The sequence below is a fragment of the Halichoerus grypus genome, chromosome 7 (genome assembly GCF_964656455.1).
Source record: "Halichoerus grypus chromosome 7, mHalGry1.hap1.1, whole genome shotgun sequence".
Classification (NCBI taxonomy): Eukaryota; Metazoa; Chordata; class Mammalia; order Carnivora; family Phocidae; genus Halichoerus; species Halichoerus grypus.
The window spans coordinates 97,421,700-97,565,552 of NC_135718.1; the positions used below are offsets into that span (position 1 = coordinate 97,421,700).

Below are 143,853 nucleotides of genomic sequence, written 5' to 3' on the forward strand. Positions count from 1 at the left end.
TATTCCTGGGTTGCAAGGGTGATTCGATATTCACAAATCAATCAACATGATACAACATATCAGTAAGAGAAAGGATAAGAACCATATGATCATTTCAATAGACACAGAAAAAGCATTTGACGAAGTACAACATCCATTCATGATGAAAACCCTCAACAACCATACATAAAAATAAATTCAAAATGGATTAAAGACCTAAATGTCAGACCTGAAACCATAAAAATCCTAGAAAAGAACACAGACAGTAACCTCTTTGACATCAGCCTTAGCAACTTTTTTCTAGATAGGTCTCCTGAGGCAAGGGAAACAAAGGCAAAAATAAACTATTGGGACTTTATCAAAATAAAAAGCTTCTGCACAGCAAAGGAAACAACCAACAAAACTACAAGGCAACCTACTGAATGGGAGAAGATATTTGCAAATGACATATCCAATAAAGGGTTAGTATCTAAAATATATAAAGAACTGTTACAACTCAACACCCCCCAAAACAAATAATCTGATTAACATGGTCAGAAGACATGAACAGACATTTCTCCAGAGAAGACATACAGATGGCCAATAGACACATGAAAAGATGCTCAACATCATTCATCATTAGGGAAATGCAAATCAAAATCACAATGAGATATCACCTCACACCTATCAGAACGGCTAAAATCAACAAACAAGAAACAACAGATGTTGGCGAGGATGTGGAGAAAAAGGAACACTCATGCACTGTTGGTGGGAATGCAAGCTGGTGCAGCCACTGTGGTAGACAGTATGGAGGTTCCTCAAGTTAAAAATAGAACTACCCTATGATCCAGGAGTTGCACTACTGGTATTGGATATTTACCCAAAGAATACAAAAACACTAATTCAAAGGGATACGTGCCCCCTGGTGTCTATTGCAGCATTATTTACAATAGCCAAGATATGGAAGCAGCCAAGTGTCCATCAATAGATGAATGGATAGAGAAGTGGTGTATATATATATAAATGGAACATTATTCAGCTGTGAAAAAGAATGAAATCTTGCCATTTGCAATGACATGAGTGTAGCTAGGGAGTATAATGCTAAGCAAAATAAGTTAGCCAGAGAAAGACAATACTACATGATTTCACTCATATGTGAAATTTAAGAAACAAAACAAATGAGCAAAGGAAAAAAAGAGAGACAAATCAAGAAGCAGACTCTTAATTACAGAGAACAAATTGATGGTTACCAGAGGAGAGGTGGGTAGGGGGATGGGTTAAATAGGTGAAGGGGTTTAAGGAGGGCACTTGTCATGAGCACCAGGTGATGTATGGAATTGTTGAATCACTATATTGTACACCTGAAACTAATTTTAACACTGTACTTAACTGGAATTAAAATAACTTAAAAACAAGAAAAAATGTCATCTTCGTGGGAACAACTTCTTCAAAATAACTGTTCCCCCACATTCTGTAGCTCCCTAGCCTGATTTACAGTCCACCATTGCAGTTAGAAGCATCTGGCATACTTTGTTTCACTCACTCATTTTATTTACGATGGCCTTTTCCCATCATTAGAATGTAAACTCCATGGAGACTGGGAATTTTTCCTTCTCTTCTGTTCACTGCTGTTTTTATGTTGTCTGGCAAGAGTTGATGATCAATAATTTGTTGAATGAATGAATGAATGAATGAATGAGGTTGCCTATTATTCCTTTTTTCAGTCAAAATAATGGGGCCATCTTGTTATTTGACACAGAGCTTTTGTTTTTTATTATAGAAATGTTCAAACATGTAAAAGTAGAATATATAATGTACCTCTCACCCCAATTGAACAATTATCAATACAAGTTTGACCAATTTTGTTTCATCTATATTCCCACCCATTCCCTGTACCTCCCAGCAGATTAGTTTGAAGCAAATCCCAAACATCATATCATTTTAATTTGTAAAGATTCCATTGGGTATCTCTGAAAGATAAGGAGTCCTTTAAAAAGAACACTAAAAATCAATTTCTTAATATCATCATATAATCAGTGTTCACATTTTCCCAATTGTGTTATGTTTTTGTTTTGTTTTTCACTTTTGTAGCTTGAATTAGGCTACAAATAAGGATATTCTAATTTGTTAGATATCTATTAGGATATTCTGATTTGTTGATATGCCTCTTTTATTCTATAGGTTCTTCCTTTATATTCTGCAAATTTTTGGTTGAAAAAGCCAACTCCATATTATTAGTTTCTCATAATAGTACTGCATTTTCCCATAGTCTGGATTTTGCTGACTGCATGGCTGCATTCCTGAGTGTCCTTTAACGTGTTCCTTTGTCTCCTGTGTCACCTATGAACTGGTAGATGCTTGGTCACATTTTGGTTCTTCTGTTTTTCTCAAACCTGCTTTACTGGCAGTATTTGTACTTCTAATAGAAGGAACAGTCTCTAGTTTTCTCTCTCTCCCTTTTTTTTTTTTTAGGGGTGATGATCATTGCCCAAATCCCGTAGTTTAGTAGTGTTTGAAAAATAGTGACATTCCTCCCCCCTCTTTTTAGTTGAAATACTTCCACAAAGAGAAGCCCTTCCATATTCACCCCATATCAACTATCTGGTTTCTCTGATCATTTAGAAAAGTGAGAGAAAATGTTTCTTTTACCTACTTTCAAATTAACGATTTGTGTAGCTCCTAGCATCTTCCGGAGGTGACCAATGAGTTGTGGTTATTTTAATACCATTATGAATAATCAATACACGTATTTTTATGTGTTTTAATCTACTGTAGTAATTATCTTTATTGTTGCTCAAGTCATCCTCTTTGGCCAATGAAAGGTGACTTCTGAATCCTACTGACACAATTCCAATGGTCTTTGATAACTTCCTTACTCTCTGGTATGACAATATGTTCTAGGCTTGCCTTGTACATTATTTCCTGCCCTAGACCCGATTTAAGCAATTTATCCAAGGAGCCCTGTTTTCTTTTGTGAGAAGTAGTATTTAAAAACCACACTCTGAGTATTAGTGGTTCCTCACTGGTACTGGGTCAGTGTGCAATAGAGAATTAACTCAGCAGCCCTGGGTTATCTAAACCCTGCACATTTCAAAGAAAGGTTTGGCCCGTGACCAACTCCTGGGAGATAACCTCTAAGCCCTTGAAATATCCCACCTGATAAGAGTGTTTATCTAGGACCTTGGGCCACACCAGGTAGTCTATGCTAACAATGTGATTTATGGGGGCGGGGGGAGAGGGGGTGGGAGGGGGTTCTTGGGCCACACAGTATCAGCTGACCTCAGGAGGGTCGTTCCTACACGACTGAAGCCCTAATAGAAATCCTAACAAGACCTGAATAAGATTCTGTGGTTGGCAATATTTTGTGCATGTTGCTATACATCATTGCAGGGAAAATTAAGTGCTGTCTATATGATTTCACTGCAAGGGAAGGGACAACTGCAAGCTTATTTCTGGTCTCTCCTGGTCTCTGCCCTATGTGCCTTTTTCCATTGCTGATTTCACTCTGTAATCTTCCGTGGAATAAACTGTAACTGTGAGTGTAACAGTTTTGCTGAGTTCTGTAAATTTTTTTAGAGAATCAGTGAACCTGAGGTTGGTCTTGGGGACCCCTGAATACAGTCAGAAACTGTGTTTGAGCCTTTTCAGTAGATACAACTAGGGAATATGTATTTTTAAGATCAAATAAATCATGATTTCATACTATATTACAAACAAAGTGCAGGTCCCCAGGCTTAACTTTACTTAACTCACTAATCCTATATCTGTATCTCCTTTCAACCACACCAGAAATAGTTGGTTCTTAATGATAACAAATATTCACTTTACTCTTTCAATACAACAAACTCAAAATAGCAGCACTAAATCTACCAGCAACTCTATAATTATTGAGAACAGTTTAAGGTTTTGTTTTTGTTTTTGCTGTTATTTTTGTCCTTAGGGTTGATCCCAGTGGGAATTTATGGTCAAATTACTATTTTAAAGTCACTCAAAATAGTTCATCTCCGTGCAATTATGCTATTAACTGGATATGCAGATATTATCACTTGTATTTTATTTTTGCTGTATAGGGGTTTTTATTTAATTTTGTTTTATAATTTTGTGAAATGTTTGTTTCTAAAGACAAATCTTCATAATATTTAGAGAAGTTCCTCCCTCTACCCCTCTATATAACCATTTTTAAATTTAGTACTATTCTTTTAGTGATTTTTATCACATGAGCAAATACATACATGTGTATATGTATGTCTGTATCTATATCAACATACAGATATATGCAAATCTTCCCTTTCTAAAATAAATGGTAGCACACTATACATGTTCTTCTTCACTATGCCTTTTCTACTTAACAATATACCCTAGAGATCGCTGCATTGTGGAATGTAGAGATACGCCTCATTCCTGTTTACACTGTATTATATTTCATCGTGCAGCTGAAGCGCTTTTTGTTTAACTGTTTTCCTATTGATTCAGATTATTGCTAGTCTTATTTTTTTTTTTAAGATTTTATTTATTTGACAGAGAGAGACACAGTGAGAGAGAGAACACAAGCAGGGGGAGTGGGAGAGGGAGAACAGGCTTCCCGCAGAGCAGGGAGCCCGATGCGGGGCTTGATCCCAGGACCCTGGGATCACGACCTGAGCCGAAGGCAGACACTTAACGCCTGAGCCACCCAGGCGCCCTACTGCTAGTCGTCTTATTACAGATAGTGCACTAATAGTACCTTGGACATACATCTTGTCATATTTTTGTTAGTGTGTTTTCAGTATAGTGTCTTGAATCTAGATTCCTAAAATACCAATTTTCAGTGTAATTATTGGACCACATGGTACATATATGTATAATGTTGCTAAATATTGCCAGTTTCTCCTCCGTCAGGACTATTGGGCCATTTTGCTTGCCTACCAGCAATGCATACAGGTGCTTGTTTCTCCACAGACCCACCAGCAGAGCGTATGGTCCAAATTTTGGGTTCTTGCAGATCTTACAGGTTGGAAATATTTCTCAGTGTAGTTTTAATTTACGTTTATCTTTTTTTTTTTTTTAAAGATTTTATTTATTTATTTGACAGAGAGAGAGTTAGCGAGAGCAGGAACAGAAGCAGGGGGAGTGGGAGAGGGAGAAGCAGGCTTCCCGCTGAGCAGGGAGCCCGATGCGGGGCTCGATCCCAGGACCCTGGGATCATGACCTGAGCCGAAGGCAGACGCTTAACGGCTGAGCCACCCAGGCGCCCCTTAATTTATGTTCATCTTATAGTGAGTGATGTTGAACATATTTTTGCATGGTTAAGGGTAATTTTCACTCTCTTTCTCTGCACTGTTCATATCTCTGATAGTGGATTCTTCAGGCTTTTCCTTATGTTTCAAATTATTATCTTTCTGCTAACACAGCCTCAAATTTTAGTAAGAATAGGATACCCTAAAGAAAGCTTAGGTCCTGGTAAAACTGCAATTGAAGGATGATATGTACAGATATTTTAAAATATTGATTAGGGTTCTGAATTGTGAGATTAAAAATCTTGGATTTCTTGGGTATTTACATTAATTTCATTTACTCATTAATTTAACTGATATTTCTTGAGCACATGCTATATCCAAACACTGTTCTAGGCACTGGAAATCCAACAATGAGCTTATTCTCCTACCTAAGGGAGCTAATGAAGAAGGAAATGACATTATTCTGATTCAGGCTGAAAGATTGTCCCTAAAAGAATATACTCTTGGTTCATATGATTTTCTCCATGTTTCCATCTGTGATATCCAGAAATTTGGGGTCATCCCTACTAGAGAGTCAAAAACAGTGGTAAAGTTTTTGCCATAGAGATGACTGTTAGTCACCTCATTTTGTCTCACTGGCTTCTTTTATCAATGAAGGAAAAACCCTGCAGATCTTATTACTGCTAAGTCACACAGCCAAAGCCCCTGGTTTTCAGGTCTTCCTGGGTTATTTCCACAGCATCAACATTGTAGAGAAGTTAAAGGAGCAAAAATAATGCAAGTGCAACCCCATCTGTTTGTCCCCATCTGATCTAGAGAATAACTCCAATTAATGCGGTCTTGCGCACTTTTTGGTGGTGATATTGTTTCTGCCTGACTCTTCCCTGTCTCCACCCTACATGTGAAGCCACAGAGCTCTCCTGAGTCATGGAATGGGTTCAAAGGGACTGCAAGATGTTTTTAATTTCATAAGAGAGATAATAAAACCCAGTTAGAGAAAAGTGGGAACAGGAAGATAAAAACAACATGCTGGGAGAGGAGGAAGGCTACTCTGAGCTAATAAACCATATAGATTGTTCCTGAAGGAAAGGACTAAGGCTCATGGCATGTAGAATGGTACTTAAGCAACTAAATATTGTTCAAGGGTTCTGGATCTCTCTCTGAGAAAAAAAGTTCTATAATAAAGCTCAGGACTTAATAGTTAGACCTCTGTTTGGGCCCCAGCTCTGTCACCAACCAGCTGCCTGAATCCTTGACAAGTCACTTTAATTCTGAGCCTCAGTTTCTTCTGAGATGGTGTGGCTATCTGGCTGACTGACAGTGTGACTGTGAGGATCAAAATGGGTCATGTCTTTGAATATGCTTTTTAAAGTTCAATACTTTCTTTAAAAAAAGATTTATTTATTTATTTGAGAGAGAGAGAGAGCAGGGGGGAGGGGAGGGGCAGAGGGAGAGGGAGAAAGAAACCCAAGCAGACTCCCTGCCAAGTGCGGAGCCTCATGCGGGGCTGGATCCTACAACCCCGAGATCATGACCCCAGCCAAAACCAAGAGTTGGGCACTCAACCAACTGTGCCACCCAGGCGCCCCCATTCATGAACTTCTGCTACATAGTTCCCACCCCAACAACCTCAAGCATGTGTATATATACCACAAAATATTTAGATAGGAAGACTGACTAGTTGCAAGTCACTGAGGCTGATCTTTCTAGGAAGTTGCTCAATTAATGTTTCAGCAGGTTCTTGGAAGTCTCTTCCTGGGTGCTGGGTGAGATGAGACCCTTTGAATCCACCTCTGAACGCTCCTACTGCAAGGCAACTGCAGTCTGTACTGTTTAGAGCGGTATGAAGTAATTACCCATTGGCACAGCGAGCCCATCTTTTCTCCTGGCAGCACACGAGAAAGCTCAAAAACATCTCCGGTTTTGATTGCCAAGTGGGGTAGGAAATGACCACAGCTTAAATTGTGAGTCCAGGGGTCTCTGCAGAAAACCACTTCCGCCTCTCTGTGAGGCTGATGTCACTTTCTACCACAACTGCTTCCTGAGCCCTGCTCTTCTGCTCCCTGGGAGATCCACCTGTAGTCTGGGCACGCTCTCAGCCTGGACGTATTGGAAGGCTTCTTAACCTGGCAGTCGACCCAGCTGATAGGCGTCTGTCAAGTCCACTGGGAACATGGGGAGTGAACTCAAGGTGGAAATAAAAAGGTTTGTCTCTCCATAGGTAGCCCTATTTCAATTAAGAAAAAAAATCATAGAAGGGACACCTGGGTGGCTCAGTCTGTTAAGCATCCGACTCTTAGTTTTGGCTCAGGTCATGATCTCAGGGTCATGAGATCGAGCCCGCCTTAGGCTCTGCATTCAGCGGGATTCTGCTTGAGATTCTCCCTCTCCCTTTTCCTCTGCCCCTCTCCTCGGTTAAGTGCACATGGGCGCGCTCTCGCTCTCCCTCTCTAATAAATAAATAAATTAAATATTTCTTAAAAAGGAAAGAAAAAAATCATAGAAGATTGTCATGCTGGGCAAGTTCTGCTCAATTAATACCTTCAACATGCCGGGGTGGCTCAGCCTGCTAAGCATCTGCCTTAAGCTCGGGTCATGGTCTCAGGGTCCGGGATCGAGCCCCGCATCGGGCTCCTTGCTCAGCAGGGAGTCTGCTTCTCCCTCTGCCTCTGCCCTTCCCCCTGCTCATGGTCTCTCTCTCTCTCCCTCTCTCTCTTTCTCAAATAAATAAAAATATTTTAAAAAAGTGAAATACTTCGTGTTAATTTTATGAGAAAAAGGTGAAATAGAAATATGATTGGTTTATTTAAGATATTTTACAAGAGAAGAGCCTATGTTCTCTGCTGTGTGGGCTATCCTCTCTTGGGCTTTCCCCCAGCCTTGCTGCAGCCTTCACTTGCATCTCCTTTGCTGAGTTTTCTTCCTCCATGTGTCGTTAGAGATGTCCTCAGGACTCCTCCTTGGCTTCTTTCTCACCACTCAGCCTCATGCCGGGCATCTCCTCCATGTCCATGACTCTACCCCCTCCTGGATGCCAGTGATCCTTGAAATGCTGAACCATCCAAAACTCTCTTTAGATCTCCAGGCACTTAGACCTCAAACCCCATAGCTGTTTTTTTTTATTCTTATTGCTAATCAAACCCATCTTATTTTCAAAATAACTTACTTAAGGTGGATTCCAAAAATACATAAAAGATGAAAATAAATAAAAGCAAAAGCATTGTGAAGACAAAAAAAAAAGGTAAGGTAATGGAAAAAGTTAGTTCACAAATCTATTTAGAAAAGTTCTATAGAATTGCTTGACCTGCATCATAAGTTTGACTTTGAGCCTCCTATTAACCATTGCAAAGAGGGAAACACAAGTTCACAATTCATATAAAGTTAAAACAATATGTCTATAGCAAATTTGTTGTAGTAGCAAAAACCTTTCGAGTAAGCAGAACCAAGAGAAAATTCTCTAGTGAGATACCATTCAATCAATAAGAAGTTTGCAATGTAATGATCAGTGTCCTCAACAGCATCCTAAGGGCAAATACAAAAATGAGAGACCTAATGTTGTTTCTAATAATCTTCTACAATAGTGTCCAGTGGAATAACATAGCTATGTAAAAGAATATGTATAATGCAGTTAATGTAAAAGAATTCCAGAAGAAATTAAGATGATGCAAACCAACTATGCAGATCTGATGGTTTGGCTTGAGTCAAGGGTAAAGACTATTATATACTCTAAAATATTCTGTACGTTTTATTTTTTTTAGTAAAGATTTTTATTTTATTTTTTTAAGATTTTATTTATTTATTTGACAGAGAGAAAGAGCACAAGCAGAGGGAAAAGCAGGCTCCCCGCGGAGCATGGAGCCCAATGCGGAACTCGATCCCAGGACCCTGGGATCATGACCTGAGCTGAAGGCAAACAGTTAACTGACTGAGCCACCCAGGTGCCCCTCAGTAAAGATTTTTAAATTTATTGACTGGTAGTGAGTCCTAAGTTATAGTTGCTTGATGTTTCTGGTGTACAGATAGTCTTTCTTAGCAGTTAATAACCCAGCTGGTCATCCCTTCTGTGGGAAAATTCTGAGGCATGTTCCATACAGTTTCTCAGAGGGTCTCCAGTGTGATTGAGCCCCAGTTGCCCACAGCAGGAGCCAGCTCAATAACACAGATTTTACTGACCTTTTCCCTATCCCATCCTACTTGCTGCATCACTTCAGCTTCCTGATATCAGCTCATAAGACAAAGCACCTTGATCTCAGGCTCTGCTTTTGGGGAAGCTATAGGAAGCCAGCCCAATCCCAAAATTAGAGCTAGAAGATTGGATTAAAGAACATTCCCAGAAGGTATCAGGGAAAAATGAATGATGGAAAATCTAAAAAGTGTTAGGTGATCTGGGTGCTAGAAGTGGATGTGTTGTTATTCAAATAACAGAAGTTCCAGGGGGAGACAAGCAGGTTATTACAGTAGTTCAATTTAGTTGGTCTCTGTGTGACTTTATTGAGTAGGTATCTATCACCTTCTCACAACTCTTTATCTTTAATTTCACCTCACAACCCTTTACCTTCAATTTCTCTGACTTCCAACAAAGGAAGTAGAGAGGAAATAAGCTCAGTGGGTCAGGCATTTTGCCCTTGGGTCATTTCCCTTAGCATTGGGTAATCAAAGCCACTCAGACCTCAGTAACGGTTGGTCACCTCTCTATTCTATAGCTAAGACATGATTGCTGCTGGCTTTCAGTTACCTCAACGCATCAGCCTCTTTGCCAAGACATTTGTGTAATACCTGTTCTTGTACCTCACTCTATAGCAGCTTCTGGTCATAATGGGGAATGCCTTTTGGAGAGAATAAGGCTAACAATCTGGATGGGTACTAACTTCATGAAGGAAAGAGGAACCGACGTGGGGCTGTTTTCCCTGCTGCAAATTCCCTAGCAAGCTCAGAGAGGACAGTTTTTCTGTCTAGGATTAGGAGCTTCAGGCCATGCCATACTGCTCAGAGTCAGAATCACCAAAAGATGTCTAGAAATTAAGCATTCATTTTGTTGGCTCCGTAGACTAGCCCAATATCAACATCACTTTCGTCCCCTCCCTTTTTCTTCTCACTGATCTTGTTGTTCCTCTGAAGCTCTGGGTGAAGTCTTCATACCATAAAAATGGCAAGCGACTTCGGGACTACTGCTGAAAGCCAAGTGGAGTGTTTTCTCACAATTTTTTTCATTCCTTTTTTTTTTTTTGAGGAGGGAGGTTTGCTGATAGAGGAGATCAGGGACAAATTTACTGTGGGAAATTGTCTCCAAACTTCTCGCATATCTGAAAGGAGAAAGATTCCTGCCCCATGGGTTCCCACTGTTGGAGGAGGAAGCTACAAATATGGAAGGGGAGAAAACTCGAACCCTGTGGCCTGTTGGATTGGAATAGAAGACGTTGGTGTGAACTAATGATCTTCAATATATAGAGATTATTAATATAGAAGTAAATATAGAGGGAAAGTAAAGATAATGTTTATGTAGAAAAATTATTTAACAATTATATATATTATTTAAAGTTATATATTATTAAAATTATATGATTATATATTACATACAACTTTTTATATATGATATATACATAATTCATTCACTAAATCTTTACACTGCTGAGAGGGCCTCGCAAACAATAACAATGAACACACCTAATTCTCAGATTTTCATTTCTGAACACCATTTTTCACTAAAACAGACAAGTGCTCCTTGGGGAAACAACTGATTTCAGGGCTGAGAAAGAGAAAGTACAAAAGGAACCTGCAAAACCTTATGTCAGAAAGTGATGAAGTGTAAAAAGAATGATAAGATTGTCAAAGGTCAAAGAAGTCAGCTAGAAAGGAGCTCCCAAGGCCAAAATCTGGGACTATTTGAGCATCAAAATCAGTAATGACAGCAAAGGATTACAACCCAGGAGATAAAATAGAAACACAAAAGCCCATAGAGATTTAATCAATTGATAAGTAAGTTAAAACTCTGATGAGAAATGGTATGTTTACATAGTCTCTAAGAACCTCTCAAAAAAAGAAGTTACTTATTGCAACGGGAAAACAGTAACTTTAGAGTGGAGAAAACTTTCAGACACCACTTAAATCCAATGATCAAAGTTAACATTATCAGTAAGAGGAAAATTAAAATCCTGTGCCATCCCATAGGATGCAATGAGAAGAACACAGTTTCATTTCTATGATGCTCTTCTCAAAAACACATGAGGTTAATCATGAAGAAATATCAGACAAACCCAAATTGGGAGACTTTCTACAAAATACAGACAGAGATATTATATCTAACTAGATGCAATGAGTAATTCTGAACTAGATTCTCTTGCTCTAATGGATATTACTGGGAAAATTGGGAAAACTTAATGGGGTCTGAGGGTATTGATGCTGATTTCCTGATATCGATGGTTGTATTGCAGCTACATAGGAAAATATCCTTATAGGGAGGAAATGCACATTAAATATGATACATATATAATAACATATTTAGGGTGATAGGGCATTGTGTTGGCATTCTCAAATGGTTCAGGAAAAGCCTTTTGTGTTGTGCTTAAACATTTTTTGTAGGTTTGAGATTATTTCAAGAAAAATAGTGGAAGGAGAAAAAACTCCAGTGGAGGGATACCATAGAATCACACCACCTTCCTGTGTATGTTTGGCATCTCCATATGCACCCCTCCCGCAGCCTCTCCCAGTCAACTGTGATGCTGCCACAGGACCAGCCATCTGAAGAATCAGTCCCCCATTTTCTGGAATTGGAAAGACATTGAAAGGCCCTTGTTCTTTCAGCCCTCAAAATAGGCTATGAGTGTTTCTAAAATTCCTTATTTGGAACTTAGACTGGGTTATCTCGGAATGAGCTTTAACTCTTTTAGAAGTAGAATGAATCTCTCTTCACCCCTTAAGAAGGTGCAGGGGGTGCAGAGGAGTGGGGATGAAGAGATTTAGTACTTGGTAGAAGCAGAATACTCATAATTGGTTATAGGTGAAGGCAGATGTGTTGGTTATTCTCCATTTGCACTCCCCACCCCCCTCCTCTTTCCCTTTCTTCCTTGATTTTTACTCCAAGAGGCTGATCCCCACAGAAGGCATGACGTGATGTCTTGCCATCTGGCTTCCTTGGGTTCTGCCAGTGGGAGGCGGGTGGGGTGGGAGAGTGGTGTTTCCTCCTCTGCCCACTCCTTCCATTGGTGCAGCTATTTGGCATTGGAATCTCTCCATGACTCCACCTCCTACTGGAAACCCCTTCTCCATGTCGCTAGCTCTCACTGGGTTCTGGAAGGGTTCGCCTTCTTCCCTCCCCTCGTCCTTTTGGGCGTTGGGAAGGTGATGGCTTTCCCAGACATGAGGAGCAAGCTTTCCCACAATGAAAGACAAACCCTGAGCAATACATGAAGGCCTTAATAAAAAAGCTAAAGATACTGCACAAGTGCCTTCCTTTCATTCAAGAAGTGGCTTCAAGTTAAGTGATTTCAAGAATCGATCCACTTTGTTTTATGGGGATGCTATGAGTATAGAGGAGGAGACAGCGAAGGTTTGATGATTCAATATATTCACTGTTTCTCCCTGAGAAGGACAGTGGGCCCATGTCCCAATGACATGTGACTTGCTCTGTGCCACAAAATAGGAGCAGAAGGGGTGGCAGCCCTTGCCAAGCAGAAGCTTTATGAGTCTCCTCAAAGTCTTTCATTTTTTCTTTTCCCTCTGCTGTGAGATGCACTGTCCCAAGAGCTGGGTTAATCTTCAGCCTGCATCCCAGAATGAGGAAGATGTGCAGCAGGGCTGAGCTAACCTGAGATAGCAGGTAATACGAGCAAGAAATAACCCTTTGTTGTTGTAAGCCACTGAAACTTTACATTGTTACCAGGACATAACTTGGCTTAAGTTGACTAATACTAAAAGACACCTTGCATTAAAAAAAAAAAAAAAAAAAAAAAGGAAGGGGGTGCCTGGGTGGCTCAGTCTGTTGAGCATCCAGCTCTTGATTTTGGCTCAGGTCATGATCTCAGGGTCCCGATCCAGCTCCGTGTCCAGCTCCACGCTCGGCGGGAGGTCTGCTTGAAGATTGTCTCCCTCTCCCTCCAGCCCCGCCCCCTGCACTCTCTCTCTCAAATAAATAAATAAATCTTAAAAAAAAAGAAGGAAAGATTGTTTTTTAAAAAACACGAGCTAATGGTAAACCCACCTTGCAGCATATCCTGGCCCTCTCCCACAACTGGCAAAGGCAGGATATATCCACACACTAACAAGAGAATTCAAGTACAAAGATAAGCACATAGCTAAAAATCAATACACTTGATAAAAGCCAAAAGTTTTAAAGGGAGACCCCCCCAACTCTATAGCCAGATGAATTTCTTGGATCATTTTTTAATTTTGGTAAGTCAGTCGCTATAGAAAGGAAAGCCAAAAGGTCTGGAGGGTCAAAGGTTGATGACTATGATATTTGCTGTTAATGGCATAGATTTAATACCACTGTATTTTTACCAGGATTGTTGTTTTAAAAGGATCCAGTTACAAAGTTCCACTGGTTTTCTGTGGTCTGCCTCTTATCCTAGTTTTCTTGTAAGTCCTCTTATTTTTAGCATGTGATTTTGCAGAATGCAGCAGTTTTTGGAAATGCACATCTAGTGTTATATCTGAAATGCCTGTATTTTAATAGGTAACAATTCCCATATACCAATTTAAAACAAATAAAAACCCTGTAACTCTTTCTCCATCCCTGTCTTTTCCCCGTTCAGTCATCTTGTACATATGCATGGGGTCAGGAGGACATGTGCTCAAGTGGAAAGAGCGTGGCCTTCAGAATCAGACAGAACTGAGTCTGATCCTTATTCTGATACCTACCAGGTATGTTAACTCTAATGATGCTATCTCCCTGAGCCTCAGCTTCCTCGTCTGTAACGGAGAGGGTAGAAAGACCTCTCTGGAAATCAGCCAGAAGATAGCCAATCTCCGTGAGCAAACTCAAGAGCCAATAGCAAGTGTCCCTGAGGAGGTCCTTCCCACAGGACAGCACTTTCCAGTAGGGACTGGGCCTCGCCCCTGCAGATGCTCAGGGCCCTGAACCAGAACCTGCAGGGATGGGGCAAGGCTGGTGAATGCTTCACAGTCCCCCCGAGATGACACAATGCCTGGTGATACACAGTGCTGTAGAGAAGCTGTTCCCTTGTCCTGACTCCATGTTCAGTAAGCAACTGAGGGCACGGAGCTCACGGGGTGAGAATGCCTCAGGTAGGTAGACAGTCTGGTCTGCTTAATAGCTGCAAATCACAAAGTGACATTCTGTGCTTATTCAGCCTGCTCAAACTCACTGTGCCTCAGCTTCCTCCACTGTAAAATGGGAATAATAATAGCACCTAACTCGCAGCATTGCTGTGAGGATTATGAGAGCTATATGGAAAGTGTTTGGAACAGTGGCTGGTCCAGAAGAAGTGCTATCTGAGTGTTCACTGTTAGTATTGTACATCAGGCTCTGTGAGGTTGGTTAATGTCACTCTGCCTTCGGAAGCCAGTGCTGTGGGGGCACGCACAAAAGCAACTTAAGACCACGCCCCTGAAGAGTGGCTGATTTACCAAGTTCATACAACTTTGAAGGGACCTCTCTGGGCAGCCAGAGTCCTTCCTTTGGTGATAACATGCACGCCTCGTCTTGCCATGTGCCCTAATATTTGAAAATGTCAGTAAGGATTGTATGAAAAACTGTTTCAGAAGCCTAACAAGTGTCCAGCACACTGTCTGTCCTCAAACAATGGTGCCTTTGTCTCTCTTCTCAAGCACCATTAGGTCTCTGACCTGTCAGCTGCAAACCATGCATTGGGAAGGGAATGCCTGGCAGCCTACGGACACTGGGATCGCTAACTTTGACTCTAGGAGAACCTGCAACCGTCTCATTCCCACCGTTTCTGGACTGAAATAAATTCAGCAGGAGACTGTAGCCTCAGCAGCTGATAACGTGATTTGAGACTCACGTAAGAGAACGCCAGTTAGACGTCAGCTCCTCCTGAGTAACGGTGTCTTGGTGACCGTTATATACCCTGCAGCCAGCACAGAGTAGGTGCTCACAAACGATTTGTCATTTTAAATTGAGGCAGTAGGCCCTGATTTAAGGTTATTGAATGAACGCAATGGGTCCTGATTTCCCTCATTTTCTTACACGAGCCTGGAGCTAAGGCATGTGAGCCTTAGAGCCTTTCCGGGACAGCGAGCCAAGCCAGCCCCAAGCGGGGGAGGGGGCCGCCCCCCTGCCACAGCTCTGTCAAGAACACGCTTCTAGAGCCTTGCCCGCGAGGCCGGGAAGGCACCTCAAGGTGCAGAGGCCCAGGAGATGCCCTTGGGCAAGAAATGTTGGCACCAAACATTATTTATTGAGCACACATGTCTCCAGTGCCAACATGGGCCAGGCCGTGAATGAGATTCAGCTCCTGCCCTCACAAATCTTGGAGGCCGAGGCAGAAACAGCCCGTGGGGGGGACAGTACCACGTGATGGGTGCTGGGACAGGAGGGGGCACAAGGTGCCATGGGAAGGGACATGGCGAGAGGACTTTGAACGGGTGGCAGGAGTGACAGCGTCGCAGGTTTGGGGAGCGAGAGCCGCCTGTTCTGTCCGACAGCTGGAACAGGAGGATTGCCTCCTCGTCTCTCAGGAGGGCCCCATCCTGGGTATAACCGGTACGAGCATCGCCACCCCCTTCCCGGAAGCCCGCTGGCCGACGGCCAGGCCCACCATGGTCTGTCCGGCACTTCGCCTGGAACATTCCTCTGCTACCAGGGCGGGTTCTGTCCTGGCCACAGCACCCACTAGAGACCCTGCCTGACCCTACTGCGGCCACAGGCACTGCGACCCACAGATCCCACCTTCTGCTCCCCCGGCACCCTGCCTCGCCCCTCCTAGGACGCAGAGAGGCGTGCGGTAAGTAGACACAAACCCACAGGACGCGAGCTTTCCCTCGGTGTGAACAAACCCACGTTAAAAAAGAAATAAGAATTTCCGCTAACAAATTTATCATTACTGATCGCATTTTGAATGAAGTGAAGAATGTAACAAAATATATACATATATGTGTATGTGTGTGTATATATATATATATATTTTTTTTTTTTTTTTTTAATCACAAATGGATGATAGATTTCGAGAACTGGTTTGCTGGCCATCCAGAAAAGACAATGATGTAACTGCACTTGGGTGAGACTAGCCACCAGGCCACGAGCCCGAAGCTGGGACAGTGCTTGTGATCTGACAGTGGGCGACACGCCAGGCCGGTGGGGGAGCAGGGCCAGGGTTAGGGGTCAGGAAGCAGGGGAGGTCATGCCAGGTATTCTCGAGAAGAGTCATCATGAAGTGAGCATGTGGGACCAGCCGAAACAATCCCCTGCTTGTGCACACGTGTGTGTTCACTTACATCAGCACACACTCCCTTCACTAAACTAGCCAAGGGGTTTGGGGGGGGAGGAGTCATGAATCTACAAACATCTCAGAGAGACCAGGGAGGGGGAGATGCAACCTATCAAGATAGGCACCCAGATTCAGCTGGAGTGAGCACCTGCTGGGAGGGCTCCTGGGATGTGGCGGGGGGAGTGAAGGCTGGGCTCTGGCCCAAGGAGCTCAGACATTAGCCTAGGGATAGGCTAATGCTCAGAAAACTGCCGTGTGGCCCATGACGAGTGTGAGACAAGGTGACAAGATTGTTCCCATGTGTCGGGGAGATCAGGGTCCAGTTATAGGAATCACTGGGATTTTGAGGCGGGCCTGTTGGGACAGGTGGCGATGGAAACAGCATCCCAGCCAGGGAGAGAAAGTGAGGGGCCCCTGAGGATGTGTGCAGGGGAGCGGAAGGTGGCCCTTGCGGAGAGTTTCTGGACTGTACAGGGAAGTGGCGGGAGATGAGCTGGAAAGGGAGCTTGAGGCCAAAGTGGGTCCTGAAGCAGGAGTTTTCATTTAGGTTGGATAAATAATAGGGAGTCCTTCCAAGACTCATTTATTCAAGAAGTATGTACTGACTTCAACCCCTCCCCCAGGGGCTCCCCCAGGTGCTGTGCGCGTCGGGAGCACACATTTCGGAGGGCTCCCAACCAGGGGCACCCAGGCTCCGCCCTGGGCCTCAGGGAGCCCCCCGCCAGCTACACAGGAAGGTGAGGCTGCGGCCGGCTCCAGGCTGGGGGCCAGGCTGTGAGCTAGGCATGGCAGTGGGAGGGGGCCGCTTTGTGGGTGAGGGCCCTTGGCAGGGTCAGTCACCAGTAAGGTCCCCTTAGCCAAGTCCTCCAGCAGATGACATAGGGAAGAAGCATCCCATCAGTGACGGGAATGGAGGGCCAGAAAAATGGGGCAAGGAGAGGGGAGTCAGGCGGCAGAGGAATGAGTACCCATCTTCCCCCCACCTCAGCCTGCGTGTGGCATGCTCCGGTCACCGGTCAGCGTGGCGGGGGGACTCCCGCCCAGCGCTCTTCTGGTCTTCTTGCCCATAGTCATCCTCCTCGTCCTGCTCTGTCTGAAGCTCTTTCACCTGCTTTGGAGCCTTCTGGTAGGCCGCCCGATTCCTAAGAGCAGTGAGGACAGAGGGGAAGGATTTGCCCTCACTCAGGCTGGAGGAGCTGGGCCCAGTGCTCCTTATGGGAAGATCAGCCATCGCACCTGCCGCCCCTCCCCGCCCAGATGCGAAGGGACCCTGGGCTGGGGGGCTGGCTCCGAGTGGACAGGCGGGTGGCACAGACTTGCTCTGCTCATGAGCTCAGAGTGTTATAGGAACGGGCCGGCTCCGCCAGACCAGGAGGGACCAGCCCCTGGAGGGGCCCCCACCCGCGCTTGCCCCAGACAGGCCACAAGAAGCCTAGGGAACTACGGGCCTTGCAGTCAAGCACCAGGATGGCAAGGCCACTTGGGGGCCACTGTCCCCGGGGGTGGTGTGAGTGGCAAAGGCCATGAGGTGCTGTGACACGTCCTCGCCCTCTGCTCAGGACCCCGCCAACAGGTGCCCGCAAACACTCACGGCGCCATGTCCTCAGCCTCATCCTCCTGCTGGCGGCAGCAGCAACAGTAGATGACAATGCCAAGGATGATGATGGCCGCAATCAGGCCGCCCGCAATGCCCGCATACAAGGCCACGTTCATGGAGGCTGCAAGAGACAGAGCAGGGCAGCGGCACCTCCCGAGTCCTGACCTGAGCCCAGGCATCTGGGGCTGGTGAGCCAGGGTGAGGGAAGCCTCTGGGCAGGCCCAGCCTCCCTCCCAGCCCAGGGAGTACTGTCAGCTTCTAGTAACACGCCATGAAGGGCATGGCCTTGCAGAAAGGTGACCAGGTAGGTCTAGAGACTGCGCTTCAGGATGGAGGCGGACGCAAAGATGCACAGGCCAGTAGATCTGCATCTCAACACTCCCTGGGCGACCCAGGCTCCAGCCAAGTCCTCAGCTGTCAGCCATGCCAACTCGTAATCTAGCTTGTCCTTGAGCTGCTGGAGGTGACCCACCCCAAAAATAAGGTCCAGGCTCCGTGGCAGCTGACTCTGGACACTTCCCTCAGGCCCACTGAGTGGCCCTAAAGGCAGGCAGGGCTGAGCAGGTCTCCAGAAGTCAGTCTGAGGCTCTACTTGCAAAGAACCAAGGGAACTGGACTGACCTCTAGGCCGGGAGTGTCTGGCTGAGGTCACCCCAGCTACCCTGCCGAAGAGGCTCCCCAATTCACCTCCACAGCGTCTCTCTCAGCTGCCTCTTTGGACCCCAAGCCAGTGATCTTTCAGCCTTGGTCCACTCCCCTCCCCCCCTCGCCCCCCAGCCCGCTCTTACGAGGTCTGACAGCCACAGTGATGTTACAGGACGCGGTCCCCACCTCATTGCTGGAGGTGCAGATGTAATAACCCGACATATCTGTGGAGATGTTCTTCAGAGACAAGGTCTGGCCTGTGACTGGGAAGGAAGAACAGTGAGGGTGAGGAGCCCAGGCACCACAGGTCAGTGGAAACACCTAGGAATCTGGAGACCTGAATGCCTAGGCAGACACGAGCACTGCGGCTGAACTGGTCCGAGCCTCCTCTGAAACATGGAGAGAGACAGAGTATCCACCTCTAGGCCTCCCAGGACAGCTGCAGGCAGGATGCCCAATTCTGAAGTGCTCAGAATTCAGTCAGGCCCCCTGGTTCTGCCCCTGATTAATTCTGTGACCTTGGCCCAGGAACTTAGCTTCACTGAACCTTAGCTTCTCTATTTATAAATAACAAGAGTCCGTGTGAGGCACGCTAATAGCATAAAATGAGGTACTGATCAATGCAAGCCCACATCGGAACACCTGATGTGTAGTAAGTGCTCGGGAAACATAAAATACATATGTATTACATGAAAATGCTTTCTAATTAGAAGATATGGTTATAACCACTTTTATGGTCTTCCGAAACTGAGTCCTTGAGCTTGGACTCGTGGAAGAAGTCTTTGAGAAATCAAGAATGGTCCAATAGTCCTCATGAGAAACCTTCCTGCTAAATCTGTGATCCTATGGATCTCTTCACCTTGAAAGGGAGAGCTTTATGCTTAGACCTCTTTATATGCCCTGTCCTCAAAGATGCTTTGTCATAACTGCTATCTTGAGTGGAGAGTTAGAAACCATTTCCTCTAATCTGCGGCAGAGTTAGCCTCATAAGATTTTTTTTTTTTTTAAAGATTTTATTTATTTATTTGACAGAGAGATAGAGGGAGAACACAAGTAGGCAAAGGGAGAGGGAGAAGCAGGCTCCCCGCAGAGCAGGGAGCCCGATGCGGGACTCGATCCCAGGACCCTGGGATCATGACCTGAGCCGAAGGCAGCCGCTTAACCGACTGAGCCACCCAGGCACCCCAAGCCTCATAAGATCTTCTGCCACCAGGTGGTTGCATTTCATCCAGAGGAGATGTTTGACCTGGCAAGTGGGACCCAGTCACTGTACGGCTCAGACATTCCAGAGGTGGCTCCTAATCTTCAACAACAAGTCCAGGCTTTCTCTGACTCACTTATTTCGCTTAGTATTATACCCTCCAGTTCCATATTGTTGCAAATGGCAAGATTTCCTTCTTTTTTTATGGCTGAATATTACATTGCATACACATAACACTTCTTCTTTATCCATTCATCAGTGAATAGACACTTGGGCAGCTTCCATAACTTGACTATTGTAAATAATGCTGCTACAAACATAGGGGTGCATGTATCCCTTTGAATTTGTGTTTTTGTATTCTTTGAGTAAATACCCAGTAGTAGGATTACTGGATCATAGTGTAGTTCTATTTTTCACTTTTTGAGGAACCTCCATACTGTTGTCCATATATGTGGAATTTAAGAAACAAAACAACTGAGCAAAGGGAAAAAAAGAGAGACAAATCAAGAAAAAGATGCTTAACTCTAGAGAACAAACTGATGGTTACCGTGGGGGAAGGTTAAACAGGTGATGGGGATTAAGGAGCACACTTGTGATGAGCACCAGGTGATGTGTGAAAGTGTTGAATCCCTATATTGTACACCTGAAATTAATATTACACTGTGTGTTAACTGCAATTAAAATAAAAACGTAAAAAAAAAAAAACAAGTCCAAGCTTCTTAATGCCATCACAGGGTTACAGATCTGGTCCTGCAATCACCTCAGCTTTATCTCTGGCCAGTCCCCCTGCTGTGCGGCCCCCCCTTGCCCCACCTCCAATCTCTTGCCAGATTGTATCTGGTGCAGATTTCCCTTGTCTGGATGTGCTACTCTGTATACTTCCTCAAATGTGATGTCTTATGATTTTGTCAGCAATCTTGTACGGGAAGTGGGACAAATATTCAATCTCCAATGTCACCGATGTAACTGGAGGCTTCGAGAAGTTAAGGTACTTGCCACATGTCACAAAATTAAGAAATGATAAAGCGTAACAAAAATCCTGTTTTAGGTCTAGAACTCTCTGGAGCAGTTGACAATTTTCTTTAAAAAAATAGGTATTACACAACTAATGTAGGTTCATTATAAGAATTTGTACATGATATGAAGCTATTATTTAAATCAATCCAGTCCAGAAAACCTTTAGAAGCTTGATTGCCATAGCCCTAAAGATGAAGACAGTCTCTGTCCTGGCCTGAGGGCTGACAGACAAGAAACCAGGGTGATCACAGGGCGATTAGAGTTAGAAATGGAAATGCTATTTGAGTTTATAGCAAGGGAGTTTAATCTCATCTGAAGGGTCAGGGAAAGCTGGTATAAAGAACAGAGAATAAAATAAAATCATCCATAATTTCACCAGCTAGAAATAACAGCTGATGATTTGGGTTATTTTCTTCCAATCTTTTCCTATGTACTTTCTTCAGATTCTTCCCTTGAAACCCCCAGCTGTATCTTCTGGATGCTCATTCTCTATATGTTTCTACCCTAGAATTTCATGCCTCCAAATGTTTTCTGGAATATTGCTTACACATGACATTAACATACGGTACTAAAAAAGCAGTCCATGACCAAAGCAAATTTCAAAATCATTGAGAGAGGGTTAAATACATTTTTTAACAACAGAACTCTTAGAGCTTCTAATTTGCTAATGAGCACTGGGTGTCCCTAAGTGGAGGTTATAGTAATAATGGTCTTCTTTTCTTTTAAAATTTTTAAAAATTAAAGTTAGTTAACATACAGTGTATTATTAGTCTCAGGGGGAGAATTTAGTGATTCATCAGTTGCATATAACACCCAGTGCTCATTACCTCCTGTGCCCTCCCAGTGCCCATCACCCAGTTACCCCATCCCCCCACCCACCTCTCCTCGGTTTGTTTCCTAGAGTTCAGCATCTCTTATGATTTGCCTTCCTCTCTGTTTTTCTCTTATTTTCCCTTCCCTTTGCCTATGTTCATCTGTTTTGTTTCTTAAATTCCACATATGAGTGAAATCATATGATAATTGTCTCTCTCTTGACTTATTTTGCTTAACATAATACCCTCCAGTTCCATCCACATCATTGCAAATGGCAAGATTTCATTTTTTTTTTTTTTTGATGGCTAATATTCCCTCCTCTGACATCTTAACTCCTCCTCCCTAATGGTCTTATTTTCTAAACTAGTTGGATTTTTTTTTATTTTTAAGAGGCATCTTGGGGCACCTGGGTGACTCAGTCGGTTGAGCGTCCAACTCTTGATTTCGACTCAGGTCATGATCTCAAGGTTGTGAGATTGAGCCGAGTATCAGGCTCCACACTCAGCAGGGAGTCTGCTTGGGGTTCTCTCTCTCCCTCTCCCTCTGACCCTCTCCTGCTCTCTCTCTCTCTCAAATAAATAAATAAAATCTTTAAAAAAAAAAAAATAGAGATTCAGTCTATGTGTAAGGTGTACACAGCACATTGCCGACCGATCAGGACAGAAGACTTCAGACTGCCTCCAGGACCTTTCCGGTTATCAGAGCCCAGCTTTGGACTCCGGGCCTTGTTCCGCAAAGGAAACGGTGGACATTAGAAGCTGGTCTGGAATTAACCAGTGCATATCCAGTGCCACAAGATCTGCTCTGACTCTGAGCTTGGGCTCCCAAGCCCCTTTTCCTCTTGGAAACGACCTAATACAGTTTCTGAAAGCCGGCTAAAGCTGATGTTTTCGCTGCAGTGGCGACACCTTGTGGTCAAGAAGAGAAACGCACAGGACCGTCAGCCTCCCACTTCCCCCGGGCTCCAGCTGGGGAGATTTCCGCAGAGAGAAACCCCGTCTCCCAGAGGCACTGATGTCAAATTGGCAAGGTTTAACTTTCCTGTCCCTGGCCGCTCTCCACCCCCACAACCCTGACCCTATGGCTGCCACCTTTCACTCAGGATGCTCAAGATCCTCCCTGGCTGCAGGGCGCATACCCACCCTTTGATCCTTCAAGAACATCCTCCTCTAAAGTGCTCTAGCCCCCAGAATTACCCCTCCCTCCTTCCTTGATAGCCAAATTCCTACTCCTTCAGTGCATGAAGTTCAGCTGCCTTACAAAGGATATTCAGAACTATCACACATGGGATCTCCTCTTTCCTCTTCCCAGCCTTCTGGGTTTTCATCCCAGGGTTTTCAGATGAGGATACTAAGGGTCAGAGAGGCTGTGAGTGACTTCAGTCAGGACTGAAATTCTTATTTACTGATTCCAGAGTCCCTGTTCTTTTCGCTGCTGGCTTGTTTCCATTGATTACTAAGTGAAAGGAAGCAATCTCTTCTGTCTTCAGATAGAGAAGGGTGGAGGAACCCTTCTCTCAAATTGTCCACTGTGGACTGAAATGTTTTAAAAATCAGAACTGGGTTTGGTCTGACTCTGGTGCTCCGTGAGGCAAGTGGAGTCCGAAGGCTCTGAGAACGAACCCCACCCCGTTCCATCCAACACCAGATGCAAGCTTGCCTAGCTTTTACCATTAACCACACTCTTGGCTGGCACTCCCAGATCTGGACTCTGACTCTGAGCAAACCTTAACTTGAAGCAGGATGAAGCTTTTCCAAAGTAAGTATGTGAGTCTCCCTTTGACCCTCTTTCATGTCCTCAGGTTTCTCCCCTTTTGAATCACTGAAAGACGAAGGTTGGAAGTCTTTCCTGATGGAGGCCGGAGAGCATGAGCAGGGCAGTCATCTGTGATGCCCCTCAGAAGGTGCCTGGGGCTGCAGGGCAAAGGCCGGCCTCTCTGGCGCCATGCACAGGTTCTTCATGATCCCCCATCGCTGCTTTTCTTAAAGTGGTACCCCCTCCTCCCTGCAACGCATGCTCCCTACCCTTGGCTGCACAGAATTCTCGCGATTCCCGGGATATTTGCCATGCCTACCCTACTCATCCTTAAGGATCTAGCTCACGTACCACATAGTTAATAACACCTAGCATTAAGGAGTTCCATCTACCTACCAGGCATGGTCTCCATGCTTTACATGTACTTTTATTTAATCTTCACAGGAACTCTGTGAAGTAAGTACTAGTGTTATGCCCATTTTACAGATGTAGAAACTAAGGCACAGAGAGGCTATTGCCATGGTCACGTAGCTAACAAGTGGCAAGGCCAGGATTCAAGCCCACACCATGCTCTTAGCCACCATGCTACACTGCTGCCTCAGGGGCCCCCTCCTTGGAGAAGCCTTTTATGCCCTTATGCCTCCCCTGGTTTACAACAGCCCTGGCTATAAAACTAGCACGGTGCTCACCATGTAATCTTCGCCAGCCTTGGGTCTCCCTACACACACTTAGCTGGAAGGAAGGGCCGACCAGCCATTGTCCGTGGCACACCGTGGTGACCATTGCTGGAATCACCGGGTCGTGCACAGGCCAGAGAGGCAGGACCGTTGAACCCAGACGAGAGCTGCCAGGTGGTTTCCAGAAATTCCAGACACACTCGATAGTAATTTGCCAGCCAGAAATTTGTCAACAAAACTGGAAACTTGTTGAAATCCACAATATCCTTTCTAATTTACATTGGAGTGAGTGGGTTTTATTTATTTATTTATGTATTTATTACTTCTAAGAAGTTCTCGTTTGGCCCCCAGGTGAGTGAAGGACAGACTGACAAAGACCGTCCTTGTTTGACCAAAGCCCAGCCTGTCCATTCAGCCGGAGCGTCTCCACCCTCTGCTCCCCTCTCACTGCCCACTTCCTCCTCACCCACACCGAGCAGAGAGACCGCCCAGAAGTTAGGCCAGCCGGCAGCTTTCAGACCTTGTCTGTTTTGATCTCCAGGAATGCTGGCTGTGCCAGGGGCTACTGGGGCCCAAAGATACCACCGAGGAATCCCCCCCACCAGTGGGCACCAAGGTAATGACAGTAAGATATTTATATAGGGTTGTTTTGTTTTGTTTTTCAGTTTGTTTCCTGACCAAAGGTCAAAGAGCAAGCTGCCCAGTACAAAGCAGGTCTCCAGGCCACCACCACTGAACCTAAAGTCTCCTTCCCTGAGACTGAGGGACCCTTACAGCTGCCTGGTCGTGCAGGGGGCTGTGGCCACAAACGGAGGGCAGGTTTGGGAAGGAGGGCTTCCGTGGAGCCTGAGCCGGACCAGCCTGGATGGGGCATGCCGATGGGAATTCCCGCCCTTGAGTGGAGCCCCAGAGCTAGGCTTGAGGCTTCGAATGTATACTTTAGGACATGATCACAGTCAAAATGAAAACCCCACCTGGTGCTTTTGCACGGAGTGGCTATCCAGACGTGCTTATTCAAGGAACTGAATTGTGCAGAACAAAGATAACAGATGAAGATTTATTATGCGCTTCCACAGAGTGCTTTATGTGACTCACCTTTATTTTCCACAACAACCTGTGAGATGGGGATTATCATGAGAAGACTCAGAGATGCTGCAGGGGGGAGGAGGGGGCGAGGAAACGGGCAGCCCTTCAGGGAGACCTGACTGGTCAGGCCAGGATCTCCCCTGGCGGCCCTAGCATTTGCGGGTGGGGGCCTGTCCTCCCCACTGCCCCCGTTACCTGCTGGGGTTGGCCGCTCCTGGTTCAGGACGTCGTAGGCCTTCCATGTGTACTGAGGGGCCGGAGAGCCCTCCTTCGATTGGCAGGTCAGCTGGATGTCGTTCCCGATCACGGCCTCTCCCTTGATGCCGCATTCTGGCTTGGAGGGTGGCACTGCACAGGGGAAGGATCAGAGGGAAGGCACGAATCAGGTGGGGCGCGGTGACAGCCCCCTCCCGCCTCGGACACACACTCATACCGCTGTTTGTTCTCAGGCAGAGAAATTCATAGCCTACTGGTGAGAAATAGTGCTGTAAGGTCGATCCACCGCAAAAGATCTTGGTGGCCCTGTCACCATCACAGAGATGCAGCGCACACCTACATCAGGAAGCATCCTGAGTACAAGATTAGAGTCACCACCATTATAAATGGTGGGGACACTGAGGCCCAGAGAGGAGACTGGGTGGGACTGGAACCCAGGTCTCCTGACTCCACGTCCAGGGATCTCTCCACCAGCCCAGGAGAGCTCCTTCTGCTGTTGGCTCGTCTGTGCCATTTTAGGGAAACCTTGCAGTCCCCCAGTGTTCCCATCTGTAAGATGAGGGGACAACAGAATTTCTGTAAAGGGTCAAAGGTAATATTTTAGACGTTGTGGGCCACGTTATGGTGTCTGTCACTGTTTCCATGTTTTCAATAACCCTTTATAAATGTAAAAACCATTCTTGGCTTGCAGGCCATGTACGAAGAGGCGCAGGCTGGATTTGGCCATGTTTGCCTGCCCCTGGGTTAGGGAAAGGCCCCTCTCTCTGAAGCCCTTCAACTCAGACTTCTTAGGAAGGTTCCCTTTGTGTTAAGCACTGCCCTCGTCCTGGGTTTTGCTGAGAAAATGCAACTGCTCGGAGTAGCTGGGTGATTGGAGAGACCCCAGGTGGCAGCAGAGTTGCATGCTGGGTGACAACGAGGACCGAAGGGGTGGGGGTGGGGGCAGAAAGGAAGAGACAAGGAAAGGGAAGCCTACAGAAAGGAGGTTACAGAAACCAACAGGCCCCTCTACTCACAATCCTGACGTGATCTCCCACAATTCCCGAGGATCTTAAGCTGGTGCCATTCACTTGGCATTGCTGCAGGATGGCTCATCCTACACCACTGGGTAGGATGGCTCATTCTCCAAACCTTGTGGGGCACTTCCTGTACGTCTGATACCGCTAGGCACTGGGATGACATAGTGAGTGAGTCCCTGTGTTCGAGGAGTCCAGTGGGGGCAAAAGACAAGTAACTGGACCATGACCGGGCAGGAGGCAAGGCTGTGGGGGCGGGGAAGGTACAAGCAAGGGACACTGACCCCCACAGCCTGGGCTGTGACCTGGAGGAAGAGTGAAAGTAAGCAAGGCCAACAGTGGAGGTGGTGGTGGTCAGAGAGAGGTGAGGGCCCTCCACACAGAGGGAACAGCATGTGCAAAGGCCCTGAGGCAGGAAGAAGCATCAGGTATGCTTGAGACTTCAGGTAGCGTCCTTGGGGCTGGGGACGGGAAGAACAGGCAGTGCAGAGGGCTATTACTGAATCCCCCGTGGCAGGCCTGTCCCCTCCACCTCTTTCTTCAGACCCCTGGATGGTCTGCTTGCCCCGGTCAGTAGCACCACCCACTGCACCATCCAGACTGCACGGATGCACGGTCACTGAGCACGCAGAACGGCGCAGCCCCCTGTCTCCCCCCCCCCCCCCGGAGTGGCTGGGGGAAGCTACCTGGGATGCACCCGGCCGCCACTTCTGGTTTTTCTCTGAGACAGGCAAGGGGTTCTTGGGTGTGTGTGCCCCACAGCTCCTTCTTCTCTCCTGAGGGCCACCAGGTGTGGGACAAGCGTGGAGAAAATGACAGGCCCTCCCCCACACCAGCCCCAGCTGCACAGTCCCTAAACCTAAGAGGCCCAAGCTTGGTTCACGAGCCACCTTTTTATATCCTGGTCCAGGCCCCAGGGACTGAAGCAGCCTGGGCAGGAAGAGACTGCTGCCTTCGGACCACTCTGACAAGCAGCCGTCCGCCCCGCGGGCCCTGCAAACGGGTACAAGGAAGGTGAACACTGCTTCCCCAGAGACTGGCTCTAGGTCAGTGTTGATGAGCCAAGTGCCTCCTGAACTCTCCAGAGGTACAGGAACAGCCCTCTCCACGCATGAAAAGCACTCAGCCTGCTTCCCAGGGATGCCTTGACCAGGGGGCTACAACTTTCCCAGTTAGAGAGCCCGCCTGAACTATGACACCCCCGAAGAAGTGTCACATGGAGCCAGCCTCATACTTGGTGTGCATGACCATTGTCAAGCCTTTCCGTGACCAGCCTTCTCTGGGATCCGAGACAAAAAGGAGAGAGAACAGACCAAGGCAAAGGAGCATCTAGCACCTACAGAAACATAAAAAAGCAAGCTGGACATATCCGGAGGCTAGCTTTGCCAGGAGAAATTATTAAGGCAAAGCCTTCATTCACTCTGGAGGCAGCAGTAGAGGTAACAAGAGACCAGCCTTATGAAGGAGTGTGTCAGGTTTTTGTCCGTACCCCCCACACACACACACACCTGGGGCCCTTACCCCTCAGCCCCCAGGCTGTCCTCCCACCCCAGCTCACCCTAGGCACAACCCCCCCAACTCTGTCCTGATCCTTCTCTAAGGATTCCTTCCCCAGCCCCCCACCATCACAACCAGCTAGGACCTCGAATCAGCTCTAGTTTAAACAGCCCTTCCTGCGGGGCTGTGAGGCCTGCGGGGCTCCCGGAGATCTAGGGTTCTGGGTGGGCTCTTCCTACCTCCCAGACCGAAGGCGGCTGTACCTGGAGCTTTCGGGACGGGGCACCGCGCCGCTCCAAAGCCTGCGCCTCCCGCTGCAGACGCCAGGGGGCGCCAGAGGCCGGGGAGCTGCTCGGTTCCCACCCCCACCCCACCCCCACCCCTCCGGAGCGCCGCGTGCCGGGCCCCAGGGCCAGGTGGCTTCCCCCGGTGACCCGCTCTGCGTGCTCCGCCCCTGTCCGGAAGCTCTCCGCTCCCTCAGTTTACTGTGAGGTCGCCCAGCCCCGTGTGGGCGGCCCCGTATAATTAAAGCCCTTCTACCTAAAAAAAGCCCAGTAGCAAAAGCCATTTGGAAACAAAACTTTCTTTTAAAGATTTTTACTGGATTTCTGAACAGAGAGTACAAAATGATTTCTCTCTTTCCTTTCCTCTCTCTCTTTCTCTCTCTCTCGTTGTAAAGCAAAACACTGAGTTCCATAATCTCTGATTTAACTTGTATCTTTGCCCTTCTAGTTAGCTAGTTCCTGTCTTAAAATGAAGCTGGCCCTGGGAGGGAAGGAGGAATCGGACATTCACACGTAAGTGGGGTCTTGCTACCTTTCCCCCAACCAGCTTGTTGCCAGAGGAAAGTGGGAGCTACTTAAGGGAAGCCAGAAAGAGACGGAATCAGCCAGAAAAGGACCAGATCCGGAGAAGTGAGGGATTCAGGGCCATGGGTTTGGAGGAAGACCTACAGAATAGAAACTAGATAAAAATGTGCATTTTCTTAGCTTATAATATCTCTCCAAGGAGCTAACGCAAATAAAAATTAAGAGCTATGTACACAAAACAATTTGTTACAACATTATTCATAATGGCTTTGATTGGAACAGGCTGAATGTTCAGCCAGGGACAGGGGACTCTACCCACTCACCCAAGTAGCAGGGAGCTTAAGGGACTGTAGGTGCTAAGACAGCGGAAAGGGCTACCTGGTGAGGAATGAAAAGAGCAAAGAACCAACCCATTCGGCTACAAACTCAGTTATGACATGAACAAGCATGTGCACAGGAGCTGGAAGTCAACGTGGACAAGTACAAGACCTAGTGATACGAGTGAATGTTTTTCTTTTTTAGTTTCTCTCTCTTTTTTTCTAATTAGTATTTTTAACAGGCAAGGCAAACACAGTTATTTGTTTGGGTTTGGACTAAGGTTGCTATAGCAGCAGGAGGGAAGAGCAGAGCTCCATTTCAACAACTCACAGCCTTCTGTGCGCTACAGATCTCGAGCTGAGGGGCCCTCCAGAGAGCAGGCCCCTTGCTCTAAGGGTCCCGGGTAGACAAACACATCAGGCACCCCAGGTAGATTGGGAGCAACTAAAACACGGCTGTAAAAACGCTAGAAGGTGATAATGTGTGATGGCGACAGCCTCGTCCGTGAGCTGAGAGGGGCTGTGAATGTTCCTAAAGGTCTAAGACCATCAAGAGCCCCCGCCGTGAAAACCCAGAGACAATGAGGCACGCACTCATGGGCCAGTGGGGCTTCCATCTCCTGGACCCTAAGCAAAGACCTCCCACGTGGAAGAGCAGGTACAGAACCTCAGTTATCAATGAGTGATGTGTCCAAGATGCAGCTCTGTGGACAAATGAGGGCAAATGGCGTATCCAGGGCTCTCTCGGCTCTGCCCCGCCAACCTTCTGTTGGCATGGATCCAGGAAGCGCAGAGCTCAAGTTACTGCCGGGGCCAGCTAAAACATCACTGGCAAGCTTATGTCTGCTTTCAACTGACAGAGAGGGTACTTTGAAAAGGTAAGTAAACCTAGAAGAATTTGGGAATCCTCCTGACCTGGATCAATTACTGGCCGGGGGTGGCAGGCTTACGTGGTGGAGCCGCGCAGGGCTTTGCATTTGGGCCATGCTGTTTTGACGGAAGCTTGCACACTTTCTACAGGTGTCTCGAGCCTCAGCGTTCTGTTGAACGTGTTAGTACCCACTTCCACAGATGGATTGCAGAGATTAAAAGAGACAATAAATGTAAAGCTCTTAGATGCCTGGCACGTACCTGGTCCTCAGTAAATGGGAACTATTATGACCATGAATTTGTGGCAACTTTCCCACAGACCAAGGTCATTGCAAGTTGATGGTAGTTTTCTCTCTATTTAAGATAAAAACCCTTCTGTTTTAGGACACGGAGAAACGGGAAATTTGGCTACATGGATGGGTGCAGGGTTGGGAAAGAGGTCCTGTGCCTTCCTTCTACAAACCAAAAAAAAGGGCTCTGCTTCTGTCCACGGGAGGCCTGGAATTCTATTAGAGATCCCTTGTTATTGAAGGTCATTAAATCTGAAATACTTCTTCCTGGATGAGAGGACTTAATCTTTTTAATATGTCATTCCTTTGCAAATTAATTTGTAAGTTGACCATAATTCCCATCAACTTCTATTTTTAGCTAAGCAAAGTGATTTAAAAAATTAACATGGAAGAATAAATGTGTAAAAATTGACAGAATTTTTTTGGAATAGTTTAGTAAGAGAAGATATTACACAGTACCAGGTATTAAAAGCCAACTATTCAAACACTGATAGCTCTAACTAAAAAAAAAAACCAAAAAACAAAAAACAGAAAAACAAAAAATTAGATAAATAGATAAATATGCCTATATATATATCAACACTGAGTATAAACATGCTGTAATCAAAACCATGTAATATCAGCATAGGAATAATCAAAAGAAAAATGAACAAAAAAAGGAGTAAGAAAGCAGCCATTCTGTGTAAGAACTTCCTATGTGACAAAGCTAGCATCCCAGTGGGATGATCAGTGTTTCTGTGGTACAGTCTATTGACTATCCATGTGGACGAAAACAAAGTTAGACTCCTAGCATCCTATTTACAAAAATAAATTCCAGGTAAAATAAAAGTCTAAGTGTAAAAAATAAGGCTTAAAGACATAAGAAAAGAACATTAAGTTCATTTTTATACTCCCAGAGGTGGTGGTACACGACAAGGGACCTCAAATGCGTGATAGAAAACATCAGCATGGTACAGATCGGGACTTCTCCTGTGCCTCAGAACTTCCACTACAACCCCCAGGGGAGTAAGTGTCCTCAATATTAAGGAGAAGCATGAGAAACATCCCAGCAGCCTTTCTAAGAGCGAATCCTTAGGTTATCAGTGACCCTCCTCCCACCCAAGCAAGAGAAGCCTGGAGGTTCAGCAGGGAGGAGATGTCTTTGAAGAGGATGCTTAGGAATAAGGACCCATGAGCATTTCCTCTCCTTCTCTTGGGGGAAGGGAAGGAGGCATTTCCCCCATCTCGGGTCAAGCCAGGGAGGCACCAAAAGAATCCAACATGGAGATTGGGGTTCCCTGCTGTTGGGAGCTGACATCTCTCATTCCCTGGCTGAGGCTCGCCGAGTGACAGAAACCTGTAAGTTCTTGAAGTGCTGATCCTGCAGTGTGAGGATGGAAGGGCTCTGTAGATGCCTCTGGGTCCCTGGGGATCCCCCTGAGGACTGTGGTGCCTGCCTGTTGCCGACAGAAGCGAGAGAAGCCGGCTGGAGCAGGCTGCAATGGCAGGGTGGGGGTGGGGGCTGATTCATGTCACGAAGGGGGTTGGGCCCAAATGGGGGGTAGTGAAGCTTATTAGTGGCTAGATTAACATTTTGATTTAGACTGCACTGAATTTTTTCTCACCTAACAAATTAACAAAATTTACAAAAATTAAAAAGATTGATAACATTCAGTACTGGTAAAGATATGGGAAAACAGGCATGCTCATAAAATGCCATAGCAATGTAAGTTGCTTCGAGGAAAGTAGTTTGCCGGTATGGATTAATATTTAATGAAGGCATCGTCTTTGACCCAGAAATCCTACTTTTAAGAATCTATCCCCTAGAAATAAAAACAACAGAGTGGAAGAATATCTATATATATCAGTATTGTTCACACACAAAACTGGAAACAGCCTAAGGATATCCATCAGGATGGAACACTTGAATAAATCATAGTACATCCACCTGATGGAATGTATGCTGCTAACAGGTAGATCTATAGGTACTGATCTGGAGAAATATGCATGAAACATTACCCAAAAAAACATTGCCGAGTGATCTTTATAATATGATCTCTCTTTTTTTTTTTCCAAAGGAAAGGAAAGAAAGAAAAAGTGTGTGTGTGCATGCACACTTGCATAGTTGAAAAGGACGTGGAGAAAAGTATGGAGGAATATTACCCTTGGCTACCAGGCTGGTGGTAAGATGGAAGGAGACGGTTAATTTCTCTCTTCGGGGCTACATTGTTTGATTGACACAATGTTTCAAAAAGCCAGGCAGCCACTTCCCGCAATTTAAAAAATCCCACTAAGGAGTATAAATGGAAAAAATAAAGGAAAAGTGATCCATCATTTTGGTTTAAAGCATTGCTACCTTCCAGGGTGGAGGCCACTCCTTATATTGGACCTAGAGGAGCCATTCCTTAAAATGCATCCAGTAACTGACTCAGTCAGGTGCCTACTTTCTCTGGGCCTCATCTACAAAATGAAGATACTAAAGTAGATGATTGTTCAGATTCTTCCAAAACTATAAGCTCCAATAATAAGTTATCTGTATGAAAAGAATGTCGTCTTGGGACATATTTCAAAGGTGGTAGAGCCTGATCAGCGGTGTGTGGTTGGGGCCCGGGGTGGGGAGATGCTGGTGTGAAGGGTTTCTACTGATTAGCTGAACTTATGACGGGGAAGTTCACAATCTGGCTCTCAGCACCAAAGGAAGGCCCGGTGAGAGTCCTTATTTAGGATCTAGAACTTCCCTTTTTCTTCTCCCTAATAAGTTGGCCATGAAAAGGAAGGGAGCTGGGTTATGGGGAAGAGCACTGGACAGAGCACGGGCAGAATTTCCCAGGCTGACCCCGGGGCCACTCCAAACCAGCCTTCCCCACTGCCCTGGAACTGTGTACCATTGGTGGGCCGCTCAGAATAGTCTTCAGTTAAAAAGGGAAGAGCCGCCCCCTGCCCAGGCAGATGGGATGAGGGGAGGAGTCTGAGCTCCTGGTCAGGTCTGGCTGCCTCTGACTTTACCTTCCCACGAGGGCACTTCTTCTCTGAGCATGCCTCCCTACCCCACCTCCCTGCCACCCCAGGAAGGAGACGGAGATGCTCACCGAGGACCAAGAGCCGGACGCGTGACTTAGAGGTTCCCGCCAGGTCTGACATCAGGGAGACTGAGCACTCGTACGTGCCGTTGTCATCCATGGTCAGCTGGTCAACAGTGATGGAGGCATCTGATTGCTCAGCATTGCTCGATATGTTGACGCGGTTCTTGTAAAGGTCACCATAGATGTAGCTTTTCAACGAAAATTGCCAGGTGAGCACCCTTTCCTGGGAGGAAGAAGAAACACCACTCAGTCTTAGCCCAAGTCTCGGCATGGTGCTTGCAGCCTGTGCTGAGTAGCGTCATCCACCATTTCCCAGGCCCAAAGGGTGGACTCACCAACCCCTAAGAACAAACAGCTCTAATATGTAGTGCCCATTTGTGGGTTCCTCTTCTAATGTATGTGTCCTTTTAATGCAAATACTGAAGGACCAGGGCAGATAGGCAGTTCATAACACAGAAGCACACATGGATAAAGGGCTTTCTCGGATCCCCACACCTTCCCCTCTGGTAACCTCTGGCATCTCTCTTACCCTTCTGATTTCAAACTGTTCTCTCATTCAGACAACCAGGGTTTAATGAGCACCTATTACGTGCCACACATTATGCTAGGCGGCCACCACTGGCTTCCAAGCCCACTTTATTTACTTGACTCTTGCCTTTGGAATTTATTTATTCACTGATCTACTCATTGTTTACCAAAAAGAACATGAGACTGGCTAAGATCACTACTTTCTAGCCAAACGGCCCAAGTACAAATCCCAGTTCTGCCACTTACTAGTCATATGACCTTGAGCAAAATGTGACTCTGTTTCCTTTTCTACAAAATGGAGATAAAAACAATAACACCTATTTTATACAATTTTTGTGAGGATTAAAGTATATATGCAAAACAGGGCATGCCTGACACGGTAGGTTTGCTGTAAGTGCCAGACATCATCACTCCTGAGTGTGATATTCAAAGACGAGTAACTCGTGATTTCTGCCCTCAAAGAATAAATGTTACGACATCCTATGATTAGCTATGGGGCCTCAGAATAGAGGCATTACATCTAAACTGGGAAGTCTGGGAAGGCTTCCTGGAAGAGTTCCCAGAAGACAGTGTCTCGGATCCTGAAGGACAAAGGAGAACCGGCCAGGCAAAGGGCTAGGGGGTTGGGGCGGTGCACGTTGGAGGAGGACAGATGTATTCGGCATTTTAGGCAAAGGGAGAACATTGAAGAAAGACCTAGGAGTGGGAAGCTCTGGGTCAACCCCAAGTGGTTCAGTATGAATGGAGGTGAGTGTGTGAGGGTGGGTGGAAGATGCGCACGGGCAGGTAGCAATAAAGATCATAGCTGCTCTTTACTGAGTGTGTGCTCCGTGCTGGGTACTATTCCAAGCACTTTGTGTGTATTATCTCACAACACTGACGTGATGGAGGTATTATGATTATACGCATTTTACACATGAGGAAACCAAGGCACCAAGAGGTGAAGTACCTCTCCCAAGTTTACGTGGTTAACCAAATGGCAGGGCAGGGATTTGAACCAGACGTCTGGCTTCAGAGCCCCGACCCTGGCGATTCTGTATTGCCAGACTGCAGGACCGTGTATACGGACTGAGTCGGTTGCACTTTATCCTGAAAGCACTAGAGAGCCATGTATTTTAGGAAGTTAGCTCTCAACACAGGGTGGAAAATGAATTAGAAGGAGAAGCAAAGGCAGTTAAGAAATGAGTTGAGCAATTCAGATGAAAAACGATGGGTCTTCGGATCAGGCTGTGGCAGTGCAGACGGGAAGGATGAAGTGAATTTAGGGAGGGTGAACAGGGTAGACCAATGGGACTGGGAGTCAGGGAGTGGCAGACCTCAAGGGGGAGGGTCTTTGGCCTGAATATTCTGGGTGTACAGTGATGTCACTTCCAAGAGAAGAAACACCTGGACAGAGAATGTTTTAAGAAAAAATGATGCATTCTGTTTAATACGTGATGTGCCTGAAGTGTCGAAGGGACACCCAGGTGGAGCTCAGTAGGAGTGGACAGGGCAGCTGAGTGCACCTGGGAATGAAGGTTTGGAAGTCAGTGACTTAGATGTTAACTGAGCCGTGGGCTGGAGGAGGCCATCCCAGGTAAATGAGTACGGTATGCCAAGTCCCCAGCGTACTTCATTCTGAAAGGTCGGGGAGAGCTCAGATGGATCAGAAGAAAACCCAAGATGGGACTGCCAAAAAGCCAAGGGAGGAAGATTCCGAGATGGGAAAGTGGTCGATCGTGGGAAATGCTAGCGAGAGATGAAACAAGAGGAAGCCTGAATGAGTACATTGAATCAGCAAAAGAGAAGTTGCCGGTGACGTCAGTGGGTTGGTAGAGGCCAAAGGCAGAGCCGGCTTGGGTAGAGAAGGGAGTGTGGAGACACAGTGTCAGGTCTGATGCTGCACAGGTCCTTTGGGCAAAGTAGGACCAGGTGCCCTAGTTTTCGGACCAACACAGCCTGTGCCAGGGCACGCGAGTTGGCTACTGGAGTGCAGGCTCCCTGGGCTGGGTACCCTTGTGCAGGGCATAACTGCAACCGCCCTGGGAGCAGCAGATAATTCTCAGGAAGCTTGGCTGAGGAGGGGAGGAGCATCGGGGTGGGAGAGGAGGAGGTGTCTTGAGCTGAGGACCAGTCCATGGATGCAGATCCTTCCCAGCTCAGCTCTTTTCTGACGGGCTGGCTCTGCCTGGGGCTCTTGATGCCCCAACCGTTCTCCTAATCACAGCTATCCCAAGGCTTCCTCCCTGGATCCCGCACCGCTGCCCAGACCTGTCACAATAATCTCCTTGAGGACACAGATTTAATCCCTTTCTCCGCACCCTCAAAGGGATTGCCTCAAATTCTTTCAGAAGTGGGGGATCCATCAGGCAACAGAAGAACTTTAGTGTTTAAGCACTCAGAGAAATGCCTGGTGAGACCTTACATCTGGTTGGCTGAATACATGTGATGGTGGAAGAGACAGCCTTCAGTTTCTTCAAGCTAAAGGCCACAGCTTCCCTCTCTAGGTTTTACCCTGAGATTCTGGAACTAGATAGGACCTGTGCCCATGGCCCATCAGGGTCCCCAGGGCAACAGACAACAGGGTGCATCAGGCAGGATTTACTCTCCTTTCCCATGGGTCCTGCTGCTCTAGGCCTTGGGCGTCCTGGGTCACCCCTTCTTTCCTGTCAGGGAAAAAGGTAAATGCTTTCACTCTGGGTATTCCAGGGACCTAATGCTTACCTCTGGCAGGCACGTTTGCATTTTTTGTTTCTTTTTTTTTTGTTTGTTATTAAGTAGCTCCACACCCAGCATGGAGCCCAACAGAGGGCCTGAACTCAAGACCCTGTGATCAAGACCGGAGCCAAGATCAAGAGTTCTTTGCTTGCACTGAGATACCACCTTACACCAGTTTAGAATGGCAAAAATTAAGGCAGGAAACAACAAATGTTGGAGAGAATGTGGAGAAAGGGGAAACCTCTTACACTGTTGGTGGAAATGCAAGTTGGTAGGAATGCAAGCCACTTCAGAAAACAGTATGGAGGTTCCTCAAAAAGTTAAAAATAGAACTACCCTATGACCCAGGAACTGCACTACTTGCTATTTACCCCAAAGACACAGATGTAGTGAAAAGAAGGGCCACATGCACTCCAGTGTTCATAGCAGCAATGTCTATCATAGCCAAACTGCGGAAGGAGCCGAGATGCCCTTCCACAGATGAGTGGATAAAGAAGATGTGGTCCATATATACAATGGAACATTACTCAGCCATCAGAAAGGATGAATACCCACCATTTGCATCGACATGGCTGGAACTGGAAGGAATTATGCTAAGTGAAATAAGTCAAGCAGAGAAAGACAATTACCATATGGTTTCACTCAGATGTGGAACATAAGGAATAGCATGGAGGACATTAGGGGAAGGAAGGGAAAACTGAAGGGGGTGAAATCAGAGGGGGAGTCGAACCATGAGAGCCTATGGACTCTGGGAAACAATCTGAGGGTTTCAGAGGGGAGGGAGGTGGGGGATGGGGTAGCCCGGTGATGGTTATTAAGGAGGGCACGTGTTGTAATGAGCACTGGGTGTTATACACAATGAATCATGGAACACTACATCAAAAACTAATGATGTACTGTAGGGTGACTAACATAACATAAATAAATAAATAAATAAATAAATAGTCTGGTGCTTAACTGACTGAGCCACCCAGGTGCCCCCACGTTTGCCTTTTAAAAGTAGACCTCACTCTGGAACTTACTGAACCACAATGGAAAAGACAACTGTTAGCCTAATGGGCTATATACTTCCCTGATGACCATATGCAGGTACATGAACAAGATCTGGCATCTGTTTAGGGACCTGTTTTGTATGACCCCCAACCCTACACCCATCCTTTCTTTTTTTCTGAACGTACTTAAAAAACAACAACAACTAAGGTTGTAGAATTACAAAATTCCTTCTACCTTGGGACCTTAAGTAGGATGCCCTCAACTGATTTTAGTCCTTTGGAGTCAATGTGTGTTGCTGCTTATTTAAAGACAGTTCAGCTAGAGCTCCGAGAGTGGCCGGTATTTTTTTTTTAAAGATTTTATTTATTTATTCATGAGAGACAGAGAGAGAGAGAGAGAGAGAGGCAGAGGGAGAAACAGGCTCCCAAGGAGCAGGGAGGCCAATGCAGGACTCGATCCCAGGACCCTGGGATCATGACCTGAGCCGAAGGCAGACGCTTAACCATCTAAGGAGTGGCCGGTATTTTAAAATAAGTATCTCATTTAAAAAAAAAAAAATGAGATACTTTCCTGAACCACCAGGAGGGGTAGGCACCTGAGCAGGGAACCTCGGGTGAGTTAATTTAGTTCACCAGTGCCTACTCATTGGAAGAGCTGGGTTTTTATTCTTGAAGAGACTCATGGAAGGGCATGTTTCTTATAGGTTCACATACTAGTTTTTTTTTTAAAGATTTATTTATTTATTTGAGAGAGGAGAGAGCACACCGGTGGGGCGGGGCAGAGGGAGAGGGAGAAAATAGAGACTCTCAAGCAGACTCCCCCCGCCCCAATCCCCGTGAGTGCGGAGCCCGACTAGTAGCTCACTCGATCTCATGACCCTGAGATCATGACCTGAGCCAAAACCAACTCAACAGACTAGGCAGCCCTAGGTTTATATACTAATTTGTACAAAAATGTCCTTGGTGCAGCTTATGCCAAGTAATTATGAGGATTGTTCTTGAGTATTGTGTGAAGGTTATGAAGTTGGAATAGGCAAGTCATGGGTGTGAAAGCTCTCATTTATCCACCTCATTTAATTTTTAGCTTTGTAGCCAAAGTCTCTATTTTCCTGTTTTAGGACGGCTGAAGTGTCCTGACACCCTTTCTTAAACCTGAATTGATGTATGGTGGGGCCATGTGAGATATTTTTTGTGATTTTTTTTTAAACTTCCCCTTTTTGTATATGTAATATTAAGCAAATGATGAAACATTGCTCTAATGGTTTAACAAAGGAAGGAGAACAAAAGACCCTAATTTCTGGGTGGAGAAGTCAGTCTCCTTCAATGTGGAAAAGTAGATCAAGACTGTTACCAAAAGTTCTTCTGTGTTATTGTACCTGACTTTAGTATCCAATTTTTTTTTTGGCCAAGTCGTGCCTTTCCTCCTGGAATTGTAAGTGGGACACAAAACTAGCACTTTTTCACACTGTGAAGTACATATTGTTACAGAGAATATACCAGGGCCTTTCTCACTGTTAAGCAAATGATGCCTCGTGAATATATGATCTATGCAGAAACTCCTGAAGTTTTACCTGCTGATGCTGGCTGTCTGTTGGAAAATAAATTTTGAATGTGTTCTTCTTCCTCCCACCCCAAAAAATAAAATAAATAAAAATAAAGTAGACCTCACTCAAGCTTATGAATAGATGCTCCATTTCTAATAATTAGAGAAATGTGAATGTGATTTTTAAAAATGAGATACTTTTTTCACTTACCAAAATGGCAAATATCAAACAGTTTGGGAATACTGTGTGTTGGAGAAGTAGGCGTCCTCGTATTGTTGGTGAACGTGGAGATTGGCATGACATCTAATGAGAGCAATCTGATCTTATTTATCAAAATTTTAAATTCACATACCCTGTGACTCAGAAGTTCTATTTTTAATAATTTATCCTCCATGTATATACTTTATATACACACTTATGCCATATATGTGTGGTACATATGTCCATAGACATTCACATAGAGATATTTACTGCAACATTATTTGTAGCAGCAAAATACAGGAAACAACTCAAATATGCATCATTGGTACATATAGTACATTCATAAAATGGAACACTTTGTGCAAATGTTTAAAAAATGAGACAGATTGCCTCTAGGCCTTTTGGCTAAGATCAAGGGTAAAAAATGAGATAGGTATAAATGTACTGACATATGGAAAGAGCTTCATGACATGTATTAAGAGAAAAAAGCCAAGTGCAGAACAGTGTGTGCGTAGTCTCTGTAAACATGCATATTCATATATGTATGTTTGCATATGTGCACAGCATGTATTGAAGGCCACCCCAAAACTCATAAGAATGGTTCCCTTTGGTGAGGGGAACAGGAGACTGGGAGTTCAGGGTATGGGGTAGACATACTTTAAGTATTACTGCTTAATCTTTAGTCATATGCATGTGTTACTTAAGACACACACATACACACAAATGAGCACTCAGGTTCTGCTGGGGGGAGCACAGAATGGAGGCAATTTGGTAGTCTCTATGAAATTATCAGAGCATTTACCCTTTCTGGGAGTGTATTCTAGCAGTATACCTGTCCACACCCAAAATGACATATGTAAATGGTTATTCTTGGTAATTGGAAGACTGGGAATAAAAAAGTGCCTATCATTATGGGGCTGGTTAAATACTAACAGTGCCTCCTCACAGTGGACTCCTATGATGCTCTTAAAGAATGAGGGAACTCTCTATTAACCGATGGAAAAAGCTCTTCAGGAACTATGTTAAGTGAAAAATGCAAGGGGCAGAACAGTGCCTGGAATGTGCTACCTTTTGTGTAAAAAGAGGGGGAAATAGGAACACACATACATGCACACAAAACATGCTAACATTTTCTTGAATTTGCATAGAGTCAATGGAAGGATACACAAGAAACTAAATTGGTTCTCTTAGCCGAGAGTAATATTCAAAATACGTAATAATTGCAGCAGAGATACCAACCAATCAGAATAGAGGCTGGTCCCAAACAACCAGAACCAGTGAAAATCGGCCTTGCCTACAGGTGGGGAGTGTAGGGGGAGAGGGGTGGAGATGGTGAGGAATAGAAAGATTGGGGTAGACAGGAGGGGCAGGGATGGGAATGAGACTTCCCAACGTTCGCTTTCAATGATGTTTTAATTTTGGACCCGTGGGACTGTATTACCTATTTCAAAATAAAAATAAAAAATAAAATACAGGGGGAGCAGAGCAAGATGGCAGAGGAGTGGGAGAGCTGGATTATGTCTGGTCTCAGGCACTCAACTGGATAGGGATCAAACCATTCTGAACACCTACGAACTCAAGAGGAGATCGAAGAAAAGAATAGCAACAACTCTCTGAACAGAAAAGCGACCACTTTCTGGAAGGTAGAACGTGCGGAGAAGTGAATACGAGGCGATATTCGGGAGGATAGACGGCGGGGGAGGGGCCTCCGTCGGCCGCTTCTGGCAAGTGATAGAGCCGCGGAGCACAAAATCGGAACTTTTAGAAGTCTGCTCCACTGAGGGACATCACTCCGGTGGCTAAGCAGGGGGTGGAACCCTTGTGGGACAGTGTGGTCTCAGGACCCTCGGGGTCACAGAAAGACCGGGGGTGCCTGAGTGTGGCAGAGCTCCCAGGTATCGGAGCAGGGAAGCCGGCTGCAGAGACAGAGCCCAGGTGCAGGCTCTCAGCTCGGGGTTGCCATAAACCGTGATCCGGGGCACAGTCAGGCCACTGCTCCTCCAGCAGGGACCCAACAAGTGGCAGATCCGGGGAGACTCCCCTTCCTCCCCTGGGAGGAGCGGCGCGGGAGCACACCGCAGGGATCTGCTGGGTTTGGAGACTCCACACGGGGTCGGGTGCCAGAGATAGAAACGCGCGGTCACAGGCCGGGTGAGCATGGAGTGCAGCCGGAGACCGGGAACACGGGAGTGACTGACTGCTTTTCTCTGGGGGCTCACTGAGGAGCGGGGCCCCGAGTTCTCGGCTCCTCCGGGGTGGAGATTGGGAGGCCGCCATTTTCACTCTCGTCCTCCAAAGCTGTACGGAAAGCTTGCAGGGAACAAAAGCTCCCGAGAGCAAACCCAAGCAGATTACTTAGCCCAGACCGGCAAGGGTGGGGCAATTCCGCCTCCGGCAAAGACATTGGGAACCATGGCAACAGGCCCCTCCCCCAGAAGATCAGCGAGAACAGCCAGCCAAGGCCAAGTTTACCGATCAATGAGAACGGCAGAACTCCAGCGCTAGGGGAATACTACACTTAGAATCCATGGCTTTTTTACCATGATTCTGTAGTCTTTCAAAGTTAATTTTTTTTAACTGTCTTTTTTTTTTTTTTTTGAATTTTTCTTTTTCCCTTTTTCAACCAACATCTTATCAATCACTTTTTTAAAAAACATTTTTATTTTTCATTTTTAGAGTCATATTCTATCCCTTCATAGTAGTTACCCTTATTTTTGGCATATATATATAAGTTGTTCTCTCTTTAAAATTTTGAGATAGTTTCTTCTAACAGATCAAAATATACCCTAAATCTCTAGTGTATGGTTTTGTTCTACTCTCCTGCCTGATCACATTCTCTCCCTTTTTTTTTTCTTTTTTTTTAAATCCTCTTCTTTCTTTTTTCAAACAACTTCTTATCAATTCCTTTTATAAAATTTTTTATAATTTTCATCTTTACAGCTATATTCCATCCCTTCATCATATCAACCCTTATTTTTGTACATATATAAGTTTTTATTTCTTTAAAACTTTGGGAGACACTTTCTTCTAACAGACCAAAATACACCCAAAATCTAGGGTGTGGCACTGATCTATGCACCAGCCTGATCATATTTGATCATATTCTGGGTTTTTTTTGTTTTGTTCTGTTTTTGTTTGTTTTTATCTTTTTCTTTTTTTTTTTTTCTTTTTCTTTTTTCTTTCTTTCCCTTTCTTTTCCCCTGGCTTCAGGTCTTTTCTTATTTGTTTAGAGTATATATTCTGGGGACGTTGTTACCCTGTTAGCATTTTGTTCTCTCATTAATCTATTCTCCTCTGGACAGAATGACAAGACGGAAAAAAAATCACCTCAACAAAAAGAACAAGAGGTAGTACCGACTGCCAGGGACCTACTCAATACGGACATTAGTACAATGTTAGATCTAGAGTTCAGAATCATTACTTTAAAGATACTAGCTGGGCTTGAAAAAAGCATGGAAGTTATTAGAGAAACGCTTTCTGGAGAAATAAAAGAACTAAAATCTAATCAAGTTGAAATCAAAAAGGCTATTAATGAGGTGCAATAAAAAATGGGGCCACTAACTGCTAGGATAAATGAGGCAGAAGAGAGAATCAGTGATATAGAAGACCAAATGATGGAAAACAAAGAAGCTGAGAAAAAGAGAGATAAACAACTACTGGATCACGAGGGCAGAATTCGAGAGATAAACGATAACATAAGACGAAACAACATTAGAATAATTGGGATCCCAGAAGAAGAAGAAAGAGAGAGAGGGGCAGAAGGTATATTGGAGCAAATTATAGCAGAGAACTTCCCTAATTTGGGGAAGGAAACAGGCATCAAAATCCAGGAAGCACAGAGAGCCCCTCTCAAAATCAATAAAAATAGGTCAACACCCCAACATCTAATAGTAAAACTTACGAGTCTCAGAGACAAAGAGAAAATCCTGAAAGCAGCTCGGGAGAAGAGATATGTAACCTACAATGGTAGAAACATTAGGTTGGCAACAGACCTATTCACAGAGACCTGGCAGGCCAGAAAGGATTGGCATGATATATTCAGAGCACTAAATGAGAAAAATATGCAGCCAAGAATACTATATCCAGCTAGGCTGTCATTGAACATAGAAGGAGAGATAAAAAGCTTCCAGGACAAACAAAAACTAAAGGAATTTGCAAACACGAAAACAGCCCTACAAGAAATATTGAAAGGGGTCCTCTAAGCAAAGAGAGAACCTAAAAGCAACATAGACCAGAAAGGAACACAGACAATATACAGTAACAGTCACCTTATGGGCAATACAATGGCACTAAATTCCTATCTTTCAATAGTTACCCTGAATGTAAATGGGCTAAATGCCCCAATCAAAAGACACAGGCTATCAGATTGGATTAAAAAACAAGACCCATCGATATGCTGTCTGCAAGAGACTCATTTTAGACCCAAAGACACCCCCAGATTGAAAGTGAGGGTGTGGAAAACCATTTACCATGCTAATGGACATCAAAAGAAAGCTGGGGGGGCAATCCTTATATCAGACAAATTAGATTTTAAACCAAAGACTGTAATAAGAGATGAGGAAGGACACTATATCATACTTAAAGGGTCTATCCAACAAGAGATCTAACAATTGTAAATATCTTTGCCCCTAACATGGGAGCGGCCAATTATATAAGGCAATTAATAACAAAAGCAAAGAAACACATTGACTACAATACAATAACAGTGGGGGACTTTAACACCCACCTCACCGAAATGGACAGATCATCTAAGCAAAAGATCAACAAGGAAATAACGACTTTAAATGACACACTGGACCAAATGGACTTCACAGACATATTCAGAACATTCCATCCCAAAGCAACAGAATACACATTCTTCTCTAGTGCCCATGGAACATTCTCCAAAATAGATCACATCTTAGGTCACAAATCAGGTCTCCACCGGTACCAAAAGATTGGGATCATTCCCTGCCTATTTTCAGACCACAATGCTTTGAAACTAGAACTCAATCACAAGAGGAAAGTCGGAAAGACCTCAAATACATGGAGGCTAAAGAGCATCCTAGTAAAGAATGAAGGGTCAACCAGGAAATTAAAGAAGAATTAAAAAAAATCCATGGAAACCAATGAAAATGAAAACACAACTGTTCAAAATCTTTGGGATGCAGCAAAAGCAGTCCTAAGAGGAAAGTATATAGCAATACAAGCCTTTCTCAAAAAACAAGAAAGTCTCAAATACACAACCTAACCCTACACCTAAAGGAGCTAGAGAAAGAACAGCAAATAAAGCCTAAACCCAGCAGGAGAAGAGAAATAATAAAGATCAGAGCAGAAATCCATGAAATAGAAACCAAAAGAACAGTATAACAGATCAATGAAACTAGGAGCTGGTTCTTTGAAAGAATTAACAAGACTGATAAACCCCTAGCCAGACTTATCAAAAAAAAAAAGAGAAATAACCCAAATCAACAAAATCATGAATGAAAGAGGAGAGATCACAACCAACACCAAAGAAATACAAACAATTCTAAGAACATATTATGAGCAATTCTATGCCAGCAAATTAGATAACCTGGAAGAAATGGATGCATTCCTAGAGATGTATCAACTACCAAAACTGAACCAGGAAGAAATAGAAAACCTGAACAGACCTATAACTACTAAGGAAATTGAAGCAGTCATCAAAAATCTCCCAAAAAACAAAAGCCCAGGGCCAGATGGCTTCCCAGGGGAATTCTACCAAACATTTAAAGAAGAATTAATACCTATTCTTCTGAAATTGTTCCAAAAAATAGAAATGAAAGGAAAACTTCCAAACTCATTTTATGAGGCCACCATTACCTTGATCCCCAAACCAGACAAAGACTCCATCAAAAAGGAGAATTACAAACCAATATCCCTGATGAACATGGATGCAAAAATTCTCACCAAAATCCTAGCCAATAGGATCCAACAGTACATTAAAAGGATTATTCACCATGACCAAGTGGGATTTATCCCTGGGCTGCAAGGTTGGTTCAACATCCGCAAATCAATCAACGTGATATAATACATTAACAAAAGAAAGAACAAGAATCATATGATCCTCTCAATAGTTGCAGAAAAAGCATTTGACAAAGTACAGCATCCTTTCTTGATCAAAACTCTTCAGAGTATAGGGATAGAGGGTACGTATCTCAATATCATAAAAGCCATCTATGAAAAACCTACAGCGAATATCATTCTCAATGGGGAAAAACTGAGAGCTTTCCCCCTAAGGTCAGGAATGCGGCAGGGATGTCCACTATCACCACTGCTATTCAACATAGTATTAGAAGTCCTAGCCACAGCAATCAGACAACAAAAAGAAATAAAAGGCATCCAAATTGGCAAAGAAGAAGTCAAACTCTCACTCTTTGCAGGTGATATGATACTTTATGTGGAAAACCAAAAAGACTCCACCCCAAAACTGCTAGAACACATACAGGAATTCAGTAAAGTGGCAGGATATAAAATCAATGCACAGAAATCAGTGGCATTCCTATACACCAACAACAAGACAGAAGAAGGAGAAATTAAGGAGTCGATCCCATTTACAATTGCACCCAAAACCATAAGATACCTAGGAATAAATCTAACCAAAGAGGCAAAGGATCTGTACTCAGAAAACTATAAAATACTCATGAAAGAAATTGAGGAAGACACAAAGAAATGGAAAAACGTTCCATGCTCATGGATTGGAAGAACAAATATTGTGAAGATGTCAATGCTACCTAGAGCAATCTACACGTTCAATGCAATCCCTATCAAAATACCATCCACTTTTTTCAAAGAAATGGAACAAATAATCCTAAAATTCGTATGGAACCAGAAAAGACCCCGAATAGCCAGAGGAATGTTGAAAAAGAAAAGCAAAGCTGGCGGCATCACAATTCTGGACTTCCAGCTCTATTACAAAGCTGTCATCATAAGACAGTATGGTACTGGCACAAAAACAGACACATAGATCAATGGAACAGAATAGAGAGCCCAGAAATGGACCCTCAACTCTATGGTCAATTAATCTTTGACAAAGCAGGAAAGAATGTCCAATGGAAAAAAGACAGTCTCTTCAACAAATGGTGTTGGGAAAATTGGACAGCCACATGCAGAAGAATGAAACTGGACCATTTCCTTACACCACACACAAAAATAGACTCCAAATGGTTGAAAGACCTAAATGTGAGACAGGAGTCCATCAAAATCCTAAAGGAGAACACAGGCAGCAACCTCTTCAACCTCAGCCGCAGCAACTTCTTCCTAGAAACATCGCCAAAGGCAAGGGAAGCAAGGGCAAAAATGAACTATTGGGACTTCATCAAGATAAAAAGCTTTTGCACAGCAAAAGAAACAGTCAACAAAACCAAAAGACAACTGACAGAATGGGAGAAGATATTTGCAAATGACACATCAGATAAACGGCTAGTATCCAAAATCTATAAAGAACTTATCAAACTCAACACCCAAAGAATAAAGAATCCAATCAAGAAATGGGCAGAAGACATGAACAGACATTTTTCCAAAGAAGACATCCAAATGGCCAACAGACACATGAAAAAGTGCTCAACATCACTCGGCATCAGGGAAATCCGAATCAAAACCTCAATGAGATACCACCTCACACCAGTCAGAATGGCTAAAATTAGCAAGTCAGGAAATGACAGATTTTGGCGGGGATGCAGAGAAAGGGGAACCCTCCTACACTGTTGGTAGGAATGCAAGCTGGTGCAACCACTCTGGAAAACAGTATGGAGGTTCCTCAAAAAGTTGAAAATAGAGCTACCATACGATCCAGCAATTGCACTACTGGGTATTTACCCCAAAGATACAAATGTAGGGATCTGAAGGGGTACGTGCACCCCGATGTTTATAGCAGCAATGTCCACAATAGCCAACCTGTGGAAAAAGCCAAGATGTCCATCGACAGATGAATGGATAAAGAAGAGGTGGTATATATATACAATGGAATATTATGCAGCCATCAAAAGGAATGAGATCTTGCCATTTGCAATGATGTGGATGGAACTGAAGGGTGTTATGCTGAGCGAAATAAGTCAATCAGAGAAAGACATGTATCATATGACCTCACTGATATGAGGAATTCTTAATCTCAGGAAAGAAACTGAGGGTTGCTGGAGTGGGGGGTGGGGTGGGAGGGATGGGGGGCTGGATGATAGACACTGGGAAGGGTATGTGCTATGGTGAGCACTGTGAATTGTGCAAGACTGTTGAATCACAGATCTGTACCTCTGAAACAAATAATGAATATATGTTAAGAAAAACAAAAAAAGAAGAAGATAGCAGGAGGGGAAGAATGAAGGGGGGGAAATCAGAGGGGGAGACGAACCATGAGAGACGATGGACTCTGAAAAACAAACTGAGAGTTCTAGAGGGGAGGGGGTAGGGGAATGGGTTAGCCTGGTGTTGGGTATTAAAGAGGGCACGTTCTGCATGGAGCACTGGGTGTTATGCACAAACAATGAATCATGGAATGCTACATCAAAAACTAATGATGTAATGTATGGTGGTTAACATAACAATAAAAAATAGGTACAAAAAAATAAATAAAATAAAATACAATGTCTTCTATATTCCGCAAAAGAACCTAAACAGAAAAAAAAAAAAGAAAGAAAGAAAAAAAAACCCAAAACACTATTCAATAAAATCTGACCTTAAGGAGAGCTCTGTGCTAATCAAAAGGAATGACTGTCTCAAATGATACAATTTAGGTAACTTGAGACTGACCAGCAGAAGGATATTTTAGGGAAGGTCACTTTTTCAAAATAAAGGTGGCATAATATGCCCCTCACTGGGTCCAACACTCACTACTCTCTCCCCACCCAGTCCAGCTTGGGTGCTGGTGTTTATTCTAACATTTATTGAAAGACTTGTAGTCCTTGTCCTCTAAGAGGTCATGATCAGGTAATATTCACTTCCATGATACCCTCAGCTTTTTAAGGATGCTTACCGAGTGACTCCTTAGAAGCTTGTCCCATTGGATAAATCCATTTCGGTCGGAGGCAGACGTGCGGTAGGTGCATGGAAGGGTAACGCTCTTTCCCCGGGCAGCCCGAAGAACATCCTGTGGGGTTTCCACAGAGATGGCATTGACAGTCGCCCAGACTGGAAAGAAAGTGGGAAGTGGGAAGAAGTAAATGACATGGCATAGCCACTCATTGCCCAGAGGACCTCTCAGGGAATGCCCAGTGACATTCTCCTCCTGCAACCACAGCTAGACACACTATAACTGTGATCTTGGCCATGGCACACCCTCTGTTCTCCATGACCAAAGTGAAGATGATCGTGTGCCTTGGTCCACCCTATACCCATCCTGCAACATCACAAAGAAGTTAAATGCATTGTATGGTAGCTAAAAGCCCAGCTTTGAACCTCAGCCCCACCTCTTACCAGCTGTGTGAACTTCTCTCATCCATAAAATAGGAACACCAATACTTCCAAGAGTTGTCGGGAGAACTTAGTGAGATAATATGTATAAATACATTTTTTAGTGTCTAATAGAAAGCTCTTGATAAATATTCCTCACCACCTTTTTTTGTTGTGATGATAATGTAGCCATACATTTAACAAATTTTTATGGAGCACTTAAATGTGGTAAGGAGTTTTATAAATAAGATTAAATCAAGGTAAAGAGAGAGGGTATTCCCAGGTGAGTTTATTCTACCTAAGTTTACCAGGAAAAGGTGAGAAAAGCAGTGTGGCCACACCAGTATCTCCCATCACGTATATTCATCTTTCCACATGATGGTGACTCATCTCCATCTGTGTCCCCTCCTCTTGAATTTGAGTAGGCTGGGACTACAGTCTGAGGGGCACCATATGGCTTCTCATGCTAACTTGTAAGAGGCCATAAGATTTGCTTGGTCCTCTTGAGATGCTCCCTCTGAGAACCCAATAACATTCTGTGAGAAAGTGAAGCAGCCACATGGAAAGACCACATGTTATTTGGGACAGAGCTTGAGCTGAGGTCCCTTGGAAGAGCCAATATCCATTCCCAGCATGTGGATGAGCATGCTCAGCTGTCTAGGAAAGCAGGGCTGAGCTATCCTTAGAGAGCCTACCCAGAGTGAAGATTCATGAGCAAAATATATACTGGCATTGTTTTAAGACACTAAGTTTTGGGGTGATCTGGTTTGTAGCAATAGATGCTTGAAACAGAAAGCCATGTGGATACCTGTCATGAGAACTTTCTAGGCAGAGTAAGGGTGGTCCATGTGAGGAACAGCAAGGAAGCCATGTGGTAGGAGGGGAGGGAGGAGGAGAGATGAGGCAGAGAGGTAGAGAAGTCTGAGGTCACACCGGGCCTTTAGCCCATATTTAGGACTTCTTATTTTTCTTTGGAAGAGGTGGGAAGCCCTTGGAGGGATTTAAGCTGAGGTAATATACTTGACATACATTTTTAAAGGCTCAACCTGGCTGAAGTGAGGTGCAAGGAAGGAGGAGATTGGGGAACAGAGTGGAAGCAGGGCAACCAATCAAGAAGCTTTTCCAATTGTATAGGCGAGTGTTAATGGTGGCTTGGGCGCAGGTCAGGGTAGTGGAGGTGGAGAGAAGTGATCCAAGTTGGAATGTATATAGAAAGTAGAGCCAATGGGATTTGATTGCAGATTAGATTTGACATATTAGAGGAAAAGAGAAGTCAAGGATAGATAAGGGGTTTGGCCGAAACAACTGGAAGGATGGAATTGTCATTTATGGAGATGAGGAAGACTGAGAGGGGCAGGTTTTAGGGGGAAGATCAGGAGTTTGTTTGTGGACATGTGAAGTTTGAGATACTTATTAGACACTCAATAGAGGTGTTGAGGAGACAGTTTCCTGGGGAGGTCACTGAAGGCCAGAAGATGGGGAGGAAGACAGAGAAGCGCACAAAGACAGGGAAGGTATCTGGGATGGAGCCCTGGGGCACTCCAGTGCTTAGTGGTGGAGAAAATGAGGAGAAACCAGCAAGGGAGAAGGAGAACTGGCCAGGCGGCTAGGAAGAGAGCCCAGAAAAAGTGGTTCCCAGTGGCCAAGCAGGAAAAGTATTTCATGAAAGCAAAGGAGGTCAGCTACGCCAAAGCTGCTGATCTGTTGGGCTGGGGAACTGGGAACTGAGGGATGACCACTGGATGTGGTGACATGGAGGCGATGAGGGGACCTTGGCATGAGCAGATTCCATGGAGTGGAGATGGAGCCTGGGAAGATGGGCTCAAGAGCAAGCGGGATGAGAAGAAGAGGGCAGTTTTTGCCAAAGAGATGTGGGGGTTAAAGGAGTCTGTGGGGTCAAGAGAGGTTTGTGCCTTTTAAAAATATATGATGATTTAAAAAAATATTTTTGATACCGTGGCCCTCATGTTTTTCTCTTCTATGCGATCTTTGCCTCTCTACTCAGTGGGTGTGACAAAAGTACCAGATGGAACATCTAATCTGTAATTAGACAAGTAGGAAGTAGAGAAGTTCATTTCGAGAACCTTCCAACTACCTCCCTTCTTCCTTCCTTGCGTGGGTCTACACTGGGTATCTCCTTTCTAGTGGTTCAGAAAAGAGTGGGTTCTGCCATCCTGCTGCCGCCTGAAAGCTGTGGATGCCCCATGCTCCAGAAGAATTCTTTCTCACCCTCGCCACTCCCCTGCTCTCTTCCTCCAGGCTGAGCCCTTCTCCTATTCATGAAGAACATCCATCTGATGCTCAGCTAATTCCCCCCCAAGGGTCTACAAACAAAGAGTTCAGGGTTGTGTTAACTTCCCTAAGGATAGACAAACTGGGAGAGTGAGTGCTTTTCACCTCCAGGAAGAAATCAAAACCTCCCGGCACCAGAGTAGTTTGCTGAGGAAGAAGTTTAGAGCGCATTCACTGTCCCAGAGGAAATGTCCAGACTCTCCCCGGCAGAATCAGTACCTACTACTCACAAGTACTCGCCTCCTAGGACTTCTGTCTCATGCAACTTTATTACACGCTACACCAGAGTGGCCAAATGCAGGAACCAAACTGCCCGGGCTGCCATCCTCATTCTTACTTTTTCTAACTGTGTGACCTTGGCCACCTTAATTAACTTTTCTGTGCCTCAGCGTTCTCAACTCTAAAATGAGGATAACAAGATTACCTAACAATATTGTTGTGAGGGTTGAATGACTCACCGTATTTAGCGGGCACATCCTCTAGCCTGGCACGCAAGCCAGAACCATACCAGCCCTCTCTATTGTCACATCTTTCTGCCCTGCAACTCTGTTTTCTTCATCTGCACGTCCCCAGGGCTCAGCAAAGTGCCTGACGTAGGAGGTGCTCAAGTAAGTGCTCTTTGATAGCAAATACGTGAGTGACAGAGAATTTAAGCTTAAAAGATGGGGAGGACTCACAACCAGAGAAACTTGTTGGAGAACCTGCCTTACAGATAGCTAGAAAATGTCCAAAAAAAAAAAAAAAAAAAATCAAATAAAGGGTCAAGAGAGCCCCCAGAGCAAGATGCCTCAGAAGGAAATGAGAGAAGTCATTTTTTTTAAAGATTTTATTTATTTATTTGAGAGAGAGAGTGAGAGACAGAGATAGCGAGAGAAAGCACAAAGGGAGAGGACAGGGAGAAGCAGCTCCCCGCTGAGCAGGGAGCCCGATGTGGGGCTCAATCCCAGGACCCTGGGATCATGAGCCGAAGGCAACAGCTTAACCAACTGAGACACCCAGGCGCCCCGAGAGAGGTCATTTAACCTCCCTAAGAGGGCGTGGTGTGGGGACACCCAGCCTGAAGCCTTGCTGATTGCTTGTAAATAAGGAAGGTTTGTTAAGAAGATAATAAACTGTCTCTTGAGAGCTAACCAGAAAGTAATACATCCAAGGAGGATAATGAAATGCTTGATGGAACTGGCTGCTTGAGGCGTACACAGCACATTATGGGAACCCTTGGGAAACTGGCAGTTAATACCTCCACTTAGGCAAATCCATTTGCTCAGAGAAACCACATTCTTAGGGAGGAAGGGCTGGAGGCCGGAGGTGTCCCAGCCTGCCCCAGGACGAGGCCGGGGCTCTTCGTTGAGAAAGTATGGGGCCCCTAGCTGGGGAGGGGCAGTTCACACAAGCGGGTTGGGTCGTCCCACCTCCCCTGGGGTCGGTGCAGGGCTGCGTAGTTAGAACTCAGTTCTGGATGGATGTTTAGGAATCTGCAAATTCCAATCAATTCAATGCATTGTTCCTAAGGTCCTAGTCCTAGGCCCCCCTAGCAAGGTACTGGGAAAGTGATCAGAGGCATGTTCGTGAGCCACCTCTTCCAGAAACCGCTGGGACCATCCCAGCCCAGCTTGCAGGCTCGCAGGCTTTTCAGAGCTGCATCTGGTGGCACTCTGCCAAGTGCACACAATTCTCACGTTGCTGGGGTTTGGGGCAATGGGACCTCCTCCTCTCAGCAGATAGTATGCCCCTTCTAGCAGGGTCTGTGTCTCGAGTTTCTCTTGTGTCTACTCTTCGACAGTTCCCACCTCAGGGTTTCTAGAGAGCTGGGTGCTAATAAGACCTTGTGGATTCAGTGGCCTGGGGCACAGTCCCTGCCCATGAAGCAGGTAGAGGTCACTGTCAGTCAGCAGCCTAATGGAGCCTAATTAAGTGTTAAGTGCAAGGGTTAAGGAAGTAAAGCGAAGGAGGAGAGAGGGGAGGGGCTGTGTCACCTGAAGAAGGATTGTAAGAGAAAGGCTCACCAAGGAGGTGGGACTTGAAATTGCCCCCAAGGGAGTCACTTCACTACGTTGAGCTTGTATATGTAAGAAAATAAAGCGGAATACACAACTGTACATACAACAGTATCCCATTTCCTCATAATCACAGAGAGAGAACAAATTCTAGAAGCAAATATACCAAAACACAGTATTAATAACAGTTACCTCTGGATTCTGGGATCATGGATAAATTTTGGATTTCTTGTTTGTATATTTTTATTTTCCAAATGTTCTGTACTAAACATGTGTTACTTTTGTAATCACAAAGCCATGTTACAGTTTTATAAATCAAGCTGGACTTGAGGAAGCAGAGACAGGGAGGGCAGCCTATTTTGCCAAGGAGCTCACTTAACACAGGGAAATGAAAAAGCTGAAACAAGGGGTGCCTGGGTGGCTTAGTCGTTAAGCATCTGCCTTCTGCTCAGGTCATGATCCCGGGGTCCTGGGATCGAGCCCCACATCGGGCTCCCTGCTCCGCGGGAAGCCTGCTTCTCCCTCTCCCACTCCCCCTGCTTGTGTTCCCTCTCTTGCTGTGTCTCTCTCTGTCAAATAAATAAATAAAAAATAAATAAATAAATAAACAGAAAAAGCTGAAATGAGAGGGCCTTGAGAAAGTTTCTTTAGTCTCCTCTGGGTTGGAAGATGGGGAGACTTATGCAGGTTTGTAGATTATAGGGAAGGAGCTCCTAGAAAGGAAGACACTGAAAATAGAAGAGAAGCCAGATGGAGCAAGACTCCAGCCTGGGTGAGAAGGGGAGTGGGGGGAGGGCTCAGGGCAGAGTGGAGGACCAGTTTTGCTCACAGCAAGTGTAACCTGTCTCCACGTGTGCCGAGAGATAAGTCCCTAAGTGGGAGCATCTGTCTGTCACTGTGTTCTGCCCATGCCAGGTGTTTATGGCATCCCTGACTCAACCAAGGCCAAAATGAGAAAGCAGCCTGGAGGTCACCAGGTGGCAGAGGGGAGGAAGGAGGCGGGTTCCAAGCATGACAGTTGGTGCTCCGGGCAGAGAGGGCTGCTCCAGGGACAGGGTGATCTGGGAACAGAGACGAGCTCAGCAGGCAGAGAGGAAATGGGGACAAAACCTATGCTCTGCCAACATGGAGTAGTTTAAGGGGCAACTTTCTTTACGGACCTCCAAGTCAAGTATGTCCTCCACCAACCATCTCAGTACTGAAATCACCACTGAAGCTGCTGCTAAAATCCAAGTGCTATCTGGGAGGGAGGGAAGGCACACTGAGTGACTCCCTTTCCCTTGCAGGACAAACCCATTTCCCTAATTCATCCCTCTTATCCGTCAAACCCTAGAAAGGGACTCAGAATGCGTAACTTTTGATAGAACCATCTGAAAATAGGAAGTTGAGGCTTGGAGAGAAGCTGGAACTGTTTAGAGAAGAAGGAAAGGAAGAAAGGCAGGATAGGAGACACTAAAAGCAAACCAGCTTGCTGCCTAGTGAGGTTCAAAGGGTAGGTTCTCATTCACTAACACCCATAAAGCAAATGGCTGCTGGGCACCCGTGTTGCAGGGACTGTGCTGGACTCTGGGGAGAAAAATGACAAGCAGAGACAGACCCAGTCCCTGCTCTTATAACATTCGGTCTTCTGGCTGAGTCAAACTGGAATGAATAATCCCAGAGAAAAAAATGTAAAACCACCATGGACACAAGTGTTACACATTCGATGATGACAGGATATAACAAAACATTTGGGGATGGGAAGCAGTTGTCCTAAGGAAGGGCCTGTTGAGCTGACATTGGAGGATGAGCAGGAGTGAACCATGTGAAAATTGGAGAAGAGGTGGGTAGAGAGAGAAGAGCACTGTGCAGAGGTCAGGGCATGGAGAAGGTGGGGCACATTCCAGAAAGTAAAAGAAGCCAGTCTGTAGCAAGAATAAGGCTGTTCTGCGATGAAATTCTGGAATTCCAGAATTCTGTGGGGCCAGAAATGTGGGATGGGTCCAAGTGTAATTGGCCATGATGACAATTTGAGGGTTTTGGTTTTGTATGTGTGTGTGTGTATGTTTCCCCTGCTATCTGCATTGATGGTTTATTTGAAACAGTTCTAAATATGAGGGTTCTTTCTTGCATCAAGTGAATGAAGACTGGGGGGGGGGCGGAGGAAGGGTACTTATTAGTTTGAAAGGCAGTTTATCTTTCATAAATAGATTAGGAGAAAAGTGAAGAACCCACTGATAGCAGGAAAAAGCATCTTCTAGGGTCTAGCATGTGAATAAGAGAGATACTCAGTTATTGTGCATTTCCATTTTTTTCCACGGCAGAACATACAGCGAAACTTGGGAACGTGCATGCCTGAAGCCAGGTCACTCTTATGTTCCCTAACTATGCTGTTTGTGGGGCTGTTGTTGCCACAGTAGTTGGCCTTGCCCAGACAAACGGGCGTTGGTCTGTTCCTACAAATCTTTATCCCAGTCTTCATGGCAAGGAAGGCACTGCCATGTGCTCTCAGTCTCTTGTCCAAGGTTCCTGGTTTGGTTGACAACATCCCCCCAATACAACTTTTATCATCACAGCTTGAGATGTGATGACTGGTTTCAGCCCAAGGAACCCGGGGGTGAGCTTCAAAGGGACAAGTAGCCAATTTATTTGCGACAACAGCATGATTTGTAAGGTTCTTCTGCCCATCCAAGGGCTCCGTGGAGACACAGACGCCCTCACCCCACATCCGGGCCCCAGCAATATTCATTTCCGGGCCCTGATGTTGGGCCATGAGGCCCCACTTCCTGTGTCAGGCAGGTGGGCTCTGGCCTGAGGGGAGGGGGCGGGTGGTTCTGGCAGCTCGGCCAACGGCCTCACAGGTCCCCCTCTCCGGCCCCTCCCACTCCTCAGGCGCCCGGCTCCTCAGGCCCGTCGTCCTCCGGCCCCCAGCGCGGCAGCATCGCTGCAGGCTGGGACTCACGCTGCCTTCCCTGCGCTCCGCGGCGGCCATCTTAGGAAAGAGAAGGAGCACCTGGGAATGGGCGCGAGGAGGCGTCGGAAGCGGTGAGAGGTTGACTGCTGGTCGGGAAGAAGCCTTGTTTGTGGCAGCTGTCCGCATAGAAGGGTAATTTCGATTTCGAGGGTAGGGAAGAGGAATATTATAAAGGAGATAAGCAGGCAGAAGAGCCTGTGTCACCGGGGACAGAGATCTAGTTGTTTTGTTTAGCATGCGGTGTAGAATCTCACAAGTCAGTAGGGTATGTGAGGATACTTGGTAGGATGGACGCCAAGTCGGACGACAGGGGGTCTCAGAGTTGAGGAGAGGAAAAGAGGACCAGGAAGTTATAACTTGATTGTGGAAAGCCAAATATACATTGTGAGCCTTTGTTCCGTGACTGTGATACTTGAAAGAAAGAGAGAGAAAGAAAGAAAAGAAGAAAAAGAAAACTATGTAGCAGTAGTTCTTGCCCCCAGGTTGTTTAGGAAAACTAGGCCCCAAAGTGGGTGAAAGGTTAAATGGCCATATAACAGATGCCAAAGAAGTGGTTGAGACTGTAAGTTCCTATTAGGAAGGGATCAGCGGGGCCCCAAGTGACCTGGGAAGGCTTTCACGGGGGAAAGGGACTCGTGGCCTTTGAAGATTAGACAGGAGACAGGGAAGCTGTGGATGCTTCAGGTGGAGGTGCTGATGATATTTTTCCAAACCAAGGAGTAAAAGATGTGATCTGACAAAAATTTTTGAACTATCCAACGTATAGGAGTCAGTCTGGGAGATCAGTCAAGATGCCGAAATACTGGGGTTTGGGGAACGCTTCAGTGGTTTCCAGAACTTAAGTATAACTTAGGAGAACCCGTCCTCATGATTTGAGCCTTTATTCTAGTGCTAGTGGGAAATCACTGAAGAGCTAAGTAGGGGGAGTGACATGGTCACAATTTTATTTTAGAAGATCGTTCTGGCTCCAGCGTGGAGAACAGAGAGAAGGGGCAAAACAGTCACACAAGGCCAGTGAGAGGCTACGGAAGCCGCTTAGGGGAGGCAGTCACATCAGCTAGGCAGCAGAGAGACGAGAAAAGTGAACAGATTCAAAAGATGTAAGAGCTAAAATTGTCAGGGCACAGTGATAACTTGAATGTGTAGCTGAGGAAGAAGGAAGTATCGGGTGATATGGGGATCCTAAAGTATGGTCTCCAAATTCTTTGAAACTCCTCTCATCAAGAGGTGAAGTTCATGTCCCTTTCCTTGAGTCTGGGTTCTGTGACTCCCTGACCAGTAGAACATGGTGGAAGCGATGCTGGGTCAGTATCTGGACCTAGACCTTGAGGTACTGGCAGCTTCCATTTTCTTTCTCTTTAGAAGTTTGCTCTTAGAATCCGGCTGCCATGCTGTGAAGATGCCCAAACTTCCCTGTGGAGAGGCCCACAAAGAGAGGACCCAGAGTTAGCACCAACTTGCCAGCTAGTGAGTGCACCGTCTTGGAAGTGGGTCTTCCGACCCCAGTCAAGTCACCCCGAGTGATGCTGCACGGAGCAAGGACTGTCCCTGCCAAGCCCCATACAACTTGTAGATTGGTGAGCAAAATAAATTATTTTATCATTTTCAGTTTTGGGGTAGTTTATTACATAGCAGTAGAAACACTGTAAGAAGACTGCTAGGTTTCCGGCTTTCATTTGAGGATGGATGGGAGTCGTTTATGATGCAGAGACCACTGAAAAAGCCTAGGTTGGGGAAAAAGATTATGAGTTTGCTTTTCAGCTTGTGAGTTTGCAGTGCTTCTGAGACATTTAAGTTGAGAGGTCATGGGATGCCTGGGTGGCTCAGTGGGTTAAGCATCTACCTTCAGCTCAGGTCGTGATCCCAGGGTCCTGGGAACAAGTCCCGTATTGGGCTCCTTGCTTATCGGGGTCTGCTTCTCCTTCTGCCTGCCTCTCTCTCTCTCTGACAAATAAAATCTTTTTTTAAAAAAAATTGAGAGGTCATGTGGGCTGGACTGTTGGGTTTGTGGGTGTGTATCTCAGGAGGGAGGTTGGGTTTGAAGACGGAAATTGTGAGTCAATTGGAAACTGGTGTCACCTAAAGATGTGAATGTGGATGTGGATCTAGAGCGAAAATAGAAGTGGGTCTTGGTGTGAGGAACTCTGACATTTCCCAGTGGGCAGAGGAGAATGAAGCTGCAAAGAAGACCTGAAAGGAGGAGGAGGAGAACCAGGAGAGGGTGTATCACCCAGCCGACAGAAGAGTTTCAGGAAGGAGGGAGGGAGGGAAAGAGGGAGGGAGGGATTACCAGGGTCAAGTGCTGCCAGAAATACAAGAACAGTCTGAGCCAGGCACACTTTCCTCCAGGCCTCCCAGGGACCAACATCACAGTAAGCAGTATGGCTGGGTTACCCGGAAGCCTGGGGATGGGACTGGGGAGCAAAGGCAAGATGAGGCTCACACCTGCGTCCACAAACCAGTTCCTCCCTGGAGCCTTGTTTCTTAACAGTAGTCCCTAAATCAGCATCATCATCACTTGGGAGCTTGTTAGAAATGCAGACTCTCAGGCCCTGCCCTACTGAATGGGTCTGCACATACACTTGGGTCCCTGAGTTGAGTCACCAAATCAGGCGCTGGACAGTAACTCAGGGAAGCCGCCAGATGGCGCAAAACTGACTCGAGTCACCAGCGGAGGATCAGCCCGGGCAACAGAGGTGACTGATCACACCTACTTTCCCTCAAGTTTCCAGATCTAGCTCTTAAACGTAGCCTGCACATCAGAATCACCTGGGTAACGCCTCAGTTCAGGAACTTGGACACCTAGATCCCAGCAAAGACCCCCCCCCACACACACACACACACTATGGATCAAGCATCCATGGATTTATTGAAATATCTTTAGATGGGGGAGAAAAATATATTTTCTCATCTAGTATATTTTGGGATGATAGATTCCTTTATTTCTCTGTGTAAAGCAGTGCCTTCCTCAGTTTTTCTAATTTAACCTTCAAAAAGGTTTCCTCTAGTTCCAGGAAGGTGGGGCTTTTTTTGTTTGTGTCTTTTATCAAGTCTTCAAAGATTTTAGTGACTCCAGGCAGAGCTGCTTACGGACTTTTTATTCCTCTGGTGGGTTCCTACTTCGTGCAACTACTTCCTTCACATCAAGTCTCATGGAGTCTAGTGGCTGGAAAAACTCCCGGAATGGAAGAGCCTTAGTTCTGTGCACAAGCTGGGGTGTTTTCTCTAGCAGCCTTTGGGAGGGCTGATAACTCAGGGCTCGTCACAGTGACTCTGACTCTCTTTCTTGGCACCCTTCTACCAGACCCCAGCACTCAGGCTATGGATTACCAAAGTCTACGAATTCTCTGTAACTTACACTTGCCCACACTAATAATATCAACAGCAATAATAACGGGTGTTTATTGAATGCTTATTATGTGCCAGGCACTGTTCCAAGATCCTTACATTTACAAACTCATTTACTATCCGTAACAACCCTGTGGGAGGCACACTGCATTTTTGCACGTTATGGATTACCCTCCCCGTTTCACAGAGTGGGAAACTGAGGTTTCTGAAGGTTAACTAATTTGCCCCGGGGCTAAAGTCGGTACAGGAAGAAGGCTGGCCCTCTCAATGCCTGTGAGGCAGTAGAGTGAGGTGATAGGAGGGGGTGGGGACCCCTGCTCGGGAAGGGTGAAGTATTCTGTCACTGACAGTGTTTAGAATTGTCAGGCTGATTTTCAGTTGGTTTTAGGATTGTTTTTAGATTTTCTGATGTACTGCCTTCTATTTGGGTCCTTTCCATATGTGTTATCTTCTGTCTCCCCAAAGTCTGTGGAGTCCTGGGGCCCATTGGCTCATCAGCTGCCCAGGACAGCAGCAAAATCTAGGTTATTACTGTGCAGGTTCAGATGGAGAAAGGAAGAAGGGCAAAGGCCAGTAGGTCCTCTGGAACCCAGCTCAAGCTCCACCTCCTTCAGGAAGCCCTCCCTCATTTCCCTGCTCCTCCCTCTGGTGTGCTCTCCTGAGACGCTGTGGGGAGGACCACCCCGTTGCTCTTAGGTTTGACCTTTGAACACCCTCATTGCTCACTTGCACAAAGCAATGGCTAATGGCTATTCTGTCCCCAGGTATTTCCATTTGGCAAATTGTCTGCGTGCCCCGAGCTGGCCACTGACCCGGCCACCAACCCAGTCTCCCCCTGCCCCACTGCTCCAACCCCTTCCCCTTAGTGTAAGGTATGGAGGCTAAGGTGGTGGGCACGTGAATCTGGACTGGGCAGTCTGGGAGGGTGGAGGGATGGGGATGGGGGCAGAAAACGCACATGAGCCTGAACACAGGCCCAAGAACTGGTTCCATTGGAGAAGTTCACCCCAGGGTCACGTGCCTTCTCAAAGGAAGAGGGAAAATGTGCAGGCAATTCAGAGTTAAGGCCACTTTTCATTCTAAACTGGGGGAGCATTTTGTTTTAGAGTTTTTTCCCAGGCCAAAAATGCACTGGTTGCAGCCAGACCACAAATGCAAGGATGTGTACTGGGGGGGTAGGGGGGAGACATCCCTGGCAAGACTTCCAGCTCCGAAGAAGAGGATCAGAGTGTCCCTGGCCTTGTCCGGGGAGGATGGTCGTTTCCTTGCAGCCTCCCTCCCTCGGGACTTGAAGTACCCTGACTGTCTGGATCTGATGTCATTCCACAATCCTCGCTCCTGAGACACTTGCACCAGCTACGTGCTCAGTAAAGAGGTTCAGAGGAGGGAAAGACCCAACCAGGCTCTCCAGCCTGAGCAGGAGGGCATCTCTGCCCCCAGTCATTTGGGTCTCGGCGGGGGGGGGGGGGGGGGGGGGGGTTGAGCCAGACTGAGCTGATGGATCTTTTCCAGGTCTACCTCTAAGCATTGGCCCAGCCCTCCCCCAGCACCTCCACCTAAGGTCTCAAAGGACAGGTTTTGAGCATTGGGAGGAGTGGGGTCCGCTGGGCAGGCAGGCCAGCTGGCCCTGGGGCTTGCTGTAGGGGCTGAAAAGCGAGCTCTAAATCAGAGCCTCCTTGACCCCACTTTCCAGGCCTTGGGGCTCCTAAGTTTCCCAGTAAAACTCTTTACCTCCTCCCCATTCTTACCAGATCCCTGAAGTTTGCGACAGTTTCTAAATTGCAGGCCGATGGGATTTCTCAGCATAGCCAAATACAATGAATTAAAGATACGCCTCAAATTCCCCCAACCCCAGCCTCTCAACTTCCATTCTCCACTCTACTTCTTCCCTGTGCCCAGTACCCTTACCACCAGCGCCTCCATCCGAACCCGTGAACACTCCATGGGCCCCACGCAACCATGGGCCCCATTTCTATTTTGTGGGGCTTCCCCATCTTCCCAGTTTTCAATGACCAGAGTATCAGAAGGGGTGGAGAGCTTTGACCTTTGGAAAGGGCCTTTCTAGTTTTTGAAGGGTTTGAGTCTTCTCTTGCTCGGGGAATGATACTAAGTTGGATTGCTCTTCTGCCTTGGTTTCCCTATACGTGATAGGGAAGTTATCACTTTTACCATCGCCTTTTTCTCTAGTTTTAAGGCAGTGGTTAAAATCCCAGGTAGTGAACGTATCTAGAGCCACGCATCCTGGATTTTCTGGGACAACCTTGATTTCAAATACTTGGTCCCTATTGTCAGATCTGGTGTCAGATCTTGTGACCCGATCTGGGATCAGAATTTATGGTCTTGAAAATTTGTGAATTATTCCTTCCAGAAATGGGCTGGAATTTTATTGATTAATATGCATACACAAACCATTCTGCTGCTGGGCGCTGGCCTGCACAGCAGAACCTGTGATTCTGCTCAGCGGGAATGCAGCCGTGTTACTGGTGGTCATCCCTCGGGGGGCACTGGGAGACTGTCAGCACTCAGTCCCCTTGTCTCACCCACCCCCCAGGCGCCGGACAAGGGAGGGGCTTACTCACCGGCCCAGAGCATGCACAGCACAGGCTGCATCTTCCCCACCATGGTCTCGCTTCCTCTGTGCCCCAAGCCCAGCCTGGCAGGGAGAGGCCCCGGGCAGGTCTGGGCTGGCTAGTTAAAGTCACAGCGGCCTCTGGCCTGGCCCAGCCCTCTGTCCCTGTGGTTTCCCTTCTCCTGTATACCTTTGCCCAGCCTGCCCCCTCCCCTGCCAGCTGCTCAGCAGGACTGGCAGGTGAGCTCACTTATGGGACTGGACTCGTGCTCTGCCTACGCCACCAGAGGCCTTCCCCATCTTCACCTGCCCCGCCCCCCCCCTTCTCTCCACTTAGCAGGTGTACAGAGTCCTGGGCTTCTCACCAAGGTGTGGGCTTCGATAACAGGAAATTACCATCTCATTATAAAAAGGGCATGATCTCAGAGGCAGGTTTTCAAAGCCAATAAAACAAGGGTGTTGCCCACAATTGCTGGAATACTCCCCAGCACAGTAGGATCTGTTCTTCTATTTCCCTCCCTTTCCTACAACCCCCACCCCACCCATGCTACAGACAGATGCATAAAGAAGACAGGAAGTCTCTAGGCTCAGAGAGTTGATCATTTGGTTGGGGAGATAGAGAGTACACAAGTAAACAAAGAAAACAATCCTAGAAATAACCAGACCAACTTGTCTCAGTTTGCTGAGACTACTATAAGTAATGCTGCAATAAACATAGGGGTGCATGTATCTTTTCCCATTAGTGTTTTCATTTTCTTTGGGTGTATATTCAGTAGTGGAATTACTGAATCATATGGTATTTCTATTTTTAATTTTTTCAGGAGCCTCCATACGGTTTTCCACAGTGGCTGTACCAACAGTGCAAGAGGGTTCTTTTTTCTCCACATCCTTGCCAACACTTGTAATTTGTTGTCTTTTTTTTTTTTATTTTAGCCATGCTGGCATGTGTAAGATGATATCTCATTGTGGTTTTGATTTGCATTTCCCTGATAATGAGTGATGTTGAGCATCTTTTCATGTCTGTTGGCCATCCATATGTCTTCTTTGGGAAAATGACATTCAGGTCCTCTGTGCATTTTTTAATCAGGTCATTTTTTTTTTGGTGTTGAGTTATATAAGTTCTTTATATATTTTGGATATTAACCCCTTTTAGGATTTATCCTTTGCAAATACCTTCTCCCAATCAGTAAGTTGCCTTTTCATTTTTTTGATGGTATTTTTTGCTGTGCAAAAGCTTTTTATTTTGGTGTAGTCCCAATAGTTTATTTTTGCTTTTGTTTCACTTGCCTCAGGAGACATATCTAGAAAAATTAAAGAAATTACTGCCTATGTTTTCTTCTAGGAGTCTTATGGTTTCATGTCTCACACTTAGGTCCTTGATCCATTTTGAGTTTATTTTTGTGTATGGTGTCAGAAAGTGGTCCAGTTTCATTCTTTTGCATGTAGCTGTCCAGTTTTCCCAGCACATTTATTAAAGGGACTGTCTTTTCCCCCATGGAACTGTCCTGGTTTTAAAGCAGAAAGTTCCTTGTCCCTGGAATCTCTTAGTCCCAAGCGAGGTGGGAATGGTTGGTCACCCTACTTAGAGTGTGATGGTGCTAGGGGGAACATAACATGGACATGGTACAGGAAATGAGATTGGGGCAGGGGAGGGGGCCCCACTTTAGATTGGGTAGTCAGAACAAAATGGAGAGATGAGTGTTATGGATCTCTATTTTACAAAATGGGATCTGAGTCTCAGAGAAGTGAAATGAGTTCTCAAAGGTTACATGGCTAGTAAGTGGTTTTCTGATTTCTAGTCCACCATTTCAGTGGCCTGATGTCCCACTCTGCAGGTAACTGAGGGTATATAGAAGACAGAGGCCATGTCCTCCTCCTGAGTGGTCCCTTCTTATCTGTTGCCTCTCTTAGGTGTGTTGGTTCTCCATCTTTCCCTCCCCCACTTCCCTGCCACCTTTTTATTCTCTGCACTGGTGTCCTGTCATCTTGAGCTTTACCCTGATTGATGCAGCCCTTCAGTCCTTCCCTAGCCCTCCCCCCACACCCCCATCTCACCTCTCTCTCAAACCACCTTTCATCTTTATGGAACCTTGAAGTGTGTGGGCCTGAAATGAACCCCCATGTTTTCTCAATTGTGGTCATTCTTAGGCAGCCAATTACTGAGTCCCTATTTTGGCCCAGGATAGAAGTTTGATGATTGGTCAATGGTGGTGCCATGTGCCTCCTCAGAGATGTGTTCCTTGGCAACCCTTTCCAAAGGAGCCCCCCACTCTGGCCCTGCCAAGTCTCTGTCACACAACCTGTTTGCTTTCTTTTCAGTTCTAACCACTGACATCCCCAAACTTTGTTCATGCTAGTCCCCTCTGGAATTCCTTCCCGCATCACATCTGCTGTTATAATCCAACTTGTTTTTTAAAGGCCAATGCATGTATTATTACTTTTTCTATGAAGCTTTTCCTGACTTCTTCAGCCAGGAGGTCTCTTCCCTTCTTTGAACTCACACAGCACTCTGGATCTCTCTTAGGATACTTAACAACATTCTGCCTTATGCTTGAGTTATTTTTGACCTGTGTTTCATTCCTCCTAATAAACTGTGAGCTCATTCATTCATTCAGCCAATTTTTGATGATACTATGTGCAGGGCATTATTCCACTTGGCTAGGAAGAAGGACAGTTTTGAGCATGTAATTATGTGTCTTACTAACTTTGGTCAAGGATAGTACCTGACGCATAGTGGGTAATTTGTGAATGGGTAGACAAATGGATGGACGGACTGATGGATGAAGGTGTAATTATAGAATGTGTGGGATGAGGGGGCTGAAGTATTGGGTTTTTGGTTTGCTTTGGACATGGTGATAATAAGAGGTGACAAAGAGGAGTAGAGTGGGTTATGAGCTCATTTGAAGTGTATGAAGCTTGTGGAAATTTTTTTTTTAGAGAGAGAAGGGGCATGGTGGGGGGAGGGGCAGAGGGAGAGGGAGAGAGAGAATCTTAAGTAGGCTCCGCGCCTAGCATGGAACCCAATGTGGGGCTCGTTCTCACAACTCTGAGATCAAATCAAGATTTGGATACTTAACCAAGTGAGCCGCCCATGTGCCCTGAAGCTCATGGAGTTTTTATACCATCCAGGTTTGCCACTTGACCATCACCATGAGTATAAGTGTGGGGAAGGGATTGTGGAGGGTGAGCACAACTGCCCACTTTATTCTCCAGGGTCATTGCTGTTCAAAGAAATGTAACCCTGGTCAAAGCCATGACCATACCCTTTAGTAGCACCATGGTGGGCTCCCGACGTTGATCCAAGGCCCCTCCCCATTCTATATATCAGGTATTTTTTCCCAGGGCCCTCCAGGCTGACATGGGGCTTGGATACAGTTTGTTTCATTCTTCGAGATATTTGGTGTTAGACCATCTTCTGAAAAGACTTTGAATAGGTAGCCCCAGGCAAGAGGGTATGAAGAGAGAGCCCCCCCAAAACCCTTTTCTTCAGGCCTCTCCATCAGTGAAGTGTGACCTTCTCCTAACTTTGCTCCTCAATGTCAGTGTCCGATGTCCAGAGAATCAGCCAGGAGGGAAAGAGTTAAGTGGGGCCTGCTTTCAGGTCTGGGTCCTGAGACTGCATTCCTTCCTCCTAGAGATCTGCCAGGCTGTGGGGCCAGAGGCTAAATTTAGAAGGTAGCTAAGATTTCCTGTTAACAGCTGTCCTGCCCCTCAGAGAAGAAGCACTGGAGAGAGGAGAGAGATTGGTCCCTCTCACTGGTCGGAACTTTGGGCCATTTTATCTGGGTCCCTCAGCCCTTGTGTGACTGCCCTTTGGTGTGGAGATACAGGCAAACCCGTGGTGAGTGTGCTTTTCCCTTCGTTTTGTCCTGTGAGCCCAAGACTTACAAGCAGAGGGGGGCAGCAGCTCTGCCTTGAGTGTCAGGGCCCAGCCATGTGTGGGACCAGCCCTGAGGGATTTCATGTTCCGCAGTAGGCTGTGGGAGGGCGCCTTGACCAAGGGTAACGACTCCTGGGTCTTGGGTAGAGACACTGAGGAAGGCCAGCTGCGCCTCCCCCAGCAGAGGCGAAGGTGTATGCGTGTGCGCAGGCAGGCTATGTGCTTGTACGTGTGCCCACGCGTGCGTGTGGGGGCACACCCAGGGGCTTCGATAGAAAGATCTTTCTGGTCTAGGGAATTCACTGCTTTCTAACTGCGTTAGCTCTATTCATGCAAACCCAGGACCCTGTTCCCCTCACTGCTTCCCTGCTGGAAACTGAGGAAGGAGCCAAGTTGTCATTTCTTAAATATTGTGACTCCAAGGTGGACAGTTTACACAGCTTGGGTGTGTGCGTCTTGGTGTCCTGGTTTAACGGTAGCTGGGCCAAGGCAGACTGGGTTTCCCCCCCATGGGTCCTCTCACCACCAGAGAAGTAGCATGTGGTGACCTTCTCCCCAACATCACTGATATACCCCTTCTCCTCCCCCCTCCCCAAAACCTCTAGATTCCCTAACCACTTTTGTCATGCCAAACTTACAGGGACCAGCAGGCTGTCATGGCGACCAGTGGGGACCCAGAGGAGGAGCAGGTAGTCCCAAGTGAAGAGGATGAAGCCGACGTGAGGGCCGTGCAGGCCCAGTACCTCCGGAGCCCCTCCCCCAGCCAGTAAGTGTGCGCTTGCCATGCTCCCTGCCCTTGCAGCCCCACAACACGAGTGGGCGGGGGGGGGCATGATGAGATGTGGGCCCGGGGGAGCCTACAGCTACCACCTTAAGTTCACTCATTCAACAAGTATTATTGGGTACTTTTTATGTGTCACACTTTCTGAAAGAGGCAAGTAAGCAAACAGACCGCATTTTGATGTGGCGTGGTAAAGTGCTGGAGTTCGTATGCCTCAGGTCTAGGGCATGGTGGGCCAGGGAAGGAACCGCTGGACTTGGATGGGTCATAGGAGGCTTCCTGGAGGAGGTGATGCTGGACCTGAACCTCGAAGGAGGAGTAAGAATCTGACAGGCCCACCTGGAGGGTGATGCTTGACTCACTAGGATTGAGGCTGAGGATGGGGATGCTAGACCACAGACGGTAAGAGAAGGCATCAGGACAAGAAGGGGCATTAGACCAGGCCCTAGTACTGAGATAATTTCGCATCTGTGATCAAGCCATGTCTTTCAAACTGGGATATGTGCACACCTGAAGGTAAGTGGCAGTGTGCGCAGGGGTAGATCAACATGGTGCGTCTTCCTGGAGAGTCCTCTTAATTTTATGACAAGTAATTTAAAATTTTCCTTTACATAAAATCATTGAGGCTATATGATGATGTAGATTGGAAAATTTGCATGAAATTTTAAGAAAAACCATGAGACATCAGAGAAATGCTTACTTGCCTGCTAAAGCAATGGTGTGTGTGCCTATTTATTTTCTTCTGCCATAAATCGTAGTGGAGGACTTGACTTCTAATCTTAGTTCTATCACCAAACTTATGTGAAGAATCCCTTTAATTCTTGAGCCTGTGTCTTCTTATCTATAAAAAAAGGAAGGAAAGATCCAACTAAGATATCTTATGGTAACTTTACCTCAAACTGTCTGATTCTGCTTGTTCTGGGATCTTGCTGGCTTTTGCTTCTCAGAGCTTAAAAACCTTCCCCACTGGAATGAGATTCATCACTCATGGGTCAGGACACTTGGTCCAGATGTTGGGGACTTTTCCTTTAAAATCCAGCATTATGTTCCCACTAAGAAAACCTATCAGGATAGTGTTTTTAAAATGTATCCCTCCCCTCTCTACACTACCAGACAAGGCAGATAGTTTTGTGTGTGATTGAGGTAGGTGATGGACGGCTTTGTGTAGTACTTAGGGTAATGTTAGCTGCTTTAGCAACTGGGTATTTTTTTCTCACCCAAATAAATTCCAAAACAGGTACCTGAGCAGTGATTCAGGAACTGAGGCTCCTTCTATCCTGTAGATCTTCCATTTTAAGGCAGGCTGCTAAAGTTACTGCGCTCATCAGCATCAAGACAAAATGGGAAGGGAATGAGGAATCTCTCAGGAGGTTTTTATGGGCCAGGCCTGAAAATGGCCATTTCTCTTCCACTCATTTTCCATTGGCTAGAACTTAGCAAAGCCATGCTTTCTTATACGGGGGGATGGGAACTGAGGTCCATGAGTCCAGCAAAAAGAGGAAATGGGTTTGCTAATACATAGCTGTCTCAGCCACAGTATACCTCTGTAGACAGCTAATATTCATGCTACCTTTCTCCCCAGTCCTGAAACTCCCAAAGGAGACAATCCCAAAAGCAGTTTACCAACTGCTACATACAGTTCAAAGGCTAGGTTCTCTGCCTACATGTTAACTAACTGGAATTTAAATAAAAACTTGGAAAAAAAAAAAAAAAAGGCTAGGTTCTCTGAAGAGCGTTCATCTTCTTGCCCAGGTCAGAGTGCAGCACATCATGGTCTACAAAACAGGCTCCCATTTGATAAAGGGAGGAGTGGGAGGTATGCAGTCATCAGTCCATATAGTTAATGAGCACATCTGCCTGAGAAGAGAGAAGATCTCCCAGACTTGACCTTGATTTGGCCCTCAGGGAGCATTTCCTTGTCTGTTGTTCTCTGTGGCCTCTAGCTCCACCCTCTGGGACTTTATCCTTGTCTGTTATCCTCCAGAGCCACATCCAAACTGAGCTTGGAGAGTGTGTTTTCCTTGAAGGCTGTGTAGCTTTGGCAGACTAAGTCCTGCTTATGGAAATTTGGGGGCCCAAGGGCTGTTTAAGGCTGAAAGCAGCCAAAGGCTTTTTAAGGCTCATGGTTTCTTTGAAAATAGGATCTCTTTAAAAACATAATAGGTTTCTGATGGGTATAGACCAGACAACCTCATGTATCAGAAACCACACACCAAGTTCTTTCTTAGATATAATTTTCAATCTTGATTTTTTTCTTTGCCTCCTTGTCTGCATACGTCACTGTCTAAGCTTAAGACTGTTATCTTCAAAAGGTATCTAATACCTTTATAACTAATGAACAAATGAGGGGAGAATGCAAAGCCAAAATGTAATCAACCCAAAAGAAGGCAAGAAAGAAGAGAAAAAGAATATAGAGAAAGCATAACAAATAATAAGAAAACAGTAGGATGGTAGATTTAAACCCAAGTGTAGAAATAATTACTTTAAACCTAATAAAAATGAAATACTCCAACTAAAAGCAAATACTGTCAGACTCAGTTTTTTAAAAAGCCTACATACTGCTTATAGGAAATACACCTTAAGAAATAGAGATATACAAGGGGCACCTGGCTGGCTCAGTCAGTGCAGCAGGCAACTCTTGATCTCAGGGTCGTGAGTTCCAGCCCCACATTGGGCATGGAGCCTACTTCAAATTAAAACAAAACAAAACAAAACAAAATAGAGATAGACAAAGGTTAACAAAGGCTAGAAAACTTAGACTACTCTGTCCTAGTTACAGTTGCTCTACCTTCAAAACTTAGTGGCATAAAACAACCACTTTTCAATGTTCGCAATCAGGAAACTGCACGAGGTACAGCGGTGTGGCTCGTCTTTACTCCAAGATGTCTGGTGCCTCAGCTGGGAAGACGTAGGTTCCGGGAGGACTTAAGGCTAAGGATGACTCACCAGCTGAGGGCTGGTAGCAGAGAGGCTTCTTCACATGTGTGACACTTCATTTTGAGCCAGGCTGTTGGCTAGAGCACCTAACATGGTCTTTTCCTATGGTCTTTCCATGTGGGCCAGTTTGGTTTTTCCCATAGCCTAGTAGCTAAATTCCAAGGGTTAGCATCCAAGAGAACAAGACAGATGTGCATTGATTTTCATGATCTAGCCGTAGAAGTCATGTAAAGGACCACAGAGGCTCAAAAGGAGGCAACCTAGACTCTGCCAGCTCTGCGGGAGTTTCGCAGTAACCCTGTGAAGAGAACAAGTGGGATAGGAACTATTGCGGCCATCTTTGGAAACTACCAACTGCCGCAATCACAAACTAAAGCTATTTACTGACATCAGACAAGGAAGAATTTAAGGACAAAGAAGGATGTTTCACAATGATCAAAGGTGTGGTTCACCAGGAAGGTGTAATCATTTAAAATTTCTATGATCTGGGGTGCCTGGGTGGCTCAGTCAGTTAAGCCTCCAACTCTTGATTTCAGCTCAGGTCATGAAATCAAACCCTGCATTGAGCTTCATGCTCAGCAAGGAGTCTACTTGAGAGTCTCTCTCTCCCTCTCCCTCTGGCCCTACCCCCACTCATGCTTGCTTGCTCTCTCTAAAATAATAAATCTTTTTAAAATAAATAAATAAAATTTCTATGATCTAATAATGTAGCCTTTAAAATGTATAAAGCAAAAAATTGACAGAACTAAAGAAAAAATAAAATCCACAATCTTAGTCAAACATAAAATTTTTAAAAAAACAACCTCAGCAACTGATAGTATGAGGCAAAAAAAAAAATCATTAAGAATATAGGAAGGGGGTGCCTGGGTGGCTCAATCAGTTAAGCGCCTGACCCTTGATTTCAACTCAGGTCATGATCTCAGGGTCATGAGTCTGAGCCCCACATGGGGTTCCCCGCTCAGTGGGGAGTCTGCTTCTCTCCCTCTGCCCCTCCTCCTGCACTCATACACTCTCTCTCTCCCCCCTTTCTCTAAAATGAGTAAATAAATCTTAAAAAAAAGAATTTAGGAAGTTTGAACAAAACAATAAACAATATTAACCTAGTTGGCATTTATAGAACGTGTACCCAACAAGTGCAGGATACACATTCTTATCACATGCGCACGGAACATTTATCAAAATAGATCATGTACTGGCCATACATGTGCCAACAAATTTTTAGATTTGTTATATGCTTGAAATCATATAAAATATGTTCTTTGACCTTGGGGGAATGAAGCTAGAAATCAATAAAAGCAAAAATATATGATCGAAATTCTAACTAAAACCACAATTCAATACTACTACATACTCACCAGACCATCTAAAATTAAAAACCGATGGTAGCATCTATAAATGAGGATGTAAAATAATCAGAACTCCATTCATAGTTGGGAAGAGCATAAATTAGTACAACCACTTGGAAATCTCTTTCATAGTATCTACTAAAGCTCAACACATGCCTGTCCTGTAACCCGACACATACTTAACAGAAACAAGGACATTTGTGCACAAGAAGAGAAGACCTAGAATGTTTCTGTAGCTAACAGCCATTAAGGGTACAGAATGTGTATACAGTATGATGAGCTGTCCGGTTAACGGTAGGCTGGATAAATGAAGTCTGGTATATGTATATATTTTTAAATGCTGCCCTAAGGAATACACATTTCTATTAAGTGCTTATCATGTTGGTGTGATTGAGGTTCTTGGATTATTGGCTGGGGAAGGCAGACCATGAGCACTGGTTGTGAAGGTGAGAAATGGGTCACTGCAAGGGGAGGCAGGAGACAGGGAAGGCCAACTCTGCTGGTTTCCCAGTTCCACATAGTTGGCCGGCCACATACAGGACAGAAGCATTTGTTTGTAATAGAGAAGTGCCGATGGTATTCAGTCCTTAGTGCCTGCCTCATTCCTGGGCAAAAACAGGCTCAGCCTGAAAGCCCCTCTTACATGTGGATGCGCTGAGCTTTTCCACGGTCCCACATACAGAGCTAATTTCCTCCAGGTTCTCAGGGACGCCTGTTGGTTTTGATGCTCTTCTTGGTTTGTGTACGTTCGTTAGGAATTGGTTTTTGAACCTGATCCCAAATCAGCTGGCTAGCCCTTTGCAGAAATTTTCAAGGGAGGCAAACACAGTGACACTTGATGGGCTGCCCCTTCCTACAATGATCATCATAAAACCTGGAGCATAAACTGTTAGAGCTGCACTGGCTTTGAGTTATCGTTCGGTCAATCCCACTGCATTACAGACCAGGCCTAAACCAGCTCAGATGAATGAGCCTATAGTATCTTTAAAAATGAAAAGGCAGGGGCACCTGAGTAGTTTCGTCAGTTAAGTGTTTGCCTTTGGCTCAGGTCATGATCTCAAAGTTGTGAAAACGAGTCCTGCGTGGGGCTCCTTGCTCAGCCCGGAGCCTGCTTCTCCCTCTCCCTCTGCCCCTCCCCTCACTTGTGCGCTCTCTCTCTCTCTCTGATAAATAAATAAAATCTTAAAAAAAAAAAGTGAAAAGGCAACCCACAGACCAGAAGAAAAATTTGCAAATCACGTATCTGATAAAGAACTTGTATCCAGAATATATTTTTAAAAACCTCTCAAAACCCAATAAAAAATAAACAAGCAACCCAATTTAAAAATGGACAAAAGACTTGAATAGATAGTTCACCAGAGATGGTATGTGGATGGCAAATAAGCACATGAAAAGATCCTCAAAATCTTTAGTCATTAGGGGAATGCGAATTAAAACCACCTTGAGATGCGATTACCTACCTATTAGAATATCTAAAATTAAAAAGATTGACCATACCAAATATTGGTGAGAATGTGGAGTACCTGGAATCCCACAGCTGGTGGAAATGTAAAATGGTCCAACCATTTTATAAACTTCTTTAAAAAGTTAAACATACACCTGCTTAAACGGACACCTACACCTGTATGATCTAGTCATTCTACTCCAGGGTATTTACTCAAGAGAAATGAAAGCCTACGTCCATGCAAAGACTTGTACATGAATGTTCAGAGCAACCTTATTCGTAATAGCCTAGAAACAACCCAAATGTCCATCAACCAGTGAATGGATAAATACACTGTGGTAAATTTATACGCCGGAATACTAGCCAGCAGGAATAAAAGGAACAAATTATTGGTTCATACAACAACATGGATGAATCTCAACATAACTATGCTAAATAAAAGCAGTCAGACAAAAAAAGAGTGCATACCATATGATTCAATTTATATAAAATTCCAGAAAACGCAAATGACTCTGTATAGTGACAGAAAGCAGACCCGTGGTTGCGGGGGGAGTCCCGGGGCTGTGGGAGCGCCCAGGGGGGCTTACAAAGGGGCATGAGGAAACTTTGGAGGGTCAGAGGTAAGTTCGCACCCTTGACTGTGGTGATGGCTTCCCAGCTGTATATGTAAGTCGAATGTTAACCGCTCTGTACGCTTCAAATATGTGCCGTTTGTATAACAATTACACCTCAAAAAGCTGTGCTTTTCTGAAAGCTACGAAAGGGGAAATAAAACTCTTCTAGGAGGCAGTGTCATGCTGTGGAAAGAACTTGAATGGCATAATTGAGGCCAAGATCAAAGTCAGGTCTGCTCTCCCACTTACTAGCTATGAGAGCTTGCTTAAGTTACTTAATCATGAAATTGGAATTCCAGTTTACCCAGTGGTAGAAATTAAATAATATAATATAACGTATGTTGTTTATAGTATATGATCTATGATGTAGAACATACATTGTTTAATGTATATAAAGTTGTATATATATATATACATATATACATATATATATGTATATAAAGGCATATTAGGTATTGATAAATGGTGGCTCTCTTTCCTTTTCCTTCCAGAGAAAGATATCTGATGGTAACTCAGGATGTCAAGAAAGTTTTGTTTAACCAGAGACCCACCCACTCTAGTTAAAATGCCATGTTTCTCTCATTCTGCTCTAAGCAAATACTGTATTCCAAGCAACTGATCATCACCATTGCCATTGGTCTCCAGCCTGAACAGTTCCCTCTGTACTTAATTTGTGCCTGAAATTCCAGCCTTCTTGTTTTATCTCTTTAGTTAAAGGCTTGAGCATTTTAAAAATTAAATATACACTGAGTCAGCAAATACCCCACCAGCCACTGTCAGTCCCGGTTTCCTAAGGCTACTGTAAGAAATTACCACAAACGGAGTTGCTGAAAAACAACACAGATATATTCCCTCACAGTTTTAGAGGCTGAAAGTCTGAAATTAAGGTGTTGGCAGGGACAGTTTCCCTCTGAAGGCGTTAGGAGGGCTTCCTTGCCTCTCCCAGCTTCTGGCGGCTTCCAGGAGTTTCTTGGCTGGGGCTGTGTCCCTCCAACCCCTCTGCCTCCATCTTCACATGTCTTTTCTTCTCTCTCTTCTCTATGTGTCCTCCTCAAGGACATTTGCCATTGGTCTTAGGGCCCATCCTAACACAGGATGATCTCATCTCAAGATCCTTTACTTAATTACATCTGCCAAGATTCTTTTTCCAAATCAAATTGCATTCACAGGTTCTGGGAGACACACCTTTTTGGGGTGCCACCATTCAACCCACGACAGCCCCAGATCCAGCCCCTGGGAGACATAACTACTCTTTCCTATGGAACCAAGATAGGACCTTGCCAAGTCTATCCCGGGCCGCAGACAGTCACTGCCAGTCACCCAGAGCTGGTTCAGGGACGAAGTCTGCTTGCTGCACTGACAGGTGTCTTAACATTTCCAACCTCATCAGTAGATGGCATCCTGGGGTGCATTAAGAACCTGAGAAAGGGGAATAGACAGTGGATAGAGGTGTCACATCTTCATTTTTGCCTGACTTAGGCACTGACCTCAAATGCCTTAAATTCAAACCCGTGTCTGTGAATCATTCTCTCTGGAAGAAAACCTTCGGCTAGAGATTCATCCGTCTCCCAGCGAGACAAATTTCCCTAGGTAATTTATGAGTTAACGCTAAAATTTAAAACCTCCTGTCCAACGGGGCAACTTGGTGGGGCTTTGCCTGTATCTATCATCTCCGTCAGACCTCCCCGCTTAACCAAATGAGCAACAGTCTAAGAAATCAGTGTGTTGTGCCATGAACCAAGCTCAAGGCAGGCCCTCCCCTCCCTTACCAGGAGACTGCAGCCCCCCAAGCCCTCTCCTGCAGGTGATCTGGAGCCCACCTCTGCCGCTCCTCTTCCTCCTTAGCTATGACCAATTTTCTTTTCCTTTCCAAATGAAGGATCAGACTTCTTTATCCTTCTCTTGTTCTGATTTGGAGAATGTTTCTCTGTTTTCGTTTATCTCTTTCTGAGTTAAAATTCATTTCTTGCTTTGGCTTTCTGGATCTGAAATTGTTAAGCCTTTGCAGTTTCTAGAGCTCCTTGATTATCTGCTCAGGCCAGGTCTCGTGATAGCATTTTCCCCTCCACCTTCAGTGAAGCTCCTTAACTATGTTGTGCCTAACGTTTCCTACAGGGAGGTCTCCGTGGCTGGTAGCGGCAGGCGGGACTGGGTCATGCAGTGTCAGGTCTGAGTGTCCTTGGGAAATGGCTACTCCTAGCTACCCTTTCCCTTTTATATTTCTTTTTCCGTGAAGATTTTTCCAGCTTTCACAAAGCCTGCCAGAAGCAGCTTGCTATAAATCAATTTTCTTTAGTTTACTGACTTCTCTCCTTCTTTGGAACCTGAACTTTGCCTGTGTGGTCACTTTCTCTGAAGTGAATGAATGCTTAGAAGAAACTCAGAAATCTGTTCCTTTTTTTGCAAAAGCCAAATCAAGACAGACACCCCTTCCTGGGCCACTGCCTCCACTTCATTTCCAAGGGACTCCTTGAAATGAAGTGATCAGCTGGCAAGGGGTCTAGGTTGACGGACCCGGTCTGTGCCTTGACAACCTGGCAATTGGTTTAAAGCAGTGGGTTTCAAACTTTGGTGACTGTAATCCAGGGTAGGACGTGCCATTTACAGCTCAACTCAGAACATACATTCAGGTCTGTCTAAATAAAAAAAAAATAGGTTTAACAAAATTATACTCATCTTAAAATGGATGGTACTAGTCTACTCTCTTTTTTTCTTTCTCTTTCTCCCTCCCTCCCTCCCCCTCTCCTCCCGTCCCTTCCCCTTCCTTCCTTCCTTCCTTCCTTCCTTCCTTCCCTCCTTCTTTTTCCAGATGCTGGGCAGGGCCCATTGAATTGATTTTATGATACACTAATGGGTCACAGTCTGCAATTTTGAAAAACACAGGTTTAAAGAAAATGGCACCAGTCTCCTGCTCTTCGTTAGGAAGTCCATCAAACTCTGCTTTATTGTTTCTCTTTCAAATCACCCTCAAGGCTTTTTAGCTGCTGCTTTGTGATCCTGTGATGAGGTGTATATCGATCCTAGATTCTCTCCTTCCCTGCCTGTCTCTTTGAACAACCAGCCCTTGCTGCTTTCCAATCAGGGTGTGAGTGTCATTTCACTCTGTCTCAGGTCTGTGGGTGGAGGGACAGACGTGGTCATAAATCAAAACCTCTCGGGCCACACTGTCTCACTGACCTTGCAAATATAAACAGGGCCAGTGGTTCAGGTCTCGCTTTGCTTCCTCCTTTCTTTCCCTGCAGGCCTGCTTCTCCATGGAAAACACAGGAAACACTTCTGGATGCCTAAACTTTGTTCTCCACTGGGTCCTTTTTGGGTCCCACCCCTACAATTGACTTAGTAAACCGCATCCGTGGCAAAACAATTTAGGACTGTTAGCTTTACATCTCCTTTTCCCTTAGCAGTTGATTCATAATGTACATCCTAGACTCAACACTGTAATGCTGAGCTCAGTTTACTGTTGTTCACATGCTTGCGTCAGCAGCCAAGAAGAGATATATCATGGGGCTGGGGAGAGAATCTGTTTTTCACACCCCTCTTTTAAAAGCACCAGCTTATGAAAAGTGTCCTGGGTAGAGTCTTCAGGAGTCTCCTATTCACTGACTCATTAGCTGAAGTTCAATCTTGACCATGCACAAGAAGGGAGGATGTTTCTCTGTCATTTCTATTTTCAGATTTCAATTTCAAATTCTCCCCGATCAAGCCCACAGCCTCAGAGTTCAGGTATATTTAGGACAGATTCTCAGTTCCCTGTATTTGTCATGTGAAACCAAATCCACACCATCTGAAGTCAATGTGTTGAGGGAAAATGGCCTGATCATGGGCTCGCCGATCCTTCCAGGCAGGGATCCAGGTGACATGGGCAGGTGAGTTCCTCCCAAGCCTTTCCACACACCTACCAGGCAAGGGCTCCTCCTCTATCCCTTTTCAGTTCGTGCCCATTGTTTGGAATACTGAGTACAGATGTGAGAAAGCCTCCTCCAAGTGCAGAGCCGCGGAGGCCTGCAGAGAAACAGAAAACCGACCTGTGGGAGACATGAGGGGCTGTGCCTGAAGAAAGCCCCTCTCAGCCCCATGGACCGCAGGGGTTCTCCACTAATTCCCTGCTCAGGGTTTTGCTTCGATCTCCCCCCCTCCCCGCCCAACCTCATTTTACATAATACTGACCCTTAATAAACAAAATGATTGTTTTACTAATAATAGTATAAATAAAAAATAATAGTATAAATAATATTATTTATAAATAAAAGAACAAAACTCCCTTAATAAATATTGTTTATTTATGAGGATGTCGCTCACATTTACATAAAATGTGAGGTTCTAACTCTAGTTTTGTGAAATGTTGCTAGTTTAAAACGGCAACTGCCCTGAAACCTGGGCCCCTGTGCCCACAGGGTCTGGTGGTGGCAGGGTTTGCTCTCACACTGGTGTTACTTTGCTGTTACTTCCCGACTGCAGCAAATCTGGGTCATTCGCTGATATTTATTAGGTTCTGTAGCACTATTAGGGAGAAGAGTGCCTTAGCATTTGCTCAAATCTCACTTCTTAGCCCTTAGTGCCTGTTACCTGTTGCTGCATAACAAATTTACCCCGAAACCTAAGGACCTAAGGCAGTGATTTTAGTTTGCTCCCCTCGTTGTGGGTTAGGAGTCTGGACAGGAGTCCACTGGGCAGCTCGTCTGTGTGGTGTCAGCTGGGGTGGCTTGCCAGGGGGAGGAACCACGTCTAAGAGACGCATCTACGCGGCCGGCTATGGGCTGGGAGCTCGGCAGGAACAGTTGACCGATGGCTTTTTTGGCTTCGTGGTCTTGAGGTAATAGGACTTCTTTTTTTTTTTTAAGATTTTTTATTTATTTGACAGAGAGAGACACAGCGAGAGAGGGAACACAAGCAGGGGGAGTGGGAGAGGGAGAAGCAGGCTTCCCGCTGAGCAGGGAGCCCGATGCGGGACTCGATCCCAGGACCCTGGGATCATGACCTGAGTTGAAGGCAGACGCTTAACGACTGAGCCACCCAGGCGCCCGAGGTAGTTAGGACTTCTTACAGGACAGCTCAGGGCTCCCAAAGAGAGAGCCACGAGAACCAGACTGAGGCTCAGACTGCCCCAGCGTCCCTTTTACCATATTCTATTGGTGAAAGCAGTCACAGAGACCAGCCAGCTTCAAGGCAAGCGTGAGGAGTATCACAGACCTGGGGCCACCTTTAATCTACCCTAAGAAAAATTGCTAAGGGTCCAACACCGGCCTCCGAGATTGTATCCAACTTGGCCTCACAAGGGCTGAGAGTGAGCATGAACAGAACATAGTTAGGACCCTGGTTTTGCTTCTGGGCTTGCTACTGGTATCCCAGTAAAATGATGAGCAAGTAGCAAATACTTGATAAATACCTGTTGCTAATTGTTGGAACTGCTATATCACCTTAAATATGGTACTATACTGAGGACCAGTTCAGTCAGTCAGTGAATCAGAAAATCCCTATTAAGCATTTACTTGGTACATTGTGCTCAGTGCTGGGAACACAAGTCTTTTTTTTTTTTTTTTTTTTTAAAGATTTTATTTATTTATTTGACAGAGAGAGACACAGCGAGAGAGGGAACACAAGCAGGGGGAGTGGGAGATGGAGAGGGAGAAGCAGGCTTCCCGCAGAGCAGGGAGCCCGATGTGGGGCTCGATCCCAGGACCCTGGGATCATGACCTGAGCCGAAGGCAGATGCTTAACGACTGAGCCACCCAGGCACCCGGGGAACTCAAGTCTTCAAAGCACCAGCCATGGTCCCTTGCTCATAGAGGGTATGGTTTACATTAGGTCATTTTATTTACCCCTGTATCGCCAGCCCATGGAGGGTGATCAGGCAGACTGAGATCAGATGGAATGGATGGTAGGTGGACAGATTTATTTGATAAATACAGGAGATGGGTATTTATCAATGATTTCCTAAATAAAAGGAAAATTGCATCTGCTAGAAGCACCATAAAGGAAAGGCATATGGTGTAATGAGAGGCGGAGATCAGGGAGAAGTGATGATTGAACTGAGATCTGAAAGATAGATGCAGTGGAAAAAACTGAGCATCTAGGCAGTGGAAATGGGCTTCTGCAAAGTCCCAGGGCAGAAGGAAGCTTGGTGAGGATGGGAAGCCAAAAGAAGTTTAGCGTCCTAGAAAGGAGTGAGCCGGAGGGGAGCCAGTGCAAGCTGAGGCTGGAAAGGAGAAAGAGGCCAGAGACGGCAGGGCCCTGGAGACCATTGGGTTTGCTCCCCAAGATGGTATGTGGACACCTTGCCCAGTACCTGGCAAATTCCATCCATTTATCCATCCATCTGTCTGTCCATCCATCTACCCATCTGTCCACCTACCATCCATTCCATCTGATCTCAGTCTGCCTGATCACCCTCCATGGGCTGGCGATACAGGGGTAAATAAAATGACCTAATGTGTGCCTTTACAGAGCTCATGCCCACCCCCACCAGGTGTTCCACTCTTTACTACCTTCACCAAATAATGAGACCTCTCCAGTTCCAACATGCAAGGATGAATATCCCACACACTTCACCCTTAATCCACCCCCACCCCCACTGTCATACTTACTTAAAAATGCATTTCTTGAGTACTTAGAGTACTAGAGGAGTACTTGGTCTAGAATGGGAATCCAACACAACACTTCTTGGAAATCCCTCAGGAACTACCAACAATAATTCTGCATTGTGCTGTCCTGCATGGGCAAGTCTAGCCACATCCTGGGTAGAGTCATAGGCTATTCCTTTCTTTTGGCGAAGATATTTCTTTCTCCATAGCCTTGCTAGCCCTGAGCACACCATTCTCCCAAGGGAGGACTCTCGTGTAGATTTCTACTATGAGAAAATTGTCTGCTAATCAATTCAACTAAACTTACCTCTGCTCAAGTTAGCTCCATTCAGTTCAGCTGGACTCAGCACAACTCAACCCAGTCCATCCATCCATCTCTTCATCCATCCATGCTTTCAACAAGTATTTTTGAAGTACTTTTCTGTGTCAAAGTCTATGTTGGGCTTGGGGATCCACCAATCGACTAGCCTCCTCGGTCTAATCTAAATGGTGTATTGTGGTGGAGAGAAGATTGGACTTTGAGCAGGATTGCCCTATGTTTGCATCCTAGTCCTTCCTCTTATTTACTGCCTTGGGGAATTTCATGAGCTTATCTGGGCCAGTTTCCTCATCTTAAAGCAGGAATAATAATACCTACTGGTGGAATTTTGTCAAGATTAAATTCATAGAAGGCGCTCAAAAATGGTATCCATTCCAAATGCAATGGATGAAAATAAACCAATGAACATCACTGGGAAGTTTCTAAATACGGCAAACCAAAGGATCCTATGGGTTTTCATAAAGATAAAATAAGTCAGTTACAAGGATCAGGAAACACATGGACGTCAGACATTTAAAAGCAAAAAGACAGTAAAACAGAGGTTCTGGTCCTGGGTAAGATGGCAAACACACCTATCACTCTCTCATGGATTGCCTTTATAAAACCTGAACAGAAGGATACAGCAACTGTTTGAAGACTCTGAAAAGTAAATAGTAGCAGGCAGATTGAGGAAGACAGAATTCAAAGTACAACCAAACCAGAAATGTGAGTATCCTTTTTTTCCCTGGAATACCCAGTTGTGACTTAAAGCAGTGTGACAGCAAATAGCAACAACGGCCTGAAGTGCCTAAAAAATGGAATATTATTCAACAACAAATTATTGATTAATGCAATACAATAGATGACCTGTAGATGCGTTTTGCTAAGTGAAATAAGCCATATCCAAAAGACTGTGATATGATTTAATTTATATGACATTCTAGAAAAAGCCACACTGTAGAGACAGAAGACAGATCAGTGATTGGCAGGGGATGAGGTTCAGGGAGGGGTTGACTATAAAGGGGTAGCATATGGGAACTTTTGTGATGGGAAAAATACATGGTATCCATTAAGTCCTCTCACTTTTTCTTTAACTTCTTTGGACCTAAAGGAAAGACTAAGCAAAAAAACGACCCAAACTCACCCCAACACAGGGAAAAGAGATGAACCCACTAGTGGGGCAGAGGGGGGGCACCAACCGTGATACTGTGGTCTTACCCCTTGTTTCTGCCCCGATTCACCATGTCCCTCGTATCCCTTTGGACGTCTCTGCTGGATTATTTCTGGAAAATTGCCTTGAAATTTACCTAAGTTACTTGATTGCATCCTGGGCTCAGGCTGAACCTTGATTTCTTGTGTTCAGAATCAGGACTGTGCATTTGAGCACCTCCACGTCCCTGTGCCAGCCCATCATTCTGAGCCCATTCTCTTTCCAACAGGGCAAAGATACGGGGCAGGGAGGGCAGCCCATCATTCTGAGCCCATTCTGAGCCCATTCTCTTTCCAACAGGGCAAAGATATGGGGCATGGACGGAATGGTGGCAGCCTACCCAGCCCACCAGTCCATCAGAACCTCAGGAACAGCATATTTAGGGACATCCTATAGTACTGATAACAGAGGGGCAACAACAGGGGCAAGAGGGAAAAAATGATCAGCAGTACATCCAAGGGTGGGAACCCAATAGAGAAAGTGAAATCACATCAGGGTGAGTTCTCCCCAACCACAGACATATGCTTTTCCCTCCAGAGCCTAGACTACCATGTCATTAAACATCAGTTCCCATTAAGTGTCAACTCTGGTCTGAAAACAGGTGGCAAATGAGTCACAGTGTTGGGCATTCTCAGGTTCCCTAAACTGAGGAAGGCATTCCCTTTATCTCTCGTGGTCCACTGTGCCTAAAATCAGGTCCAGGTTTCTTGTCTAAAAAGAATGCCTCCCATTTAGATGCTGCCCAGAGTCCTCTCACACAGATATTCTCTTCTCTTAGGTACTCGGTGGTATCAGATGCAGAAACAGAAAGCATTTTCATGGAGCCCATACACCTCTCTTCAGCTGTTGCAGCTAAACAGATCATCAATGAAGGTAATGCCATTGGAAGGTGGGTGGGAGCAGGGAGAGTCCATAATTCATCTGGGGACCCTTGGAAAGGGCCCACTGGAAGAGGTCAGCGTGCTTCTCAGGTGCTGCCCATCACATTTAAGAGGAGCAGATCCAAAGAAGGCAATTCTGCCAACACAACTCATCATCAACCTTCATGAGACAGAGGTTGAAATTATTATGTACCAGTGTGAATAATTCTCTTGAGTCAGCAACCGGAGAGGCAGTTCCAATCTGCTCCTATGGCCTCCCATTCAGTTTTTCAGTTAATCTCAGCGATCCTCGGGTGGCTTATACTAGAGACACAGACCTGAAAGCCCAAGAAATGACCAGAAGCACCCAGAGAGTTCTGTTCAAAGGGATATCTAGATTTAGATCTGCATTTCCACTAGTGTTTGAAGATGGTTTTCAATCTGAATTATGTATGAGGAGGAGGGGGGGAAAGGTAGAGTGGGGAGATAGGTTAATACGCACACTGTAAATGTTGGAACAGAAAACATACTATGTATTTCATTCAAGGATATTCATTGTGATTGGATGGATTTTTTTTTAAATCAATTTTGGGCAAATTTCTTTTCTCCTCCCTTTGCCCTGGGTGTGTCTGTTACCCCTGTGGGGGGGGGTTGGATATAGCAGCAGTTACTGACTTCATTTGGCATCCCCTGCTGGTGGCCATGATCCCTTCCCTGGCCCTTAGCTGTGAGAACCACACATGCTGCTCCTTCTCCATGTAATCCCAGGTCTTTCTCAGTCCCCAGGCCGTTTGGGTTCCCACAGGGTCCCTGAGGACACCTAGATCTCCTGTCCACCTTATGAGGAGCCAGAAATTCCATTTGCTGGTGCTTGTGGTATGGGCATCCTCAGAGGCCCCATCTTCTCAAGGAGCTCTCAAGTTTTTTTCTATTTTATTTTCCTTCCCTACCTGGGGTCTCTCTTCCCTCCCTCCAAGCCAGGCCTAAGTGGCTTCACCCAGTCTAGATCTCTCTAAACTGATCCCAGCACCACCCTAGCTCTGGAAGTTCTTTTTTCCTCCTATGTGTTTGGGAACTTCCCTCGCCTTCCAGCCTGCAACATCCCTGCTCTGTGTTTTACTCTCTGGACCTCTCTCCATGCTTGGGTTCTATAAGTGAACATCCAGCTTTAGGAGCTGTGAGAAAACCATTTCCTCTCTTTGAAAACTTCACTTTCAAGCCTATAGAATGCTATGGATATGTCTACAGGACATTGCACATGTAGATTGAAATCTAAAGCTAAGCAATGCCTTTTTTTTTTTTAAATTCTAGGTTTTTATCTACTCTCCCCTTGTCTGGGGCATTAAGCCTAAGTTTCCTTAGTCTTAGTGGCTGACAGGTGGTGGGGGAAGAAAAAATATATGACAGAGAAAGGAAGATGGACCAGGTGATATTTCAAAACATTGCCCTCCTCACTAGTGATCAGAGGGATAAAAACGTGTGTTGAAGAACTCTTCATTTTCATGAAAGTCTGTATATGCCACACATCTGAAAGAGCTTAGAGGAGAAATGTGTAGGCTTGGCTTTCTTCCGAAGAAACCTTAGGTAGTAGAAATAAATGGGAGGAGTTGATGCGGGGAGGGCGGTAGAGTTGAAACAGGCTGAGGGGTGGGCCGGAGACCTCAGGACCTCCAGAGCCGTCCAGGAGCTGCCGGTAGAGAGGAGGGGCTGCAACATTTGTTTCTAAACTGGAAAGGGGAAAGTCAAGACAACAGCCAGCCATATAAATAGCTGAGGAAGACAGTGCTGTATATTTTAATGAGGCATCAGAGTGTTTTATCTTTTACATGTAGTAAAGGAGAGATGTCTCAGTTAGGAGAAGGAGGGAGGGAGAGGGGCTTTTGCATTTGCTAGGTAGGATCCCAGGAGAGCCAGGGGAGAAGACTGAGTGGTAGAGAGAAGAGGAACGCTTCATCTATTTTTAAACAAAATAGAGCTCTGGGACTGCAGGGCTTTTCTTCTTTCTGCTCTTGAAACGGAGATCAGAGAACATTTAGAGTGGAGATCTGATGCAGGGATATGGGGGCCCAGTCAAGTGGTTCAGAAAAGGGGAAAGAGAGAGAAGAGCTGCAGGGAAAGGGGAAACGGAGTGCTCAGTGCTGGGTAGAACCCAGAACTCCCAGGACCCGCAGAGCTTGAGCAGCAAGCCAGGCTCACAGACACCTGTTCGTCCCATGAAGGGCTGGGCCGAATCTATTTGCCAAATGTGGCTGTGCTCTCCACCCATCAGGGGAAGAGGTAGTGCCCGCCCGAGGTTATGGCCAACACAGGCCATACTCCTTGCTTACTTTTTCCCTTCTCTCTGTTCAGTGTTTTTGGCTCCTAAGTAGTAGGGTTTTGCCCTCCACTATTCTTGTATACCTTCTCAGAGAAAGAAATACCTTACTTTTCCCCCAAATTTGATCATTGGGAACAGAAATATTAGGAGGAAATAAAGTTTCACTGGAGATATGGGTGAATAGATTTTGAATTCATTTGGTTTGGTTTGGTTTTTTAAGATTTTATTTATTTTTCAGAGAGAGAGCACAAGCAGGGGGAGTGACAGGCAGAGGGAGAAGCAGGCTCCCGGCTGAGCAAGGAGCCCAATGCTGGACTCGATCCCAGGACCCTGGGATCATGACCTGAGTGGAAGGCAGATGCCTAACTGACTGAGCCACCCAGGCATCCCTTGAATTCATTTGGAATCTGAGCTTTTCTGAACTGTTGGCAGAAAGGCCCAGAATGCTGTTTGGGGACTAACAGGGGAGTTCACGGCAAATCTTTGCCGCCTGCCAGAAAGTGCGGGACTGAGACTCACAGGTGCTTATATTCCAGTGGGGAGAAGCAGACAATAAATGAAATAAACAAGTAAATTAAATGTGTATGCGAAAGTGATCTGGCAAAATTCTGAAAGTTTTACTTTTCCCAAGTTATCTGCATTCCGCATGAAAGGAGTCAAACTAATTATGTTTTGAAAGAATGCCATTGATTCATTTGGTAAATGCTTCTAGTTTATGTGGAGCACTGTGGGAGCTGTAGGTGTGAATCAGACATACGCCAGGTACTTAAGGACCTTGGTCTAAGTAATTATCAGCCAGCTTTAGAAAAATACAGGAGGGAGTAAGGGAAACCCGTGTCCCTTCACCTATCTACCTATACGACTGCTGGTCCTGACCACAAGGATCCAGGCCAACGCAGGGCCCACCTGGACCTTCATTAAGTCCTTCCTGGTATTTCAGCCCATGCCCAGAGTCCTAGCAGCATCTGACCTCAAATGCCTTAAATTCTCCTGAGGAACAGGGAGGGCCATGGTATTCTAACTCTCTAATGGGAGTGCTGCCTGTCTTCTCTAGAATTCAAGCCACGGGGAATCAGAGCGGAGGCAGAACGTCCAGGCGTGCTGGAGTCAGCCGAGCAGCTGCTGGTGGAGGACCTGTACAACCGTGTTAGGGAGAAGATGGATGACACCAGCCTATACAATACGCCCTGCGTCCTGGATTTACAGCGGGCCTTGGTCCAAGACCGCCAGGAGACCCCCTGGAATGAGGTGGATGAGGTCTGGCCCAATGTCTTCATAGCAGAGAAGTGAGTCTGACTGCGGCAGGTCATGACCCTCTGTCCTACCCTCTCAGCGCCTGAGAGAGATGAAACTCCCCCCGCTTTGAGCAAAGTCCCCAAGAGCTCCATCCAGCAAATTGAGGTTATCTGATGGGACATTTGGAGCCAGTGATGATACTGACTTTTATATGTATTACCAACCAATGAAAACTTGTACAATATAGTAAGAGGATAAATAGGTTACAAATTATATATATATATAATATAATGCTAATTGAACAATGTACTGATGTGTGTGTATGCACTTCTGCATAGACAACAATTAGACACAATGTGATAAAATGGTGACGATATTCTCTAGTAGATGGTTCTACAGGTGATTTTTTATTTTCTTCTTTAGGTTTCTTTTGAATTGTACAGATTTCCTAGAGTAAACATTTATTGTTTTCATAATCAAAAAAAAATGTTATTTTTAAAAAGTCTGTGAGTGGTTTTCAAAACAAAACGCGAAACCATTCACTCAGGTCCTATTCCTTCAGGATCTTGTCCATGTATAATTGGCACCAATAGGCTAGGTTGTGAAATTAATTTTTGCTGCTCCATGGGCGACTTAATGAGATATTATCCCTGTGTAATTACTCATATATGCAGAAGCAAAGCAGGGAATTTGGGGCCCCCATGGCAGCAGGCAGTCGGGAAGATCACTTTGGACGGTGGGGCTCCTACTCCACTAGGAGTAATGAGTTGCCCAGAACCTGGTTCTCGGATCTGGGCACCAAGTCCTAAGTGATCTCTAGCTAAGCTCTGTAGACCTGGAAACATTCCCATCGTGCTCACCAGGGACCCCAGACACCTGCAGATACCCTGGCTTCTGCTCCTTCTTTGGTAACCTAAGGTCTTCAGGACCTCTTCGAATGAAACTCCTCTTACTTTGCTGCAGCAAAAAGAGCTCTGAACTAGAAACCAAAAACACCTGTCCTTGTTCAGTCTTTTTTTCTTTTAGTCTTGGGAAGTCATAAAACCTCTCAGGTTCATTTTTATAATCTTCGAATGGGAATAAAAATAGTTGCCCTGTCTACCTCTTGAGATTATGATTAGGGATAAAGTTAAAGAATGCGTGTAAAAGGACTTTGGAAAATATGGCAGGCCATATCAATGTGAAGCACACCTAATTTTATTATTATTTTTATCTGCTATTTTTGTGTCCTAACGAAGGTCCATTCCCAAGGCAAGGCATTTTAAACCAGAGATCTCTAGACCAAAGATTTCCTGACAAATCAGTCTTGTTCTCCTCTTCATTCTACTCTTCCCTGCCCAGCTCCCTGTCCCTACTCTCTCTGGCCCCATTTTAGAACCACATTTGCAGTGAGCCCCGGACACCAGAGAGCAGAGAAGGAGGCACTCACCCAGCTCCGGCCTCCCTGACCCAGCCGAAGCAGCCTCCCGGTCTCAGGGGTAATGCACCTTTCTAGCTTGGACTCTGGCAAAAATTGTCTCTGCTTCTCTCCCCGCAGGAGTGTAGCTGTGAACAAGGGGAGGCTGAAGAGGCTGGGAATTACTCACATCCTGAATGCTGCTCATGGCACCGGTGTCTACACTGGGCCCGAATTCTACACTGGCCTGGAGATTCAGTACCTGGGTATGGAGGTGGATGACTTTCCCGAGGTGGACATCTCCCAGCATTTCCGGAAGGCTGCTGAGTTCCTTGATGAAGCCCTGCTGACCTATAGAGGTGAGGCGGGGGGTGGGGGGTCCCGCCTGCCCCAGGCTGCTAGAATTCCACAGGGGGAGAAGCAACGTGGGGGATGTCATGAAAACCTCCGGATTATCTGTCTTAAGAAGATTGTTGTCTCATTCTAAGAGGAGGGGAAAGGAAAGGATGATCATTCATCTTATCAATAATTATTGAGGGCCTAACACATGCCAGGCACTGTTCTAGGTGCTTGTGGTGAAAGACACAGAAAAAGCCCCTGACCTTCAAATGTCACACCAGAGTGAGGGCAGAGAAAATTACAAAGAAAAACGTCAGATAGTGACAAGAGTGAGGCAGAGACTAACTAGGATGATGTGTTGGAGTGACTGGCTAGCTCCTTGGGGAGGGCGGTTGAGAGGTCCTCTCTAAGAAGAGGACATTTAAGCTGAGTGACAAGAAGGAACCAGCCATGGAAAAATCGGAGGAAGAGCATTCCTGGCCAGGAAAAGTGAGAGCGCAAAGCTCTTAAAGTAGAATAAGCTTGGTGGGTTCAGGATCAGGGATCCTGATGCAGGTCCTAGTGCGGGTCAGCACGGTGGGTAAGGGTTAGAGTGGCAGGGGCCCCTTCATGCAGGAAGTTTTAGGCCAAAGTGAGGGAGTTGAACAGTGCCTTGATCTGATCTACATTTTAGAAAACTCTCTCTCTGCTCTGGTGGGAGGGTGGGAGTGGGAGCTAGGAGAGCAGTGCTGAGGCTGTGGCTGTCGTCCAAGTTGACCCAAGATGACCTGAGACTCAGCCACAGAGTTGATGGGACACCTCAGTGGGGACGGGCGGCAGCCCATGCATGCCCCGGGGGCGCTGGGAGTTCAGGATCCCAGTCAGAAACCTCGGGCTTGAGTCTGGGCTTTGCTTTGCTCTCTCTATTTCATGGGACCTCAGGCTGTTTCTTTTTCCAGGAGAACCTCAGTTTCCTTGTAAATACAACAAAGTTAAAGAGATGTGATCCTCCTAACTTCGCTGTGAGGACTAACATTTTAAAATGCATATAAAAGCTTACTTAGCACAGCACCTGGTAAATATACATGTGTATGTATATATGTATATTTATAAATATATGTATATATATCTATACATAGAATGTTTTATAGAGATTTTTATTAAAATGAAATTCATAAATTTATAAATTTTATGTGTATATATATATATATTACATATGTATGTATATATATGAAATAGTTTTCTCCTCTTTTCAATGCTTAAAACAAACAACAGCCCTTAGTCAGAACCTTAAGAAGTACTTGACAGGGGCGCCTGGGTGGCTCAGTCGTTAAGCGTCTGCCTTCGGCTCAGGTCATGATCCCAGGGTCCTGGGATCGAGCCCCGCATCGGGCTCCCTGCTTGGCGGGAAGCCTGCTTCTCCCTCTCCCACTCCCCCTGCTTGTGTTCCCGCTCTCGCTACCTCTCTCTCTGTCAAATAAATAAATAAAATCTTTAAAAAAAAAAAGTACTTGACATTTGAGGGGGCAGTTCTACTAGTGACTCACCCTAGGGAGATGAGATACGCATGCAAAGATGTGCTTACAAGGCCATTACTCATGGGATTATGTAAACTATGAATGATTAGAAACACGAAGTGTGGATTGGTTAAGTCAGTTTTGATATGGGCATAGACTAGAAAACTCGGCTATCCTTAAAAATGAAAATGGAGCCTTATATTTGCTACCGTGAGGGGATGTTTGTAACGGATTAAGTGAACAAAACTGAATACAAAACAATACATATGGTTTGACACATTTTTATGGGGGGAAAAAAAAACCCGCTTTAAAAAATATATTCCTTCTGACCCAACGTGACTTGAGCGTGTCTGCAAACGCCCGCAGGGAGGGGATTTCTCGGGCTGCTTCTGCAGCGCAGCTCGGCGGGGTGGAGCCGGTGTAGACGTGGCCCCGGGCGGGCGGACCTGGCCCGCAGGACGGTGACTGTCCCCAGAAGTGCGGCAACAGCAAGGGCCACGCGGCGGGAGAAGCTGCCCTGCGCGGGGAGGGAGACGGCGGGGGCGACGGGCTGTGCGAACCCGAGCTGCGCCCCCGGGGCTGGGAAGGGTCTCTTCGGGGCTTCAAGAACGGAGGCCGCACTCCTGCGAGGTCCGGGTGGGCTGCCCTGTGGCCCGAAGCGGTGCGCAGGGCTGCCTGGCGCAGGCGGGGGGGGGGGGCAGAGGGGGAACGGGGACCCGGTGGACCCCCGTCACCAGCAGGGGCCCGTGCCCCGCGCACCTGCTTCTCTCCTCCGGCTGCTGGCAGTCGGTGGCATTCAGCCTGCCTTCCCTCCCCCCGCACCCCTGCCAGGCAGGGAAAGGACCTTCTCCTTCCTGGGGTTACCTCTGGGTTGATTCCTACTGCAGGCCTGAGGGTTGTCACCATCCCTAAAGCCTTAGTTTCTGTGATTTCCTCTACCCCAGGATGCTGTGGAGTCAGTTCTTAAGGAGGAGAAAGGCAAAACTAACACCTGGGCAGGGTGGGTTATGTGATAATCACAATAACCACAATGGAGGATGTTATTTACATTTTACAGTTGGGGAAATCGAGACCCATGAAAGGTTTTGTGACTTTGCCACTGTGTAATAATCAAGGTTCTCTTGGTTGCTAGTCAGTAGAAACCATGTCAAGGCATTAATTATAACAACACAAGAAAACGTCCAAAGACGGGAATGTGGCTCCAGGATCGTCTGAACAAGGACTGTGCAATCTCTGGACTCTTGGTTTCCATCTTCTCTTTTTCTTTCTACCTCGGATAGCATAGCCCTCCACAGGCCTGAACACAGACTGGCTAAATCCCTGCCTCAGTCCCATTTCCAAATCTCCTAGAGAGAAAATTTGCTTGGCAGACTCTGGTCCTTTGTCAACCCTGAATTCTATCCGTGCTGGCAAGGCGGGGAGCGTAGCTTCTAGGCAAGTACTTCTTGTTTTTCTTGAAAATGGAAAGAGGGAACGCTCTGCGGAAAATGAGAATTATGAATTGGGAGAATACAACCCAAAAGCGAGCCATGTAGAGGCATGCTGAGAATGGAAAGAGACCTTTCTTACTCAAGCCCAGTGCTCTCTCCGCTAGCCATACCCTTCAAACTCTTAGAACAAAGGGACCACATCTAGAGGGACCCTCCCTCCCGCAGTCAGCCTCGCTGCTAATCAAAATGGTGACGGCAAATTAGAAAAAGACCGCCTTCCTCAAGCCATTTTACCGCTGGAAATTTTTCATCATAACCAAACAAATCTACAAATCTACTCTGACATGGATGTGCAAGGTGCCCCCCAGAGTCGTGCAGAGCACGATCTGCAGAGTGTCAGTGTGGCCTTGTGCCTGACAGAGGACAGTCCTGTCACCCAGGGCCTGACCACCTGCCTCCCCCTTGTCCTCAGGCCGCCCCTGAGGCTCCACAGAGGAATCCCAGGGTGCAGGGAACACAGCCGAGAAAAGCATGGCACCCCCAACCTTGTCTCTGCCAGACTGAGTCTAAGGAGCATTTGCTGCCATGTCCTCGTGAGGCAGCTTGGCTGGCTGTGCCTGACGTGTCCTGACGTGAGCCGGCCCGGTGACTCCACCTCCGAAGGAAGGGAGGGAGACTTTGGTGTTGACAGCAGTAAGTGGTGGCCTGGTCAGCCAGTTAAAGGGGGGTCCTTGGTGAGGGACAGCTGAGCCCGGGGCTGGAGGTGGGAAGAGGTGAGACAGGGAATCTGTAGATGCACCTGCAGCAGCTTTATTCTGCCCGCTTACCTCCCTCTAGTGACTGCTGGCTGTTGGCGGCAACGCCTTTCAGCGTTATTGGGCCTCAGGTCCCTTCCAGTCTTGCCTTGGTCTCCGACCTTCTGGGTGACAGACATGGTCTTCACTGATGCAAGACGTGCTGATAAAAGTCACCCCCTGCCCATCCCATATTGTTACCTAGGACTCTTAAAAGATTTAACATCCCCAAAGACTGTTGGCAAATAGATTGATGGCAGCCTGGAAGGAGGTCTCGTGGTTCTGGGCTGCGTTGTAAACAGCCGTCAGAATGAAGGCATAGAAGGCATGTTTGTCAGGCTTATGAAGGATTCAAAGCAGAAGATGAGGCAAGGGGATAACCGATTTATTGAATGCTGGAGTCAAGACTTGGTAAAAGTTTCTATTAGGCTATAAGAACAGGTTATATTGGGTGCCTGGGTGGCTCAGTCGTTAAGCGTCTGCCTTCAGCTCAGGTCATGGTCCCAGGATCCTGGGATCGAGCCCCACGTCGTGCTCCCTGCTCGGTGGGAAGCCTGCTTCTCCCTCTCCCACTCCCCCTGCTTGTGTTCTCTCTCTCGCTGTGTCTCTCTCTGTCAAATAAATAAACTCTTTAAAAAAAAAAAAACAGGTTATATTTACCAAAAACATTAATAGGAATTTGTAACGTTATCCTTATGTTTTAAAAATGCGACCAAAAAAAACTGATGCATGACTGAATAGCAGTGTTTTAAAAAACCTTTACAGGTTTCAGTTGATATAAAAGATAACCTGAGTTCATTTTAGGACATATCCATCCACACTGCAGCTTAAATGGCATGAGGGAAGGCTCCGTGCCCAGAATGAGAGTGGTGAGAGGCCTCTGTGTGGATCAGTCCAAACCTGAAATATACTTGCTCCATCCTGACACAGAGTCCTAAGGAAAAAAAAAAAAAAAAACGAATAAAGTTTGACTTGCAAGTTTGGCTAGTATAGGAATGGGACATGAAAAGATGTCCAAATAATGATTGAGAGACCCAGAATAGCCAGGAAAAGGGGAAAAAATTAATGAAGAATATGTTAGTGATCTTCTTACATATTTTTGTATAAAAGGCCTGATTCATACAGATGTTCGTTATTGACCCCAGAACGTCAGAATGTCAGAGGAGGAGCTCGGATGCTCATTACAGAGAGTTATACTTTGCTCTAACATGCGAAGGAAGTTTCAAAAGAGTAGATTGATCTAAATATGGAGTGAAGGGTGTGTGTGTGTGTGTGTGTGTGTGTGTGTGTGTGCGTGCGCGCGTGCGCACAGGTACACACGCGTGATACTGAGCTCCCCATCTCGGGAAGCATCCAGTCTCTCTACTGGATGGTGGGTGATCCACATTGAGGATGTTGTAAAGGGAATTCTCAAGTTTTAACTATGCCTGTGGTGCTTTCCCACACCGACAGTCCTGTGATTCATTCATCTAGCCTCACTTCTTTTCTTGTCTCTCCCCCTTTCCCCCATTCTTTTATTTCTCCTCCCTCCGATGTTCAGTTTGGCAGGAAGAAAGTAGAAATGCACTCCAGTGTTTCAAAAGTGGGGACGCGTGTTGGCTCCCTTTCCCGCCCCCCCCCCCGCCCGCATTCAGGCAAATTCGGGGGATGCTTGCAGCAGGGCAGGGCACCTGGCGGCCCTCTCTGGGGGCAGTGATGCTCGTCCCTCACAGGACTTGAGCGCAGATGAACTCCAGAGGCAAGTAAACACAGTAAATGCAGCACATCTAAACAGTACCTTTTAACAGCACTTTAACAAGAACCTTTATAAGGCAGCCACTGTGGATACATTCTTGTCCTGTGCTTTCTTTCAGGGAAGGTCCTGGTCAGCAGCGAAATGGGCCTCAGCCGGTCGGCCGTGCTGGTGGTGGCCTACCTGATGATCTTCCACGACATGGCCGTGCTGGAGGCCTTGATGACTGTGCGCAGGAAGCGGGCCATCTATCCCAACGACGGCTTCCTGAAGCAGCTCCGGGAGCTCAACGAGAAGCTGATGGAGGAGAGAGAGGAAGACTACAGCCAGGAAGGGGGGACAGATGAGGCTGAGGAGGGCGAGGACGTGGAGAGCAACGACGGGGCCAGAGTGCACAGCCTCACGGTGCAGGAGGAGAGCGACACCGCCAGCCTCCTGAGCGGCTCCTCCTGGGGGAAGGCCAGCCGGGCGTCCAAGCCCTTCACCCTCATCGACGAAGACGAGGAGGAGAAGCTGTATGAGGAGTGGAGGAGGGGGCAGGGCCTCCCCCCAGGCAAGGGCCCCCCCGGGGGAAATGGCGAGCGGCCCGCCTCCGGCCAGGGTAGGGAGGAGCCCGAGGACCGGGCCGTGGACCGGAGGATCCAGGAGTGGCAGAGCCGGAATGAGGGGCTGCAGGCGGGAGGGCTTCGGAGGTGGGAGGGGGCGGAGGCCGAGGGGGAGGCCGGCGAGGCCGGCTGGTTCGGGAGGAGAAGGCGGCGGCACACGCTGAGTGAGAGCCGCCCCTCGGAGAGCGTCAGCAGCCGCGACCCCCGGGGCCCGCAGCCGCCGCTGGAGACGAGCGGCCAGGGCGGCGGGGCGACGGGCCGCTCCGACTCAGTGTCCACGGACGGCACGTGGGACATGTGGACGCAGAGGCTGCTGGAGATTGAGGAGGAAGCCTCCCGTCGCTACCGCTCTCGGAGCACGACGGAGGGGGCGGCCACGAGCCCGGAGGTGGGGAGCAGCGTGCGAGCGGAGGACCAGGAGAGCGTGTCTTCGGAGGCCTCCTCTTCCTGTAACTTCTGCAGCAGGACGCAGGACAAGCTCACCGCCCTGGAGAGGTGGAAGATCAAGCGAGTCCAGTTTGGGTTTCACAAGAAAGACTTGGGGGCAGAGGACGGCAGCAGTGAGCGAGCCGCCGAGGAGGCGGAGAGGGAGCCGAAGGGCTCCGACGTGGACCTGACGGCCTACCGGGCCTGGAAGCTGGGGCACCAGAAGAAGGTGGGCGGCGACAGCAAGCAGGAGGTGGCGGCGCTCAGCAAGGGGGAGGACTCGGCCTCGGCCAAGAAGAGGCAGCGGAGGCTGGAGCTGCTGGAGAGGAGCCGGCAGACGCTGGAGGAGAGCCAGTCCGTGGGCAGCTGGGAGGCAGACGGCTCGGCCGCCAGCCCGAGCATCCCCCGGTCCGCCGTCTGGGCGGCAGCTCCCTCGATCAGCGCCGAGGACGCGGCCTCGGTCCTCAGCGCCCAGAGCCACGGCTCCCGCCCGTCTCAGGCTGGAAGCCACGCAGGGGGGTGCTGGGCCCCGACCGCCAGCGCGGCGCCGCCTGACCTGCCCGTGGGGCCTGGGGACACCGTCTCCGTCGCCAGCATTCAGAACTGGATCGCCAACGTGGTCAGCGAAACCCTCGCCCAGAAGCGAAACGAAATGCTCCTGCTGTCCCGCTCGCCGGCCGCTGCGAGCACCGAGGCGGCGCCGGCGGCCCGCGGCCCGGGGGGGGCCCGGGCCCCCCTGCTCAGTGGACGCGGCAGCCCCGCGCCGGGCGGGGGGACCAGCAAGCCGCTCTACAGCCTCTTCGCTGACAGCGTAGACCTGAAGGAGCTCGGCCGGAAGGAGAGGGCGATGCAGATGGACCTGAGGGAGAAGATGTCCGAGTACAAGATGGAGAAGCTGGCCTCCGACAACAAGCGGAGCTCCCTTTTCAAGAAGAAGAAGGTCAAGGAAGAGGAAGGTGATGGCGTGGGTGACAGGGATGAGGACACCGACAGTGCCATAGGGAGCTTCCGGTATTCTTCCCGCGGTAATTCCCAGAAGCCCGAAACGGACACGTGCTCCTCCCCGGCTGCGTCCGATCGCTGCGCCAGCTCCCGGAGGGCGGGCAGAGAGAGGCAGGGCAGCATTACCAAGTGGCTCAGCGGCCTCGGGACAGAGGACAGACCTCCTCCCCCGAGTGACTGGTCTGCAAGCGCCAGGGGCAAGTACACCAGATCTTCCCTGCTCCGGGAGACCGAGTCCAAGTCCTCGAGCTACAGCTTCTCCAAATCGCAGTCGGAGGAACAGGACACGTCCTCCTACCAGGAGGCCAATGGCAACTCTGTAAGGAGCACTTCGCGGGTCTCTTCTTCCTCTACCAGGGAGGGCAGAGCGGTGCACAGATTCTCCAGGTCAACGTTCAGTGAGACCTCAAGCTCCCGGGAGGAGAGCCCAGAGCCCTACTTCTTCCGCCGGACCCCCGAGCCCTCGGACGGGGAAGAGTCTCCGGAAGCGCGGCGGCCGGACTGGGCCAGGCCCAGGGACTGGGAAGATGTGGAAGAGTCGTCCAACTCGGACTTTTCTGAATTTGGAGCCAAGAGGAAATTCACCCAGAGCTTCATGAGGTCCGAGGAGGAGGGAGAAAGAGAGAGGATGGAAAACCGGGAAGAAGGGAGGTTTGCTTCAGGGCGGCGGTCCCAGTATCGGAGAAGCACTGACAGGGAGGAGGAGGAAGAGATGGACGATGAAGCCATCATTTCGGCCTGGAGACGCCGGCAGGAAGAGACCAGGACGAAGCTGCAGAGAAGGAGGGAGGATTGAGCTGGGGCAAGGCGGACCTGGGAGAGACGCAGAACATGGGAAGAAGCCACACAGCTTAGCACAGGGCTCTGGGCACACCTGGCCACCGCCCGTCAAGGCCACCGCCCATCAAGATGTGGAGAGGATCATCATGAGGGGCAAAGCCTCCAGGAGAGCCGTCAGGGTGAGGTCTGAATGCTAAGCCAACTGACGCCATTTTCTGTTGCCCGATGTCCTCTTAGGCTTTGACCCTTCACTTCTGTACCCGATAGCGTTCGGCACTAACGGGAGAGGTGAGCTCGCCGTGCCACCAAAGCTTGTCAGAGATTCCAGCTCACGTCCAGGAAGACGGAATGCAGGACATGGTTCTGTTGGTGGAGGTTTTATGAGACCCAGGAAATTTATCCTGTGCCAAGTCTCACCTCTCCTGGCAAAGCTGAGTTCTGGATGTGTCTTTTAAATGTTTGGGATCTCCATTAAAATGGCATGTTGTCTAACATTTCTCCTTCATTCTGGTCACTTTTAGCTCTTTGAACCCACCTTAAAAGACACAGTTGGGTGATCATGAGCCAGCCTCACCTTGTTCCATAAATGCTATGTCTCCAGACAATACCACTATCATCACATTAAATCAGTAATCAAGTATTTCGTCTATGACACAGTGTAGCGGGAAGACAGGAGGAAGACCCATGAGAGTAACAGGGAATTAGAGGGAGATCAGGTTTTATTGTGCTGAGAGTGGTGAGACCTAGGCAGAGAGGAGTCCCCGAACAGCAGAGAAACAAAAGCAAACTATGGGGTGGGGAGTGGGGGAGAAGAAAAGAAGCCCAATACGAGGAGATGGAGATGTGGTTTTATGAAAGCTTGCCATCACCCTTGCTTTTCATTCCTTGGAGGATGATGGTACCATGGGAGAGACTCCAGTACGGGGCTACCCTTCTTGCTGGATTCCAGTTAGGTTTGGCGGGAAAGTGACTAGCATGAGATCGCAATCTCCTTCTAAGGAGAGAGAGGTCAGGGTATTCGTCCCCCGTACTCCTCTGCCAGGTTGTCAGTGGCCCTTGGCCCATGGTTGTGGCTCTTGCCAGGCTCTGCAAACAGCTCCTTCACGTTGTCCCTTCAGCCCTCGGGTGCTATCAGTTTCTCACATTGCTAGTACCTGGGTGCTTTACTCTTCCTTCTTGTCCCCTTAACCCTGCCCATGCCTCTGTGCACAGTTCGTGCCTTAAACTCTCATCGGTTTCCAGCTGGGGCGTGCCATCTGCTGGGACCTTTACAGACACAACACATACCTTTGAAAGTCATTCAGAGTCTGGAAGGCTGGAGTGCAACCTATCATCCTAGATTTGGTCTAATTCAGAAGTCATAGTTGTGATCCTAACACTCTAAAATCCCTTCAAGCTCATCAAAAATCACATAAAATTTCTATTGATGTGCTTTCCCAAAATAAAGTCTGAACTCCAGGAATAAGCTGAATTCAGAATCCCAAATTCTCAGACAGACACCTCTCTGAATACAGGATCCTGAAGGAGCTGTCCTTGGAGACACAGCAAGAAAAGGCCTCTCTCCAGAGCTTGACCCTGCCCCTCTCTGGTTTCTTCACAGTCCTGGAGTGCTGGAGAAGAGCAGAAAGCGGATCTGAAGGGGCAGAGAATAACCAGCACAGAAATGGATACGTTGAAATGGCAAGGCCATGTCTGTTAGAGCCTCCCCAGTGATGTTGTTCTAAATGACAGGACACTGCACTGACTGCAAGGTCGATCCGCTCTTAGGAATTAATTAATGATTGGAACAGGGTTTTAGCTACACAAGACCAACTAATAGAGCCAGTAATTTTGTTTTACAAGAAAGAAAAAGAGAAGACAGATCTGACTCTGCGTCCTTCGTCTAGTCCTGAGTTGTGTAGAGCTCGCTAGGAGAAAACCCCCACAATAAGGGGAGAATAGTGTGCAGAAGGGGGCCCCACAAGAGTGGAAATCCTGAACAGAACTCTGAGGTGGGGGGTGAGAAGGAGAGGAGAACAGAATTTGCCTCAAAGGTGAGGCCCTGGGGGGTAAATGAAAACCTGGAGGCTGTGAAGAAACAAGGAATATGGGAAGCATACCAGAATGAAAGCAAGGGCACACCCAGATCAGGGTAATTCGAAGGGGAGGTCCATAAAGGAGTCATGTACAAAGCTGTGGGTGAGTGTAGTGGGATAGTGTGCACCCCAGGGCCAAGGGTCACATCCCTGGGCCGAAGAGGCAAGCGCACGGAGCTGTTACCGGAACCCTAGAGGCAGAGAGGCCTGGCTCTGTGGGGAGGCTGTCTCACAAGAGCTGATGCCTTTGGTCCAGGGAGCCAGCCTGGCCAGACCCCACGGGGAAGGAGCCAGAGGACTTCGGGCTCCAGTCTCCTGCCCGTCTCCCCACAAACCAAAACCCAGAGGCCAGAGAGTGGGTGCATGCGGTGCCCCTGATCAGCCTCATAGGCACAGAGGAGGGTGGGAAGGCTGGGGCGTGGGGCTGAAGGGGCCAACAGAAGATTGCAACAGCAAAGGCAAAATTTGGGGCCAGTGCGCCAGTTATCCTGTGACATACTGTTGATGCTGGGTTAGGAAGACTCTGCCTTTGGTGTTAGGAATGTTACCAGAAAAGGGATATGCATTTCTCTGGACTCTCTGAAACCTTTACACCTGGTGTGGCTAGGGAGAATTAGTAACCAACGACAAAGGAGGGGTCTAGGCTCAGTAGTGTGCCAGATCCATCAGAAGAGCGTCGTTCACGGAAGCTTCAGACCACACAGCCACGTTTGTCCCCTCCCGGTCCCTCTTGCCTGTAGCTGGGCCAGGAAAGGCCGCCCATCACATTTGCCCCCTTCATTGTAGTCCCCTCACGGCTCCCCAAACCAGGCCCCCCCGTCCACCACCTGGCTGTTGCAGCTGCCTTCCTAACCAGTTTTGGCCTCACCTCTTTGCTATCCAGTCTAGAACCAAACTAATCTTCCCAAGGTTCCTAATTCTGGTTCTTCCTATTCCTCTGCTTAAAAACTGCAGTGCTCCCTACCGCCTATGTAATGAAGCTTAAATTCCTTCACTTGGCCTTCGAGGGCCCCCTTCTGCTGCATTTCCAGCCCTATCGGTTGCTCCCCTCACGAGCCACACCTCCCACCACATGTGAGCAGCACGCCGTTCCACACCCTCTTCTCATGCTCTGTCTTAGGCTGTCCTCTCTGCCTCGGGCACCCCATCAGGCCCTACCCCCTCCCTGCTGCGGCCCCACTAGCCTCCAAGGTTCTCCTCTGCTGCTAACCCGCTTCCAGCCTCCCTGGCCACACGAGTCTCTTCCTCCTCTGAAATCGCGCAGCGTTTTGCTTGCACTTGTCTTTGATGCTTACCCCAGTCTGCTTTTTATTATAGGAATTTGGTACATAAAGATAAGAATGTCTTTTAGGATTATTGTGGGGTTATAATTAAATAAGATACTATTTTAATATACCTAGACAGGTGATGGCATACGGTAGAATTCAGTAAGTTGTACATTGTTACGTGTAATTCTATAATAACAATGTGATTACTGTTATAATTATTATAGACACAATGTGGTAAAGTGGTTAAGAACACAGCTTTGGAATCCAATGGAAAAACAGCCAACACTTTATTAAGTGTTTACCATGCTCCAGGCATGACGCTAAGAGCTTTAGCATGGATTATCTACTTCTCTTCAAAATCTTACCCTTTACTTTTTTACTTCATTTTTTTGAAGCATATGGTGTGCTAAACACAGTGAGAGGCACTGGAGATTCATGAGAAATCAAGAGAGATGAGAACTTGCCCTCAAGGAGCTAATAATTTTAGGGGGGCCTGGGTGGCTCAGTCGTTAAGCGTCTGCCTTCGGTTCAGGTCATGATCCCAGGGTCCTGGGATCGAGCCCCACATCGGGCTCCCTGCTCAGCGGGGAGCCTGCTTCTCCCTCTCCCTCTGCTTGTTCCTGCTCTCGCTCTCTCTCTCTGTGAAATAAATAAATAAAATCTTTAAAAAAAAAAAAGGAGCTAATAATTTTATTAAGGGAGATAGGCGGTAAACAAAGAATTTTGAATATTTAGAATATTATTTGTTTATTTATCATCCACCCACCTATCTGTCTGTCTCTACCTACTAAAATGCAAGCCCCGGGGTGCCTGCCTGGCTCAGTCAGTGGACCATGGGACTCTTGATCCTGGGGTCATGGGTTTGAGTCCCAGTAGGGCATAGAGCTCACTAAAAAAATAAAATAAAATAATAAAATGCAAGCCCCATGGGGGTGCCTGCAGTTCACTGATGTAGCTCCACACCTAGAAGCCACACCTAGGATAAAAGGTCCTCTTAAGAACCTTGTGTTGTGGCTGAAGAGAAACCAGCCCAGTAACACAGTGGAAACAATGGTGGGTGGGGAGTGCGGTGGCCAGAGGGTGATCAGGAGAACATCTTTCTGAGGAGTTGAAACCTAAACAATGAGAAGGAGTCAGCCAGGTTAGGACCCCGAGGAAAGACATCCCCTGCGAAGAAACTGACGGAGACACTGGGGCTTAGTGAGGTGAAACCATGAATGACCCGAGGCCATATGGCAACTCCAAGTTGAAGCCAAAATGCAAACTGAGACGATCTGATTTCAGAGACTACACACTGCACAGAGTAAGTGACGTCTGTAAGGTGCTTACAGCAATGCCTGGTCCATAATAAATGCTCAGTAAGCATCTTTTACATCCACTACTGGATTGGAAGTTTTTAAATCAGTCTTGTCTTAAAAGTGTAGAATTATTGATCAGCTAGTTAATTAATGATTCGGCATGGATCATTTTTAGGACCCAGAGAAGTCCATTTGTTTCTGTTTAGTGTCAGAGTGATCTCCTTCCCTTCTTCTCCCCCTGATGAGTGAGCCAGACGGTTAGGGGGTGATGGGAGAGAGAATGTCCCAGGTACTCAAGCACTGACGGCAGAAAGCATTTCTCTCCAAGTCACAGTGACACTGCAGTTGCCCCAAAGGAGGCCAGTCTTGACCAGTGTCCGCACGTCCAAGGCGGAGTGGAAGCTGGTGCGGAGAGCAGGGAGGGGAAAGCAAAGCCAATCCAGAAGTCGGCAGAGTTATGACATGTCCCAGCCCAGCTCCGGGCCAGCCACAGCCAGCCTGCTCGGACCTCACTCACAGGAGGCTGCTAAGAGCTGTTGTGGGAGAAGTAGGCATTCCTCAAAGGAACACAGAACAACAAAGGCCCCCTGCAGCAGGCAAAAGGGCAGACGGCAGGCATGGCTCACTGCCCTCTGCAGGACTTTGAGAAGACTTGGCTTAAATGGATCGTCGCCTTATTAAAGTTACTGGAACAAGAAGACAAGGCAAACAAGCCCTCAAACAGGAAGACTGTTCCTGCTCCTGGCCCTGGTGGCCCCAAAGACAGAACCCCCTTGCTCTTCTTTTGGAATTGCATTTAGACGGGCAGCTGACCACCTCTGAGCCTGGTCCCATTTAGCCCTGCCCACCAATACAGCTCTGCAAAATCCCTGTTAACCCCCTTTCACAGATGCGAAAAGTCAGACGTGAAAGGGCGAAGTGATATGCCCCGAATCACAATGTAAGTAGCGGAACAAAAATTTGAACCTAGGTGTGTCTGATTTTAAAGCCACGATTTCTACCACACCAATTTGCCTTTATGAGAGATCTATGCCCAGGGAGGGATTAAAACTGAAATTGCAGAGAAATCTGAAATCTGACTGCAGGGCCGCATCCATCCAGAAGGTGCAGTCTGCGAACAAAGCCGGTGCTCCGTCCGCCTCCCTCCATCCTTTGTGTTAGCCATCTCACTAATAAACAGCCCAGTGCAAAAAAGTGTCGGGAAGATGACAAGCACGGAGCCCCCAGGGATTGCTCTTAAATGGGAGCCTCACCTAAAGGATGGGATGTTCAAAGGGGTTCCGTTTTCAGCACGCTCTCTCCTCCCGACTCCTGGGAGAGAAGCTTTCATTCCAGGGAGTCACAATATTTGTGCGTATTTCAGACAGCTTTCTCTTTTTAAAGCTGCGCAGCTCAGGTAGTTTTGTAGCTCTCGATTTATCACAAAGGCTGTGGGGGGAGATGGCAGAGAGCTGGAGGGCCCGTGCGCACGTGTACGTGTGTGCGTGACAGAGACAGAGAGAGACAGAGATGGAAACGGAGAGAGACAGAGATGGAAACGGAGAGAGAGAGCAAATTACTCATCCCCACAGTGTCTCAAACAGAAGGAAAATGCCCCCTGCTTGATAGCAAAGAGAACTTCACCTACAGCCAACATTTAGACAAATGGGTCTACTACTAGACCCATTCAGTTGACCTGTATTATAATATATTGTTCAACAACAGTTGGGACCTGCCATAAAAGATCTTCGCTGGTTTCATCAATTCTTTCCTACTTTCATTCAACCAGCATTTAGGGAGTACTCACTAGAGGACAAGAATTGTTCTGGGTGCCGGAAATGCAAAGAAGAATGAAACACAGTGTCTTTCTCTGAAGAGTGTGACTGCAGTCTGGTGGGTTCTCTGACAAAGAACGGCACTTGGGAGCCCAGAGGCAATTTTGGCTTGAAATCCCAGCATTAGACTCATTCCTTTGAATTAAGGCCTAGCTGCAGTTAAAGTGTCTGTGAATTAGGGGTAACTCAGTGGTGTGGATTAGCTGGTCTCTTTGAAATGAAACAGACCCTGAGAAAATAAGTTTCTATGAGGAATATCAAAAGGTCCAGGAGCCCATAAATGGTGTCAGAGGAATAACAAGGGCAGCATGAGGCCATTTTGCAAATCAAGAAAGACCCCTTTCCTTCCTTTCTCCTCTCTATCGCTGTAAGTTTCTTAAGATATACATCTCAGTGCCTGCTGCAGGGGATCACAAGACCGCACAGCTCACTTGACATGTGCTGGCCCTCCACTCCGAGAAATTTTCTTTTTTGAACACTTTTTTATTTAAATTCTAGTTCAAATACAGTGCAATATATTGGTTTCAGGAGTACAATTCAGTGGTTCATCACTTACATATAACACCCAGTGCTCATCATAACAAGTGCCCTCCTTAATCGCCACCGCCCATCTGGCCCATCCCCCACTCACATTCCTCCATCAGCCTTCAGTTTGTTCTCTATCGTTAAGAGTCTCTTATTGTTTGTTTCCCTCTCTCTCTCTTTTTTTACCCCTTCCCATATATTTGTCTGTTTTGTTTCTTAAATTCCACATATGAGTGAAATCATATGGTATTTGTCTTTCTCTGACTGACTTAACTTAGTATAATACACTCTAGCTCCATCCATGTCATTGCAAATGGCAAGATTTCATTCTTTTTGATGGCTGAGTAATATTCCATTGCATCTATATACCACATCTTCTTTATCCATTCATCCATCGACGGACACTGGGGCTTCTCTCCATAGTTTGGTTATTGTGGACAATGCTGCTATAAACATCGGGGTGCATGTACCCCTTTGAATCTGTATTTTTGTATCCTTTAGGTAAATACCTAGTAGGGCAGTTGTTGGATCATAGGGTAGTTCTATTTTCAACTCTTTGAGGAACCTCCATACTGTTTTCCACGGTGGCCTCACCAGTTTGCATTCCCATCAACAGTGCAAAAGGGTTCCTCTTTCTCTGCCTCCTCGCCAACACTTATTGCTTCTTGTGTTGTTAATTTTAGCCCTTCTGACAGGTGGGAGGCAGTATCTCATCATGGTTTCGGTTTGTATTTCCCTGATGGTAATTGGTGTGGAGCATCTTTCATGTGTCTGTTAGCCAGTTGCATGTCTTCTTTAGAAAAATGTCTATTCGGTGTCTTCTGCCCATTTCTTAACTGGATTATTTTTTTGGGTTTGATTTTGATATAAATTTTGGATACTAACCCTTTATCAGATATGTCATTTGCAAATATCTTCTCCCATTCTGTAGGCTGCCTTTTACTTTTGTTGATTGTTTCCTTCTCTGTGCAGAAGCTCTATATCTTGATGAAGTCCCAACAGTTCATTTTTGCTTTCGTTTCTCTCACCTCCGGGAGATGTGTCTGGTAAGAAGTTGCTAAGGCAAAGCTGTCATCATCAAGACAGTATGGTACTGGCACAAAACCAGACACATAGATCAATGGAACAGAATAGAGAGCCCAGAAATGGACCCACAACTATCTGGTCCACTAATCTTCGACAAAGTAGGAAAGAATATCCAATGGAAAAAAGACAGTCTCTTCAACAAATGGTGTTGGGAAAACTGGACAGCTACATGCAGAAGAATAAAACTGGACCACTTTCTTACACCATACACAAAAATAAATTCAAAATGGATGAAAGACCTAAATGTGAGACAGGAAACCATCAAAATCCTAGAGGAGAACACAGGCAGCAATCTCTTTGACCTCCGCCAAAATTTTCTTTTTTTTTAGTCTGTGTGTCAGCAGTTCAGCCAAGCCAATCAAAGTTTTGTTTTGTTTTGTTTTTTTAAGATTCATTTATTTATTTGAGAGAGAGAGCAAGTGGGGGGAGGGCCAGAGGGAGAAAGAGAATCCTGAAGCAGACTCCCTACTGAGTGTGGAGCCAGACTCGGGGCTTGATCCCAGGACACTGAGATCATGACCTGAGCCAAAATCAAGAGTTGGCCGCTTAACCGACTTCACCAACCAGGCACCCCTAAGCCAATCAATTATTTGATTATGACAATTGTGGAGTTTTAGGTCATAATGTTTACTTGACACAAAAATATTGTTTCTGCTCTGATTATATACTGGATGGTTTTTAAAAATTGCATTTATTATCATAAAATATTTTCACCACCACCACAATAATAAACAATATGAACTAGGCCCTCTGAACTCTGGCCTTGCAGGCCTGACCCTCAGTGAAGTCTCGGCATTAAGACTGAGTCCTGTCCAGATAAATGCCACGCTACTGTGCTAGTTGGCCGTCAGATCCCCACAGTACCTTCATTGTCGCCACTTGCCTGGCAAAGCCAACGGTATTTACTATGAAAGACGAGTGAGCAGGACAATTTAATTCCATGGACAGCATTCAAATTTTCCTTCCCTTTAGCCCATAAAATGTCATTTCATTAACTTGTACATCCATCCATCTATGTAAGAAGACTATTGCTGTGTTTATTTCATTATGATAAAGCTAAGAAACAATCAAAATTATAGAATAAAATGGTTTCAGACATTATACTTCCATCTTTTTTCTTGTTAAATAAAATTATGTTTCTTCAGGTCTGAAGCTTTAAGTCAACTTTCAGAAAATCTCCCCTCTACATCTTAGCTGTATGGTGGTAGAACAAGCTACCCCCCGTCCCCTGATTTCTCCACAAAATCTTTCAACTTGTCATTGAGAGTCATATGCCACCCAGGTTTCCAGGACTCACCATGACCTTCCTGTAAGCCAGAGCTGGCATATCTCAGCTTTTGTGACTCTACATCACCTCAGTGATCTAACAACGACCAGAAAAGGGCATTTTAATCACCATTTTGCAGATGGAAAAATAGGTTCGGGAGTTAAAGAAATTACTCAAGGTCAATCAACTGGGAAAGACAGAGTAGGGAATCCACCATATAACTTTGAGTCTAGATCCCAAATTTCTTCACTGTGCTTTGATTGATTTTAGTTCTAGATCCAAAGCAATATGTGACAGCATTTCGATTATTTTACTTAAAAAATAATTAGTTAATAATTAAAATGTAACTACTACATAGCAGACTTTTCTTGATGATTTTTCACATTTTTTTTATTTCAATGCCCACCCTCTAGCCATTAGGAACTTTCTAGAAAATTATCAATTTGCTTGGGGTGATTTTTAAAATTTTAAATGAAATTCTGATTTTTCTCAAGAATACCTTTAAATTTCTAGACAACACTTCTTCCCCTCCCAAGCCTTTTCTGGAATAGTGATATATTTTTGCCACATTTTGCGTATGGAAGAGTTGAACTCAAGATTGGTTGGTTTAACCCCATGATTAGTCTTAAACAAAAGTGTTCTCTTATTTTCCTCAGTAAGGAACTGGATGCCTCAGCCACCCAATCATTTGGGTTTGTTTGTTTGTCAAAGTCTGCTTTGCTGCTCTATGTGATACTGTGTGCTGGTCCCTTAATGTTACCAACGATGTTCAGTACCACCACTGGTGGAATGTCCACGGGCACTATGCATTCTTTTATTTCATATTCACAACAGTCCTCCGAGACAGGCATTTCTCTACCTACTTTACAGGTGAGGAAATGTGTTCAGAGAAGTTTAATTACCTGCTCAGTGTCACACATCTAGACCGGTGGGACTGACCTTAAAACACATTTCTGCCTGACTCTGGAGCCAACACCCTCTCTCATACCTTACTTGGCCTCCCAACTGCAAAATGCTCTAGCAGGTATGACATGGGATCTTGAAAGTCCACAGACTTTTCTGATACTCCTACATCATTTTATCTACCATTCCCAGATCCCCAAATCAGGGACTAATATCATAAATCAAACCTGAGCACATAATTTTTAATTGAGTGGTCTATAATATTGATGTCTCCCCAGCTGGACATCCTGATCATGTCTGGGGTTGATCTGAGAGCATCTGTTATTTTCTGGAACAATTTTCTTGTTCGGCTTTTAGCTTGCTGTAGGTATCTCCGGATTTGTCGGTGCATGCCACAAACATCACTAACACCTGTTGCTTGAGAATGTTTGTGTGAAGTGAGAATGGCCTCCACTGGAGATGCCACTATCAGCTTACTTAATTACATTGCTGCTACTCGGTGTTCCAGGGACTTTGAAGGAGAGAAGGGAAATTAGCCCTGCTGACACTGTTCTGCTGCGGAGGCACTTCTGCCAATAAAAGAGATCTATGCCTGTTGCGTACAGTGATTCCACCACGAATCACAGGGACCTGCAGCTAAAGGGTTGGTAAGATTAGTAACTTCTGCAGACTTCTGCTGTCATTGGGAGTAGTTGAGGCTTACAGGGGGGTTTCATGGCTCTGGTCTGACAGAAACATTGAGGATAAGAAACCCCCCCAGGCCAAAAGAGTTTCCTGTAAGACGACAATTTCCAGGTTGGAAAAGACAAACCCAAAGCCCATTGATGAATTAGAGAATCAATTAGAGAATATTCAAAAAGTAGATAATGAAGCATGAACTTGGGTGATGTAAATCTTTACACTTTTCCCAGTAACATTCTTGAGTTTTTCCCTCCATTGCCAAAAAAAAATTAAACAACAACAACAACAACAACTTACAAATAGAAGGAAAATTTCACTGAAGCAAATTTGGAACACACACAGAGAAACACACAAAGAAGAGAAAACCTGTCTGTAATCATAGTTCACTGTTGATATATTTTTTAAAGATTTTATTTATTTATTTGACAGACAGAGAGAGAGCACAAGCAGGGGGAGCGGCAGGCAGAGGGAGAAGCAAGCTCCCCGCTGAGCAAGGAGCCCAGCACAGGGCTCAATTCCAGGACCCCGGGATCATGACCTGAGCAGAAGGCAGACGCTTAACTGACTGAGGCACTCAGGTGCCCCTCACTGTTGATACTTTTACGTGTATATAAATACATATTTTTTATACATTTGAGATCATATTATTCATTTTTAAACTTAGTTTTCACTTAGTATGTTTCCATTCAAGATATTTCCCTAAAATGCGATTTTTAACAACTTCACAGTATTCTGTCTTGGAGCTGCCTTATTCGTTATACAGATCTTTATTACCAAACAATTATGTTTTCTAGTTTTCCCTATTAAAATCAATGAGATGAATCACCTTATACACACATGGTTGTGTATCTGCCCAGTATTTCTTCAGAATAAACTCCTGGGTGCTTGCGTGGGTCAGTCGGTTCAGCAAATGACTCTTGGTTTTGGCTCAGGTTAGGACCTCAGGGTGGTGAGATCAGGCCCCCACATCGGGCTCCATGCTCAGTGGGAAGTCTGCTTGAGATTCTCTCTCTCCCTCTCCCTCTGCCACTACCTTGACTCATGCTCTCACTCTCTCTCTGAAATAAATAAATAAATCTTAATAAAAAAAGAATAAAATCCTATGAAGTTCTTGCCTCCGTGCATACATACTCAAAAACCAAAACCAAAAAGCCCTTTGCAACATAGAGCCAACTGCCTTCTGGGAGGTTTGCATAAATTCAGTATCAGCAGCATCTAGCTCTCCAAACTCCGACCTGTGCTGGATATTAGCAAATACACTTATCTTTGCCAATATAATAATGCGATGTTAATGATGGCTGAGGTTATGAAATGCTTGTTGTGTGCTAGGCACCGTGATGGGCTTTCCTAGATCTGGTGTGAGGCTGCCATTCTCGGGTCCTCCGTGAGCCCAAGTGAGACTAAGCTTCTAGTCCCGGCCCACTGTGTACTCCTCTCAAAGAAACTGGAACTAAAGCCCGCTGCCCCTGATCCCGTCTTGCACCTGATGATGCTCACGTGTCAGCCACCCTGGCCACACCTTCTCTACACCACCATCCCCAGGATGCTCCGCCCCTCCTTGGCCACGCCCCCACCGCTCCCCACCTCCAAACCCTCCGGCTGATGCACCGTCTTCTCTGAGTTGCCCTCATCCTCTCCTTGCCTTAAAAGAAATCTGGCTTTTCGTTCGGGACACAGCTTCAGTCTCAGCCTTCTCAAGCAAAGGCTATTTATGCTTTTACTCATCCCGTGCCGCGGGGCCGCAGGTCATACTTGCTAGATGAAAGAGCTGAAGATGGTTGCCCACAGAAGGCAGAAATCAGCAGTGAGGAGAGCAGGCACCGGAGTCGGCTGCTTTTTGTGATTACCTTTGTAATTTTTATTTAACTCTAGAAATGATGTACATGTAAAGCAACATGCATGTATTACTTTGATAAAAATTAAAATTAGATTTTAATGAAGTATAGAAAGTATAAGTAGCTTGCCTCAAATCACATAATAAAATGCCACCTCATTGTTTTGCTTTTTTAAAATATTGCTGCTGAATTTGACTTTTTTCTGTTTCCTGACAGTTGGTGTTTTGGATTTTATAAGTTGCTTCATTTGCAGCTGCTGTCCCCTTTTCACTTTGGGTATTGACCTTGTGACTAATTTACAAATACTCGGTAGTTATAATACACTTTGGCTCCATCCTATATATTGCAAATCATTTCCTCAGTTGATTTTCTTGTAGTTTTATTAATGCTATTTTTCAGATATACAGACATTTTATGTTTTCAGATAGTCAAAAATTTCGGTCTTTTTCTTGATGGTTTCTGCTTTGAAAATCCTTTCCTATTCAGTGATTCATACAAATGGTTTGTGTATATAACTATATATTTATATGCACAGATGTTCATACTATTCCCTTATAATCCTTTTTATTTTTGTAAAGTTGGTAATGACATCCCCCTCTTCATCTTTGCCTTTAGTAAGTTCTGTCTTCTCTCTTTTTCTTCTTGCTTAGTCTAGCTAAAGATTTGTTACTCAAGGGGCACCTGGGTGGCTCAGTCAGTTAAGCGTCTGCCTTCTGCTCAAGTCATGATCCCAGGGGCCTGGGATCAAGTACTGCATTGGGATCCTTGCTCAGCAGGGAGCCTGCTTCTCCCTCTACCTGCCGCTCCCCCTGCTTGTGCTCTCTCTCTCTCTGTCAAATAAATAAATAAAATCTTAAAAAGAAGATTTGTTACTTGAGTCAGTCTTTTCAAACAACCAACTTTTTATTGATTAGTATTTTTCTATTTTATTTTAATTGTTTCTGCTCTACCACTAGTTATTTACTTCCTCTACTTGCTTTGTATTTACTTTGCTCTTCTTCTTTTCTAGTTTCTTATGGTAAAAGGTAAGATTATTGACTTGAAGGCATTCTTTTTTAAAATATAGGTGTTTACAGTTATAAATTTTCCTCTAAGCACTGCTTTAGCTGCATCCCATAAATTTTGGTATGTTGTGTTTTAATTTTCATTCATCTCAAAGTATTTTCTAATTTCCCTTGTGATTTTGTCTTTGACCCATGGATTACTTACTGAAGAGTGTGTTATTTAATTTCTTCCTATGCCCATCTGTTACTGATGTCTAAGTTCATTTTGTCAGAGAGCATCCTTTTATGATTTTGATCTTTTTAAATTTGCTGACTCTGTTTTGTGAGCTAGCATATGGTCTAACTGGGCAAAGTGCTCTTGAGAAGAATGTGGATCCTGTGCCTTTGTGGGCTATAGAGTTCTGTAGATGAGCATTAGGCCTGTGGGCTTATGGTGTTAAGTTTTCTGTTTCTATGGTGATCTTCCATCTAGTTATTCTATACAGCATTGAAAATGGTTCTTCCATGGGCTTTGGCTTATTATTTTTTACGTCTTTTTGAGGAAATTTTCACTGTCTATATTTTCCTAGAAAAGTGTTTGCTTAATGCAAATTTTCAAACGTATTATATGAAGCATACTCACAAATCTTAAACATTTCTGCTGTGTTTATGACTATATGCTTTCTCATCCCCTAATGTTTTATATTTGTCTATTCATTTTTGTTTTAGATAGTAGATTATCTACCTCCTTGTATTTTGTCAAAAGAAACTGTATTTTTACTATTTGTTCTCTAATTAGTGAATGTGTTTATCTTTATTAATTCTGTATCCCGACTTTCCTTGGGTTTGTTCTACTGTACTTTTGGTAATGTCTTGAATAGAACACTTAATGCACTTATTTTTTATTTACATTTATTTTTTAAGATTTATTTATTTATTTGAGAGAGAGAGAGCATGAGCAGGGGAGGGGCTGAGGGAAAGAATCTCAAGTAGACTCCCTGCCACGCATGGAGCCCTATGCCGGGCTGGTCCCACAATCCTGAGATCATAACCTGAGCAGAAATCAAGAGTTGGACGCTCAACTCACTGAGCCACCCAGGCGCCCCTATTTACATCTATTTTTAAATAAACATACGATGTATTTAATGTAAATATATATTTACTTACATTTATATTAAATTTCTTAAAGGCCACAGAGTTTATTCTGAATATAGCTTTGGCTATTGCTCATAAATTTTGCTATTTGTTATTTTTATTACCATGATTTTCTAAATATTTTACAATTATAATTTTGATTTTTTTCTTTGATCCGGGAATTACTTAAGAGAGCATGTAGGAATCGCCAATCATTTGGGTATTTATTTTTTTTAATTTTTGTGGCTGAATATGTGAGCCAATTTTTGTCAATATTCAATTTCTATACAGTATAGAGCAGGAATCAATAAACTAGGTCCAAATCCTACCTACTGCCTGTTTTTGCAAATAAAATTTTCTTGAAACATATCCATACCCAGCCCATTTATTCATGGTCTATGGCTGCTTTCACACTACAACTACAGAGCTGAGTAGTTTTGGGGTTTTTTTAAGATTCATTTATTTATTTGAGAGAGTGCTTGAGAGCATACGCATGCACAAGTGGAGGGAAGGGCAAAGGGAGAGAATCCTCGAGCAGACTCCCTGCTGAGCATGGAACCCCATGGGGGCTCGATCCCATGGCCTATGAGGTCATGACGTGAGCCAAAACCAAGAGTCAGACACTTAACCAACTGAGCCACCCAGGCGCCCACAGAGCTGAGTAGTTTTGATAAAGACTGTATGGCCCACAAAGCCAAAGTGTTTGTAATTTGGTTCTTCACAGAAAAATTTTGCCAGTCACTCCATAGGAGTAAAGTATGTAGGGTACAAAAATAAACAAGACCGTCCTTAAATAGAACATCTATTTTTGTAAATAAGAATAAATTACCACTATACATTATAATTTAATAAATAAATAAAACACAATGAAAGGGTTTACCACCACCAGAAGTGACTATGTTCCTGCAAGAAATATTGGGAACTGTCCTAATCCAGTCAAGGTGATCATAACTCAATACCAAAAGGTAACCAGAGAAAGCTCAAACTGGGGGGCACCTGGGTGGCTCAACTGGTTAAGTGCTGGACTCTTGATTTCAGCTCAGGTCATGATCTCAGGGTCTTCGGTTGGAGCCCAGCATGGGGCTCTGCGCTCAGCGGGGAGTTTGCTTCTCTCCTTCTCCTTCTCCTTCTGCCCCTCCCCCTGCTACTGCATGCTCTCTCTTTTTCTCTCTCTCTCTCTCTCTCAAATAAATAAATAAATAAATAAACCTTAAAAAAAAAGAAAGCTCAAATTGGATCATACATACCCTGGAAGTACATAAATATTATGGAAAAGTCATTCTTTCCAACTTCCTGGGATACCAATAATCATCAAAGATGATTATTGAGTTAAAAATATTAATGTAGAGGCTCCTGGATGGCTCAGTCAGTTAAGTATCTGACTCTTGGTTTTGGCTCAGGTCATGAACTCAGGGTTGTGAAATCGAGCCCCACGGGCCCCACACTGGGCTCCACGCTCAGTGAAGAGTGTGCTTCTCTCTCTCTCCCTCTCTCCCTCTCCCCCTCCCCCTGCACCCGTGCATGCGCTCTCTCTCTCTCTCTCAAATAAATAAATAAATCTTTAAAAAATATATTAATATAAATTCAGCAATGCCTAGGAGTAAAATGTAGAATTTGTATCCATTTTTAAGATAAAACAAATTACTAAAAGACATTACTCTTGTTTGCAGTAGGTTAATTAAGCTGCACCCTAGACCCCAGGAGGATGCCTTTATTCACTCTGCGGTGGGAAGTTGCTGTGGAATAGTGGTATAAGAGTTAAATTGTTCTTTGTAATAATTATCAGTGTGTGTTTATGTGGGGTTGCCTCGTTCCCAATTCACCTCCGTTCAATACCTAAGAGGCTGGCCTAGAAGGCATTAAGCTTAAAATATTCTGAAATTGAAGCAGAAATTGGCAATGTGGGTAACAGCCAAAAAAAATTTGATCCGATGCTAAGTAAAAACTGTACGTCAAGGCAGAGTTCAGGGTACTAAAAAGGCAGGTAGAGCACCCACAAAGGACAACAGGAATGACAAGATCTGCATTCTGGGTGCAAACCTCTGGGACCTATAGCCTGGACTTCGAGCCAGTCAGGAGCGTTGACGACTCTCCAGAGCCAGCATTTCAGCCCTTCATTGCCCACATCTAAACTTCATTTACATGAGAGAAAAATAAACTTCCTTAAACCACCATTATCGCAGAGCTCTGTTGCTAACAGTGGAACACGATTCCTAATACCCTATATGCCAAGCAGGATGCCTAAGGCTTGCTGGTTAGGCGTATCTCCATTTGCAAAGGAAAAAATCGGTGCCACAGATTTATACACCAATCTCCTGTAAATTTGGTTAATAGGAAACAAGCTCCTAAAGACTTCTGTGCTCCCAGTGAACTACAAATTTGAATTTCTAGGTCCTGCGATGTCAAGAGTATGAGATAAGAAGAAGATTCTACTTAGGCGAACAGTGAAGGAAACAAGTCCTTGAATTGGGATCAGCCTTCAGTTAAGGGAAAGTGGTAGAGAGAAGGTTCCGTGAGAAGTCTGAAGATAAAACAGAATTAGCTCAGGAAGGCAGGAGGGTTCTAGACAACTAAGGCAGGAGGCACCTCAGTATTCGTCATGCAAATCCAAGCTGCCATCCGCTCCCAGCACGGCCATCTTCACGGAGCCCCGGGAGCCCAGGGTACACGCAGGGTCCCAAGCTTCAGGAGTCAGCAGCACAGACTCCGCTGACTTTTCCAATGGGCAGCAAGTCTCCTTTCTGGATGCCCCAAATCAACATTTGGCATGCTTGCCGTAGCCACGAGAGCCCATACTGGCCAGACAGAGGACTTGATTGTTGTCCAGTACGTAACCCATGCTCGGTAAATATTGGTTGGTTAATGGAGAAAGGAAAAAATCACCCAAGTTAAAATTTGCCGGAATTAACCAAAGTTAAAGTGGTGAATGGTATTGAAAAATAAATTCAGGCAATGTATAGTTAAGATTTGTGCCAGCACTTAATGGAAGGTAAGAATACTCTGGCTCTGACCCACGATATCATTACTTTAAAAGACATAAGGTTGGAAGTGGCGGGGGGGGTGGTGCTGAAGGGGAAGTGAAGACACGGATGACCAACCTCCCTGGGCAAGGCCAGGCCTGGTCACCAGGGCGGTCACTTCTCTCCTGGATGACCCCTCTCCAGGCCAGCGGCCCACTCAGTCCTGCTTTGCTTCTGCCACCACCGCATGGCTCTCTTTGCTGGGCTAGTCCAGTTCTTTGCTTATTCTGGGCAGGGAAGCACCTGACCAGGATCCCTGTGTCTCCCTAAAGTGGGGGAGCCAGACCCCAGGGGACACAGGCGATGACCACCTCGGAAGGCTCCCCTCGAGGCACGGCTGGTCTGGATCAACCCCGGAGAAACCCGCTCTTCCAAAGTTACAGCCCCTGGCGCTATTTCAGCTGCGGAGCATGGTGACACCGCGTGCTAGTTCACTCAATCCCTCTCCCTGCTCCTCGGAGTCCGTTCTGTCACGTGCCCACGCTGCACGCGAGGCAACAGACTTAGGGCAAGTCGTCACCTGTGTCCGATCACGGATCCGGAGCGGCAGCTCGGAGACTCACACCCAAGAGGTGTGACTGTGGGAGCCAAACGCCAGCCGGGGCACTGCATATTCACTGTTTCCTATGAAATACAGAAGAGGGAAAGGAAGAGAGTAAAAATCACCTCTGAGTCCGCCAACAGAGATGACTATTGGTTGTATTTCCTACCTGCTGTCCTTATTGCAAGGCCCATCTTTATGCGGCAGGATGTCAGCTTCTCCGGCAATGTTCCTGTGGGAAATTGTCCCTCGTCTTCCCTGTCGGTGGCATATCTTGAGACTAGCCCTGCTAAAGTCTGCGCCCGCCGCCCCCTCCAGGTGACCCCTGCAGGGCCCAACCAACTGGGTTCCTTGACCGGACCCAGGAGCCTGACCCGTTCTTGCTTCCCACACCAGGGCCCGGTTTCTGCAGAGGCCTGGCCCTCTCTTGCTTGCATCCAGCCTGGCTAACCTAAGAATCTCAGGTAATAACACCGAAGCGTTAGTCGTTTACTCCTCGTAGGTGACATGTTCCTAAAGAGGCAGGAATCTTTGAGAGATACTGTGGTTTTTAATTGAAAGTCCAAGGTAGAGATACAGTGGGCTCACCCAGGCTTTTGGCATTCTCTTAAAGCGTGCCATCCCTCCTCGGAGGCTTTACCAGTGGGAGAGAAGTGCTTTCACGGTGAGAGCTCCAGCACCTCTAGCTGGGGAGCTGTGACGAGGAGTGTTGGCGAGTGGGGGTGGGGGGACAAGGGCTTCATGCTGCAACACAGGCACTCACTGACCTGGGAGCCCCTGAGGACTCTGGTGAGGTCAGTTCGTCTTGGAGGTTGTTCTTTCCTGCCTCAAAGCCTAGGCTGACTACAAAGCTCCTTCTGCCCTCAGAGAACAATTAGAGGGACAGAAAGCAGAGTGCCGGGGCCTGACAAGGGGAGAGAGAAAGTTGAGGACAGCCTCTCAGACACTGTGCTTCCCTTTTATAAGAAATCTTTCCTCATAGCCCTTTTACTCTCTGCAAATGAAATTCTTAGGTAATACAACTGACCTACACACATATTTTTTTAAAAAAATCAATATGATGTCCTTCCTACAATATAAGGTAAAAATAAAAGGAAAGTAATCAGAAATAAAGTATGTTTTAAAATGTGATCCTAACACACGACTACACCAGAAGACATAGCAAAGAGCCAGATGCTTGCACCTTTACTGAAAATCATCACGAGCACAAGAGCTACAAAGACAGATTGATATAGTTGTGGTTAAATTGGTGATCTAGTATCATGAGAAGTGTTGCTGTCAGAAACATGCATTTCCAAAATTGTGAACAACTTTTGTCAAAGTTCTAAACAAAACCTAATATCATCTCTCTTTGATTCACAGTTACGTTCTAGGCTTAGATAATTATCTGTAGGATTTTCAACTACACAAATGTCTAGTGCGATTTCCCAAAGTCATATGAGACCCAGAACAGGTGCTGTTATGGAGGATGACCTTGTGTATTTCAGGAAGCTCAGCATCCTTGACCCCTTCCCTAAGCTGTCAGTGATGATAAGGGAATCAAAGGCAGAAGAAAAATTATTAAATTTCCTTACTACCTATAGCCCATTGACAAGTCCTTGAAATAGGCAGAGGGACATTCCTCTAGGAACTCAACTGCCTCGATGTTAATACTTTGCTAAGGGCCAAAAGGCAATCCTAGCCCAACCCACCCCCACCCGCCCCACACCAGGATCCTGTAAGTCTACTTTAACACATAAAAATTCCTTTAGAAATTTCCTTTATCTCTAAGCCCCCCAAGATACGTGTTGGCAATCAGCCCCCAAGCATATGACCCACCGATATACGTCTGAAGGGTCTCATGACTCAGGTTTTTTGAGACAGTAATAAATGATGTTTTCCTAACAACAGGTAGCCCCCTCAAGGTCCTGGAAACCTTGCTTCCAAAATTCCTTAGAGACTTACGCTATCCCTAACCCCCTCCCAACTTGGAAGTATATAATGGGCCACTCCTCATGACCCCGGTACAGCTCTTTCTGCCCATGGGTCCTGTCCCCGGGCTTTAATAAAATCACCTTTTTGCACCAAAGACGTCTCAAGAACTCTGTCCTGGCCGTTGGCTTCGAACCCTAATGTCTTTCCTACATCAACTGGTACCCTCCAGTCATTGTGACAAACAAAACTGCCCCCATAAATTTCCAAAATACTCCCAGTGGTGTGACCCTCATTGAGAATCAATGTCTGGGGAGACCCCAGGAAACTATTTACAATAAGATCGCATGCCCTAACGCTGTGTATGTGTGAATAATTCAGTAGCATCCTGGAACCAGAGACCCAAATACTGATAAACAGTACAGGCATGTGTGTTAGTGACATTGTTTCCCCAGAAACGAAAACTCTGCTTTTCCTCAGACTAAACTACAAAATCAACACAGTAGGGTTCAATCGGGGATTTGCGAAAAGTCATCTTCAAGAGCTAGAAGTGCCTAAGACTAGAGATTTAATGCTAACCTAAATGATGGTGGTAATAAATTCAAAGAACTTGAGGTAAATTTCATGAAAATCGATTGATCAAACACCAATTCACCAAAAGATAAGTCACTCAGTGACCAATTCATCAAAAGCCAACACGTTGAAAATTAATTTGCTGAATGATTAATTTACCCCAAACTGCCAAATCTGATAACCTCTAGAACAGCTAACCAGGGCGATTTCAGGACAAGTCAATTTGCTACAGCTGTGGCCCTGAGGCTGGCCACGTGCTGGTGAACTTGGCCCTGTGGGTCTATGTCACCAAGTATTGAGAGGATCTTGTACACTTCAAGTCTCGTGCAGGGTGCACATCTGCAGTGTCAAGGATTTGATAAATAATGAGATAGGTTTCTCTCTGCAAGTGCATTTAGCCCATTGTCTTTCCTATTATCCTTAATCATGGCCTCGTGAATAAGCTCAATCAGATATTTTGCGCATGTTTCAAATTTCAGACTCCTTCCACTTTAATGTCATAAATGTGAAAAAATGGTTTGCCCTTTAAACAGTTTTATGCCAACGTGCCCTTCCCTATTTTTGCTGACTTCATCAGTCTTTTGAACAAAGATTTTTGTCTGCTTGTTAATTTTGCTTATCCATAACAAATGCGGAGACTAGCAAAATCCTTTTCATGTGAGGAGTTCTCTATATCATTTTAGGTGTGTGGCCTATAAAATCCAGGTGATGCATGAGGCCTCAAAACTAGAGAAGGCATGAGGCTGTACTGAAGAGTGAGCTCACCTGTTAACATATAAAATGCTGCGCAGTAGAGATCGAACATTAGAAAACACAAAAAAAGTAGCATTTCAAACCAGCCCTCAACCGGGCCAATCTGACAAACCATTAGTGGGGTTGCTGGGTGAAGCAGCTCCCAGGGGCCACACCAAACAGACACTGGAAACGAAGCCTCCAAGACAACTGAAGTGATGTCCTACAAACCGTCTGTGACAAGCTCCGGAAGTAGGGAACAGAAGCAGGGTTTTGGTGAATCAGTAATTTAGTAAGTTATTCCCTCGGCAAATTGAGGATTCAGTACCTGACTTTTAGCAAACCAGTATATTGGCTTTTGGAAAGTTGGTTTGCTTCCCTTAAGAAGTGATGTGATAGGCAGAAGGAGAGTTGGAAGGGAACCCCCTCTCATTCCAGCAGATTCATGATGATGTCCCATAGGCCTTCTGATCTGCACGTGGATCCCTGCTGTGGAGACAGCCGCCTCGGGCTAGCTCGGACCCTGCCAGGAACAGGTGAATCTCATACCCTACGCTTCTCTGACTCCACGCTCACCTGGAATGCTTCTGATTATAAATGAGCTTCCCCAGTAGTTTCCCCTCAGGAAGAGAATTTGTAGTTCAAGGGTCAGGGGTACCTAGTCACCTTGGTGGACATAGATCTAAATGTGCATTAATAAAAGGGCATCTTTGTTTTGCCATCAGTATTTTATGAGCTCTGTAAAGTGTGGGTCAAAGCCACCGAGTCTGATCACCCCCAGGACCTTGGTAAGATTAATTTCTCACAGTGTTTGTGAGTCATGGCTGGACCCAGGTCTGTTCTGGATTCACCCAGGTGGCTCTGCAGCTTTATTTTGCATTTCTATATTCAATGAAAATATGGTTGAGGAAGACTCTACATTTAAAAAGGGGACCTAAAATAATTACAGAGAGAATAAAATATTTTTATTATAGATTTTCTATAAAAGCCCTGATGTGATCGTCTGCATCCAAAGCCACATGGGCCTGGAGGCTAAGACAGGGTCACATGAGCAGAAATAAACAGTATTTCTCTTCAGTCTGCTATTGTGGGTCTTGCATCCTGCACCCCTCCTCTGCCGCACCCGTTCCTTTAGGGGGCTCCCACAGAGTTCTCGTGTGCCAATGAAGAGACCCCTCGGCGACCCCTGCCACTGCCCTGCTCTGTCGCTCCCACTACCTAGGGAGCTCCTCACGATGTTCACAGCCAGGTGGGCACCAAAGGGCAGCCCTCAGCTGGGGGGCCTCTGCCCACTGCTTCTCCGGCTGGAGCGAGCTCCGCCAGGTCCTCCAGGTGCCAGACCTGGGCTGCACTTGACGCATCCTGCACGAAAGGGTGAGTGAGGAGTAGTGTCTCCCTCTTCTTTCCGTCGCAGTGGGCACGGGGCCTTGCAGTGTCGCACGTGTCTCCAAAGAGTTGTCACAAACCTCCGTAGGGACTCCGCTAAGGCTCATCGTAGGCTGGAAGAGAGAGTGACCCCCACTATGCAGAACTGGGAGGTAAACAAGCTCCGTGCATCAGAGGATCAGGAAGCGATGCACAGTCACCCAACCCAAGAAGACAGGCATCATCAGCGCCAGAGTAAAGGTGGGCCCTTGGCTACCCCTGATCTGTCCTACCAAGCTGGAGAGAGATGGAAGGGAGGATTGCCACCAAAACCGCACTGGAGAACATGGGTCACTTTTAGAATCATAAAAAAAAAAAAAAAAAAGTAGCATTTCAAACCATCATTGTTATAAAAGAATACATTCATTCGTTTGGTTTGATGCTTAGAGTGCAGTGTGCGCACTGCCACCGGAAATCCCAAGAGTGTGGGCACAGTCACTCTCAACGAATCATCTTGCTGCCTCCAGAAAGTCACAGGCGAACAAAACCCTTTGGGTGGCGTCGAAAGATACCCGACCTAACTGGACCCAACCAACAGTTGCATCCGAGATCCTATTACCCTGAGTGGGCGGGCCAGGAAAAGATTTTCCCACACTACCCTCCTTTTCCTGCACCTTTGGAATGGGATCTCAGTGGGGTTGGGTCCTGCCTGGGCCTGCTAGGTTCCATTTCTGGTATCAAGGACTTTTCAGGCCCCTCCTTCGTCACGTAGCTGTGAATGATCACATGCATACACACACACAAATGCACACATATGTCCACACATTTTGCTCTTGATCCAGGTGATTTCCAAGGCTGCTGGTCAACCCAGGTACTGGTTTCCTGATTAATAGTTGCTCACTCCAGGCTTCACCTTGTAAACCTGAAGAATTTTCCCTGGTTCTTCTCTGTTGCTCCGAGAAAGCAGAGAGCCTCTGAGCAGCCTGGAATCCCACCTTTCCAACATCATTTCCAGACAGGATTCATGGAGGACATCTGTGTCCTCCGGGAGGTCTAAATTCTCACTCGGCAGGTACCTCTAATTAATTTCAGCATTCCCTTTCTTGTGAAATCTGTCTTTTATTCCATGTGTCTTCCTCTCAGTCTCACTCTTCTTTCAAACCAAGTTAGGAGAGGGACTCCGCTATTTATGGTTGACCTTATCCTGTGTTTTATAAGGTATGCTAGAGGATTTTCTCTCCACCCCTGCCACGGGGTTTTAAAATTAATTTTGAAAGAGAATGCAATTTCTGAGGCTGTCCTTCCTTGAAGGACATTTTTATTCTCTCGGCAGAATGTGTACTGAGGATTTGTCTATAGAAAAAATTGTTTCTGGACATTTGTTTTGTCTTATTCCTGGTGTTTTTTGGGGTATGGGTGACCTGGTGACACAACAAACAGGAAGGGAGTGTCCTCAGTCTCTGTCTGAGCTTAGTTTGCAACATAATCAGGGTTAGCAGTGCGTATCTCTACGAGAAGCATCATTCTGCCTCGGGCCAAACCTACTCACCTTTATGGTTACTCTTAGTCAGTGTCTAGCTTTTTGCTCTCAGCTACCAGACCTGGTTCCCCAGTGATTAAAAAGAATACACAGGGCTTGTTCTACACACACACACACACACACACACACACAACAGAGACTCTGGGAGAAATGTGCCTTCCAGAAGTGTTCCTTTTATTGCTGCCCAAACCTGAGCCTCTTCCTTGAGAAGAGAAGGGCGAAAGGAGGGAGGGTGTACAGTGATGTGTGAGTTGGGGCCTGTGTCTCCTCCACCTGCAGAGGGAGTGGGGGAGGGAAGTGGTCCGAGCAGGTGGACCGCGGCTGCCATAGGGGAAGCTCTTCTCTTTCTCCCTGTTCCATAGCCCTGGCTGACAGCCCGGCACACGCAGGTGGGAACTGGAAATGGACAGTACTGCTATTTCCACGTTTCTGTTGGGGACCTTTTCATACTCAAAACCAAAATATAGGGGTGCCTGGGTGGCTCAGTCATTAAGCGTCTGCCTTCGGCTCAGGTCATGATCCCAGGGTCCTGGGATTGAGTTCCGCCTTGGATTACTTGCTCAGCGGGGAGCCTGCTTCTCCCTCTCCTTCTGCTTCCCCTGCTTGTGCGCGCTCTCTCTGTCAAATAAATAAAATAAAATCTTTTTAAAAAACGTATACAAAAAAAAATATAGCACGCAGACTCTCTGGGTTCATTCTAAAGAAGTGGCAGGACCATTTGCTGGTGGAAACCCTCCCAGGGTTAACTGTGGACCATGTCGATATTGGTTTAAGGTGAACACAGTAGCAATGGGTGGCTATGTTTCCTTTGCTCCTCTCTCTCTCTCTCTCTCTCTCTCTCTTGCTTTGTTTCTACTTAGTTTCACATTTGTCAGGACTGGTGAGGGCAGCCAGTCATTCCCAATTACAACCAACCATGAAGCCCACAAAACTCCGAGTCCCTGACCACTGGTTCTACCCAACGGCAGACAGCCATTCCAGGATGGGGATTCATCAGTCATCAGTCAGAGTGACCCAAAGGCTACGGCTGCAAATATCCGTGAGTATCTGACTGTATTTTTAAAAGACAGTGAACCTAAAAAAAAAAGTAAAGAAAAGAAAATAACACTTCAACTGGCTGAAATTCAACTAACTAGAACACTTACTTAATTGGGATTACAAAGAAAGAAGCAAAATGATAACAAAAAAGATAAAAATAATAGCTATTTGTTGTGTCACTTCTATGTGCCAGGAAGTTATTTTATATAATAATTTTATATAATATATAATATTTTATATAATATATAAAATTTATACAATATTCCCCCCTGAGGGAAACCCTAAGGGTCACAGAGTTTTAAGTCACTTAGACAAGATCTTACCACTATTTGCAAGTAGCAGAGGCAAAATTCAACCCCAGGTTCTATGCTCTAAACAGCTATGCTGTATTTATCTTGTTTTGGGTTTTTTGTTTTTGGGTTTTTTTGTTTGTTTGTTTTTGTATTTGAGCCCTAAATCATGCAGTGGGTAAGGATTTTACCTACATGGGATGTTCATCAAATATTCTCAGACCTCCACCCTTTGGACACAGATTTCCTGATCCTCACCTGGTTGCACAAGGGCCTGTGACCCTTTCGGGCCGATGAGTTGTGACTGGAAGTACTAGATGTGGTGTATGTCACCACCAGACTGGGACCTCCCAGAGCTCTGTGCCCGGCGAATGGCCCAGTTCCAGCTCCATCAGCATAGATCCTGAAGTGAGAACAATGTTGAGCCAAGCTCTCGCTGATCCAAGGTAGATGAGTTGTGCACCTGGAATTTGGGGGTTATTTGATATTGCAGCATAGTCTAGCCGCCCCTGACTGAAACAGCCTAGAAAGTACAGAAATGTACTTTTGTTTCCTCTTAACTGAACTTTATGATCAAGCCCTCACTTTTACCAATGTAGAACATCTAGTCTTACCCACTCTGCTCACTTTCAATGTGATGATCAGCCATTTTGTGAGGGAAGAATACTTGGTAAACTCAAGGTTCTGCTCCCCTCCTTGTCCAGTGGGGAATGGGGAGAGCACGTCTAAGTTTTGGGTAATGGAGGGAATAAGAAGAGTAGGTAAGTGCCCCCACTGAGGCGAGGCACAGGGGGACACCTTTCCCCACAGCTGCCTTCCATTCTGCAGGCCATCACGGCCCTGTGACTTTCCTCTCAACCTTCGCAGTAGATGGCCGGCGCTGATTCACCACTCCGGCCCCTCCTCATCCCAACCCGAGGCCTCTGGTATCTATTAACCCTCTCACAACATTTCTCCTCCCCCCATGGACCTCAGGGTCTTTAAGATGCTGTGAGGTGGTGACCACCGCTCTGGCACATTCCACATCGCGGGTGCTGGTGGGAGATGTCTTTCTCTAAGAGCCTCACCCCCTCCCGAGGCTACCCCTTGGGGAGCAAGGCACGAGTGCTTACTCATCTCAGGCCCCAACCTATCAGAGGTGTCTGTCAATTTTGGCCAACACCCAGTTGCTGGGATGAAGCCCAAGGAGAGGGGTGCAGAGATGGTGGTCAGGACTCCAAACGTTCCCACAGGGAAGCACCACAGTGGTGTCTTCTCTTGTTCTCCTTAACCAGTTCTCTCTCACCTCCTGCTTTGGAATGGAAAACTGTCTCTTCCATCCTGCTCCTCAAAGTGCTGGTTTGCAACAGAAGGATGCTCTGCTAGCATGTGAATCAACACACTGTTCCCTTCATCAAGGAAGTCTGGCTACCAAAAAAAAAAGTGCCAACTGAACTAAATAGTGTTCATAGTGATAAAGTTGATTTACATTCTGTTTTGAGCTCTTTATCTGAGTAATAAACAATTCTCAGGAGGCAGCCTATTCTGTCATGCACTCCTACCTATTCTGTGGTTTGTGGATAAATATTCTGCCCAGCTTCCTTCCCGTTCGGCTTCTGATGTTCAAAGCCAGCTTTTGGAATTTAAAAAAAACCTTTCCACTCTCTGGTACCTTGCCTTTCAAGACTATTGTTTCAGCTGTGACTTTAAAACAACCTCATTCAACAATCCAATTGACTTCTTTGTTCCATTCCGTATCTGCCGTCATCCTGAGAACAGTTTTTAAAAAATCGTTGCCAAGAGACTGGTGAAGAAAAGCTAATATTGATACCTTTGTGCTGTTTTGCTTTTTAATTGTATTTCCTGTTTCCCTGGTTAGAACACTGCATAATTCTTAAGGTAGAGACTTATTCTGTAAATGAGAATTAATTCTCTAAGTATCCAGATTAATCAAAGTTCGCCTCGCTTTTTGTGTAGATGATTTTTTTTATTACCAGTCATTTTGAATCTGTTCCCTTCTAACAATACACATACTAAGAAAGTTGCCTGATGAATGTGATGTTTATTAAGAATTTGTGATAACATGAATAAATCCTTCTTATAACTTGAACTGAAAAATGTGTATTATAATACGGGGTTGGACTGTGAGGATAACTTTAAAAACAACCAAAAAAGGCTAGGGGAAAAAAAAAAAACAATAGAAATACATTTATTGATATTTTTAATTTATTTACTGCTCTTTAATAGAAAAAATAATTTTAATTTTTTAAAAAAGTGACTGAATTTCCCAACTGACTTGTAACTTGAGCAAAACATTATTCTTGGTTACATTTTGCCTTATATTGTTCTTTCGAGAGTTTATCTCCCCAGCTCCTTTTCTGAGAATCTTTTCTGCAATATTTTAATAACCTCAGAAGGTAATCAAACCCTTCAATTGTGGTACATTAGTACCATCACAGACCCATCTAAGACCCTTCCCCTCATCCCTGCCCATCATTCCAACCCAGCCCCACGTACCCCTTTTCGCCCCAGGTGTAGGAAGATGTGTACCCCCACTCTGTGCATATGCATTCGATCACTTTGCTCATCCAGTGCAGTGTTTTGAAGATGTATCCCATCACCAAACACTTCGTTTCCTATCTCGGGCAGTTAATGTGTTGTCCTTTGTGACCGGCTTCTCTCACTTAGCATAGTGTTTTCGAGGGTCATTCACCATGAAACATGTATTGTATTCCTTTTACTGGTCAAACAATATTCCACTGCATGGATATCCAGTATTTTGTGTATCCCATTTGGCCTCTACACGTAAAAGCACGTCACTTCCAGTGCCTAAACTACAGTCAGTTTGGAAATTGTTGTAATACATACTTTCTGTCAAGTAATTAGAATAAATGCTGTCTATTTTTTAAACAGTTTAGGCATTTCAGCAAGAGGAAGGGGGAAAAAGAAAATTCTTGGGGGGAAAATAAGAAATTTCTGTGTTTTCTATTCTTTCAGGTAAGTGGAATTTTATGCAAACCAGAAATGCTTTCCCACGCTTTCCCGGTGGCTACACATCGTTCTATATTTTCCTAAGCGCTGAAAACTGAGCACGCGGTGCTAGGCAGCTGGGTGCTGAGTCCCCAGCAAGCTCCGAATAAAGGCTGATGAAGGACTGAGAGCTGGCTCCCGGCTCTTTCCTGCTCCGTCTCTCCCTCCCTCCTTCTCCCAACTGCCCACCCCCCCCCCCTTTTCCTGGTTCCCCGGCGGTTGAGGAGGCAGCAGTGGGGAGGTCTGCAAGAGAGCTCCGTAGTTAAGCTTAATTACAAGTACGTTTCTCTGGGGCTGCTGAGGCAAGGCCGCCGACAAGATCAGTGAAAGTGCTCGGGGGGCCTTGGAAGGCAGCTCCTCTACAAATCTGGGATTGGCTTTTATTGTTGCTGCCTTTAATAAAACAGATGTTCTCAAAACATTCCTCCAACCGCTGACAGGACTTGGGAAAACTGCTGTCCCTTTATTGGTTGCTGGAACCAAATAAAAATCAAATTAAAGTTTAATTCACCTCATAATTTTCTTCGTGGCAGTTCTGCTTGGCCAGCCGTGAGGCAGGGCCCACTTCCTCCTCCTCCGCGGCGAGCACCACCTTCAGCCTGAAGCCCCCCGGGGTCAGCTGCTCCTCTTCCCTCCACGGGAGGCCCCCTGCGGGTGGTACTGGCAACTGGAAGAAGGGCCACAGCTTGGGCCAGGATGAAAGAAGGTTGGAAGCTGCTGGATGATACCAGAGTGGCCGTCCCTCCTCTTCGCCCTGGGGCCTCCGTGGTAACCGGCATTCCAGCTGTGTGACCTGGGCCAGGCTTATCCCCCAGGCTCGCGAGGGGAGCTGGGCGCAGACGCTGAGGCCTACGCCCACATGCGCATGCTCCCTCCTGCAGTCCTTAGATCCTGGGCACCGCCTGGGATCCCGGGGGCTCAGTGCAGAGTTCGCATCTCTGCTCAGGAAGTGTTTTATTCAACTAATCCATGAATGAGTGAAAGAAGAAAGGAAGTCATTTTCCAGCTTTCCTTTTTAAATCATCTCCGTTCTTCCCTCTTCTTCCTTCATCCCTTCCCTTTTTTCCTGTGACCTGTGAATAACCTAGGACTTCCAGGCACCATTCCAACTCTGGCAGATGCTTCCGCACATGCCGGGAGTGAACCCCTTACCACGGACCGCTAACTCAAGAGTCGGGCTTTGTATCAAGTGCTCTGCAAACGCCAACTCCGCGTACATCAGACAAGACACAAAGCCGAGGCGGGGATCACGATGGAGGCAGGCGCTGAGCGGACGCTGGCACCAAGCACAGTCTTCGAGGTCAAGAAGTGCTCAAGAAAATCTACGACAGCTGGCGTGAGAGCTTCAGCGCTGAAGCCCAGGCGGGGCTACAAATCTCCCTCAGAAGTGAGGCCTGCTCAGCCCCTCAGCCGGTCACGTACCATTTCTGGGCCTGCACGGCGCACTGGAGCCCCAGGGGATGAGAGAGACCAGAAGGCTGACACACGGGGGCCTGCAGGCTAGCGGGGGGCGGGGGGGGGCATATGGAAAGGCCTTGTCACCCTAAAATGTGAGGAGGGTTCAGCGGAGACACAAAGTGCAGCCCACCCTGAGGGGATGCTGGTGGGATTCTCAGCGGGAGTGACCCGGGATGGGGGTGGGTTTGGTGGAGTGAAGATGAGACCAGGAGGGGCCGGGGTAGGAGGATGGAGAAGAGGAAACAAATGAAACGGGTGTTTCTCAGCAGCGCTGATCTTTACACATGCGAATGGGAGTTTCTCTTGAACTAATCCTGGTGTATCTTCTGGCATAAGTTTAAAGAGAAGAGGATTTGGAAGTTATACCACTGTTTTGTTTTTTTTTTTAAGATTTTATTTATTTATTTGACAGAAACACAGCGAGAGAGGGAACACAAGCAGGGGGAGTGGGAGAGGGAGAAGCAGGCTTCCCGCTGAGCAGGGAGCCCGATGCGGGGCTCGATCCCAGGATGCTGGGATCATGACCTGAGCCGAAGGCAGATGCTTAACGACTGAGCCACCAGGCGCCCCTGTTATGCCATTGTTAAGAGATATTTTTCTTTCTCTTACAGAATGTAATGCATTTTCTGAAACTGTATACAAGCGAGACAAGTTATGTTTCCTCAATCACAGAAGTAGCTGAGCAGTTGAGCATTCTGATTTCAATTCCTGGGCCAGGAAATCTGTCACGGCAGACCCTGGTGAGTTTTCAGTTCGGCTGCTGACAGAGAAATGTGTTCTCTGCAGTCCCTTCCTCTCCAAGCCCTGCCCTGCTTCCCAGACTCCTCGGGGCCGCCAGGAGACCTTGTTGACAGTTGACAGAAGGCAGCCGCGTGTTTGAAGAGCTGAAGATGGTTCTGCAGGTGGCCCAGAGCCAGGGAAGGGCTTTTTCCGCAGCATGTTGTGGGCACATGGTGGCTACATGTGGACGGAGTGTCACTCGGTGAGACGGATTTTTCTCTTTCTGTTCTTCTCCCCCACCTTTTAAAAATTTCAGCATTTCCTGGACAAGATTGGGCTTACTCCCAGGTAGTGCTAGATGCGGCTGATGTTAAGTGAAGAAGGAGAAAATCAGGGAAGGGAAGGGAAGAGAAGTTGTGGGAAAGATTGGAAAAAGGGGAGGGGGAAGAGGGTGAGGAAACTGGAGAAGCAAAGAATTTAAAAAAAAAGGGTAGACGACAGTAGTACTGACTCTCTAGCATTGTTGTAGGGACTACCTCAGGGCCTTTGCACTTGTTGCCTCTCCCAGGAACTCCCTTTCCTCAATGTTGTCACTTCCTCAACTCACTTCAAATGGCACCTCACAGGGAGGCTGTCTTGATATCCCTGTAATCCACTCCTTGTCATCACTCTCTAATCGCTTAACGGGGTCTGTTTTTCTTCATAACAATTACCATCACCTGCCATATTATATGTTTTTTGGTTTGTTTTTCTTCCCTCAAAGGAATGTAAACTTCACCAGTGCAGGAGTTTTTCCTTTTTTTTTTTTCTTGTAATTACTATAAATTTTTATTTCAGCTTTAAAAAACAAGGAGGCCTAAGCATTTCCAAAACTAACTACTACAGAAATAAGAGCAATATCCTACGAGAAGCAACACTTGTACAGGATTATTTCACTTAACTAATACAAACATCTGAAACACTTTGTGCTATTTCTTTTTTAATTTGTCAGTGATTAACTCAGCACTGTCTAGGACATATGTATATCTTGGAAATTACTGAAGTATATTGTCTGCCATTTTCTTTTTTCTCTTTTTTTAAAACTGAAGTGTAATTGGCATATAACATTGTATTAATTTCCGTGGTACAACATAATGATTTGTTATTTGTATACATTGCAAAATGATCCCCACAAGTCTAGTTAATATCCATCATCATATATTGTTACAAAAAAATTTTTTTCCTTGAGATGAAAACTTTTAAGATCTACTCTATTGGCAACTTTCAAATATGCAATATAGTATTATTAACTATAGTCATCATGTACATTACATTCCTATAACTTACTTATTTTATAAATAAATTTGTACCTTTTGACCTCTTCATCCATTCCATGCCCCCCACCCCCGCCCCAGCCTCTGGCAACCACCAATCTGTTCTATCTGTGAGTTCAGGTTTTTTGTTTGTTTTTAGATTCCACATATAAGTGAGATCATAGGTATTTGTCTTTCTTTGTCTGATTTATTTCACTTAGCGTAGTACTCTCAAGGTCCAGCCGTGTTGTCACATACACCGGGATTTCATTCTTTCTATGGCTGAATAATATTCCATTATATATAAAATAATATATAATATATAAAAATTATATATATTATATATATATTTATCACAACTTCTTTATCTATTCAACCATCCACTGATACTTTGGTTGTTTCCATATCTTGGCTATTGTAAATAACGCTGCAATAAACATGGGGGTGCAGATATCTTCTCAAGTTAGTGTTCTTGTTTTCTTTGGTTAAATACCCAAAAGGGGAAATGCTGGATCATATGGTAGTTCTATTTTTAACTTTTTTTTTAAGATCCTATTTGAGAGAGAGAAAGAGAGCGAGCACACACACGCACAAGTTGGGGGGGGCAGAGGGAGAGGGAGAAGCAGACTCCCCACTGAGCAGGAAGCCCAACAGAGGGGCTCGAACACAGGACCCTGGGATCATGACCTTAGCCGAAGGCAGACGCTTAACTGACCGAGCCACCCACGTGCCCTATTTTTTTAACTTTTTGAGGAACCTCTGTACTGTTTTCCACAGTGGCTGCACCAGTTTGCATTCCTACCAACAGTGCACAAGTGTTCCCTTTTCTGCACATCCTCACCAACACTTGCTATTTCTTGTCTTTTTGATAATAGCCATTCTAATAGATGTGAAGGGATATCTCACTGTGGTTTTGATTTGCATTTCTCTGATGATGAGTGATATTGAGCACCTTTTCACGTACCCCTCAGGCTAGCTGTAGGTCTTCTTTGGAAAAATGCCCATTTAGATCTTCTGCCCATTTTTAAGTCAGATTGTTTGGGTTTTTGCTATTGAATGGTATGTGTTCTTTATGTTTTTGGGGTATTAACCCACTAATGGATATTTGATATGTAAATATCTTCTCAGTAGGTTGCTTTGTAGTTTTGTTGATGATTTCCTTTACTGTGCAGAAGCTTTTTAGTTTGATGTAGTCCCACTTGTTTATTTTTGCTTTTGTTGCCTTTATTTTTGGTGTCAGATTCAAAAATTGCAAACTGATGTCAAGGAACTTACTGCCTCTTTTCATCTAGGAGTTTTATGGTTTTGGGTCTTGCATTCAAGTCTTCGATCCATTTTGAGTTAATTTTTGTGTACAGTGTAATATAGTGGCCCAGTTTCATTCGTTTGCATGTGGCTGTCCACTTTTCCCAACGTCATTTATTGAAGAGACTGTCCACATAGGGAAGTTTTCGATTTCATTTCTTGCTGTATTCCAAGCATCTAGAATAGTGTCTTGCACATAGTTGGTGTTCAATAAGTATTTGTTCAATGGATAAATGAAAGGTCTAGGGACTCCTTAAGAAAATAAAACAAAGCCTTCCTCCTTCCCCACCCAATCTCACAGTGTCTCTGGGAAGAATGGGAATTTTGATGTAGAATCTTTATCTCCTAGAGAGAATTTGTTTTATTTGCTTATAGTTTGAACCTTATCCTCCTTTTCATAATTTTTTCCTAATAGCACCCCAAACCCCCAACAGAAAGAGAGAGAGAAAATTCATGGATGTGCATGGGCCATTAAAGGAATCCTTTCTTTCATGGCCATCCTTTGGGACAAACCTTATGTCTGCAAGGCAAGGACAATGATGATTCCTTACCACCCCCCAGAAGAGGACGGGGAGAACCCAGTGACAAAGGGAAGAGTGCGATGAGAGATAGAGCTCACATCACAGAGATCCTAGGGGATGTTATTTTTTCTCTTCTTTCTAAAGTCTCTGTAAAAAGCTCCAGATGTTTGTTTCTGAGTTGTGACCACTTGGAAGAATGTAAAATGTAAGCTAACGGGACTGCCACCCGATTTCACCTCTGGGCTGCTGGTGTGAGACGTCTGACTCGCGGCCTTGGGGAAGAGTGCAGCTAGAAAGGACTCTCTGTTGTGATGCTGTTGCCAGTGGAGTTTGGGGCTTTTGTGCCATAACTCTTAGCCATTCAGGCAGGAAAAGTTGAAGGGACTGATGAAAAGGAACAGCAGGTAGAAGTGGAGGGAGATGCAGGGCTGAAGAAAAGGGAGAAAAGAAACAGAGGTGACTTGTGCTATCTTTAATCCTGGCTAAGCTCCCCTGCTACCCTGTGTATAGGGACCAAGGGAAATCTTCGTTTTTGGTCAGTGTAGGCCAAAAATCTACACTTGCAGCAACTCTTAATCATTCGATGAAGTTTTCTACCCAGAGCATCTTAGTTGGTATAAAAAATTTGTTATGTTATAAAGAATCTGTGTGATTTTTTTTCCCCCTACGTTCCTAGCATGGAGCTTCTAACATCCTTGGGATTTCCTGAGTGATAGAAGTACCTGTGTTATTCATGAGCCCCATGGGTCACTGTGCTATCATTAAGTTAACGAGGTGACTCATTGTGGACCCCTAGATAGCTTCAGAATGGGAGTGGGTCACCAGGAAGACCAACCGTATGATTAGAGGGTCTTTAGTGGGGCCTTTGAGCTAGTTCTGATCCAGGGAGGGAAGGAAGACTGGTGATTGAGTTTAATCATGGGGCCAATGATTTAATCAAGTATGTCTCTGGACGCCAAAGCTGAATGGAGCTTCCTGGCTGGTGAACACTTTGATGTGCTGAGAGCATGAGAAGAGGACCCAGAGCCCTCCCAGACCTCACCCTATGTGTCTCTTCATTTGGCTGGTCCTGATCTGTATGTATTTTTTAGAATAATACCGTACTCGTAATATAGCTCTTTCCTGAGTTCTGTCCGTTGTTCTAGCAAATTATCAGACCTACAGTGGTCGTGAGAACCCCTAAATTTATAGACAATCAGCCAGAAGGGCAGGTGGCCTGGGGACCCCCTGAACTTGTGGCTGGTATATGAAGTGGGGGCGGTCTTGTGGGGACTGTGCCAGCTCTGGGAAGTTAGCGCCAGAATTGGATGGCAACAGGCCACTGGGTGTCAAAATACCCTACTTACTCAACTTAGCATAAATGTCAACTCCTTGGTGGAAACTTCCTTGACTATCCTGACATTAGGTGCTATGTCTCTGTCCTTCCATAGCAATCTATTGATGCCTCTATTATAGCACCTGCCGTATTTTGGCACAAACACAACTTTTCTGTTAAGAAGTCTGCTTCCCCTCCCACCTAGGCTCCTGGAGGACAGGGCTGTGTCCCTCTTCCTTCTGTCCCTGCACCTAGAATCATCCCTGGCACACACAGCAGGTACTCAGCAAATGTTAGAAGAGCAAATGGGTTGTTATATACAAAATAATAAATTTTTTGATGAAAATAAATTTTTGAGAGCCATCAGCCCAGAATAGAGAGCTAATGACAGAAAGAGTGAATTTCCTCTAACTTCATTTAAAAAAATTATCTATCCATCTATTATCTATCATCTATATTTAATTAACAAGTTTACACATACCAAGTAAATTTCTTATTTCTGACCATAAGCCCCACAGCAAAAACATATCCCTCCTCAAAAGGGGTTGTGGATCGTCCACCCATGGGTGCATGGGATAAAATGCAAAGTGGAGGTTCAAAGGTGTTTGTTTAATGAGACAGAAGCTCCTCAAGGGCGGGTGGGGTCTATTTCAAATACCCCAATGTGTATTTAGGCGCCAGACATAGGTAAGAAGGTACAGTGAAGAGTCCGAGGAAAATCACCGGTGCCCTGTCCACAGAACAGAGAATCATGGCTACCCTGGAGAAAATGCCAAATTTGTAGGGAAAACTGATGAACCTTCTGGTTAGTTTTTCATCTCCAGGGCTGCGATTCAGTGTGGTTGTTCACCCTTTCCCGTCCAGCCCCAGCTTCCAAGAATCCCTTTGCACGTTCCACCCCATCTTAGCCCAGGGCCTGGCCCCATTCTCAGTGCGGCCTCCCACCAGCCTCTCCTTAATCCCCCCTCCTCCTCCCCTCTTCCTTCTCTCCTTGGAGCAGCAGCTAGTTTTCTGTGCCATTAATTGGCTGCAAGCTGGAGGGTGTGACAAGAAGGGTTATATTCGGAAAGCCTTTTGAGCTTCAGCTTGGACTAGGATGGCTGGTCTCTAGAAAGGGCAAGGTCCCAGAGAGGGCACAGATTGGAAATTAAGGTGCAGAGCTTTTTGCAAACTGGGCTCCAGCTCCATGAAAGAGGGAGGAGGAGGGAGGCCAGGTTTGGGGATAACTAATGCAATTACCCTCTTGGAATTTAGCTTAGGAGATGGAAGACATAGGCCAGAGGTGACGAGCTTAAACATTCTTGTTTTTGTCTGTCTCCAATCCTCTGCTGGTTAAGGGGAGTGAGGAGGGAAGAAGAGGAGGAAAGAGACGAAACAGAAAGCAAGTGTGTGATGTGCAAGGAGTGTGGCTCAGGGGGTTAACACTGGCCCTCCGGCGAGAGGGGGTGCTGTGATCTCCCCAGAGGACTGGCAGCAGTGAAAATGCATGGCTTTGGGAAAAGGGCTAGGTGGCAGGGAAAGCAGGACGGACAGTCATGACAAGGGGCACATGCAATCTCTCTCCTCACCCCGCTTGGGCAGGCCTAGGAACTGGGAGAAGAAACCACAGAAACTGGATTCATTGGATGGGTGGGTGAATGGCTTCCTGATGCTGTCTCCGCCCCTCAGAGCAATACTGTCTGCCCTTTCCTTAAGGTTCCAGAACACTGGGAGCCCAGATCCGGGATGCCTGGGGCACCGCACAAGTCAGCTTGAGACCAACACTGTAGTAGTCCTCAGATGTTAGAGGCTTGCCCCCTATTTGGTATCTCTCAGTTCAGAAACCCACACACATACCATGCTCCACGCTACTCTCTGGGGAGATTATGTAAGCAATGAAGTCGAAGCTGGGAAAACTCATGCAACCTTGCAAATGAGTTTGAACTCTTCTCTCTGCTTCCTCCAGCTGGTTCCTTGCTTACGAGGATATAATTAGCAGTAAAGTCAATAATATCTGGACTTTTGCAAACTCACCCATAAACCGTCACGTGGCAGTGTTGAATGGTTATTAGCACTCCTTGAGTTCGGAAAGCACCTGTCCTTCATTTTCCCACCTCCGCAGCCCAGGAAGGATGGCTTTTGGCAGCCAGCTCCTGGGCCCGAGTTTGAAGGCAGAACCTCTGGGCACAAAACCACCTGTTCTCATCTGATCCCGTGAGCAGCCACGTGCAGGACCATGGGCTGGCTGACTATGAGGCTGCTCAGTGCTTCTTGATCTGTGTGTTTGCACACACTGGGGCAGGACTGTAGGAAGCTCTAGCTCTCTTTCCTGCGTTCACTATCCCAAAAGTACATCAGATCTCTTTTCTATCCGCAGTAATCCTCCATGAATCTATAACTGTGGAAAACAGTTTGAATTTAACTTGGAATATGGACAATCTGTAGCCGTATCAGCCAGGACAGGCTGGATTATGCTGTGATAATAAACAACTCTAAAATCTCAAGGCTGACAACCACAAAGATTTCTTTCTTGCTCGAGCATCACATCCCTCTTGGATCAGCCGTGTTGAGCTCTACGCTGCTTTTACTCTAGGACCTGAATTGATGAAGCAACCTTCTTGTGGAACGTAGCTGGCATCATGATAGAGAGAACAGAGATCATGGCAAACACAAGCTGGCTTTGAATATTTCCAGACTGTGCAAAACAACCCACATTACTCATACTTGTATTAACTACCTATTGCTTATAACAAATCACTCCAAAAAATAGTGGCTTAAAACTATAGCCATTTATTATCTTGGTTTCTGTGGGTCAGGAGTTCGGGCAGTGTGGTTCTCTCGATGTCTCTAGTGAGAGTCCAGCTGAGCCTGCATCGTCCAAAGGCTTGTCTAGAGCTGGAAGACTGTCTTCCAAGATGGCGCACTCCCAAGGCTATTGTCTGGGGCCTGAGTCTTCTCCACATGCATCTCTTCCAGTGGCTGCTTTTGTGTCCTCATGGTACAGTGGATGACCTTTTCTGGACCAAGTGATCCTACAGAGGAAGGCAGAAGCTGCTATGCCTTTTCTAGCCTCGTCTTTGAAATCATGCATTTTGCCATATTCTGTTGATCACAAGGGCCAGCCCTGACTCAGTGTAGAAGGGGATTCCACAAGGCCATGGACACCAGAAGGTGGGGATCACTAGGGGCCATATGGCTACGTCACTCACATTTCTTTTGCCAAAGGTTGTCTTGAGGCCAAGCCTGACATCAGTGAAATGGCAATGCATAGCCCCCTTTATGGAGGGAACTGGAATATTTAGCAAGCTGAAATACCATCTACCATGGTGGCTCATAGACTAAGTCTCTCTTTCTCTCTAACACATCACTAACCCAGGGAACGATCTTTTTCCTGCTACTGCTTCTTGAAGTTCTTGCCTCTTCCAACAGTACAACCTAATCCTGCTCAATTTTCTTCATTGGGCTTAGGGACCACTTTCAGGAGAGCCTTGGAAATGTAAAACCAAAAGTCCTCAGTGGGATGAAGAAGGCCAGAGATCACTGGTGTGATGACTCTTAAGTCCTTCGTGTAAGCCAAGGCTTTGGGAAGGTGTGCTAACATCAGCTAGGTCCGCACAGAACAGTGGGAAATTATAGCAAAGCCTTGGGGTAGAGCCTACGGAGCTAGACGAAGGCTCACGTCAGACTCCTGTGTGCTGGCCAAAAGCAACGAGGCAGGGCTCTCAGGGTCCAGGGCAAGAAAAAGCAAAGCAAACACAAGAAGAACAGAGCAGTGGAACCAGGAGGTTGCAGGCCTTGAAGACCATGGTAAGTACAATGCTCATGTATCATGACAGGAAGTCAGGGGTTGGGGTGGGGTCAAGGACCAGAGTCACAGCACCAAAGAGACCTCAGTTCTGAGATAAATTTCCATCTCAGATCTTAGAATAATATTGCCCTTGACCTTATCTTCCAGACATGTCCTATCTACATTCAGTACAGCTCTATTTAACAAAACCAAGATCGTGATTTCTACAGTTATTATAATATTGAGTTCTGTAATCTTTATTACAATACTAAAGCTCGGTCTTCCGTGGGTGCTCAATAAATGCTTCTTGACTATTAACAATTGCCATCAAGTTTCAAAACAGAATATATTGGAAAATATAGTAGTTCAACATTATCGGGGATCTAGGTCCTGAATTCTGAGTAGAGTGTAATTCCCACATGGGATTTAACCAAGCGGCTCCGGGATCTCCTGCTCTCAACCTGCTCTCCAATTCAAGAAAGGATAAAGGGGCAAGAAGCAAAACTTTTCAATTACAACATAAGATAACTTGGAAGCCGGCGTCTCCTTGAGATCCTTTTTAAATAACTAAGCACCTGCAGGGAGGGGGTTGGGTGGATGGGTTAGCCTGGTGATGGGTATTAAAGAGGGCATGTTCTGCATGGAGCACTGGGTGTTATGCACAAACAATGAATCATGGAACAGTACATCTAAAACTAATGATGTAATGTATGGGGATTAACATAACAATAAAAAAATTTAAAAAAATAACTAAGCACCTGCAGCCCACTCAGGCTCAGGTGTGGTCCACACCTGACGGTGGTCTCATGGTGGTACCCCCAAACTCTGGTTCCCAGACCAGAGTTGGACTGGCTGCCTCCAAGTCACCCAGAGAGCTTGTAATACAGTCTCCAAGCTCTCCCTCTGGTGACTGATTCTGTAGGTCTGGCGTGGGATCAGAGTGAAACCAAAGGGTCAATGGGACTAACAAGCTAATGAGCACAGCTGCAACTTTTTACCCGGACTTCTTTCCTTTGCCTTTAAGTTTCCCTGACTCTCCTGTGGAGAGGCAGATTGGAGGCTTGTCTTCCAGTTTCCTCGTTTAGCTGCCTCCCAAACCAAGTCTTTCCTTGCTGCGGACTGGGCGTCTCCGTGATTGCCTTGCTATGCATCAGCGTTTGCTTACAAGAAGGATGTGTACTTTTCCAGAAGCTCCCAGTGATACTGATACACAGCCAGGTTTGGCAATCACTAGCTGAACATCAGTTTAGTTCAATAACTCGGGATGTGCCTGACAGATACCAAACCAACGGACACGTAGAAGAGTCACTATTAGTTACACTAACGCTTAGTAATAATACTGCCCTTTGGGAAAAAGATAACAGACAGCTGCAACTTGTGTGGATAAAAAGGTGGTTTATTATAAAGAAACAGGACCGTACAGAACCCCAGGTTGAGAAGCAACGGACTGGAATAAAAACTAGAAGGCTGTCAGGAACCAGTGTGTCCTTCTACCACATTTAAAAAAAAAAAAAAGCCTGTTTTTGCCATTGTCACCTTTCAGGCTCTCTCTACTCCGGAGGCAGCCGCGGGCCCCGTTCACCACGCTTCCCGTCCTGCTTCCCCCACGCTGGCCAGACCAAGCACACTGGGCAAACTGGTGCTCTCTAGCCGATATGGCCAGCCCTGGGTTTGTCACGGACAACACAACTTTTTTAATGTAAGATAATTTCAACATTGTTAAATTGTGGGATTTCATACACAAACCTGAACTGGGGACTTCTGTAAACATCAGAATACCTGGAAACCGGGGCTCACGCGTGGCAGCATCTGGCTGGAGCCAATTAACAGCCACCCCTTTGCACAGAGCAGGGGCCCTCCGGCCTCCCGGCTCTCGCTCAGTCCCCCACCTGTCCTCCTCAGTCCCAGCGCCCGTCGCAAGAATGCAGAAGATTGGTGGCTTCCACACCACACACTGACTTCTCACAATTCTGGAGACGCTCTGGAAAGTCTGAGATGAGGGTGCCAGCCTGGTCGAGTTCTGCTGAGAGCCTTCTTCCTGGTTTCCTCACATGGTGAGGGGACAAGAGAGAAGAAGCAAGTTCTCTCCTGTTCCTTCTTACGAGGGCACTAATCCATTCACAAGGACTCCACCCTCACGACTGAATTACTTCCCAAAGGTCTCCTCTCTGAATACTATCACGCTGCAGATTGGAGTTTCAACATAAGAATTTGGAGGGACACATATTCAATTCAGAGCAGGGTCCCTGACCCCAAGATCCCAGGTCAGGTGAAATTGTGCTTCGAAGCTGTGCGGTTCGTTTCCTTACACCTGGTCGGCCTCATTCATTACGTTACCCATTTGACCCTAACAGGCATTTGAATTTGCAACCCCTGTGACTTTTCTAAGTGCATATCTAAAGGCCCAGAAGAGTTAGACTAGCCCAGTCGTGACGGCTTTTCTGCCCCTGGTCTAAGCAGTTTGGCCACAGGAGTCATGTGACTCAGGCCCCACTCAGCAGGACCTGCGGGAGCAACGGTTCTGAGAAAAAGTTGAGAGCAAGTTTTGCAAGAAGACAGGATGGGGTCGGAGGAAAAATGATTAGTGATTTCTTTTTTTATTTTTTCTTGTGGGGGGCCAGGGGGAAGGACAGAGGGAGGGGGAGAATCTTAAGCAGGCTCCCTGCTCAGCGGGGAGCCTGATGCGGGGCTCGATCTCACAACCCTGAGATCATGACCTGAGCCAAAATCAAGAGTCAGATGCTTCAACAACTGAGCCACCCAGGCGCCCCATTAATGATTTTTGTATACAGGATTCGTGCACTTATCTTCCAGATTTTATCTCACTTCCCTTATGACCAGAGCACAGGCATTTGCAAGAGGAGTAACAATTTATGGGTGCAACTGAGTTGGTGGACAGTGCAGAACTCTGGGTGAAGTTGTTTTGTTTTAATAAATGCTAAAAGGGCAGGCATTTTTTCTACTTGGTTTTCTGATTAATTCCACACACCTAGGGGCACCTGGGTGGCTCAGTCGGTTAAGCGTCTGCCTTCGGCTCAGGTCATGATCCCAGAGTCCTGGGATGGAGCCCTATATTGGGCTGCCTGCTCATTGGGGAGCCTGCTTCTCCCTCTCAAGGGAGCTCTGAAAGCTCTCGCTATCTCTGTCTCTATCTCTGTCTCTCAAATAAATAAATAAAATCTTTAAAAAAAAATAATTCCACACACCTAGAATAGTGCCTGATCCATAGACATGCCCTATACACAACGTGAAGGAGGAAATCGATTAGCTGAGCCCCTGTCATACACTGAGCTGTGGTTCTCAGCTGGGAATGTCCTTGGAATTATTTGGAAAGCTTTTAACAGTACAGACTCCTTGGCCACATCTTAGACCTATTGAAATAAACTTTCCAGAGATAGGGCTAAAGAGTCCGCATTAAAAAATAAAAAAGGCATCCCAGGGGGTACTGATGAGCAGGTTACTTTAAAAAACAAAACAAAACAGAAAAACTCCAAGATCTTTTCCAAGGTCTCAGATTCTTTTCTCAAATTCCACAAAATAACTGAAGAAGCAGAGGAAGGGAGATAAGTAGAAGGAATAAGGACAAACAGAAAAATCAAAAACAAATGAGATAGACCAAACAAATTTTCAAGCTTTTCCAGCAAGCATTTCTATCTAACGGTGTTCACTTGACACAAGCTAAATTAGCACAGACTGGATCTTAAATCTCCCTGAAAATACACTGTATGTTAACTAACTAGAATTTTAAAAAATAAATAGGTGATGGGGATTAAGGAGCACACTTGTGATGAGCGCCAGGTGGTGAACCACTATCTTTGCACACCTGAAACTAATACACTGTGTGTTACCTAACTGGAATTTAAATTAAAACCTTAAAAATAAATTAAAAATAAATAAATCCAAAAACAATTTCTCCTCCTTTCATTGTGAAAAATCAAGCGGCCACTTTATAATTTGTAAAATGTTTACTTGCAGGCGAATGCTTTGTTACATGAACTGTCGGAGAATGTCTAAATGGTCCATGAGACTGCGTGTTGAGTTTCCTCTTGAAGGAATCAATTCTGTTCTACCTAAATTTTAGAGGATATAAGGCTTTCAGTGAGTAGGAATGGGCATTGAAGCCTACGAATTAATCTGCCCGAGGCTGGCCTGCTGTGGTTTGTCCCGGGGCGTAGAAAACGCGGGCTCAGGTGTCAGCCCTGGGGTCCTGGTGGCCGAGCGTGCTTTCAAAGGACGCCGCGGGATCCACGACCGAGCACGTGCGGCTCACGGGAGCCCTGGCGCCGGGCCAACAAGGGTCGTTGGCGTTTTCAGGCGTCAGGTTTCACTTTCATTACAATAGGAGAGGGCAGTCAGCGGTGGACGTGGGGAGGGCTTTGCCTCGCTTGTGGTGAACTCCCCCGCACGTCCCGGAACGCTGGTGATCCAGGGCTCATGGGACACTGAGAACCGGAGTCTGGGTCGCAGGGTCCCAGAGTCAAACCCAAAGGTTCTGAGCAGGGACCTGACAGCAGCAACAAGCTGCGGGGGGGGGGGGGGGGGGGGGGCGGGGCAGGGCAAACAGGACCCTCTAAGGCTCAAAACCAGTGACCCAAGACTTAAGGGAATGAACTTACCATCTTCTTCTTTCTCATATTGTTTATGTGTGAGCTGGCTGGAACCTTATACCCAGCATTTGTGTTAAAAAAGCATCTGTGGGACGCCTGGGTGGCTCAGTCCGTTGAGCGTCTGCCTTTGGCTCAGGTCGCGATCCTGGGTTCCTGGCATCGAGTCCCGCATCGCGCTCCTTGCTGGGTGGGGAGCCTGCTTCTCCCTCTGCCTCTGCCGCTCCCCCTGCTTGTGCTCACGCTCTCCTTCTCTCTCTGACAAATAAATAAAATATTTTCAAAAAAAAAAAATTAAAAAGCATCTGCATTTATATATGTATATGTTTGCTTCCTTCTGCGTACAGAATCTCTGGAAAGACATGCAAGAAATAGGTGATAATAGTAGCTTCCGGGGAAGGAAACTGGGTAACTGCGACGTTTACTTTCTTCTCCATCCTAGTGTGACTTTTGCATGTTCTATCAAACAATTATTTTATCTATTCAACAAACTGTGTGGCAGTTAAACATTGTACCCAGGGGGAGAATGTACCTGATGTTGCCTGGAACTCAGAGTTGGTGCCAAGCACTGAGAACCCTACATTCTGACCCTGGGGCACAGACCACTTCCTCCCGCTCAGCAGACTGGCCCTACCACCCTCAAACCTAACACCAGCATCCCTGTCCCCCAGGTTTGATAGGAGAGAGAGAGAGAGAGAGAGTCACAGGGAGCACAGTGGTCATCCTTCCCTTCGGTGGGTGTAAGCTGGCTGGCCCACCAGCCTCCTGGGGCGGGCTCCACAGCCCAGGGAGTCTCTGTCCTGCCCCCGCCCACAGCTGCCACAGCCCCCAGTCTGTGACAACCTCTCCCCTGGAAGGCAGAGACTAGAGTTCCAGAGCCACACCACAGAAGCTGTGTGGCTCTGGAACTCCTTCTCTGTTAGGCCACCTGGCTCCCCCATTCTCCTTCTCCGGCCTGGCCACTGGCTTCCCCGTGTCCCGTACCCACGCCCTTGCCCCCCCCCCCTTCCTTCCCTCTCTTATTCTCTCCTCAACACTTGTTGTCCCATATTTCCCAGCTGCACACCTTCTGGGTTTTCAACCCATACTGTGTGCTGGACGCATTTTCTCATTCCGTCCTGCGTTGCTGAATTGTGGAAGCTCGTTTCCCCCCGTTAGACAGAAAACCCGCCGAGGCTCGGGCCGTTCGTGTAGCTGGACGGAGGTCCCACGAGTCTTAAGGAACAAAGTCAGTGGTTTAACCCAAGTTTCCGTGACTTCAAACGTGAAGTTCTGGCTTCTGCCCCAGCTAGGATGGAGTAACAGACACGGGGTTTGATCCCCCTGCCTGAAACAACAACAAAAAGACACAAAACAGTTGAAACAACAGTTTTGAGTCACTGAGTATCAGGTGACAAAGGGCGGTGAGCCTGGAGAAATGGGAAATAAACTTAATGAGCCCTACAATTACCATCGACTCCTGCTTTGAGACAGTTTCCTGACGCCACACAGGAGGGGAAACTGAGGCTGTGCCCCGTGATCTCACTGAGTTGAGGAGACAGAGCTGAGAGCCTGGGGGTGCCAAAGCAGCCAGAGTGGAGCACAGAATATGAGAGAGGACAGAGAACCCTGGAGATCGCAGAGTGGGGACAGGACACTGGCTGTGGGGAAGGAGACATCCAAAGGACTTGGAAGGAACCGGGCCTGCTGCCAACACAGGGCCCAAATTCTGTTCTTTTTAGCCATACTGACAAAAACTTATAATTCATGGCGCATTGGGTAGTGTACTCAGAAAAGTCTTATCTCGTCGTGGGGAATATTTAGCACTAGAGTGGGCCCTGTTCTGGGTCCGCCTAACAAATCATGAAGGCAAGACTCAAAAAGATCCAACTGTTTCCAAGTAACCGCATCCCAGAACAATGTTCAGGAAGATTTATAGCAATACAGAAATATCTAGCACCCAACAATATATAATTCACAATGCCTGGCGTCCAATCGAAGCCTGGCAAGGAGGCAGGAAAACGTGATCTCAGTTAAGAATCATTAATCACTTGCCGTTGACCGGTCCAACCCAGAACGGGCACCGATGTTAGGATTAGCAGAGAAGGACGTGAAAACATGGAGTAAGTGCTCAATAGATCAATAGACGCTGGCTATCATTATTATTTAATTTCACCCTCAAGAAAAGCTTATCCTGAGAAGGACATTCTCATTTTCACAGACAGAAAGTAAAACTGAGGCCCAGAGTGCTGGAGGGCACAACCAAGGTCCCAGAGGGAATTATCTGCAGAGCAGGGGCTAGAATGAGTTCCTTCCTTTACGTGTTGCCCAGGATCAGACCTGCAGGGATGCAGCCCTTCTCCGTACGTGACCCCAGCCTCCCTGTCTGGTGGCCAGAACCTCTCCTCTTAGCTTGAGCTGAAAGGGCAGCATGAGTGGTGCAGCAGCTGCTTCCATCAGTAGTCTGCATCCACTCAGCCCCTGGAAGGGCTAAAGACACTGACCTTCCCCGGGAGGGGAAGAATTTGAAATTTGACTAAAGCTCTCACCCCAAAATTAGGCAGGCTGGTAGAGGCCTGCTGGTTTGGCTACCTGTTGATTTAATATAACTTTGCAGTAAAATCCATAGACTGGGGCAATTTGGCAATTCAGCATTGTCTCTGTATCACTTAAGTATGAGCTTTGATCAAAGGATCTTCACAAACATTGGCACAGCCAGCATCCAGGGAGTTAGGGAGAAGCAGACACCCAGAGCTAGTTGCCATCGTGAATCGGGGGGGGGGGGGGTGGAATCAACCAACCAAACACACACAAAAAGAGAGTATTTCAAATACTGATTTGCACAATCTGTAGGGTGGTATGAGAATCGATTGATATAACCCATTCTACTCAGAGCCATCACTGAAGGAATTGTGCATATGAAAATATATAAAATGGTTAGTTTTAATTTATGTTGACTCTGCATTTGTTTCAGAGAGTCAGATATACTGGTCGAAATTCATGCCACTAGTGTCTGTTGGGCCACTGGAAATATACTGGATGGATTACACCTTGGCCTTGAATGTAGTTCTCTTGTTACTAGATCCTGTTACCATGATTATCTCAAAAAGAACACCCCTCCTCCAGCTTGGGGCCCACTAAAACCATTAGGCCTTTCTCTTATGCCATGTGTGCTTTCTATAAGGGGGAGGATGCTTCTCTGTTCAATCAACATTTTTCTCCCCATTTTTAGAAGGTAATATTGCCTTCTAGTCAAACCTTCACAAGCAACCCTGTTCAACTTGTCCTCTGAAAAAGTCATGAACATATGAAAAGTCCATCATCTAAATTGTTGATGAAGATATTAGATGCCTAGAATTAAGTTCTGCAGGACAGTCCTTAACACTATACACTTTCTCTTCAAACCAACTGGGTACCATCTAACACACTCCACCCACTAATTCCAAACCAGTGGGTCATGAATTTGGGGGATCTGGGAAGAAGGGTGCATGGGCAAGGAGTTATCCCTAGGTTTCTGTGTGTCTCTCATTGTTTGTAGATGTTTGTAAATAATGTTTCATGCATATGTGTATTTCTGCTTTTAAAATGTACCTGAAGGCTGTCATGAACACTAAATCACAAATTCATTTAAAATTGTGACTAAATTCACATGAGATTTTGGTCATTAGCATTTTCTCAATTGATATCCTATAGCATATTTGCTGTTTTATAGAAATCCTTGAGCAATAGTGCATATGCCCCAAATTATCCATTACAATTTTGTTTATAATATCCCAAAACTTGGAAATAACCTGGCTATACGTTCGTTAAGTAAATTATAGTATAGAATACAACAGTATACCATTCAACTACTAAAAATGATTGTATTTATATTTACTTACATGAAAAATGTCTAGAACTTTTCTGGGCAGTGAAATAGTGTTTTATGTTTTCCTTTTTTAATATTTGTAGATTTTTTGAAATACAAGAATATCATTTTTCAAAAGTAAGAAAACTATTATTAAGGGTTCCTGCATATAAAGTGTTAAGTATAATGGCCACATCTTCTTGGTTTGGCCATAAGAAAAACTCAGTAGAATTCCAATCTTCAGTGTATATCTGCTTCTTGTCCTTTATCTGTACAACGCATCGCTCAGGCGTGGAAATAACTCAAATGACTCGGGCATGATTTGTTCACTGGGCCTCTGCTTTGCGGTGGCTTTCATACAGCTAGCAGACTCACACATGCAGCATTTCCCACATGGAACTCAAACTCTTGCGCTCTGCAAACAGGAGGACGCTGAACTCTCACGTGGTAGTGGGGCCTGCCAGCCGATTTGTTCAACTTCCACAGCAGCATTTTGGGCTCTGAAGTGGTTTGGGTTGTTTATTTAAATTTTTCTTGTCGTGGTGCCTAGGTGGCTCAGTTGGTTAAGCGACTGCCTTTGGCTCAGGTCATGATCCTGGAGTCCCAGGACTGAGTCCCGCATTGGGCTCCCTGCTCAGCAGAGAGTCTGCTTCTCCCTCTGACCCTCCCCCCCATGCTCTCTCTCTCTCTCTCTCTCTCAAATAA

At 46.0% G+C, this 143,853-nt stretch overlaps 2 protein-coding genes and 1 long non-coding RNA gene across 3 annotated transcripts; 1 reads left to right on the top strand and 2 right to left on the bottom strand.

Annotated features, from left to right (window-relative positions):
- Positions 1-17,279: 17,279 nt before the first annotated feature.
- GPA33 (glycoprotein A33) lies at positions 17,280-55,831 on the bottom strand. Its single transcript, XM_078078661.1, has 7 exons — positions 55,390-55,831; positions 48,378-48,532; positions 33,454-33,670; positions 25,566-25,718; positions 18,965-19,084; positions 18,171-18,297; positions 17,280-17,721 (listed from the first exon to the last, which is right to left on the bottom strand). The coding sequence occupies exons 1-7, from the start codon at positions 55,829-55,831 to the stop codon at positions 17,589-17,591; spliced, it is 1,347 nt and encodes a 448-aa protein (XP_077934787.1). The 3' UTR covers positions 17,280-17,588.
- A 9,853-nt stretch (positions 55,832-65,684) lies between these two features.
- On the top strand, positions 65,685-95,925 carry STYXL2 (serine/threonine/tyrosine interacting like 2). Its single transcript, XM_036076741.2, has 6 exons — positions 65,685-65,790; positions 66,470-66,595; positions 81,819-81,913; positions 85,272-85,503; positions 86,991-87,208; positions 92,762-95,925. Exons 2-6 carry the CDS (start codon positions 66,486-66,488, stop codon positions 95,467-95,469), a joined length of 3,363 nt encoding a protein of 1,120 aa, XP_035932634.1. The 5' UTR covers positions 65,685-65,790; positions 66,470-66,485; the 3' UTR covers positions 95,470-95,925.
- A 24,232-nt stretch (positions 95,926-120,157) lies between these two features.
- LOC118525827 (uncharacterized) lies at positions 120,158-125,150 on the bottom strand. Its single transcript, XR_004912331.2, has 3 exons — positions 124,853-125,150; positions 121,591-121,795; positions 120,158-120,618 (listed from the first exon to the last, which is right to left on the bottom strand). It is a non-coding gene; the product is annotated as an uncharacterized LOC118525827 (long non-coding RNA).
- Between the last annotated feature and the right edge of the window lie 18,703 nt (positions 125,151-143,853).

Bases quoted from the DNA above. Each gene is read 5' to 3' on its own strand.
- GPA33 (XM_078078661.1), bottom strand. From the start codon at position 55,831: ATGGCCCAACATCAGGGCCCGGAAATGAATATTGCTGGGGCCCGGATG. The intron at 19,085-25,565 runs GTAACGGGGGCA...CTTCCTTCCCAG, and splicing joins GGAGCGGCCAACCCCAGCAG to TCACAGGCCAGACCTTGTCT. The intron at 17,722-18,170 runs GTGAGTGTTTGC...CACTGCTCTTAG, and splicing joins GAGGCTGAGGACATGGCGCC to GAATCGGGCGGCCTACCAGA.
- STYXL2 (XM_036076741.2), top strand. From the start codon at position 66,486: ATGGCGACCAGTGGGGACCCAGAGGAGGAGCAGGTAGTCCCAAGTGAA. The intron at 85,504-86,990 runs GTGAGTCTGACT...CTCTCCCCGCAG, and splicing joins AATGTCTTCATAGCAGAGAA to GAGTGTAGCTGTGAACAAGG. The intron at 87,209-92,761 runs GTGAGGCGGGGG...GCTTTCTTTCAG, and splicing joins AGCCCTGCTGACCTATAGAG to GGAAGGTCCTGGTCAGCAGC.